Source organism: Lytechinus variegatus, chromosome 4 (assembly GCF_018143015.1).
Source record: "Lytechinus variegatus isolate NC3 chromosome 4, Lvar_3.0, whole genome shotgun sequence".
Classification (NCBI taxonomy): Eukaryota; Metazoa; Echinodermata; class Echinoidea; order Temnopleuroida; family Toxopneustidae; genus Lytechinus; species Lytechinus variegatus.
In genome coordinates this window covers 33,326,381-33,470,559 of record NC_054743.1, presented here as the reverse complement: position 1 = coordinate 33,470,559, position 144,179 = coordinate 33,326,381, and the positions used below count along the sequence as shown (strand labels likewise).

The following is a 144,179-nucleotide window of genomic DNA, read 5'->3' as shown; positions in this document are numbered from 1 at the left end:
TGGCAGGCGGCAGGAATGATTCTAAGAAAACTTGATTGCAAGCTTCTGAACAACTTTTTGGCATTTACAGGGGTTGGTAGGGAGCGCTGTATGTGCTCTTTTAATATCTCTGCTCATGATAGCCTTATGCATCTGAGGACTGGTGCTCTTATTTTGCCAGGATCCAGAGGATCGCTCAACTACAAAATTTGTGACTGATGGGACATTGCAATAAGTTTAGTTTCCATGGAACTATATACCAAGTTCACATCATATGTCAAACAGTGGATGCATACTCCAAGGAGACAAGAAAACCAAGAGAGTGATTTGGACCTTAAAAAAATGAATAAAAGCTGGGGTGAAACAAACCCAATTCACCTGTACTCAAGCTTTGCATTTTAGCGATCATATTCATTTTTCTCCTTTTTTGGGGTTGGGCACACAATCCAAACTTTTTTTTGTTCCATGCACTGCCTATGATATTCTGAATGTTTTTTCTGACAGTCAGCATACTGTTCTTCAGCTTTTAAGCATTCTCATCTCACTCTTTGATGTCATGGACAGCTTTAAGGTGGCATGGTTTACGAACTGTATGTGTGACTTATGGGACATGTGACTTATGGGACTTAAATGTATGTCCCCCCAGTATAGCTATTTCAAGTCCAATACAGATATAGTTTGATTTGTTGAAGCAAGCATGTACTGTGGTAGATAAAAAAGTCCAATACTTGTCTGCAGGAGTCTATGGCAGCATATGAGGGAAACTTAATGCTTAAAACTGTGACTTATGGGACATCAAACATACATACATTGAAATGTATTTTGTGCCTCACCGTTTCACTGCAGCATGTAAAACAATACAGCTAATGGTAAATTACTGCTTGGAGGTCACATGGACAGTGGAATTTCTTGTCAGTACCCTTTGCATGCCAGGGATGGGTCAAAGTTGTACAATTACTATGAAATCTTAGTAAAAAAGTGCAACAGAGTGAACATTGTGAATTTTATGAATGAATGAGTGTATAGTAAATGTAATTGTGTTTTTGTAAACCTTAAACTGTATACTTTGAAACAGAATAAACAAAATTGCTCAGAAAAGAATTTTTTTTTAATGGAAAAATGCAACATTTGGCTGGAATTGACCACAAGTTATAATTGTAAAATAACTACATGTATAATTAATAATAATTGTAGAATAACTATCATTATTTTATTAACAATTTGTGTTACCATATTATTACTGCTATTATTATTGATATATTATTCATATTAATATTATTACTATTATTGTTGTCATTCTTCTTCTTTTTCATCTTCTTCTTATCTTTTTCTTCTGCAGTTGTAGTAGTAGTATTTTGCTATTCTTTTTTATTCTGTATTAAATTTTTACCCTTTTCCTATATTTTTATATAAGTACGGCATATAGATATGTCACAGCATTCAGTTAGAGATGGCATGTACATACTATGTAATATTTGGGGCAACAGGAGAACCAACGATGCTTGTCATTGTTCTCTTTTAAAAAAAATTATGTTTCTCAAATCTCGGAGGGGCTTTTGTGTTACTATTTTTGTCCTATCTGTATTCCCTCTTGGAGAGATAAGGATATAAACTGGGATTCTAGTAAACTCATAGTAGGAAAGATTAAACCTGAGTGGCTGAGTCATTAATATGTTTGAATTTGGTTATCAATGGGGGGGGGGGACTTTCCCCCAAACCTACAGAAAATTCACACTTTACATACTTGTACTTCGGGCCTAATGTACATGTACATGTATACATGTAAATATATTGTCCTTATTTCCTTACAGTATTTTTTATTTAATGTACGTGTAAGTTATTATTAAAGTGAAAAATATTACCTTCTGTCTTGACTAAAAATTTAAGTAAATGTGGGGGGGGGGGGTGGGGAAACCCAATATTACAGAATACAGATGTTCAAAGAAATAACAAGAAATTCAACAAAATTATAAATTACTTAAATGTATGTACATGTACATGTATATAGGCCTATTGTATTGTGGACAGAATGACATTTTAAGGATTTTACAAGAAACAACTTCATTGATTTTAAGTAATGTTGGTCAATATTACTAAGAAAGAATTTTAGAAAAAATTGTGAGTTTTGATGCTGAGATTTTCAGAAATTGAGTTTAATAGAGTTCGAACCCCCTGGGAGGATCATTGTACCTGGCTGTAAAAATGTTTGTGTTTCTATTGGTATGCTCTAAATTAATTCTGCCATTGACTAGCAAGTAGCTGCTCTTCACTTTTGCTGATCTTTATTCCTGTATCTGCTAGTAATGACCGATTGCCATTTAATTATAGAAGAAACCTACATAAACTATTAAAGTTGACTTCATAGAGGGACTTTGAAATGTTTGCACAGTAATACCACGTGCCCCAATGCTTAATCTTAAATTGTATCTGTTGGTTCCTCTTCCGTTGTATTAATTGTTAGGTGATCTTTGGATGGCCAAGGCCATGCATCATATACTCTACAGCATACTACATGTATGTTCATGCAGTTGAAAATATATATATACCGGTATATATTGTGCTATTTCAGTGATAAAAATAATAATAATAGTGTATATTTGTAGAGCGCACTCACCATCAGTAGACGCTCATGGCGCTAGCCGAGCAACAGTTCTCTTTTACAATGTAAAAATTAGATTTTATATTTTAAAAAGGTTATTCTACCATGTCCTAAACTTTTGGGTATTTTTCATGAAGTATTATTGGAGAAAGATAATACTAAATTGGTACTAATAAATCACCTCAATTTTATAAAGAAATCTTTTCTTTGGAATTTGAATACCTGAATTTTATGTACAGGCATTTTGATTTCAATTTTTTTAGGCAAAGTCATTTTTCTTGAGGTAAATAAAAAAGGTCAATTCAATTCTTTTATTAATTTCGTAATTGTGGGGGTCTAGTGGTTAAGACTCGTCTTTCAATATGAAAGACGTGGGTTCAATTCTAAGCCATGTCATGTGTTTTCCACTAGCAATAAATTTATCCACATTATGCTGCACTCAACCCTGGTGAGGTAAATGGGTACCAGCAGGAAGTAATTCCTCTAAAGGCTGTGAGCGCTGGAATCGATAGACTAGCTTAGCCGGGGTAATATAGGAGTGCCTTGAATACCTAGCAAGGTATAATCGTGCAATATACAAGTCCTATCTTATTATTATGCATAAAACACAAAGCAGTTATATGCAATAAACTATGACTGGTAATACAAGCTCATGGCTAGCAAAACAGTGATTCCTTTGACATTTCCCATGAAAAAATTCACCTAAATTTTCAAAACAAATCAGGGGAAATATAAAATGCATAATATCCTAGGCCAATGAAAAGTGCATTGAAGCAATGAGACTAAACATGACATTAACTTGGTTCCACAATCAGTTATTGATAAAGAAACTCATAACTCATACCTGTGCTGTACATGTAGGATATTGTGCATTGAAGTACAGGCAACTGTCAATTAATTGCTTGAAATACAAGTATGTTTTTGTATATGCAGTAAAATGCATGTTTTATTATGTAATTTGCTTAAAACCATCGTTTGTTTCATCTGTCGGGAGTTTTTCTGGACTACCTCTATTTCCTCATTTACTTGCCAATAACTGCACAGTATTGATATTGTCAGAAAAGACACCAAAAGCATTGGAATTTTCAAAAACAGTTCTGGCAAACATGTGATTTTTGTTTCGCCCACCAGAGGTGAAGGCGAGACTTAGGGATCCAAATGTCGTCCGTCACAAATCTAATGAAACATAACTCCACAACCGTAAGTCACTTTTCAACCAAACTTGGATGGTAGATGGAATTGGGGGACCTACATTTTAGGCTGTAGTCAGAGGTCACATGGTAAGGTCAAAGGTCATTTCAGGTCAACGTTAAAGTTAACATGCAAGACTCTATTTAGACACCTAACTCCGCAACTGTTTGTCACTTTTCAACCAAACTTGGATGGTAGATGGACTTGGGGGACCTGCATGTTATGTTGCAGTCGGAGGTCACATGGTAAGGTCAAAGGTCATTTTCAGGTCAACGTTAAAGTTTACATGCAAGACTCTCTTATGACACCTAACTCCGAAACCGTAAGTAACTTTTCAACCAAACGTGGATGGTAGATGGACTTGGGGGATGTGCATCTTATGCTGCAGTCAGAGGTCACATGGTATGGTCAAAGGTCATTTTTGGTTCAACATTAAAGTTTACATGCAAGGCTTTTATGACAAGTGTTATTCCATCCCAGTCATTTCACAGTGAAGTTTTGATAAAATTCTGTTGCGTGCCCTCGCAGATCACGATATTTCTGGTTATTTTCATAAGTGGGCGAGACACAAAATCGCTTTTGCCTTGTCTTGAAACGTGGTATCCGTCTTGGATTTTTAAAAATAGTTTGCTCTAACACTGTTCTAAATCTGTTTTTTCTGTAGGTCAGGTAAGGTGACTCCAGAGGATGTTGCAGAATGTGTTATGGAAGACTTGGAGAAGACAGAGCAGATGAAACCTAGGATGAGGATGCTTGCAGAGTATGATGTAGAAGAGGTCTATAAGGTTTGTATGGACCAAGGGCCTCTTTCCTAAAATCTGTTATATGAATCAAATTTGCAATAACAGTGCTAAGCTACTGAAATCTTTAAATTTGACTGGCTTATAATAGTAAACTGGTTATAGAAGTTGTCCAATTATTTATATGACAAGTCTTCATGACATAGGACCCATGATAGGAAATAATATTTTTAGTGGTTAATTTTGTCCATATTGGGGCGATGGCTGATTTTTTTTAGCTATTCCATTAATTTAAAGGGCTACATTTTTGGTGCAACAAGCAATTATGCCTTAAAAACATATCTCATTATTCTGCTGTATTGATTTTCTAAACTTTCTTCATCATTGTTTGGCAGAGATTTTGGGCCAACTTCAGAAAAGATGGTCTCCCCAAAGCATTTGATTTTGGGAAGTTTTATGGGTGATTTATGCAGTCATGAGGGCAAAATTGCCTGTTGCCCTCATGTATGGCCTATGCTGGTCTCATGTGTTGACCCTTACTAAGCCAGGAGGGGGTGGGGGATGCATTCCTTGCCCTTTCTTGTCTCAATTTTCTTGAACTCCTAAAAACTAGAAGTTGCTCATTATTTTGAACAAGTATTTCTGCTGTAAACTAATTTTTGATAACTTACGTACACAAATATATCTGCTCAAAGTTAATGGTAGTGGACAGACCTTTTTTCATGGTACTTATTTGTGTACTGGATGGGTGTTTCATAAAGCTGTTTGTAAGTTACGAGCAAATTTATGAATGACTGGTGATCCTTTCTTGTGGTAAATGTCAAATGATATCTATGCCAAATTTACAGTGATGTTGATTAAATGCCTATGAAAGGATCACCAATTGTTTGTGAAGTTGCTTATAAATTAAAGCTTGATGAAACACCTACTGGGATATATTTCTATGCTTTTACAGATGGCTAAGGAATCTACTATTCGTATCAACAACAAGAAACCTCTTTCAATCTTTGATGGGGTTCCAGTTGTCATCAAGGAAGAACTAGCTGTGGTGAGTAGTCAAATCAAACTTTGCAGTTGAGACTTCACATTTTAAAGATATTTTTGTGCAACACATCAAATGTGTGTCATTCTTGAAATTAAATTGAAGTTTATTGTATTCAGTGCTTGGTTTTGACAATTCTTTTCCTTTTCATATTCTATCAAGGGGAATGGGGTTGGTCTTGCATGGGTGCCTTTGGGCGGTATTCTGATGATTAAACCAAGGTTTAACCCTAGTCTAAACTTAAGTACCACATTTCAATGGAATGCAGGACTTTGTTATTTTTTCCCATAATCATGCCAATTATAATGTATCATTAAATTCATTAACATTCATAATATTTTTGTATTTTCCTATTCTTTCCATTTCACTAAACTAAATAATTTTTTTGGCATTTTTTGCGGCAGGATAAGAATGATTTTTAATCGGTGAATGAGTTGACAACTGGCACTCCATAAAAGTAAGATAACCCAGGTTTAACTAAACCATGGCTATCAAAATATCACCCCATGTGTTTATCTTTTAAATCTTGTTGCCAGGGAATTGACTTAACTTTGCTTCATCATATTAAATTTCTTAACTCTTAACTTTTCTAGAAACCTTACCATCTACGTAGTGGAACCACATTCTTAGGCCGTGACCCCGTGAAGGAGGATTCCACTATAGCGGCTAAGCTACGCGCCGGTGGTGCTGTAATCATAGGAATATCAAACATGCATGAAGTCGGACTAGGAGTTATTGGTATGAATATCAGTGCGTAAGTCAGGCTCGTGAAGAGACTCACTTTTCTACAAAACAATATTTGCAATTTGAACCAAAATTCTTTCGTAACATGTCGCTTCAACATAATCCATAGTGGGTCTCTTGAATAAACTTACGTGGTGAAGTTCAATTTTCAACAGGGCCCCATTTGATATTATAGTAATCATAACATTGGTAAATTCTACCAGGGGTATTTAAATTATCAGTAAATGTAAAATAGCAAAACCACTCTACCTTCAAATAAGGTCTATTTCTGTTTTTATTGTGGAAATGTTGATTAATATGTTATGAGAATTTATGAATATCTGCTATTGACTCTTACACAGATTTGAGGTCAGTTGTAAATTTCTTAAAGTGATATTTATGATAGTGGCTATATTGGAACAATTAACAAGGAGTTAAGCACCAATGCGTATGGTATCTAACATTAATTGCAACCTTGTGATGTTTATGACCCATTCGTACTTTATGACCCGAATTCCATTACGCGAATCCTGTGTTTAAAAAATACCCCACCAGCTTATAACACAGGAACTCCATTGCCTTGCGTGTTGTGTCAATGGGAGCTCAGGTGGGGTATTTGAAACCCCAATTTCAGATTTTGGCAGAGCTCTCGTTTAAACTGGGGTGGGGTTCATCTGACTGCTGATAATGCCTTGCATGTTAGTCAATGGGATCTTAAGTGGGGTATTGACACCCCAATTTCAGTTTTTTGGGAAAGTTGCATTTCTTGCGTTTAAACTGGGGTGGGGTGGGGTCGATTTAGTGACTGCTGCTGCTGATAAGAGCTGATAACACCGATGCCTGCCACCACAACAGGCTGATGAACAGCATGGAGTGGGATTGCAGCTGTCCTTGTTACGTAATAGTATAAACAAACTCTTCAGAGCTTCCTGGCTGACATTGATCTTGAAAGAATGAATTTGTATTCTATTTGTTTTAGGACATTAGCATATCTAAAAACGATTAGGAATTTAGATGAAGATCGACATGAAATTTTGAACGATGCAAAATGACCCACAATTGCCGAAATAACAATAAGTTTTAAAAAATCACCCTCTCTCTCTCTTGCTCTCTCCCTCTCTCTCTGCCAGGCCTTATGAAGGTCACTTCTCCTTGTGGGAAGGTGGATTATCTGGGAGAGTGCATGGTTGTTTACTTAAGGATTACCATTCCTGCTGATATGGGGGGGGATGGGGGGGGGGGGCAGTGAGAGAAGCTTGGAATTTGAAATTGGGGTGTCAGAGGAGATCTGTTTTTAAACACAAATTTTCGTAATGCACAAAGGTGGTTCTGAAAACCCATGGTTGAATCCATGGTTTATGTAGATTTCCTGTATAAGTTATGCTTAATTTAGTACGTATCGGACGTATGTATAAAAAAATCAAATGCTGATACGCGCTTTTGTCACAGTGCACCAATTTGATGCCTGTTACCATGGTCAGATACGCTATCATTTTATTAATGAGTCCACTGTTTGAAGAATGGACTCATTAATTCAAAACAGTGGACTCATGAATAGAATAGCGTGGATAACCACAGCAACAGGTGTGTGACTAAAGTGGGCATCAGCTTGGACATTTTTTAGTATACACGGTAAAATAAGCGTAATTTATACAGGAAATCTGCATAAAGCATGGACTCAATTGTGAGTTTTCAAAACCACCTTTGTAAATTCGGGCCGTGATGTTCATGACCCATTTGTACTTTTGTTTACAGGAGTGGTACTGCACGCAATCCTTATAACCCTAACCATTATCCTGGAGGAAGTTCATCAGGGTCAGGGGCCTGTGTAGCTTCAGGTAGGTACGTCTCTGCTAAAATGTGGTGCGAGAATATGTGAGCACACGTGAACTCATGGAAAGGTTGGGTTTCACATCGAAATGTTGTCCATTGACTGTGTAGGACAAACAGTCAAGCTTTTCACAGCTTATTGGTTCATCGCCTAGATCACTTTCTCATCACTTGGTTACAAAAATCCGCAGAAATATATTCAAAAGTATCGATACCAATAACGATATCCAGCCATGTTTTACACACTTGCAATGGTCTTGGCTTGTGATGGGATCATGACAAGTTTCGTTCGAAAATTATCAAGATTCTGCAGTTTCTTGCCATGACGAAAATTTTGCGTTTAAGAGCAGTATACCCCAAGTTTCCCTTATCAAATCTCTTCTCAAAACCCTATTGCCCTCAAGCATGAAATTGAGGTATAGAAACACCTGTTTCTTGACCTCGGTCCGAAGATAATACACCCCAGCATCAACGGTCACAGCAGGGGGCCACACACGATGGATTGCATTCTGTTGAGTGCATGCTGGAGTTCCATGTATACACGCGTTGATATAAACTTTTACTTCCTTTCTTTCTTTTTCTTTCTTTCGTTCTTTCTTTTTTTCTTTCTCTTTCTCTCTCTTCCTTCCTTCCTTTCTTTCGTTAAGACTGTATCGTTGCGCGAGTGGACGGCATGCATCCCATATTTTCTTGCTGTACGGACAGAAATTAGATGGGATGCATCGCGGTCCTTGCATGCTAAGCATACCGTAATTTTTATTCCGCATACTTTCCTTATTTCGAGGTCGATTTTCTTCGTTCGAAATTGAAAATGGACTAGTATTGGATGTCTAAATGCAATATGCCTTTGAAAACGATAATAATAATACAATAATTTTATTCCGAAGATCCTTCTACAGGCAGACAAGTCTTACGTAATAGCACAGCTGTTGTTTATCGTTTCGTCCTTGGCTCAACGCTCGTTTAGCTGGCCCGTGGTGGTGAAATCGAGACAAGGGGATTACCTGGCCAAGATGGGTTTATCGGGGTTGGAAAAGTTGTTTGAGATTTGCAAACGCAAAACGGGGTATGCGACCGCAGTTTGCAGTCCGAAGTGAGGTCGAGAATCAAACGGGAAATTTTCGTAATGATATTCCTTGTCCGCTCTGAAACCTGGAACTCCTTTGACTTTATACACATTGCGATAGATTCTATAAACTCTGACGGATACGATGTGACTTTGGTGCTATTCTGTACGACTTTGAAGGGAAAGCCAGAAGTAATCAAGATACGTTTACCTGTCCGATATTGCTGTGAAAATATATTGTCTGAAAATGCCTTTCATTATTCAAATAAAATATAGAAAAGTGAAATTCTGTGTCGACTTTGGTACGAGGTGATAGAGAATTGCACACTTGTTTTGATGCCATGTTGTGCTCGGCACTGGGATGCTTGCAATGCGCATACTTACTATATTTGCATTCATAAATTGGCTTGTGATTGTAGCGGGATATTCATGGATAATAATCAAAGTGTATGCGGACTGATGCGGCGAAAGTTATGTTATTCGTGAAGGCTATATTTCGACATGGGCTTTTAAGTGGTAAAGAGAGTGTTTTGAGACGGATGGGCCATGTGTTGAGGGAAAACAATGACCCTGTGAAAAGAGCATGGGATATGGAACTTGAAGGCACAGAGGAATGGGAAGTCCAAATGTTACAGGATGAAGATAAAAGCAGCAAGGTCTGAACGAGGAGGATGCTTTAAGACTGAGAGAAGTGGAAGGCGGGAGTTTCATGGGGCGAGAGTCAGTAACCCTTCGTGATAGGGAAAATGCTGACTGATATCTGTGATGATGACGTCTGTGAAGTTGCTATTGTCTTCGCCAGCATGATTTGATTTTATATGTATAGTGGGTATGGGGGTTTTTTAAACGGGATGGAGAGGCCTTTTCTAATCTCTACTTTCATTGAAAGGAATTTGATAAGTTTCGTTGCATGTTATCACTTAACGAACCTGGATTTCATCTTGAAGGAGGAAATGGCGAAAGGCAGACCCTGGTGTGAAGAGGAGTACTGTATGTTCAAAGATGACTATCATAAACAATACATACTGTACAATGAAAAATGAAATAAAATCTAAGTAAAAATTGTGATAGGTTGATTTTTAACCTCTCACATGATTATTTTGTGGTGGTATTAGTATTTGGGTTAGAGGAAGACTCCTGTTTAGAAAATGTATTAGTATTGAAATTCTATTTCTATTTTTTTCTGTAGTATACAGTATGTACAAAGATGACAGTAAAAAAAATATGATGTAAACTGTTTAATGAAAAATTAAATAAAATCTAAGTAAATATTGTGACATATATTTTTCTTACAGGCCTTTGCCCCCTCGCCATAGGAACTGATGGGGGAGGTTCGGTGCGCATTCCTTCTGCGTTATGCGGCATTGTTGGATTGAAGCCAACCTATGGGCGTTGGTCTCGTCACGGAAGTATGCCCCTGTGTCGTACAGTATCTGTAGCAGGACCCATGACGACATGTGTGCAAGATACAGCTATGCTTTTAGGTAATGATATTTCATGATTCAAAGATAAAATGCTGTTACATTGTGAAGAAACTGCATGAAAATTGTGATTGTGCCTTTGTTGTACTCATGGTAACTTAGCCACAATAGTTACCATGGTAACAGGGCTCTCAGCAGCCAATCACAATCAAGGTTTACATTGTAATTTGTTTTTTCTGTGAAGTTTGGGTACAAGCTGTGACATTTCAGCATAGCTTAATGGCGGAGCGTTGTGGCCCAGTGGATAAGTCTTCTGACTTTGAAACAGAGGGTCGTGGGTTCGAATCCCAGCCATGGCGTAATTTCCTTCAGCAAGAAATTTATCCACACTGTGTTGCATTTAACCCAGGTGAGGTGAATGGGTACCCGGCAGGATTAATTCCTTGAACGCATGAGCGCTGAGAGGCAGCTCAAGCTAAAGCCGGGGTAATAATAATAATAGCAACGCGCCTCGGAATAGAATATTTCTAGATAGATGGCGCTATATAAATCCCTATTATTATTATTACTACTAATTATACTGTACATCTATTGTTTGCAGGCATTACCTTTGTATTAAGACCATATACCAATTTTTTTTGAAGTTATGGAGCAAAACAGTGTGTAATGCTGGTACATGTAGCATTGAGATACTTATAATTGGTCAGAAATTGTCACTATGCTTCTCTGTGTCCAGCTACTGTCCACCAAATTTGGTGGACAGTAACAGAGTAACTAGTTTTCTTTTAAACATAGAACTATGCATTGGAAATTTGAGGTATTTAGTTATCTGACTGAACTAGTAAATGTGCGTATTGTATAAAGTTTTTGTCAACCTAATTGCCACAATTTGACTTTTAGGACCAAATGTAAATATATACGCGTTAGCCACTTATTCTCTGCCTCCTTTGACTTTGGACAGACAGCATAATATTTGAATTAGATATGACTCTTTGTTGAAAGTGATTAAAGAGGTTTTAAGCAAATATAGATTGGAAGATTGGCATTTTTTCAAATCAAATTTCTGATATTTCATATCCTTTAAACTCTTTTTCAGAATATTTAGCCGGTGAGGACCCCGAAGACTCTGCAACATGGCATCAACCGACCTTGAAAATCAATGACCTTCAAACAAAGAGCTTGAGTGGACTTAAGATTGGCATCGACTGGAAACACTTTCGGGTAGATATCTTACTATTGCTTGATTAAAAAGAAAATCTTCATTTATTCAAATAAACTTTTATTTTCTTCTATTTTCACAATATATCATTTTTCAATATAAATTATACATCATTATACACAGTCAGTCGGCAAGCCCTCAAAAAGTAGCTTCTTTTATCCTAGTGATATTCACGACTAGAGTTTTTTTCATTGTTATTGAGCTTGGTGCGGACGAAAACGCCTCTTTGTATTTGGTCATTGCTGCTCTAAATATTTACCAAATTTCATGTTTTTTTATATCTCTATAAAGAAGAAAAGTCATTTATTCAGGTCATGTGTTTGGATTTTTAAAAAGATTGTGTAATACTATAGGTGAAACTTTTGATCTTATGAAAAAGATAATTATTTTCAAGCAACAAAAGGATGTTTTTCCTCTTAATTTCTGTTTGAGCCAAAATTATTTTTTAGATTATGATAAAGCTGACTGAAGATCTAAGCTTTAATATGATATGATTTTTATAAGAAAGGGGATTTTAGATTGGTCAGCAGCCAGTTTTTCATAGGCCAAGTACATTTAGCAGCTCAAAAAACACGAATACTGTGCTCTGATTGGTCATAGAGACTACACACCCATGCAAATACCAATGTTCCCCACACTGGGCCTCTGCAAGGTCACACTCACCATGTGGTAATCTCTTTGAATTTCCTGCACCTGTTAAACATTATTCAGCCAATCAGAACTCTGTATTTTATTTACTCAGAAATTTCAGAAATCTTGTCTTGTATCTTGATGGAAAAAGCTGGCTGCTGACCCATCTACAAGATGCCACATTTTAAGAGTGTCATTGTAAGAAAGTATAGAGTTTGAGCTTTCTGATGATATAAATGTTGTTTGTGCCCAAAACACAAAATTTTGCACAATTTGCAAGTGAAAACAGAGGAAGAAAATTATGTTTGAGCCATCTTTTCAGGCCCAAAATTTACTTATCAAAATATTTTATTTAAAAGAAATAACCAATATAAAAGAGTAACATTTACTCTTTCCTATGGTTAAAAAATAATAAATTTTACTCAAGGAGAAAGTGATTAGATTATTTGAGAAAAAAAATTCTCACAATTCACAAGATTTTGCAGGGACATGAATCCAGCCTCGAGAGGACCTGGATTATTCTTGCTCATTAACATGGGGACTTGCAGACTGACTGTACATCATTTGTCATAAAAGATTTTTTTATAACAGATTTGTTAAGAAAGCAAAAGCTTGTGGTGGTATACTCCAAAGTATTTATCTTGCTTAGAAATTATTATATTGATCCAAACTCTGTAATAAAGATTCTATTTAAAAATTGAAGAACTTTTAGAGAATGTAACTAAATAATTAAGAATGGAAGATGTTAATAATGATGTATGGGAATTGCTTGTTATTTTACAATGTGATGCTAAGATCATCAAACATTTTTCTTCCCTTTTACATCTAGGGCCTGTGACGCAAAGCAATTAATGTTATGGCTGACAATTGCGCATTCATGTAATGATCATTGTAATCTAGTCGTCCTTATGATCAAATGTTAAAGGGTTGTTCTAGGGGCCATGATGTGTATGAATCATCAGTGTCTTAACCATAAATCTCCCGGGGTATTTTGATTCTTGTCATAAAAAAATATTTTTTATACTTTATAGCATTCCTAACAATTGTGAATGAAAAAAATTCTGGTACCATAACCGATTTCTTATGTATTTTATTGTTTTTTTAATTTCTTAGGTATTTCTTTGTTTGTTACTTTTTGTTTTTTATTATTTTTTCTATGGAAATCGTTAAAGACTTAATTCTGATCATAAACAAGGCATAATTAATTAAGTATAATTATTAAAAGTAGAAATAATGATACATTTATGATTTTTGGCTAAATACACAATTTGCATTACATGAAATCACGTTTATGAGCAATTTTGGGCCTGACATGCACTTATATAATGTTGTAACCGCGTACCCGGGTGTCACAAATTTGGTCTAAAAATTTGCGAGAGACTTGAAAGTAAAGTCAGTGAGCGGCAAGGTCAAAAAATTTTGCAGAGCAGATATATCGCGAAAATTGTCGAGGGGGCCATTATGCCCCCCCCCCCCGGGAGAATTAGGGTTAAAAGGATACTTTGATTTTAACTGGATGTAAAGAGGGAAAAGTAATTAAGACAGAGAACTTGTTGAAATAGCATAAGGAAATATTCACTATATATTTAGATTAGATTATGTGTTGAACAATGATTAAATCATGTGCCTGTCATTTCCTGAATTTCCTTTTACAGGATGCTAATGCAGAGATCGTTGCTGAATGTGAAAAAGGTCAGTATTATACCATAAAACAGATAATCCTTGATCAAATTGTTACATCCAGAATTAATTCAATCCTTACCTGTAAAAAATGTTCAAAATTTGTTTAATTAATTTACCTTGATTTTTGTGCCTTTCTTTTTCACTAAGATCATGCATTTTGCAGCCAAGATCGGGGGGTGCATACTGACCATAATCTCCCTCCCCAGAAAAATAACAATGAAAATACCCTGAAACTATAAGGGTGAAAGGTAAAAGACAGTAGTTACACAATTTTTTCATGAGTAAGTCTTTTAAATCAAGGTTAATTGTTCAGAATATTATCATACATCTAGATCTGGTACATTAATGTAAATTTATCTTTGTAAAATCATAAAACCTTAGCCCTAAATCGATAATTCTGATGATCGCTAACATAGAAAAGCACATGCGGGACAGTGTATTAATATTGCTTGGAAAAATACCCCACATTTGATGGAATTCGGTGCTTATTTTGCTAATTTCTCAGCAATTACGCATTTTCCTCCAGAGCCATTTGGCACATATTTTTGTCTCACCTGCGAAGCAAAGTGAGACTATAGGCGCCGCTTTTCCGACGGCGACGGCGGCGGCGTCAACATCAAATCTTAACCTGAGGTTAAGTTTTTGAAATGACGTCATAACTTAGAAAGTATATGGACCTAGTTAATAAAACTTGGCCATAAGGTTAATCAAGTATTACTGAACATCCTATTAGAGTTTCATGTCTCATGATTAAGGTCAAACGTCAATTAGGGTCAATGAACTTTGGCCGAATCGGAGTATCTGTTGAATTACCATCATAACTTTGAAAGTTTATTGGTCTAGTTCATTAAACTTGGACATTAGAGTAATCAAGTATCACTGAACATCCTGTGCGCATTTCAGGTCACATGACCAAGGTCAAAGGTCAATGAACTTTGGCCGAATTGGGTGTATCTGTTGAATTACCATCATAACTTTGAAAGTTTATGGATCTGATTCATGAAACTTAGACATAATAGTAATCAAGCATCACTGAAAATTTTGTGCAAGTTTCAGGTCTCATGATTAAGGTCAAAGGTCATTTAGGGTCAATGAACTTTGGCCGAATCGGAGTATCTGTTGAATTACCATCATAACTTTGAAAGTTTATTGGTCTAGTTCATTAAACTTGGACATTAGAGTAATCAAGTATCACTGAACATCCTGTGTGCATTTCAGGTCACATGACCAAGGTCAAAGGTCAATGAACTTTGGCCGAATTGGGTGTATCTGTTGAATTACCATCATAACTTTGAAAGTTTATGGATCTGATTCATGAAACTTAGACATAATAGTAATCAAGCATCACTGAAAATTTTGTGCAAGTTTCAGGTCTCATGATTAAGGTCAAAGGTCATTTAGGGTCAATGAACTTTGGCCGAATCGGAGTATCTGTTGAATTACCATCATAACTTTGAAAGTTTATTGGTCTAGTTCATTAAACTTGGACATTAGAGTAATCAAGTATCACTGGACATCCTGTGCGCATTTCAGGTCACATGACCAAGGTCAAAGGTCAATGAACTTTGGCCGAATTGGGTGTATCTGTTGAATTACCATCATAACTTTGAAAGTTTATGGATCTGATTCATGAAACTTGGACATAATAGTAATCAAGTATCACTGAACATCCTGTTCGAGTTTCAGGTCACATGATCAAGGTCAAAGGTCATGTAAGGTCAATGAACTTTGGCATTGTTGGGGTTTTTTGTTAAATAACCATCATATCTCTGTAAGTTTGTTGGTCTAGTTCATAAAAAGTGGACATAAGAGTAACCATGTATCACTGAACATCTTGTGCGAGTTAGAGTAGTATTCAAAGTCAGCACTGCTGCTATATTGAACCGCGTGATGCAGGTGAGACGGCCAGAGGCATTCCACTTGTTCATTTATACATGCAACCACTTTGGTGGTAATTTCATTGGATTCTGTTTCAACTATTTTGACATCGATACAAGAACTGGTATTAATCTTTAACCCTATTGTGATTATCAAGAATATTGCTATTTTTATCCTCAGCTGTTATTTATTTAGAGAAGCAAGGAGCAGAGTTGGTGGCTATTAACATCCCTGAGTGTGAGGAGATGAGGATGGCCCATGCCCTCCTTATATCAACTGAGATGTACTCTTTCCTTCAAGAAGCTTACAGAGATAATTTCCATGACTTTGTAAGTTAAATTCAAGATTCAAAGATTAAACATTCAGCTTTACCAGTTGAATTAAATTGAAGAAAAAAATGTAATGCATTGAATTCAATTAATCCTGCACAAACTATCAAGGTATGAAAATTCATGATTCAGGAGATATTTAATAAAGATGTTAGTCAGCTAGTATTATACAACTCCCAAAAATGTTCTGTATTCTGGTTGGTCCAAATCGGATCACATGATATTCAGCGAATTGCACTATTGCATCCTAAATGCACTATCCTGCACTCTGACGTCAGAGTGGAGGATAGTGCGAGTTCCGGAACTATCTAGAATTATCTAGGGTTTATATCAAATATAGCATTCGGGGCAACTCACTAACATGGGTGAGGGGGAAGTTGTATAAAACAACACACGCATTCTTGTGCACAGAGGACCTAAATAATGAACTCTGTGCTTGACTCGCCAAATGGTTATACCGTACTCGGTGCTGCGGACCTCGGTGCAGTATATCCATTGGCTCTTCTCGCACATCGTTCATTATTTGGCCCTGCAAGCACGTGTTTGCATGCATTATTTGTATATTGTACAACTATGTGCATAACTGAAATCTGTTCTTAGGTGCTCGATGAAGCTTTGAATCATGCTGATTTCTATCAGCTGTATGCAAAATCTCATTTTTGAAGATTAAATGTCTTGTTGTCAAGAAGCATCTGGATGCAGTGCTTATTAGTGGTGAAGTTCGATAAGGGTTATAGGAAATTAGGTCTCCAATCTCTCTCTCTCATCATCCCTTCTTTTTCTGTCCTTCCTTCCTTTCCATCCATCCTTTCTCCTTTCCTTCCTTTGTTCATTCTTTCCTTTCATACCTTCCTTTATTCCTTCCGTCATCCATTTCTTTCCTCCTCCCTACCTTCCTTCCTCCTTTCCATCCTTTGTTCATTCTTTCCTTTGAGCTTTCCTCCATTCCTTCCATCATCCATTTCTTTCCTTCTTCCTACCTTCCTTCCTCCTTTCCGTCCTTTGTTCATTCTTTCCTTCAAACCTTCCTTCATTCCTTCCATAATTCTTGGTCCGTTGTTTGTTCGTTCGTTCCTTCCTTCCTTCCTTCAATCAGACATTACTAATTGTAATTAGCTCTGTTATCCTCGTAACTTTTACTTGGATTAGGTTGGTGATACTGCTTTAGTCCTCACTATGGCTTCTTCTGCCAATGCTGTGGAGTACATCAATGCCAACAAGCAGAGGACAAGAACCATGCATTACCTCAAACAGCTCTTCAAACAGGTTGATGTCATTGTCTGCCCAGGTAATTATTTGATGCCTGGGACCCGTAACACAAAGCTTAGCAATGATCGTAGAGCACTTTTCTATGATTGATTCCATTGACTACAATGTACAATCAATCGTGAATTTCAAACTTACGATCAATCGCTAACCTTTGTGTTATGGGACCCTGGATGAGTGATGAATTATCTTGAATTTACTTAGAGCTAACATTTTAGCTGTAAAGATTATTTTAAATTACAGCTAAAAGCTGTAAGGATTCTTGAACTGATCAATGCCATATTTTTATGTTTTGGAAGGGCTTCGTTGAGGGAGGATGATGATGCACTGAATAGAGTAAAATGGAGGGGGGGGGGAGGAGAGGGTGATCTAGCCACTCCTGTAGTCGGGGATCAAACCAGATTTAAAACTTGAATCAGTGACTTTCTCAGAATGAATTTTAAATGTTTTTTAAGATTTTAAACACTTGTGATCATTACCTTATATCAAATTGGTGAATGTTACATGTACCATTCCTCATCTCATTTTCACAGAAAATGAAATTAGATGTGATATTACTACAAATTCCTGTGCATGACATCTTAAAATGAACACATTTTTGTTTGATTCATGTAAATGGATACATATCAGAGTAAGAGTATGTCTCTCAATTGGGTCTTGGTTGACCAAATATTTACCAGATATTTTTTAATAAGGATAACCATATTGCCTTTTAAATGACCAAAATATTATTTCCTTGTGTTGGTTGGTCTGACCCGAAATGATGCGGAAGATTTGAAGCTAGGAGAATGGCCTCCAAAGAAATAGATAATCTGACAATTGTATGTTGAATAAAAAAATAAGATGTTTGATATAGACTGCCCATTCAGGATAAAGGAAAGTTGTATTAAAGATGGAAAAAGATAATGCTTGTTCTCAAATTCTTTTCATGATGCCTAGGAAAATATCATGAAATATGAATGCCTGCTTAGACCTCCATTTTTGTTTGTCAAGTTTCTTTACCAATCGCTTCTATAGTGGTGACTGTTGACCTGTTTTCTTTAATTTCCCAGAATCTTTTTACACCACTCCTGGAGATCCGCCCCTGCAATCAGGTGGGGGGTTCATAAAGATTTAGGTATGATTTAGAGTCGCTAGTTGCGTGCGATATAACAAACATACTGTAACAACATTGGTCAGATCATACCAAGGGGACTCGCACTACGAAGTATTGATCAATAAGATTGTGCGTTACGTATCGTTTATACGTTGGAATTTCAGTGCGACTCCAAGTCGTACTTTAATCTTTGTGAAATACCCTCCAGGTTCCCGAAAGTATGATGCTTGACCTTTGACCTCTGATTCACTTCTATAGGTTGTGGGGTTACTGCACCAAGGATTCAACCAGGCGACCTTGAATATGGTGTCAATGACACTGCTATGACCATCGATGTCATGAGGTAAATATCTCTTCATCATTATAGGAAGTAACAGAATGTTTTGTTGATGTATTTGTAACTGCCAGATTTTGGAATTGAATGTTCGATCTCATTATTTGTCCTTCCCTATCAATCTACATGTATGTACCTTACAGTCAGTTTTCTTGTGCATCAAATTTTAAACATTTAAAAAAGTGTCATAAAAAGGCTGTACTTCAGAAATATGGCAATGTTGGCAGCTTCATATTGTTGGACAACGGTCTCCTAATTCTTGTAGAGGTAGAGATCTCTTTCTAGGTAGCGGAAGTCTGCAACTTGTGATGTCATAACTCTAAAATGTCTTCAAATAAATTTTTTTGTGGGGGGGTACGAGGTTTTAATAGCTCGGTGATATTCAGTTTAGATAAACAATGTTAGCATGACTGGTTTCCATTATGTAGTGTCAAATTAACTCAGTGAAAAATGTGTTCTGATCACGTTATAATATTACTATCAGTCTATCTTGACATCTACTTTCCTTTCTCCCTAGGTTTTCCCCACTGGCTAACATATCTGGCATCCCTGGGCTGGTCGTCCCGGTGGGCTACGACGCTAAGAACCTCCCCATTAGTCTCCAGATCATGGGTCCCTGGTGGGAGGAAGGCCGCCTCCTGAGGGTAGGGGCGGTGGCAGAGAGGATGCTCGCAAGGAAACACCAACCACAGGTCTACTTCGATGTCCTCAAAGAAGCTATGAGTTCACCATGATCCTTCAAAAGTTCAAAGTATACATTCTGATGTTATCGTTGCTCCACGACGTTTGTTCCGGCGACAGTTGCTCCGCTCTTCATTCCACGCACTAATCGAATGACCAGCTTCAACCCTGGGTTTGACACTATACCCTACCCCAACCCCAAACCTAACATAAAACCCTATTGCAACCCTAACCCTTCATCTTTGACCAAATTAAGTCTGGAGGAATTGTCACAGGAGCAAATGCTGTGTCACCCCGGTAACTAAAAGCACTGATTCATGAAAGTTGTCAACACCGGGCCCCGTTTAATAAGGCTTGTCCTAATTAATTTGCAGTTACACTGTTAGAAAATTGATCCTCAAAATAAAAGACGTTCCTGCAGCAGAGTCTCGAGAACACCTGTAATCTTACCAGATGGCGTAATCTTACAGGACATTGGTATATGGTGTATGGAACCTTACAAATTTCCTTTAATAAAACACCCTTTTCCCCTTTTTAAAAAGACCTGTTAAATTGCAGAAAAATTTCTGTCTTATGAATTTACAGAATGATTCTGTTAATGCTTTTTGCAAAATCTTCTTTGTTTTTTCTGTAAAATCAGGTTTTTTTAACAGTGTACCACTAAAAGCTTCTGAAATCCCTTAATCTGATTGGCAGATAGTAAACTTCCTATAGAAATTGTGCATTTGTTATCGTAACAAGTCTTTATTAAACAGGACCCTTATTCAGTTGTCGGCTCTGAGAAGCTCTGATTGGCTGGGAACCACAGAACTCTTTATTTTACTATGGCAACTGTCTGAGAATAGTGCTGACAACTTTTTGTGAAATGGTGACAAGGTCTGCCATTGTACTGAGACTATGGATCGTGTTACTGCCATGAAAAGTTACGCAATGATCTCGTGTGATGCTATCTATAATTCACATTTTTTTCTTCAAATGATTTCACTGGCAATTCGAATTTCTGCCAATTATTGTGCAATGTGCTGTTTTTGGAACTCAGGGCAAAATCACGATATATGTATACCATGAGATTTTAAAGAAACTAGATATAGGTGTATTATTTAATCTGTTGTCTACTGAAACTGGATGATTCTTTTATATAGAACCTATGGGAATTATAGAAGTCAATAGGTTATGAGCTCTAGACCTGCTCATATCTAGGAATCTGTTGACAGTATCATTGACTGATATACCTTAATTTATCTGTATGGAAAAAGAACCCGTCAAAATCACATGTTTTTAATTTTGTGTTGTTGTGTGAATGATATGTGTGCCTTTTATGTTAAAAAAACATGGCTGCACTTCCTTCCATTTCATGAAACAAGCAGATTTTTTTTCTTTAATCCTCAAATCGAGGTATTTATTCACATATTGTAGCCGAACCGACTTTCTCTCCTGACGAGCTGGTTCGTTTTGGCTGCAATATACAACCAGTTGGTGTAAAGTCTGTCTTTTAAGACTCTTTGCTCCTTCTCAGTAACTTAGATTATATCTCATGGATTTCAACATCTACATTATTCTGAATCTCCATTATCTCAATCATTCCAGTAATCAGTATCTCCGTATATTCAGTATTTTCAGTATCCTCACTCATCTCAGTATTTTCAGTGTTCTCAGTAATCTCAGTATTTTCAGTATAGGATACAAGGATACAATGAATGGTTCTTCAGATACCTCTGTACATAATAATTGATATATCTTTCTTGCAGGTGAAGAATTTAAAGTTAGTTGTACTCCATTTTTTAATGAAATTAAAATCTTTCACCTTTTTTTTTTAATTGAGAAGATAACAAGCATAAATTGATCTTTGTTATAAGCTACTAAAATCCTTGCATCTGATTGGCTCAGAACAATTTTTTCAGTGAAAATCACTTTAAAATGCTTCATGGAACAATCCCGCATTTTGCTGTGCTGTAAATCATTTTTACCAGATTTGTGCCAACACACTATTGTCCCTGTCCTTATAAAGTGACATATGATTGTGAAACTAAAACAAATTAAGTGTAGAGTAAATTGCTTTTAATGATAGAAACCATTCTCTATGTCATTGATTTATGAAGGGTGAATAGATTCTAGGTAGTAGAATAAAGCATATTCTGATGTGTATATCTCTGTTTACATAGTATATGTTTCTGGCAAATTCAGAATTAGCACGACTGTCTCTATGTGGAAATGCAATCGAGTGAAGGATCCCAGAATGGCACGTATACAACATATCTGCCTCATTATCTGCACAGTATATTACTATAGTAGCTGCACTAAGTCATCATTAGTTAAATCACAACAGAACTTGTGATTTTTCACAAAGTGATGGTTTGATGGGGTGAATGTAAAACATAAGGGACTGTTAGCTGTTACTCTGGGAAAACTGGAAATGCCTCTTAATGCATATTAATATTACTTCAGTTACACAATGAGACATTACCTTTGGCCCAAATTCTTTGAAATATTGAGGATTGTCATGAATGATCCCCCCCCCTGGGAAAATTTGTGATGTTCCTTACTTCAGCCACTTGTGATAAGATTGCCTTTGTTTCTTACCTTTTTAAAAGGTATCGGTTTGCTACTGTGTACTAATATTGTTAGCTGATTTTTTGTAATTGTGTGTTGATGGTAATATATACATTCATTCATTTTAGGCCACTGCCGAATTATCATTTTGTTTTCCATCTTCTTTCACTTTAAATCAGGGATTTATGGAAAATATTGGCTATATTGTGTTCTATGTTACCCGTTATCCTATTTTAATGTTTTTTTTTATTCTGTGGACTTTCAGGACGGTATATTTGTATATGTATGCTAGCATTGAGTTTTGAGACTTTCCCATAAATTTGCAATTATTGGTGATTGAAGTCACTGCTGCATTTATCTCTAGGAAATGATACCTCTGAGTCTTCACATCTTGTCTATGTTATGGACATTCATTTTCTGTTGAGCCGTGTTTGGAGAATTTATCTCCTTTTTATAAATGTGAAAGAGTGAGCAACCTTTGTTGAAAACAGTTTCAGATTATAGTGAGTGATCTCATTGAATTTTGATGATCTAATCTCTTTTATTTGCTAAGACAATCCAACTATAGAAAGTTACTTCTGCCTTTAAATGTACATTTCTTTTTGGTGGTAAGTGAGAATGCGGATAGTTAGGCATTGTGTGTGATTAATAAAATGCCTTATTTTGGAGCATAATCCCGGAGCATAATATGGCTAGATTAACCAAAATTGTATTAGAATATATTTGGTAAATTTGAAAATGTATATGTAAAGCTCCCATTTTGTAATTCATTGATCTACCATTAGGCATGTATTGGAAGATAGAATTGCAGGACCCATTTGTGAGGCTCGTTCTCATATTTTTATCTAGCTCAAAACTTAGGGGTGCATCCTAAGTCTGTGGAAAAGCTTTTTGGGGGGCTTGCTTTTGGGGGCTTTCTGTATCCAGTCTTTTTCTTTATATCAGGGGAATTTCGCCATATACCGGTATATGTGTGTGTGAAAAGTTTTTAGGTGCAGTGGTGCACAATAAGGTGGTGTTGATCAAAATATACATTTTCAGATATCTACTAATACTACAGAGAATAAATTATCCTATAATTGTATTTGTATAGTGAAACTGAAATGTTTTGAGAGGAAATGTAATTGTTTTGCTAATTGGTTACATAATTATTGCGGTATAAATGTATTGAGTAGTTAATTAGCATGTTATCATTCAATCGACTCTATATTACTAGACTACACTAGCATTATGGGTCAGGAAACTGGCCGTGTAAGAGTAGTTGACATGAGATGGCACTTTTGGTTCGTATCTGCTTTAAAACAAAATCTTGTACCATTATGATTGCAATTTTCATTGAATATTCCTGGTTCTTAGGATAGGATTGATTGATCAAATGATTACACATATTTGCCCCACTTGTATTTGAGCCCATATGGGTCGATAAAATCTACATGTTTTGTTTTGTTTTATGTCAATATGATTGATGACGTTTTGTTAATTTTTGTTTGTTTGAAATTGTGCTAATTATCTTATTTCATGTTTTTGTAAAGCACGTGCTTTGAAACATTTTGTATTAAGTGCTCTAAAAGTTCTTTTATTTTTAAAAATGAGACTTGACTATTAATGAAGCTGGAATTTTTCAGGCTTTTTCACAAGTGAATCTTGAATCATCATTGTAATGATGATTGCAATTCATCTTTAGAATCATCGTACCTTCACACGGAAATTTGTATTGTAATTTGAGTGAAACTTAACTGGAATTCACCTCCAGAGTAGAATTTGAATTCGTGATTGTGATTAGCGTTCATGATTTAAATTCAGTTTCACCCATGCTAAAAATTTGTCATTAGCCTTATTTTTCACTGGAATCATTCAAATTACAATTTTCTACCGTGTGAAAGGTCGTTATGTTACCAGACATGATTTATTTCAATTTGTAACTTCATTCATTTGTAAATTACATTTGAATGGTACAGCGAAAGTAGATTTAAGGTGGAATATTCATGTGATAGTACTATTTCCTATAAGTGTATTGTAATTCAGTCATTTGTTCTACATTGAACCTTAAAACCATGAATGATCATTGTATACATGTACATATATTTGATCACAATATGCAAATTCATACCCATTGATGAATAAGAAGATTGAGTATTTTGTATTTTTCATCTTATGTATGAATTACATTTATGTAATTAAAAAAGAAATCATAATTTGAGACTTTGTATTCCTTTGCATTATGATTTCTATCTTCTTGTTACCCTATTCTTTTCTATTACATTCACCGTTTTTTTCATGAAAGCCTGAGTAAATATAAGGTCGAATAAATTGTCAAAATGAAGTAACTATGCATCCTATGACATGCCCTAGGTTATACGTGTATGACACCTAGATAGATCCTTCTCGTTTGATTGGTTGTTCGATGTCGATCATTCAGCCCATCATCCGCGCAATTTTTTGATCTATACGATTTTGTCTATTGCATTTTCGCCAAGACCACTGGCGCTACATATAAAAACACTTTGCGCATGTTGTATGTATACCACAATAAACAACTTTTGCATTCAAATTCATAAATGTCAAATGATAAGGATCTATTTAATGTGTCATATAAAACAAATAATTAATGTTCCTTTCAAATGTGCAATGGACAGAATTTTTCATTCAGTGAAAGGTGAAATGAATGATCTTTGAATGGATCATTTCATCTGTCACCTCATGAAGTACAAGTATTCTGTCCATTATATGGCCGTACGCAGATGGGTGGGGCTTTTGGGAAATTGTACCCCCCCAGAAATGTTTAAAGTTTACATTTTATCACTAAAAATTTTCACAAAATCCACCAAAAGTATGCACACAATCCTAATTCACTTTATGAAATGCATAAGCACCCAAATGACAATCATGGTCGCTTTGCTCCCTCGCTTTCAAGTTTTATATAAAAAAAAGCTTATGCGTCATCCCCCCCGCCATAAAAATTATTCATTCGTCCATGGTCCATTGCACTCATAAATATTCATTATATGTATATTATGCTAAATCCGATTCATCTTGAAATCATTTTGGTCTATTTAGGCTGACACCCATTTCATCTAATATACACTTGGACTAACACCAATCAATTAGACTAAATTGTGTATCAGAGCTGGTTTAGTGTACACAAAATAACAATTAGATCAAATTAATTGTTGACCAAATGGGTTTAGCCCAAAGTAAACCAACTGCTTGTCAACAGCGAATATATCAAACCGAAAGCAACACACATTGCTGATAAAAAAAACCCCACACAGTCCTCAAGGAGGAAACAAGAAATTGCATTTAAAACCAGGACAATCATCTTTGTAAGTTAGGAGGAATCTCATGGCCATAAATATGCCATTGTGTTTTCACAGTATGAAGTTTATAAGGTAAATGCAAGTATTGAAACGGAAACCAGATCACTTGAGGCTATTTTCATAGCCGCAAGTGGTCTAACTTCCATGTGATGTATTTTTTTAAAGAAGATACATCGCATAACAATTAAATCACTTGTGGGACTTTACTCAGTGTAGAGTAATAAACAGAATGAAATGTCAAAGTCATGGAATCTCTTGTGCTGACCAGTCTTGTTTTATTACCACTACTACTAGCATTTGGTGTGGTGAAATCGGAGCTTCAAACAGACTTCGGAGGGTCTACCCGGTAAGGCAGTACTACAACTAATTTTCATGGATAGGCTAGGCCTAAATGTTTCCTATTGATACATTGTGTGACAATTCAACATGTTATGCAGAAAAAAATTATGGCTGTTATCTGCTACTTGTGCATCTGGATGGATTTTTAAATGGGGGGGGGGTGTGACAAGTGGAGGGTAGCACATTTATTTTCGGGGGGTGGGGCAAGGGTGGACAAGAAAAAATGAAGAGTGATATATATGGTACTTAAGGGGCCCGTTGCAGAAAGAGTTGCGTTTAAACGCAAGTCAAAAAATCAATCGCAAGTCAAAAATGCGCGCTGTTGATTGGTTGAAAATCAAGTTGCGCATGATTTTTAGAGTTGCGTTTGATTCCGGGGGGGGGGGGGGCACTTCCATTCACGAGTGGATACCATGCGCGACCATGGGGTCTCGAAAAGCACCCTAAACACGTAATTTCCATATTCTGAAAATGCACCCCTTAACAAGTATTGGAAAACAAAACGATACTCTTGGCAAATAAATGAACCCCTAAACAAGTACAGGAATGTTTTATTGTCACGGGTCCTTCGGTCGTCGGCTTTTACCTTTTTTGGTTTAGTACGACCCCATCTTCTACACCTCGCGCAAATCAGACTCTAAACACGTAGTGTTGGGGCAAAAAGGACATCCTTTATAAAACATTTAATTTTGTTTTATCATCCCCGCAAATTCGACCCTAAACACGTAATTTTCCTAGCGAAATAGATACCCTTTTTTCATTATTTTTGTGTTTTTGACACCCTTATCACGTTACGTACGTAACGTGCCCTATCGTGAAAAAGACATCCTTTTTACGTGTTTTTTTGGTCGCGCATGGTATCCACTCGTCAATGTAAGTGCCCCCCCCCGGGGGGTTGATTAAAACTCTTCCTGCAACGGGCCCAAAATCACATACAGCTTGAATATGATGCCTGTGACAGCATGTACAGCTATCATTTAAAAATTACTCAAAAGTTTTTTTTTTCATTTTTCAAGGTTATCGGGAGGGGGGGGGGTGTGAGTGATTGCCCCACCCCATTGGTGCTGACTGACTGCAATGACTCTTGCTACGTTGCCTTATATCGGAATTGAGCCGGTGAATGGAGGTCCACGTATATTTTGATGTCACTGTCATTTCTTTTGTTGTATTTATAAGCCTATTTTTTCTACAACTAAAGCACTTACATATGCTGATATAGCTATAGGCATGAGAGGACTATATATATTACATATTAATAGGCTATCAGAAAAAATAGAGTTTTTTTGCAATTCCGAGTTTGAGAAAACTTCGACTGTTTGCTAGTCAACTTCAAACAGTCAGATAGGTCGATTCTCACATGTTCTTAGCATCATTTATTGTATTCAGTAAGAAAGGCAATGTCAGTCCATTTTTTTCGGGGGGGGGGGTGTTTGGCATTCTCTTTGTAAATAATAGGTTCTCGCTGTCAAAAATTTGACTAGCAATAAAAAAGAGTTCGTTTCTCCAAAACGTTCCTTTTTTTATTTTGAAGTACTATTTACTATTTTGTAGTACCTTGAACCAAACGGTCTGTACAATATAGTCCCTATTGAGATCATAACAATATTTACTAATAATCTATATTGATTTCATTGCTGGACTCTTCTCAGAAGTAGATGGGATCATCTAACACTCGCATTAGAATGGCCACCAACTGTCTGCAGAAAATTTGGAAAGGTATGCTATTCTGACTCATTCATTTATACGGGCCGATCGAGAGCCTTCTAAATCTAAATTTAGAATACATCATTATTTTCACTATTCCTCGTTAATTCCAAAACTCATTATTCCTAAGATTCGAATACTCTGAAGGTTCGATATTCCGAAGTTCATTAGTCTGGAGATGTGTTAATCCGATTGAAAATAATCCGAGTTTGCAAATAAAGCAAGGTTCCTATAAGCAGTTCATTAGTTATATTTTCATATTATTGAATCTTATTTAATTTTCGCGCCAACGAAACTTATTTTACGCGGCATAAGAACCAAATATTTTTTTTGGGACTAAAGAAACTTCGGAATCATAATGCCACAAATTTTCGAAATAACAAAGTACCGTTTTTCTTATTTTTGGACTAAACTACTATCTGTGTATCTGTTCCGTGTTTCGGATTAACACAACTGAAAATGAAATTGAACAAGGCAGGAATTATTTAATGTTATTTTTTCTTGATTTAGGCCTACATAAATTTACTTTGAAACTCAATTATTCAAATAATTCTTTATAATGTATTTACATGTATGTTTTAAATACCTTGTAAAATATATAAACATAATAGGAGTGAGATGAATGTTGCTTTGAATTAATTGTAAAGAACATGCATGCATGTGATGTCTGTAGATATTTTTTGGGGGAAGGACATCCAAACTAGGAATTGAACGACCCAAACAATGATTTGGCAAAGACATGAAAAAGCAAAGTTTCTAGTTGGATGATCTATTAAAAGCTCGTTTTCCTGCAGTTTGTATTCATCGGAGCAATATAATGGGTGAGAGTTTTTTTTGTATTGATCCATCATGCCTATTATCACTTCCTAAAATTGTAGCTGCTTTCTTATCACCTCTTCTTATTTTATACGCAGGATTGCCGTGAATACAATGTAAAGAACAACTGGACCATCCATGGTTTATGGTAAATTATCATGAAATCTATTATCAGAAATATTGAGCTGAGTATACTTACCACATAGGCTTACAATTTGATAAAACGAATCTATACATTTATCTTACATTTACCACTTATAAGTTGTCACGCATCACCTCTTTAAATTGTATATATCTATATTTTTTAATTCAAATCTTTGCGAAAACAAATCAATCATACCGAATATCTTCATTTAACATTACAAGACTCTGGAATAACAGTAGTATTTTGTAAATACCGCTGGAATGGGCAATCTTCAATATTTTATATGATTTGTTAAATTTGAACATCTATAGGCCCTATTTTTTATATGGAAATTAATACAAAACAAGCACACATACTAATTTTACTTTTATGACTCGTTGATTAATATACTTTACATGTATATGACAAAGACCTTTTTCTTCAAAGCGTACATAATTATACTTTGGGATGTGTATGAGAATCTATTCACTGCTGGTCTAATATTAAAGAAATATCTGATACACATTCAGCATCGATTTACTTCTTCACAAAATTATGTCTATGAAGGTTAATTATTCAGCATGTTGGAATTTGATAAGTAGTCTTGAATGTGAAGTGATTAATCGGTTTACAATGCTTGGTGCTGTATGTGTCTGGGCGCGGATCGGGGGTGTTGTGGTGGGAAGGGACGCGCGTGGAATCGTCGGGGTGGAGCGGTTCTGACTCTCTCCTTGTAATCAGAGGGTCGTGTGTTCGAATGTCCTATAGCGTCCTTTGGCAAGGCGTTAATCCACACTTTCCACTCTCCATGTGTTAAATGGGTACCCGGTAGGATGTGAAAGCCTATAGTATGTAGTATGCCTAGCAATTGAGTCTTGGAACTCTTGTTGGAATGCTCCCCAGGGAGAGGAGAAGGTGCATACATTATATGCGGGCATGCAAAGATCCGATGACCGGGGGTAATAATATTTCTGTAAAGCGCTTAGAGACGTCGTTCCGATGTATTAAGCGCTATATAAATGCGGAATATTATTATTATCATTATAAACACAGAGGACAGAGTTGTGTGCATATAATACCATTTGCCATCAAGCTTCCCTCGATCATTGTGCCCATCACCCTTCTCTTTTGGAGGTGAGGATAAACATGCGAATTGCGCCCTACGGGGCAGTGACACCCCCTTTTTGCCCTTTATTTTCTATTAGGGATACACATTGCGATTGTAGAGTTATCTTAAATTCCTCTTTATTTTTAAGAATAGCAATTTTATTCCGCTCTGCATTTCCGACACAACAGTTAGTCCAAGAGTATTAGGCCAAAATAGGCTTAAGAAAGGAAATCTCAGGTAACAAGCTGATTTTTTCAGGATAGGTCCAGGAACATGTCTAGAATAACATACTAAAAATCCTCATATATCCTCCTTGAGGGTTTTCCGTAATCCAAGATGGCGTCCAAAATGGCCATAGCGCTCTCATTATCCGACCTAGACATCAAAATTTTGTGCATATTTCATGGTTTAACAGTGTAAAAAGATCTATTGATACAGGTTAGAGTGAACATATGCAGACCAGTATATCCAAAAATCCAAGATGGCGTCTAAAATGGCCGCCAAAGCCTAAAAATCCACAATTTATCTATTGCTTATGTTAGTATCTTTAATTCTGTTTCTATTCAATGGTTTTAAGGGTCTACATTTTGATAAGCTACAAGGACAGTCACTGGTCAAGTTTGTCCAAAAATCCAAGATTGCTTCAAGTAATGGGGTTTACTAAATGGCTTCTATTACTTACAAATGGACATAGTACATTTGATATCTGCCTGGATATATGATTGTGTTGTCTAAATCATGGTTTGAAGGGAATGGTTAAAAAGACACTCGGTGGTCCAGTATGTCTAAAAATCCAAGATGATTTCCAAAAAATGGAGTCTAACTTGACTGCTGTTCCTGAAAAATTGACATAAAAATCAAAGACGGCTTGTAAAATGGAGTCTAAAATTGACATAGTTCATCTAATATCTGCCTGGGAGATAATATTTTTGTGTCTAAACCATGGTTTAAAGGGTCAGATAATACATAACGACAGGTCAATGGTCCAGTATATCCAAAAATCCAAGATGGCTTCCAAAAATGGAGTCTAAATTGACTACTGTTACTGAAAAATTTACATACTTCATTAAAAATCCACCCGAGAGATATGGCTTTAGCGTGTATATATAAACTATGGGTTAAAGGCTCAAATAATCCACCAGGAGAAATAAAAAGGACCGCCAATGGTCTAGTATGTCCAAAGATCCAAGATGACTTCCAAAAAATGGAGTCTAACTTGACTGCTGTTCTTGAAAAATTGACATAAAAATCAAAGACGGCTTGTAAAATGGAGTCTAAAATTGACATAGTTCATCTAATATCTGTCTGGGAGATAATGTTTTTGTGTCTAAACCATGGTTTAAAGGGTCAGATAATACATAAGGACAGGTTAAAAGGACATACAATGGTCCAGTATGTCCAAAAATCCAAGATGGCTTCCAAAAATGGAGTCTAAATTGACTACTGTTACTGAAAATTTTACACACTTCTTTAAAAATCCACCCGAGAGATATGACTTTAGTGTGTATATAAACTATGGTTTAAAGGGTCAAATAATCCACCAGGAGAAATAAAAAGGACCGCCAATGGTCTAGTAACTATGTTCAAAAATCCAAGATGGATTCCAAAAATTGAGTCTAAATTGACTGCTACTACTGAAAAATTGACATAATTCATTAAGAATCCACCCGAGAGATATGATTGTAGTGTCGAAACTATTGTTAAGATACACTAATGCAAGAAACAAAGGCCGCCAGTGGTCCAGTATGTCCAAAAATCGAAGACGGCTTGTAAAAATGGAGTCTAAAATGGCTGTTGTTACAAACAAATTAACATTACTTACTTTGTTACTTACATAACAAATTACTTCATTTAATAGCTGCCTGGGAGATGATAGTGTGTTGTCTAAACCATGATTTAAAGGGTCAAATAATACATCACGAGAAGATAAAAGGACACTCAATTGTCCAGTATGACAAAAAATCAAAGATGGCTGTCAAAATTGGAGTCTAAAGTGGCTGCTATTACTTACAAAGGGACATTAGTATATTTTGCATCCGCGTGAGAGATATTACTAGTGTTTTTGTGTCTATAGTTTCAGGAGTCAAATAATACTCTGGGACCCCTCAAAATGATATGCAATTGTCCATTATGCATTAAAATCCAAGAGGGCTTCCAAAATGGCGTGTAACTCCCATCACTTATAAACGGTCATACTTCATATCCACCTGTAAAAAATGAATTGGCAAATATAGGACAAGAAAGTAACAAGGATGTTCAGCTTTTCATTATTATTTTTATTATTATTTGGCTATATAAACCATGGTTTACACACCAAAATCATATCTGCCAGGCAGATATGAAATGAACAATGTCCATAAGTATGTAGAAACAACAATTTTAAACTCAATTTTAGAAGCGTTTTCGATTCTTGGACATACTGGAACACTGGCTGTCCTTTTAATGTTTCCTAATGTATTATTTGACCCTTTAAACCACAGTGTAGACACCACAATTATATCTCTCAGGTGGATTTTTAATGAAGTGCGTCCATTTTCAGTAACAGCAGTCAATTTAGACTCCATGTTTGGAATCCATCTTGAATTTCTGGTCATGGCAGGACCACTGACTGTCCTTTGAACTTTCATAATATTTTATTTGACCCTTTAGACAATGGTTTTGACACCAAAATCATATATTCCATGCAGATATCAAACTAATAATAAACTATGTTAATTTGTAAGTAAAAACATCCATTTTAGACTCCATTTTTGGAAGCCATCTTGGATTTATGTCATACTGGACCAATGAATGTCCTCTTAACCTGTCATAATGCATTATTAGACCCTTAAAACCATGCTTTAGATCTCAAAATATCATCTCCCAGGCAGATAATAGAGAGTCTATCTCAATTTAGACTCCATTTTTACAAGCCATCTTCGATTTTTATGACAGTTTTTCAGCAATAGCAGTCAATTTAAACTCCATTTTTGGAAGAAATCTTGGATATTTTGACATACTGGACCACTGACTCTCCTTTTAACCAGTCCTAATGTATTATATGACTCTTCAAACCATGGTTTAGACAGTAAAATGATATCTCTCACGCGGATGTAAAATTAACTATATCCCTTTGTAAGGAATAACAGCCACTTCAGACGCCATTTTTGGAAACCGTCTTGGATTTTTGGACATACTGGACCACTGAAGCTCCTTTTAACCTGTCCAAATGTATTATTTTACCCTTTAAACCATGGTTTAGATACCACAATCATATATCTCAAGCAGATATTAAATTTACAAATTTCCATTTGTAAGTAATAGCTACCATTTTAGACCCCATTTTTGGAAGCAATCTTGGGTTTTTGGACATACTTGATCACTGACTGTCCTTGTAACTTGTCCAAATGTACTACCTGACCCTTAACACCACTGAATAGAAACAAAATTAAAGATACTAACATTAGTATTCGATGAATTGTGGATTTTCAGTCTTTGGCGGCCATTTTAGACACCATCTTGGATTTTTGGGGTATACTGGTCTGCTTATGGTCACTCTAACCTGTATCATAGCTCTTTTTACACCTTTACACCATGAAATATGCACCAAATTTAATGTCTAGGGTGGATGATGAGTAGGATATGTCAATTTTCTGTGAATGGCGGCCATTTTGGACGCCATCTTGGTTTACGGAAAACCCTCAAGGAGGATATACGAGGACTTTTAGTATGTTATTCTAGACATATTTCTTGACCTATCCTGAAAAAAAACCCAGCTTGTTACCAAAAATTTCCATGTTAAACCTAATGCTCTTGGCCTAAGTTCTCTGTGCCCCGGTTCCATGAAATTATGCTCGGATGCAAATTCCACACACTAATGGAATGACTAACCTGGAGTTTACGTTATACACTGTAAAAACTGTGGTGTTAAAACTGACACCAATTGGTGTTAACAGAGGACCACACCCTGAGGTGTTAAAATTACACCCTAGCGATTAAACATAACACCAAAGAGTGTAAATGTAACAACAAAAGGTGTTGTAATAACACCTATAGGTGTAAAACTAACACCACCGATTTAACACCGGTGTAAAATAACTGGTGTGGTCCTCTATGTCCACACCGGTTAACACCACAGTTGCTGTGTATAAGGCTATCCTAAACCCAACCCTAGTCCTAACATAAAACCCTATACATTACAACTCGAACCCTTTATCTTAGACGAAATTAAAGTATGGAGAATTAATCGCAAGAGCAAATGTCGTGTCACCATGTGCCCGACCCCTTACTCTGAAATTCTTGATTCTCCTCTAGCTGTATACTTTTCTTTCACGTTCAGGCCAAGCCAAGGATCATCACAAAGTCCTACATACTGCAATAATTCATGGCCTTTCGACCCTCAAGCAGTAAAGGTAATAAACAGATTTTTTAATCATATTTTTATCATTATGAAATTTATAAGGTAGTTGAAAATTAATAAGCCGCTGTAGATATCAGATCTCTCCGATTTCACCAACAGACTGTTACCCCCCCCCCCTCTCATTGACTCTGTATAAAGGTTCTCACTTCAGTTCTTTCAGTTCACTAAGAATGTAAGTCAACTATCTTTACATGCGTCTATAATCTATGGGAAGTGGGGAAAAGCAAATTTAAATAAGCAAATCGAGCTGACTTTTAGGTTAGACTCGTCCATTTATTAAAAAGAGTAGACATTTGAAGAACAGACACAACCCAACTAGGCCTACACTCGATAAACTCCAAAACATGCCATCATAAATTATGATGCCCAGAGAAAACTCCTAAAAATAACGAATTACCACCCCACTAATAGAGAGCTAAATCGAGCAAAGCATTCTTGTGACAGTTTCTGCCCCCACCAAAAAAATAATTCGTCCTCGGCACAGATTGGCTGCACGCGACTGCGAGTCGGTCCTTGGTATTGCATAATCTGTCCGCGAGCGAGACCCTGGAGTCTTACCCAAAACATATCTGTCCTCGGCGTGAGGTCAGGTGAGGTCGCACGCGACTGAGATCTGTCATCGCTGGCGAGGCCGCACGCGACTGAGAGACTGTTCTGACTTGTCGTTACGTAAGCGAAGGCCCATAGGTCTAACCATGGACCTATTACGAATGTGTGATAGGTCCATGGTCTAACCTGGGAATGCTGGAAGGACGTTCCATGGCTTTGCGAGCTCGAGGAAGCTGTGCTCTCACTTAATACTGAAAATACTCCAAGTCTGTATTTACAAAGGCGTGACAATATATTATGTTTTCATTATCTTTGTCCTTACTTGCCCATGTTGCCCCCCTCCCCCCCAAAAAACAATCACGAATCGACAGGGGATCGTCGATGTAGGAGGTGATTGGGTGAACTTCATGGGCATTATTTGTAGCTAGAAATTTTTGAATATATCATGAAATTACGAAAATTTCTTTTCGATTATGCCATTTTGCCATTTTTATACCAATTTTGATTTTTTTTTTGGTCATTTATTGAAGAAGGCCTATGTTACTTTGTAGTAGATTCACAAGCGAGATTAAGAAAAATAAAGTGCTGAATAATTCAGCAATAGTCACGTGAAAAAAAATTATGAATGGGGTCCCACTTCACCCTTATTTCGCCCAATTCACTCGCATACAGGCCCATTGCTCAACAAACAAACTCAAACACCTGATTTTAAAGGTTATTTGCATTAAAAAGAATAAATGACTACAGGGGTATATACTGGTGGCGGGATTAAAATAATGCAGAGACTGAGAGAAACAGAATGAGGATCACTTCTCGTCCAGCACCGTCACTCTTTGGTGGCCAGTGCAATCAAGTACCCAAAGCGTCCAGGGGTCCGTTTCATAAAGGACTTGCAACTGTTGTAACTTTGCCATTATGGCAACTACCATGGTAACCTTGATTTTGATTGGCTGCTGAGCCCTGTTGCCATGGTAGTTGCCATAATGGCAAAGTTACAACAGTTGCAAGTCCTTTGTGAAACGGACCCCAAGTTCACCCTGAAGATAATCATCTTCTCGTTTGGGAGTGACGCCGTACAACCATTTATATACGTCATCAAGAAATTCATCTTGTTGTTGGAAAGGGATCTGTACGTGTGATGGGGTCAAAGAGGCATTGAAGTTATGAGACGCCGTTTGTACCAAAATTATACAGTGCGTCCCAGAAAAACGAAACCGAGATTTATCGATGATTTATCCTAACTTATTCATTAATAAAATAGAGAAATGACCTACCAATTTAATGCTTAGAATCTCCTCTTTCATCTGGAATTACTTAGATTATTTCTCATTCACGCATGAGTGAGCAAAAACAATTTAAAGAAGGGATACCGAAAAGTCACTTTGCGGGCTGTATCTGGGTTTCAAAAAGAAAACCACATTTTCAAAAGGTTCCATATCTGCTCTTTAATTTGATACCTCAATTAAAAAAAATGGTCGAGAAATAACAAGTTCTGGCTATTTGAAATAACTCGACACTCCGTTTTGTTGACGATCAGCCATGCATTAATTCTTTTGTTATAGTGCGATAGCTTCTGTGGGAAATCGGTGAAAACACGTTTATTTAATGAAATATGGAAATATACAAGCATTGTTTTGAGAGAGCATAACTTTTTTTACTTCTTGACCATCTTCTGTGATTAAGGTATCAAATAAAAGAGCAGATATTGAACTTTTTAGGCATGTGGTTTTTATTTTGAAATTCAGATACCCCCCGCCAAATGAGTAGGTCATTTGTCTATTTTATTAACGATTAAGTTATGATAAATCATCGCTAAATCTCGGTTTCGTTTTTTCTGGGACGCACTGTATAGAACAATTATTTGTTATATAATCATTATTTAACAAATAATATCCATTATATATATATATAAGTAACATTTTATTCATAAATAATTACTATTTTATACTTTTACAATTTTCATTATTTATATATATATATACAAGCCACGCTTCATTATTTATAAATAATAACAATTCAACCCTCCATTATTTATAAATAATTATTATTTGTTTTCCATTATTTATAAATAATGATTATTTGTTTTTCATTATTTATAAATAATGACACTATATCCTTTATTATTTATAAATAACTGCAATTCGTTTTTCCATTATTTTCAAATAAGTTTGTCAAGTTTTCTATTATTTATAAATAATAATTATATATTAAACAATGCCAGTGAACATTTCTTTATTTATAAATAATTTGTGGAGTTTCCCAATTATTTATGAATAATGATTATTTGTTAGATAATGGAAACGTCTACTTCATTATTTATAAATAGTTTGTGGAGTTTCCCCATTATTTATTTTGCCCATTCTAAAGTAATTGCTGCGTATTTTTTTAAATCTTACTGGACAACATGCTTGCCGTGTTAGATAAAATACTGCCGATATTGGTTGGACACATAATTACCATCGTAGTGGTAAGATTTTACTTACAGTGTAGATACATTAAGAATATCCAGTTTTAAAGTCAAGTATGTAAAATATATCATGCTCGTGATTCTGGTTTTCATTGTTTTGTTCCATCGAGATATGCATCCTGCTCATGTGTAAAAAAGAATGATGAAAACATTTTGTTATTTATAGTCATCATCTTCATAATGTACCTACATGCAGAGGTGTACCTAGGATTTTCCAAGGGGGTGGGCAAATTCGTCCGCCAAAAAATTGACAAGCTAAAAAAGGTCTTCAAGTTCAAAAGAAGTTGCCACTTGTGGCTCGGCGTCAGGGATCACTTTTGATTCGTCTAGGGCGGCGGGGGGGGGGGGGGGTCCCCCTTAGGTACGCTAGTGCCTACATGTATATAGTGCTTTACATGTGCACGCGAGTGAGCATATTTCCAAGTTTCACCTCGCGCTCCATGTTTGCATTAAGTGCCTTTAATATCAAGTCTACAGATTGAAAAATCGAAATTTTATCATTTATTAAGAATTCAAGATATATCAAATCATGTTTGAAAGTAGAAAGACAATAGTAAGGACTAGTAGTACCCCCATAAAAACAGCATATATCAAGTTGTAACGGTCAATAGAGGGAATCGTGGATGAAAATATTTGTTGGTCCCCTTTCGGCGAAATCTGGATGCGCCCCTGTGGCAGCCTATTTCCGTTCGTTGTCGTATAGAACTGCAGAGATAAAAAGACCAAAATTCAACGGTGATTTACATTTTTCAGTTTAGAGTGTATGGAAAGTAAATAAGATAAGAGAGAAGAAGCTTTATATTATCTATTTCATAGGCATTATATTTTTTCAATTAATATAATCCAATATATGTTGCAGGATCTCCGCATTACGATGAGTAAGACATGGAGTACTCTAGATAAGAGAAAAACGAACGAAGAATTTTGGTGAGTAAAAGTTGATTAAGTTCCTATCATTTAAGTGCTTTGGTGCTACATGGCCCATAACTTATTGGAGCCTGTGCAATAATTTTTTTCGTCGTATATATCCCTTTGGCAGTTTTCTTTCACTTAATTCGTTTTCTTCAGTAGGAGGTTGTCCTTTTTAAAATGAATTTAAATGACGGAGGTGAAGGACAGGGAGGACACACCTAAAAGATTTGCGGCGGTCTAACAGTCGTATCTTTTTTTTGTTGTCTCGCCTGAACGAAGTTTGGCAGAGACGACCTAGTGATCACCCTTCCTGTTGGTACGTTGGTATAAATTAGTCTGCTGGTCTGTTACAGAAATATTAAAGTTTTTGTTCAATTTTCTATGATTTCTCTATTTCTGCATCGAGTATGTTCATGAGGATGATGGGGGTCAAAGGTCAGAGGGTCAAAAGCTCAAGTGATAATATTTTTGTTCAACTTGTTCTCATTTCTTTATTTCTGCATCAAGTTTAATTATACTTGCTTCAAATGATCTCTTGGTAATACCATAGGTGTGTTGTTTAGGATGACGGGGTCAAAGGTCAAATAGGGGTCAAAAGATCAAAATTTTGTTCAACTTGCACACATTTCTTTATTTCTGCATCAATTATGCTCACACTTGGTGCATATGATCCTTAGGTAATGCCAAATATGAGTCAGTGAGAGAGAAGGGGTCAAAGGTAATCTAGGGGTCAAAAGGTCAAATGATGTGAGGTCATGTCCATTAAGTTTTTGTTCAACTTACAGATTATTTCTTTATTTCTGCATCAATTTTGATCACACTTGGTTCAAATGATCCTTAAGTAATACCGCATGTGCGTTTATAAGGATGATGGGGTCAAAGGTCATCTTAGGTTTAAAAGGTCAAGGTTTTGTTCAAATTGCTCTAATTTCTTTATTTCAACATTAATTGTGTTTACACTTGGTACAACTGATCATTGAGTAATAACACATGTATGTTGTTGAGGATGATCGGGTCAAAGGTCATCTAGGGGTCAAAAGTTCAAAGTTTTTGTTCAACTTTCTCTCCTTTCTTTATTTCTGCATCAATTATGGTAGGCCTATAATTGATCCTTGGGTAATACCACGTGTGTGTTCATGAGGATGATTGGGTCAAAGGTCCGATCTAGGGGTCAAAAGGTCAAATGATATGAGGTCATGTCCATCCTTTTTTAATGTTTTTGTTAAACCTGCTCTCATTTCCTTATTTCTGCGCCGGTCAGTTTTCTTTACATTTGTTACAAATAATTATGGGGTAATATCACATTTGTGTTCGAGAATCATTAGGTCAAAGGTCATCTACAAGACAAACAATAATATGCATAATTTATTCATTTATTCAATGAAATATGCTTTACTTATTTGGGATGAAAATCGAAAGAAAATAAAAGATGGATCTATTTTTCTTTCGAACAAAATTAACAGGGCCTATGAATGGGTTAAACATGGAACATGTGCAGCCCAAGGAAAGATTGCTAGCCTACACACACAACACGGCTTCTTTGCTCTTGCTCTTGAACTGAATTCAGCTGTAAATATCTACCGGTAAGTATTGATCGTTTTATAGGTTTTAAAATTAACATTTCCAGTTTAATTGTTCGAGTAACTCTCTAGTCAAATACTGTGTTCAAATACTAAGAATGACCAGAGGCGGATCCGGGATCTCCCCTACCCCCCCCAAAAAAAAAGGGGATTGATGGACATTTTGTACAGAAAAAAACTCCCAATGCCCCCCCCCGTAAGTCTTCACTCCAAATAAAAAATTACCTCCAAAATGTTCTTTAAAAAAATCCAAACGGGGGGGGGGGTGTAAAAAAAGTAACAATAGAAAAGAGATATAGGGACTATGTGGACATGCTAACATCAATTGTTGTCGTTGCTTGATTTTCGTGCATTCCAGGCTTCTAGCTCGAGATAATATCAGACCATCGAAGGTCCTTTTCTACCCTTCAGCTTCGGTGAGATCAGCGATCCAACGAGGACTAGGTCATAGTATTGGAATGTACTGCGTTGATCAGGTAAGCCTAGTCAAGTTTTGTTGGTTGGTTCCACCGGACATTTGCTCCGGCGACAATTGCTCCACTGCAAATTCTACACATTAATGGAACGACCGACTTCAACTCTGGATTTGTGGATAAGCCCTATCCCAAACCTAACATAAAACCATAGAGCTATTAAATGAAGGGGAAAATGAAGGAAAAAATAAAGAAAAAAAAGGAATGTTAGAATAAAATTATGAAAGATAGAATAAAAGAAAAAACGTTTCCGTCATTATTTGAAATGAATTTAGAAGGAAAGAAAAAGGAAAGAAGGAAGGGAAGATGTGTGAAAGAAAACATAAGGGAGAGAAATAAAAGAAACAAGAAAAAGGATGAGGAAAGAAAGAACGAATAAAAGAAAAATGCTTCCTTTATTCTTTGAAAGAAAGAAAGACGGGACAATCAACAAAAAAGATCAAAAAAGATACACAATGTTAGACATGTGAAAAAAATATAAAGAATTGAAAGGGAGGGTAAATGAAGGAGAGAAAGAAAAGACAAAAGAAAAGGAAAAAGGAAAGGAAAAATGAACTGAAGGGGAAAATGAAAAGAAAAACATTAAAGAAAATTAGAATAAAAGAAGGATGAAAGAAAGAATAAAAGAGAGAAAAAAGGTTTCCGTCATTCTTTGAAATGAATATAGAAAGACAAAAAAAGAAAGGAAGGGAAGATGAATAGATGTGTGGAAGACAAAATAAAGAAGAGAAAGGAAAAAAGAAAGTGAGAAAGAAAAAGAAAAGGAAAGAATGAATGAAGGAAAGAAATATTTTCCTTCATTCTTTGGAAGAAAGAAACAAACAAAGAAAGAAGAAAATAGGGAGGAAGGAAGGGAAAGAAAATTATAAGGGAAAAGAATTGGAGGGAAAAATAAAATAAAGAATGAAAGAAAGGAGGAAAGAGAGGGAGGAAAGAATGAAGAGATGAGAAAATGACAAAAAGAGAAAATAATTGAAGGAGAGAACGAAAAAGGGGAGAGGAAGTGAGAAGGAAGCAAAGAAAAGCAAAAGGAAAGAAAGAATGAATTCAGGAAATATGGAATGGAAATTTGATAAAGAAAAGTAACAGAAAGAAGGAAAGAAAGACAAATGAACAGAGAGAGAGAGAGAAAGGTTCAGGAAAAAAAGATCGGAAATAAAGATAGATGGAACAAAAAAGGGCAAGCAGGAAGGATATAAGGATGAACAAAGAATGATACAAAAGAAAAAGGAAAAAAGTTCAAACTTCAAGCAAACAAAAAAATCAAGTCATCTAACAAAAATCATAATGAAGTTTGGTGTTTTTTAATCTAGTTATGAAAACTAAATAATTTGTTCCACCGATTACATCTCCAAATTAGTTTCATTGTTATCTCTGCTCGTCATCTGTTGGTTATTTGATGAAAAAAAATCACCACTTTTAAATGCATTAACTACATTTTGTTCAATATTCTTAAATACGGGACAAAAAGGCGTCCCGGGAAGGGTTTGTCGGGACGCCGGGACAAAAATACGGGACAATCCCGGGAAATACGGAACGTCTGGTCACCCTGGGAGGGAGGGAAATAAAGAAAAAAGGACACAAATTAGAAGGAAAAAATATAATAAAGAATGAAAAAAAAGGATGAAAGAGAGGGAGGAAAAAATTAAGGAGAGAATTTAAAAAAAGAAAATAATGGAAGGATCGAGAAAGAATGAAAAGAAAAGGGAGAAGGAAGCAAAGAAAAGTGGAAAGAAAAAATGAAGGAAAAAAGGAAATTTAAAATAGGACGGAGAGTAAGACAAACAAGGAAAGAAAAATGAACAGAGAGAGAAGATCAGGAAAGAAAGATAGGATGGAATAAAAAAAAGGGCAAAGAGGAAGGATAGAATGATGCCAGAAAAAGGATATGAAAGAAAGAAAGAAAGAAAAAAGTACAATCTTAAACATACAAAAAATCTCCTAATCTAACAAAAATCATAATGATATTCGGCCTGTTTCTTAATATATCTAGAACAGAAATAGAATGTTTTAGAAATGAGGGGGGGGGGGGTCAGGTGTCCGGACACTTTATATTTTGGAAGCCTTTTTTCTTTAGATTAAACTAAAGATATGAATTCAATAATTGTAATCATCTTTTATTTTGTTCTCTAAAATAATTTTAAATCATGATTATTTTTGGTCCTAAAAATTGTAAAACTTCGCTTGTAATTATTTCCAAATGACTTTGTAACTTAAAATGAATCGTCCTGACATAGAACTGGGTATACTTCTTTGTGGTCCCAAACATGTTGTTTTTAATTTCTTTATTATGTAGAATAACCATTTTTATACTTTGTTCTCCTTTTTACTGGTTTGTAAATTAAATCTGTTCGCTCCGCGGCCCCTGCTATTTTCCAAAAACGATACAGAGACAAGAGCTGAGCGAGCACGTCTCCCGTCAGCGCGTTTCCGTTTTACACCCTGGCGAAGGCATTTTCCGGAAAAGTAGCCCAAAAGCGACTAGTGAAGAGTCTACATACGTCGCTGGTTGCATGCAGCGTGCGACACAGGCGAGTCCACCACCGCATGCAATTTGCACAGTTACTGATCGGAGCACAGATTTCCTCGGCATGCACTTCATGTACAGAGAGAGCGGCAGTCAGGAGTGAAATCCGAACATGCTTTTGCAGTCGCGTTGTTTATATATGATAGTTTTTTTTTTCAAAAAATGAATTATTAACTAAATGAATAGAATGACAGACAAAATCAAAATAAACAGATACTTATAATGGAAAGACAAATTGAAGTTTGATGGATTGATACACTATAGCAGCTGCCGAAAAATAGTGACTGAAATAGAGACAAGATAGACAGATAGATAGATAGATAGAAATAGAGAGAGAGGGGGAGAGAGAGGTGGATAGATAGATAGAAAGAGAGAGAAAGCTTGGGAGAGATGGATGGATAGATAGAGAGAGGGGGAGAGAGAGAAAGAGAGAGAGAAGGATAGATAGATAGATAGAGAGATCGAGAGATGTTGTAGATAGATATGGACGGACAAAGAGAAAGAGAGAAAAAAGACGGACAGATGCTAGAGAAGGAGAGAGATAGATAATTTGAGAGACAGATAGATAGAAAGATAAAGAATCATGGAGAGACAGAGAAGATAGACAAATTAACAGATAGATAGATACATAGATAGATAGAGAGAAATAGAGAAAGACAGACAGATGGATAGATAGAGATAGATAGATGAGAGATAGATAGATGTTAGATAGAGACAAAGTATATTAACAATTTAACAGATAGATAAGTTTAAATAATAGATAAATAGATAGAGAGAATAAGATAAAGACAGACAGATGGATAGATAGATAGAGATATTAAATAGATAATTAAAGAATGAGAGAGACAGAGAAGATTATTAACAAATTAACAGATAGATAGATACTCTAGTTAAAAAATAGATAGAGAGAAATAGAGAAAGACAGACAGATGGATGGATAGAGAGATAGAGAGAATTTGAGATAGATAGATGTATTAAAGATAAAGAATGAGAGAGACAGAGAAGATTATTAGATAGATACTGCAGTTACATAGATAGATAGAGATAGAATTTGAGAGATAGATATATATAGACAGATAGAGAGAAAGACAGACATCAGCAAATCGGCAAGGCAAATGATCAAGGCAAACATTCGTATTGAACCTAGAAAGTATAAGCTCAGCTGCATTTGCAAGTAAAGTAAGGTATGTTCTACGGATAACTTCGGTGCGGACTTTGGATCGCGCGCCCACATGGCCCAGCTGATAATGTAAACAAACGTAGACGTAGACTCTTCACTAGTCGCTTTTTGGCTACTTTTCCGGAAAATGCCTTCGCCAGGGTGTAAAACGGAAACGCGCCTCCCGTCATTCATTACACTCACTTTCAACTTACACAAATAGGAATGCGTGGGGAATCGGAGGGTACTCCACGATGCGACAATCGCCAGAGAAATGCCCCGCAGATTCGTCGTTATATTATCGATTCTATTGTTTTCTCGCAAATGATCTTGGCATGAAAATTAAGCTCAAAGTATGCTTTTTCTCCGTATTATAATTTCTAAACCAGGTACGGTTAGGAAAAGATTTAAGTACGGAAGAAAGACAGACATACTTAAAATGACCAATCTCCAACTTCCTCCGTTTGTAATTTTGTTGAGTCAATTCAGATTGCAACGTATTTGGTATGTATGCAAAGGGGATCATCTCAGAAGTTCAACCATACATAAAAGACGTACATCAGGAATCCGTACAAAGAGATATGGATGTTAGAAGAACAGCAAGTCGTGTTTCAATTTTGAAAAAAAAATGAGCTCGGGGGAAGTTATGTGGGAGAACGTTGTTTACGGCGGTGCCTCGCAGGGTCCTTCAAAAAATCTCTGACCTCAGATTTTACGAGGGGGCTTATCGCGTTATGTAAGCTTGCTCTAACTTTGGCCTGGCGGCTCGCCGATTGATGTTAGATATCGTTCCTTCGCCCGAAGGAAGCAATAACAAAGGATTAACAGAGGAATTGGAAGATGGTTCTCCTTCTCTGTTAGCTCCATGATAAAACACTACTGCAACCCTAATCCTACATCTGAGACGATTATAGCCCGGATCAATTGTCGCCGGAGCATATGTCGTGTTGCCGTTTTGGTTAATCCCACATAAGTGCATGCAAGTCCCCCAAGCACTTACGATGGATGTCAAGGACTTCCATTATTAAGATTTTACACGAAAATATATTTTGAAATATCTGTATTTTGTCTTAATAAATACAAAACCACTTATCATGCTTATTAAGAATGAATGAGCCGGTTTTTTCAGGTACGTCGGCCTTATGCCAAAAGGGCCTTAACCCGATTTTAGGGGTTCTGAATATTTTATAATAAATTTAACACATTTCATGTAAAACTTAATAACTTAACACGTTTATCGAAATTGGCTTCAAAAGCAAAAGAACGACCACAAACTTTTGATTATTAGAGAGGCCAAAACCTTTATAAACGCCATTATCTCGGAATGGCCAAAAGCAGTTAAGGCCCTTTTGGCATAAGCATATTTCTACGTATCTTTCTTATATCCAATTAATATAATTTGTGAGAGAAGTATAGTCTAATGACAAATAAAAATCTATCGAGGTGCCACATTTTTGTTTTCATTCATTTCCCAAGTCTTGCAACCGGATTTGAAAAAAAAACTGTTGGCCACTGCACTTTATAAGATAGGAATGTATCATACGATGGTACAATGCAAAAACTCCGGTGTTGATTTAAAACCAGCCCGGAATCTATTATGTCCACACCAGAGAAGTATTGAAACAACACCAGTTTGGAATAAAACCGATGCTGTTTTAATACTAATTGGTGTTGTACAAACACCAATCTGGTGTTAGACCAAAACGAAACTGGTGTTGTTAAACACTTCTCTGGTGTGGACATAGATTCCGGGCTGGTGTTAAATCAACACCAGAGTTTTCGCAGTGTATAATTCACATCGTTGAATTTTTATTAAACTAAAGCCTTTGCCGGGCTTTATAGTGTCAGGATTTGTTTTCTTCAATTTTTGCATCAGAAATCATTTCAATTTCACTCGTCATGCTCATAGAAATCCATTGAAGTATATACTAATGCAGAAAACCGTGCACAACATACACCCATTTTAAGCAAGTAAAATGTTTTTATTAATTTTATTTGGCGAAGGATCTTACTAGATATTATGTGGCTTCTGAACTGTATTCAATCCAAGCCAATATTAAATAATCTTGTTCACTTTTTTTCACAGAGCTCTAATTTGTTGATGGAGGTTCGAATCTGTTACGGATTGTCATTTAAAGTCATCGAATGCAAGGAGATTTTCGGACAGCAGTGTGACCCTAAACGAAAGATAATGATACCTCCAAAGACATAATATATCAATGTTGATCAGTGGTTGCTTTCGGATGTCTCTATATATATCATACACCCAAAGTTCCGCAAGGTCATTCTGTCATTGGATAAATGCTATGTAGAAGGTCATAACGAATTAATTTTTCCATCAAGCACACCATTTCGCTGGTACGGTTAACCAGCTATCAAGATCAGACGTCGTTGTTCAGTAATTGGCTTTTGATTTGTTTTTTTTATTTATTTTCCCAAATATTTTAGTCTGCTATGCAGACTCTGAATGGCTCGTTAGGTGGGATCTGCTATAACCAGCCTGAAAGGGCGAGCGAAGCGAGCCATTCCACATCTGCAGCCTCGGTAGACCTAGTCTGCTATGCAGACTCCTTGAATCAGCTGTGGTACACACTGAAGATGTGAGTCTACATTATTTTGTAGACTATTGCAGACCACCTTACACAAATCATTATCTTGATGGACAATACTTTACATATTGAACATTTCATTCGATTTCATTTCAGTTTAATATTCAACAGTATGAGTATTTAAATTTGATTAAAAGGGAACGAATAAAAATGTTGCCACGTACGGCAACACCACGAAGACTTTCTTTTCATGGCGTATAAACGACAATGGATATAACCATCATGAACATGATCATCTTAATATGATATATATATATATATATATATATATATATATATATACACACAACAAAAAAAGTAAGTCCCCCTAAATCAAATTGCTGTAACTTTTGAACAGAATGATTTTGAGATATGATGTTTCGTAGGTAAATTTTTACACTCATTAGGCAACTCCTGGGGAAATATGAAATTGATCAGTTGAGTCATGCATGAATAATCAAAGATTGAATTAAAAATGACCATTTTTGAAAGTCACAAGAGTCGTGTTTCAGATTGTGCAAATACAATGTTGGACAAAAGTTGTTTTTTAGGTGAATTTTATGGTGTTATACTGGTTTACTATCCATCATTTAGCCACTCCACACACAATTTTGATATCGTATGTTCATGGTTGAGTGAGCACATTGTATTGCAGGGGCCGCGGAAGCGGGGGAGGGGGTTCACCCCCCACTTTTTTCAAAAAGCATGTACAAAAATGTAAAAATGACCATACGATTGTGATTTTTTGCATGGTCAGCCCCCACCCTCCCACTTTTGGCTCAGCTACCCCCACCTCCCCCCCCCTTTGAAAACCGTTCCGCGGCCCCTGTATTGTGACGTATCATCATAGGGGGTTATGGTAGTATCCTTTACAACTTGCTATAGATCATGTTAAAATTTGAAAATGTTGGTGGCTCCCCCGATTATAGGCCCCTCCCCCATTTTAAAATTCTGGGTCCACCACTAATTTGCCCATAAATTAAACTGATCATGAAAAATTGTTACGAAAAGAATGCATTTATGCCGTATAACGAGTATTCATTCCTAAGTTTTCGAATGTGCTCGCTCAACCATGAAAATGCTTTAAGTTCGAAAAGTGTGTGGTGATAGCGGGTGATAGAAATGATGGATGATAAAACAAAAACATTTGAAACCGAATTTGCCCTCAATATGCACTTTATGACCCTTTAAAATGAGTCTGTGACATTGAAAATACCAATTTTCCCACTTTGATGCGTGCTCACTCATCCATGAATAAACATATCGATTTCATTTTTGCACAGAATTCTGCCCATAGGTTAATAAATATTACTGCCAAGTGACATTGCTAAAGACAGCCTTGAAAAAAAGTTCCACCATATTGAATAAGGGGTTAAGTATGCTTAAACATATGCACCCATAATGTACACAAGTCTATGAGAGAAGAAGTCAAAATTTTCACAAATATGAAATGAGGGTTTGTTTCATGGACGGTTTTTGCTACTTCTGCCAACAGTTTTTTCATGAAACTTCGCACATGGCTTCAGAGTAACACTATCCAAAAGGCGCGCACACCAAAATAACCATTCAACACGGCACAGAGTGGGGCCAAGGCTTTGAACTTTCTTCTCATTTGCATAATTTTCGAATATTATGTGCTCACTGATGCATTAAACATCGGGATTTTCATAAAAATCAAATCAAATGAACTATGCAAGGAGGTTTTTAACAGATATCCATAGTTACGAATTGCATTTTTTCCAATAACGTAAAAAAGAGAGCATCACATTCCACATGTTCATTCAAGCGTGAATGTTTAATTAAACGCCTTTGAATCATTGAAGCAAGTTAAATGGTCGTGAACATAACGAAAAAGTTGAGAAAAGATCATTTTCAGTTACCAAAATGAAACAATACTTGTCTATGATATTTGAAAATCGTATTTTTTGTTTTTAATAAATGTTCATTGAACCGTGAAACGATGAATATTGTTGAAGATACTCTTCCCAAAAATAACTGTCATCATATTCTTTCATTCTTAGTGATATAAATGTGTAAAAAATCCAATAATTACAAATTTGGACTTGTGTTTATTCAACCATGAAATTTAGCAAAAAAGTTGTATCGTACTTTAGAAAGTACCTTTTACAAGCCTTCTGACTATTTGTCATGATGAGAATGTGGAATTAGTTCCAGTAAAATGGAATCAAAGTCTTGATATTTGGTTTGTGACTTTTGAAAAGTGACATTTTTGCCTTCTGACGGTGCTCACTGAAGCATGACGTAAAATACGTCCACAACATTTACTCAGAGGGTAGCCTATAAAATTACCTACACGCTCATGTAAAATATATCAATAATTCGAATTGGTTCGGAAATTATTGATGTTTGTTCAAGGGGGGACTTACTTTTTTTGTTGTGTATATATATATATATATATATATATATATATATATATATATATATATATATATATATATATATATATATATATACTGTATATAAAGGGTGACGGGGGTCGTTTAAACGACAACGTCACCCTTTAATAAACTCACCCCTGCACACCTGACCTCACTTCACACTTAACTTTACTGTCAACAATACACTATACTTACGGACCCTACGGTAACTATATATTCTATATTTCGTACATATTGACTTACCATTACCTAACATGCATAATTGATTATTATTAATGGACTATAATTACTTATCTCCGTTATATATGGCATTGCATTGTATTTACCATTGTTATTTGTAGGCCTATATTTTGTATTTATATATTGGTTTAGATCTTGATCACGAAGGGCATCTGCCCGAAAGCTTGATGAAGACGGGCATTGACCTTGCTACGGCCCTCTCCATACTATTGATCTCAAATATATATATATCAAACAAAATATCAAATCATATTGCGTTGAAAACTTGCTTATTGTATTGTATATGCCTCAATTAATGTATAGTGTTTGTTTAAGTTTTATTTGAAAGTGTCATTGTAATTATTTTCGACAACTTTACTTTGTTCTGTTGAAAATAAAAAAAAAACAAAAACAAATTGAAAATTAAAATAAACTGGGAGACTAACTCAACCCAGGCAAAGAAACGAAGAGAAGTCTGGTAACTTTTATTTTTTGAAATAACTACCTGGGTTTTTTTTTTCAATTATATTTTTCAACGTATAGGCTTTAATTTAGTCCAGACTATATAGGTCCATATAGAATATGGACCAAACCTTATTTTTCAATGTATGCAGTGCTTTTTTAAAATGGTTTCTTGTCAATTCGAGTGTGCTAATTCCAAATCTGTATATGATGCCACTACCAATATTTATTTTCTTGATATTTAAAATGGCCGCCAGAGACCCCTGTATATACAGCATGAATGGGGAAACTGAAATTCACAAAAGTGAGCGCTAAAATGTATGTAATTGCGATCTGTGGGTGAAAACTGTCTGAAAACATGGTTGTGGGAAATTGCACTTTTATTTTACAAATGGCTGCCATACGTCCCTAACTATATCATGATCAATAGTTTCTTGGGTATATAAAAAGAAGCAATGATATGAGGAAGGGCACCTAAGAAGGCAAAGGGGCACTCTCTAACGGCATGAAACGGGTCCTTTTCAGGTATAAAAGTGGCACAGAACACGTTTGTGAGGGGCACTTTTCTTGGGTGAAAAAGGGGCACTGATTCGAGAAAGGGCATTTACCAGAAGGCAATGGGGAACTTGCTCACAGTTAAAACGGGTCCTCGACAGGTGATAGGGGCACAGTTCACGTTCGTGATTTCAATTAATAAAATACAAAATAACGAGTTATAGGGACGTGACATCATCTTCATAAAGGATAAGAAGATAGATAAATGTATAGAAAAAAAGAAGATGAAGAAGAAGAAGGAGAAGAAGGAAAAGGAGGAGGAGAAGAAGGAGGAGATGAAGAAGAAGAGGAAGAAGAAGAGGAAGAAAGAAGAAGAGGAAGAATAAGAAAGAAGAAGAGGAAGAAGTAGAAAGAAGGAGAAGACGAAACGAAGAAGAAGAAAGAAGAAGGACGGAACTCGAATTATAGTGATTCATTACAAGTCCATCCCAGAAAAATGCTGACTTGAATAAATAGAGAAAATCAAAGTAGCATTTAGTGCTGAAAAATTTAATCAAAATCGGATGTAAAATAAGAGAGTTATGACATTTTAATCTTTCGCTTAATTTTCACATAACAGTGATATATGCACATATATATAGTGACTAAGACGATGAGGTCCATCACTCACTATTTCTTTTGGTTTTGTTGTTTGAATTATACGATGTTTCACTTTTTTATAGATTTGACAATAAGGAATAACTTGAATGAACCATATAGTATTAAACAACGCTAATTCCACTTGTTCAGGAAGGAATTAATCGTTGTATCACTTAACAATGAGGAGAAAATTAGAATATTTCATATAATAAAATACAAAAGGAATAGTGAATGGATGACAACATTAGTCTTGTTTGCTTACCGATTAGGGTGTACATATAACTGTTTTGTGAAATCAAGCGAAACTATAAAATGTGATAACTTTCTTATTTTAGATCAGATTTTGATGAAATTTTCAGTGTTATGCTTTTTCTCTTTATTCAAATCAACTTTTTGTTGGGGTGGTGGACTTGTCCTTTAACGTAGATGGCGTTAACATACATTCAGAAATCTCTTTCTCTCGCGATGGCCTCCCTCATTCTCAGACGTCCCATGAATATTTTTGTGAACTACAATGCTCGTAATAACATCAAACAAAACATTCAGATGACATTACGTCGTCATGCAGCTACTGACACCAAAGCAGCAGCAGAGTCAAAGAAAATTGAGTTAACATGGGTGCAGTATTTCATGAGGTAATTACATAGATTTTTTTTTCATATCGGTCCCATACGTTACGAAACATGTTGGTCTAGAATCATTAACAAGTTAATACCACGAACATGAATGTTGATGACGAACTAATTCAACTGTCACTCACACAACATGCGAGGTTAGTAATACTAATACTAACCTCGCACAACGCATGTGATTTCATAGTGGACTTTGACGTTTTCATTCATCACACTAATGTGAGGGAATAAAACACGCCAAAGTAACCTTTCGATATTTCTCCACTAGTATTAATTTTGATCGTAGGCCTAGGCCTATATGATTATTTTAAGTTAAATGGAATTGGAAATTATTTATAAAAGTGTTTTTATCACTTACCTCCTACCTTACCTCCACTAGTTGTCCCCGACCATTTGCCATACAGCAAAAGTTAGGGGATGGGACTAGTGGTACGTGAGGCGTAGATCTACTAACAATTCTCTTTGAAAAATTAAAAGTAAGAGAGATTGACTTACCAGTCTTTCCACCCGAACCAAACGTTGATCTTCCGTTGTTGCTGCGATGTAAGCTGCAACCGATGTTATATTGTCATTTATTTGAAGGCTCTTCGAGAAATCATTGGAATGTATGCAGAAATTTTTCATGGTCTTCAGCAGCGCATAGACTTCTACGTAAAGACGTAAAGGAAAACACGCCCTCTTGTGCTCAATTAAAGAAAGCTAACGGAAGCGACCACACCACTGACATCTACAGAGCTGTATAAAACTGCTTCTCTCCACAGATACCTGTTTCCGGTCATGCCGGTGATGCTTCTATTTCGGATCTTCTTTCCTTGGTTGGCAACCAGTCAGGATTGACTATTTTTGCCACAGCTTTTGTTCATTTCCAGTAGCTTATATATTTTTTTTCCATTCCTTTTTTCCTTCTCTCTCTTTTAATTCTTTTTTTTTTCTTTTTTTTCTTCCTTTTCTTTTCTGTTATTTTCTTTTTCTTTTTTTTTCCTTTTTCATGTTATTTTTTTCTTTTCTTTTTGTCTTCTCTTTTCTTCATTTCTTTTTTTTCTTCTGTTTCCTTTGCTTTTCTTCTTATTTTTCTTTTTTTTTTCTTCTTTTTCATTTTTCTTTTCTTTTCTCTTTTTTTTCTTTTTATTTCTTTTTCTTTCCCTTCCTTTTTTAAAAATTAATTTATTTTTCTTTTGTATGCATTCTGATTCTTGCAGCACATTGGATTTTCTTCTGCTACAGTAAGCTGCAACAGAAAAAGCAAAAGTAAACTGGATTTGTGGCCTGATAAAACTCCAGGTTTCGGGAAACCGAAACTAAAGTATATGGGATGAAAGTGCAAAAATCAAACAAAAACAAACAAAAACAAAACTTGAAAATAGAACTAAACAAACCAACAGATAACCAACGGAAATTCTCTCTTCATCCTTATCTCCTTTCTGTCCCCCTGACAAATCGCCAAATTAAAGAAACTCTTAGTCATTCCTCCTTATTCAGACTTTATATAGTCGTTTCGTTCTGAGAACGAAATGGACCAGTGCAGATTGGGTTTCTACCTTAGTACTCTTTTATAAGAGATCCATTATTTTTTGGGAGGTTGAAAGATTTGTTTCTGTAAGTAGCATGGCCCTTTCTATTATATATTTGGGACATTCGAAATGCTCAACTGTTTCAAATTTGTTAGGCCTACATGTATCACAAAGATCCGTGGGGTGTATATTAAGTCTTTTTAAATCATAGTAGTCCTATTACACCAAAACGGAGTCTGTGGATAATGGTTTCGTGGAATCTAATTAGGGAACAAAATATCAACCGATATTATGACTAGTCTACTCTCCAAGAGTATTGGGTATTTTTCTGACTAAATAAACCGATGCCATTGGGAATTACACACACTCACATTTTTGGCGGCGTAAAGCCATATTTTGGTATGTATCCAACTTTTCCTTCTTAAATCTCTTAGATATATGTTTCTTGATAAACATTCTCCATATTTTTTTTTTCAATTTTAGTAAAGGGGACATATGGAAGTCTTGCCCTGATTACACATGCAGGCTTGCACTGACACACTACCGTCGGTGAATGGGGATTATAGTAAAATGTCAGAAATTGTTAAATAAATCTCCAGAAACAACGGTTATTCCTATCTAGGTTATGATATAACCTTGTTCTCAGTTACATCTCCATGTGTGGCAAAATAAGGTTGACAATGTTTGGCTTATTTTCTCTTTTTTTTTGGACAAACGCTTGATTTTTTTACACTGTCAGTTTCCATTACAGCTTTTCATTATATAACTCGGATCTTAAGTAAATTTGATTCTTTAAATTATTTTTTTCTTTATCAAAAATAGTGCTTGAAAAATTAAAAATTTCTTGCCGTATTACTTTTAACCAATAGAGGGCATACACAAAAATATGCCCAAAATGCAAGTTTTTGAGCGCTCTGGTCAATACAAAAATAACTTACTAATGAAAATTTAATTGCAACTGTATAGAAATTAATAATTTTGCCCACAAAAATGGTATTTCAGTGATTTTTTTTAAGCATTTACATACCATGTAGTCCTACCTGTAGATTCCCCATAGGCAGGATGGTAGCAGTGAACCAGTGACTTAGGGGAACATTTGGTGCGAGTTCAAAGAAAATCGAAGGGGTGTTGTTATCTAGAGAAAAAATCCCGGTCCGAAACCGTCCCGGCAACTTCAAAATTTCCTTATCGGGATCCCGGCTCGTCCCGAATCCCGAAACATATCTCCACGCACAAATGCAATCCAAAACACTGCGCACTGGCGGTGCACCAGACAGTCAAAGCATAGAACTATTAACTGTTAGCTCCATGGTCAAAGTGTGCATGCCACCACCGCAAATTGTAAACATTCACTCAAAACGTGGGGAAAATAATGATGAGACAGTCAAAGCGTGCCACCACCGCAAACTGTAAACATTAATGACCACTGACATGACCCGAATTATGTTTGAGTCGACCCAGCTGCTGATCTGACAGTCCAATAACACACGAGTCGGTGCCACTGATCTGTGGTCGGTGCGCACGTGGTTGACAGTTATAAGCAAATTGCGTAATGTCAGTGCGCCTGTGGCCCTAGCTAGCCCGGAATTTTAACTTTCAGTTTCACTCTCTCTCCCTCTCTCGTAACTCTGAACAGTATGATATCACCAAGGAGATGTCTCCTTGTGGCCCTAGCTAGCCCGGAATTTTAACTTTCAGTTTCACTCTCTCTCCCTCTCTCGTAACTCTGAACAGTATGATATCACCAAGGAGATATCTCCTTGATATCACTACTACTGAGAAAAGTGAATACTATCTTATCAGAGAAGCTTATTTGGAAATTTACACAAGATACGTCCCAGCGGCCGGCACTTCTCATCAAAACAAACTCATTTTTTCTTTAATCATGAATTACTTTCGATCGAGAAAACATTATTTGAATAGATACTCAGACTATTCACAGTAAAAAAAAATATTTTGAACAACTATTTAAATATTAAGAAACATTGTTTAAGCCAGTCAATATACAACTGTTTTTAAACTATTAAACCAATAGAATTTTTTTAAAACTTTAAACAGTTTGTTTTTAAATATTTTTTGCAATTTCCAACGATATCATTTAAAACTGTTAATATCATTGATAATTTGTTTGATGCATTTAACAACATATTTTTACAACATATAGGGTATGATATGACTTTCAAAACAATGTTGTTTCAAAGTTTAAACAACGCCACTTTAAACATCGCCAATTCTAACAGCGTTTTGGTACAATTTTATAATTTAAGTCGAAATATATCTAGGAGAAATGATTTGACCATAGAGCTATTAACAGCTCCATGATTTGACCGACTGGTTTGCAATTGTAAACATCAAGTCAACAGATGACAGATGGTCCCCAGTCGTGAACGACCAAGCACTTCCCGTAACCCCCCCCTTCTCTCTCTCTCTCGGCTCTAACCAGCTGAAACATGATGCGCATTCGTCTAGTTGTTATTTGCAAACCCTTTCGCAAAAAATGCCCCAACAAATACAATCATCACAAAATTAATGGCGACTTTTTTTAAATGACTAAATTTGCAAATACTCATAGATCATCATCGTCAATTGTTAGTAAATTATTTCATGATAAATTCACTAGTCCATACATATCGTAGCAGATTCAACTCGAAAGTATGGGGTAAATGAATGACTCAGTAAAACGAACTGAGGTGAAAGAGGTCTGCACATGAGACTATACAGTAGACGATTGATGTCTTTCTGCGTAGATCTCTCGGAGCCGTGTGCAAAGCTAGATTGCGTGCATGCTCATGCGATCGACGAGTACAGATTGCGTAATATTTCGAGGTGCATGTGCACACAGCCAGTTGAAACTAAATTGTTCTCTCGTATTTCGTAAGTACAATTACTAATTAGGGAAATATTACAACATGAATTTGGCCATTATTGATTTTATTTTCCTGCCGGGATACGGTCTAAGTTGATTGATCCCGGAACCGTCTCGGAGCCTCAGACCGCCGGGAATTCATCCCGATCCCGGACCGACTGACAACACTCAATGTAAAAGAAAGTAGTTGCAGCAAATAATTATTTTATGAGAAAGTCTTTAAATCAAGGTTAATCGCCACCATCATAGATCTAGATCTGGTGCATTGAAATAAAATCTGTGAAATCAGGATCTTATCTGGAAACCAATGATTCTAATGATCACTAACACGATAAGACATTTGTGGGACAGTATGGATATTTCTTGGAAAAATCTGTTATTTTATCAAAATTCATGCTTATTTTGCTCATTTCTCAGCAATTACACAGCTTTTCACCACAGCAATTAGGCACAATTCATTAACACAAACACTTGGGTGGTCATTTTATCGGATTCTGTTCGAACTCATTTTTAGATCATTAGCACATCTGGCATTTATCTGTAAATAGAGGTGGTCTATATAATATATGAATAGACAGCAGAATCAGCTGAATAGGCCTACAAATAAGAAAATTACTTTTACTATTACCATTCTCAAGAAATGACGACTTGGAACTTTTCAGTTAGTCCCCCTCTAAATCGTTTTTCGGCCGCACTGTCCCATTTTCAACTGATTTTCTTTAAAAAAAATGTGTGTCAATCAGGACAACATTCTGCCTCAAATGAGATATGTAAACTTGATTCTGAAATATCAACAATTTTTTCTACCCCTTTGTAGCTCACCATTAAAGGGGAAGTTCACCCTGACAAAAAAAAAATGATTAAAAAATATTGCCAAAGGTTTGAGAAAAATTCATCAAATAATTAAAAAGTTATTAGAATTTCAATTATTTGATTTGTGACGTCATATGCGAGCAGCATTCCTACATGTAGCGAATGGTAAAAAATCAATGAAAATTCATTTTCTCGGAAAATTGGGAATAGTTTTCACTGTACCTTTTGTATATCAATGGACAAATCATTTCACACCCGATCATGAAAAGAAAACAAAATTAAGTCATCAGGAACCATGCAAAATTTGGAATTCAATGCATTTTATATTACATAACACATGAGGCAGCTGCTCGTTTATGACGTCACAAATCCAAAACTTTGAACTCTAATAACTTTCTTGCTCTTTATTGGATTTTCCTCAAACCTTCACCAATTTTTTTTACTATTTTTTCTGCTATTTTTACAACAAAGTTTTCTTCAGGGTGAACTTTCCCTTTAAGTCATGATGTTACAATAAAGTCTGAATGTACATATTCAGTTATTCACTAGGTCTAGATTATGTACTAGGGGCCTGTAACACAATGCTTTGCAATGATCGTAGAACATTTATCTCGATTGATGGCATTGACTGCAATGTACAATCAATTGTGAAAATCAAATGTATGAATTGATCTCTAAGCTTTGTGTTCCGGGCCCCAGATTAGCTTCTTAGAAGTCAAATTTATCCTTTAGATTTCTGTGGTCCCTAATGATTACACTCATAAAATGCAGACTTGCCTGAACAAAGACCCAGGGGGGGGTGGGGCACTCACATCTATTGGTGGTAAGGGAACATGCCACTTTGATAACCCCTTTTTCAGACCTAATTTTCAGTTCCCTAGATACTCCGAATGAAAAAAATTTCCGTTCAGAAGATGAGCGCCTTGCTCTCAAGACCCCGTGTTACGAAACATCTCAATTCCCAAGCCCTGTCTAAATGGTCCACCGCGAGCATTGCAAAGGTTTCAGCTGCACGCACGGCACGCATGCTAGCGCCCACATGCACAGCGCCAACCCGCACCACCGTATACCTACATGTAGAACAGTTCCGGGATCCCGCTCTGTAGACCCTATTTTTCACAAAGCCTGGTTATATTATTAGCTCCTAAGGCCCCTTTTATTACCCTTGTAGTCGGTTCCTTAGACACTCATTTCAAGGTTTCGTGAGGCACACCCCATCAAAATAAAATTCAAATGCCCCCCCCCCCCGAGACCATATCAAAGACCTACAGTATATGACTGAATAGTGTACTACATTTACAGTGGTCGTTAAAAAGAAAACTCTTTTTATGTACAATGTACATTCTATGAGACAAAAATCCATCAGGTTATTTGTGTACGTGGAATTGTTTGTACATCTTTCAAGCAGACATGATACTTTAAAGGTGAAAGACTGTTTTCTCGGGTCAAGGGCTCCGGGCTCCCTTTAATTTATTTATGTAAAATTCAGGTAAACTTGTCCAAGTCAGCCTTTCATTTATAACTTTATAAAGTCAAATATTTGCCCAATTCAAAGCAATTTTTTCTTGGTCCCAAAAGGTTCAACTTACATTGTAGGCAAAGTTAAGTGTTTAAGCTGTCGATTTCTGATAACGCAGTATTTATTGTTAGACTTCATCAGCTGAAATATTTTCAATGTATGTATCATCTTTTCTTTTCTTCTATGACTTGTTGCATTGTGGATTACTCACGTGACTGTGCAATGGTTTCTTTACGATGGCTTTCAGTACGGTAAGTACATTCATGTTTTCTTGGTCGTAATACGGAACACCATTATTAACCATTATGATAATGCATTGTGCAAATGTTAACTTGTACATCAATGCCCGTTTTGAGAAAAAAAAAACACAATTGAGGTTTGATACTAGAGAGAAAGCTCAGACAAGCATAACACTGAAAATTCACCAAAATCTGATGTAAATTATACAGATTTAAGTTGTGAAGTGTTAGAATTTGATTATTTTCTCAAAAAGTTATTGCATACATCGAATGCAAATCCTACCCAGGGGGATGTTTCACGAAGACTCAGAGTTGCACTTAAATGACTGGCGAACTGGGGTCATGGAAGAGACTCCCCCCTCCCATCAGTCGTGCTTGGAATAGCAAGTACAGTACAAATCGGATATTTATTCCACTTTGCATTTAATACATCAGAACAATGTCTCTATCCTGTCTGTAGTTGTATGCACACAATATGCGTGGGTGTGTGCACTTTATCCACCCTGGCTAGTAAGGTGTATGCCAATTAAATTTAGGGTAAATGAAATAAAACTATTTATGTTCTTTTCTCTATATAGATAATGCACCTCTTTTACAGTGTCAGAATTTTATGTGGAAAAGTTAATACCTTTCTAAAAAAAAATCTTTTTTTTTTCAAAAAGAGGGTACTATATGATGAGAAATGTTCATATTTTGTTAAAATCATAAAAATATGAAAAAATTATTGATAGTCATAAAGGTGCAGTAAGATTGGAGTAGTTCAGTAAAATTTGCATTATCACATAGGAGTCAATATGATTATAGTATCAGTAACCATAAAATAATAAATCATGAAATTCCGTGGTTACTGTGTATTCTGTTTATTGAGCATTCATGCATGTAGTTCAATATAATTTGCATTGCAATTATTGAACCTTTCATGAGTAAGAAGGGTCATAAAGCCATGTTAGGTTTTAAAAACCCAAACAGAGTACATGTACTTGTAAACAAACTGAATCATTTGTCTTTTAATAATAGCTGGTTACTCCTTTAACTAGTCCTATGTAGGCGTGTTTTGTGTATTATGCAGCCAGCCACGCATGACATTTCCTTGTAAAAGACATTCTCCTAATAGATCATTACAGGTCATCGATGGAGCTCATTTTGGTGGGATTTGTGTTGCATTCTTCTGCTTTTATGAGCAAATGAGCAGTTGAGTTTTAAGCCAAGTCCACCCTCAAAATAGGTGGTTTCAAACCGCCTCGATCACAAGAATCCCCTTTAAATTACAAGAACTTTTTTAGGCTGAAAAATACCCATTACTCCTGCATTCACACCGCCCTGAAACATACCCCTTCGGGATAAGTTCCTGAAGTTACGAGCATGCAGAGTATGGTCTGATAAGCAGGCAAGGCTCGAGATTCAAAATCACTAGCCCAGCAGCCACCCACGGCGCCGCACCCAACGACACGCTGGGCTAAAAGTACCCGTAATTTGCTTTCACATCGCCAACATACCTGCGACCTTGGAAATATCCCCGCGAAAGTTCTCGTAATTTCGCCAAGTACCTACTATTTAGCGGTTATTTTCTTCAGGGATATTACGCGTAGTTTGCTTTCACATTACCAAAATACCTGGTATTTTCTGATTGGGGTAAATTTTCAGATCAGAGAATACCTGGAACTGACGAACTTCGAGGTGGTCTGAAACCACCTAATATGTTGGTTTCAGTATACATGAAATTTGAACAAGCAAAATAATGGAAACTTCATGATAAGATTTTACATGGAACTATGATCTGCTTTCAACTGTCTTCATAGTTGTTCAAAACAATTATCTTTCATGAATATGACTGGCACTTATTCAAATGATTCAGCTGATGATATCAGTGTCATGCTTTATTTCATTTTTTTGTCCATGAAATTTCAAGAATTCAAAAGCGAAAATTTGTCCAACTAAGGTGGGAAGTTTGTGTATTTCAGAGTTTAATAGTTCTAATTATAAGAAATAATTCTGTATGTGTTAAATACATTTATATTAGGAAATATTAAAGAGTTGTTTTTAATTTCAATTCAAGTGATGGTTCTTATAGATTGACAACAGGAAACAAAAGTGTAGTTTCCTATAAAAGGGCAGTATTTGTTTTTGGTTAACATCTAACCCAGCCAGACACATATTCTCAGAGCAGGGGCCCGTTGCAGAAAGAGTTGCAATCAATCGCAACTCTAGAAACCATGCGCAACTTGATTTTTAACCAACCAACAGCGCGCATTTGGGACTTGTGATTGATTTTTTGACTTGCGTTTGAACGCAACTCTTTCTGCAACAGACCCCAGGAATAGTGCTTTTCTTGGAAAGTTGGCATATTTTTTATAATATAGTAGAAAAAATTAAAGGGAAATGAAAACCTTCGGAACAAGTAGGCTTGAGTCGAAACAGAAAAATCAAAGAAAAAGAATAAAGAAAGTTTGAGAAAAATCGGACAAACAATGAGAAAGCTATGAGCATTTGAATATTGCAATCACTAATGCTATGAAGATCCTCCCATTGGCAATGCGACAAGGATGTGTGATGTCACATGTGAACAGCTTTCCCTTTGATGGACTATAAAATGGCCTCAAAATATCTCTTAGTTTTTTCTTATGGTGATACAAACTCTTTATGTTAATATCCATGATGTATTCCTTAAAAATCTGTATTACATGCCCTCCTATAGAAAGAACACATGATCTACCAGATGTGATAACAGAGGAAATTTAAGTGAAATATATAGGCTACTAAAGTAATAGGGTGACATCTCACATCTTTGTCACATTGCCAATTTGAGGATCTCCATAGCATTTAATAGTGATCACAATATTCAAATGCTCATAACTTTCTCATTATTTGTCCAATTTTTCTCAAACGTTTGTTGATCTGTTTCTTTGATTTTTCTGTTTTTACATAAGCTATATTTTTCCAAATGTTTCATTCTCCTTTAATTTCTTTAAAATGTAAACACATTAAGATTTCAACTTTGATGAACTCATATTTTACTTGATTCCTTTTGTCAAAATAGGTATTTAGTTAAATTCATGCATGTCTATGTACATGTAGGGGGAGTGAGTAGTCTGCCTGCACAAATTGTTTTTGCATCATAGTGGATAATGTAGAGTCTGAAGTTGTTAGACTAGATTCTCTAGACCCGACTGTGGTACATTGGCCCAAATTCACAAAGGTGGTTTTGAAAACCCACGGTTAAATCCATGGTTTATGTAGATTTTCTGTATAAATTCCACTTAATTAAGCGCGTTTCGGCGCATGTATAAAAAATTATCCAATGGTAATATGCGCTTTTGTCAGTTAGTGTTACCATGGTTAGTTACGTTATTTTTTTTTTCACGAGTCCACTCTTCAACGATGGACTCATGAATAAAATAGCTTATCTAACCATGGTAAAAGCGCATTAGCATTGGACATTTTTTATGCATGCGCCCGATACGCGCTACATTAAGCGTAATTTATACAGGAAATCTGCATAAACCGTGGACTCAATCGTGGGTTTTCAAAACCACCTTATTCGGACCATTATGTCTGCGTCTATGGCATTTGAGACACATAGATTTAATTTAGCGCGTATCGGGCACGTGTATAAAAAATGCCCAATGCTGAGCGCGCTTTTGTCACAGTGCGCCAAATTGATGCCTGTTGCCGTGGTTTTCCAAGCCTTTTTATTCATGAGTCCACTCTTCAAATGGTGGACTCATGAATAAAATAGCTAACCATGGTAACAGGCGTCAATTTGGCGCACTGTGACAAAAGCGCGCATCAGCATTGGAAATTTTTGATAAATGCGCCCGATACGCGCTATATTAAGTGTAATTTATACAGGAAATCTGCATAAAGCATGGATTCAACTGTGGGTTTTTAAAACCACCTTTGTGAATGTGGGCCATAAGATTAGGAATATAATCTCCATCCTAGGAGTTTTTGGTGCACAACAATTTTAAGAACACAGTCAATGTATTGAAAATGCTCGTCAAATGACAGTGAATAGCTGGGAGGTCTTTGTCTAAAATTAGTGAACAAGAACATCACTTTTGTCCTACATGATAGTTTTGGGGTGACAGAAAATTGCAAATGATAATGTCATTTGTCCAGAGTCAATATTGAATACCTGTTTTTAATGAATACACGACCAGTCACAATTCCTTGAGTACCTGTTTCAACCAGAGAACAAGAGATTTGGTCCACTGATTCTATTGTTCTCTGGTTGAAACAGGTAGACAAAGAATTGTGGCTGGTACTGTACTTCTTGATTGTTCATTGTCACAAAAGGCATTTGAAATTATACTTCATGTAATTTCTCAAATTTGACATTTTAAACAAATTTTGTATTCGATGTCAAATTTGAGTCTTTTTGAGGGGGGGGGATTGTAATCGAGTTTCTGTGACATCACCAGCCTCTCCATATATGCCAACCAGACCGTTACTGTTAGAACTAATCCACTTCTTGAATAGAGATCAGATCAGTAGAGGTATTATCATTGGTATGAGGAAGTACTTGTACATGCTTTCAAATTCAAGCCATTGTCTGATATTTAATAACAAACAGGTCCCTCCTAAATACATGTACAAGCTCTACACTTGTAGTGATTGGTTCCATGACATTTTCTCAGGTGACAATCGCTCCGCTGCAAATCCAACACATTAATGACATGACCAACTTCAACCCTTAATTTAACAACATACCCTATCCTAAAGGGGGTATCTCACTGGGCTTGAAACTAGTTCGCGACTAGTTCGCGACTACAAATTTTGCTAGTTGCAGAGACGTCTCCGCGACATCTCTGAGACGTCTCATGAAAATTACAGAGTCTCCAAAGAGTCGCAAGAAGATTAAACATGTTTAATATTTTTGGAGACTGTTTCTAGTCTCCGCAAAGTCTCCGAGAAGTCTCCATCAGTTGCTGCGACGTATCGCAGACTAATGATATCCGCGACTGCTGAGACGTCGCCGCGATGTCTCAGAGACATCGCGAAGACCTGCTGGAGACAAAAATAAATTATAATACATTGCGGAGACGTCTCCGCGACACTTCTTTACACTGTTTGACCCACTTCAGAAACCACGTGACTGAACGCGTGCTGATATCCCTCCTCCTGCTCCAAGTCAGGTGTATTATCTTTCAAACGTTCCATCGAGACGTCTCCTTGGTGTGAGCGCAAGCCATTTTTGTCTCCGAGACGTCTCTGCGACTGCAGCGACTGATAAGTTGGAGAATGTCGCGGCGACGTCTCCGTTGGTGAGATAGGGCCTTTAGCCTAACCCTAAACCCAATGTAAAACCCTGTTGCAACCTTAACCTTATTTATATCTTAATTGATGAAATAAAGTTTGGAGCAATTGTTGCCAGAGCTAATCGTGTGTGTCAGTGTCGTGATCTTGGCACACAGCCAAATATATCATACATGCACAATTACACATTTTCATATTTTAGGCCCATTCCCCCATGAAGAAGGAATTTGGCAAGGAGCATTTTAGCAAGTTATTGTGTGAATTAAATATTAAGCCAAACACAGCTCTAAACAAAAAATACACTCTACCCCCAGTTCACAGATCTCGATTGTATTTTTTTTTTAAAGTTCATGAATTGATGATTATGATAATGTTTAATTTGTTATAATTAACAGTCCTCATGATTGATACAATATATTAGTCAGATATTAAGTCTTATGTTCTTTGACACAACGCAGGGACAAAATTTTCAGTTTAAAAAATGGTCTTTGCCAAACTGAAAACCTGTAATTTTGTTTCAAAGTTGATCTACCATAAAAAATCCATTTTGTCATACATGTAGATAATGGAAACACAGTTTCTGTTTTGCAAGGGTAAACCAATGAATTTTCACATGAAAAGTATAAAAAAAAAACATAAACAGACTCTCAATTTCTGATTTACAGGTGAACGGAAAATCACTGTCCTAATGCATTCTTATCTACTGACATATTAACCCTTTGTTGTTTCTGTTTCTTTCTTTACATAACTTTCCAACAGCATTTCTGGGGTCCTGGTAAGTACATGTAAATTAGTAAACGTTATTAGCTAAATATGTATTGTTCAGCTAATATGTCCCAGGTACATTGTAGAACTAGAACCTCTCACGACCCACTTTGATAAATCCAAATGAACGGAAATGGACCGGAGATAGAACCTTCACTTTTGCACCCTCGATTGAATGGAACAAAATCCCTCTCACATTAAGACAATCCCCAACTGTTGAATCTTTTAAGAAGTCCCTATAAACTTTTTTGTTCTAGGCAATTGCCTTCATTTTATACAAGTGGCATTCTGTTTTTGTTTTGTTTTATTGTTTGTATGAATTTGAAATTGTAAGCACTTTGGGCCATTTGGGAAAAGCGTGTTATAAATATTGGGTATCATTACATGTATTATTGTTTGAAGTTCATCAGATTTTCTACAAAAGTTAACTACATGGTGTAGTGGTAGGAAAATAAACTTTACATTTCTTTTCAAAATCCAATACATGTAAGTTATGTAGATTTCTTTTTTAGAAAATTATTTTCACTTGTACATTTAAAGTTGAGTATCCAATGAAAATTTGTATACGCGACCAGTTTTAAAAAAATACTAATTTAGATATAGTACTCTAAACTCCCCTTTTGTTTCTGCAAATATACTGTATTTTAAATTTATATGTTGTGATTTTCCTAATTAAAGTTGATATTTGAAGACTGTTTGTTGTCTGTTAAATTTCAGTTGCCAACTGGGGTATACCTCTCGCTGCCTTAGCTGATATGAAACGAGATCCTGAGATTATCAGTCCGAGGATGACAGCAGGTGGGCTCAATTATGATATTGATGGTGGTGATGATGGAGACTGGTGGTGATGATGGTGGTGGTGGTGATGATGGTGGAGATTATGGTGACTGGTGATGGTGGTGGGGATGACGATGATTATGGTGACTGGTGGTAATGGTGGTGGTGATGCTGGCTGGTGGTGATGGTGGTGGTGATGATGATGCTGGTGGTGATGGTGGTGGTGATGGTGATATTCATATTGATGATAATTATGATGAGGCTAATGATGATGATGATGATGATGAAGATGTTGATGATGATGTGATGATGATGATGATAATAGTGATGGCATTGATAATGATGGTAATGATGGTTATAATGATGAACGTGGTGAGTGGTGGCAAAAAAAGAAAAGAAAAGATGCTTCTTCTTCCACAACACATACTCTTGTTTGCTAACTTCATTCTCCTTGTCTGTTTAAAACTCACCATCTTTCCATCTACAATACATGAATGTAGTTCCTCTTCATAGCTTTTCATGCATCTAATTAATGTTTTTTATTTTTTAATCTTGGACTTCTCTTTGTTTTTTTATTTCATCAGCTCTATGTGTGTATTCTGCTCTCTTCATGCGATTTGCTTACATGGTAAATCCCCGTAACTGGCTCCTCTTTGCCTGCCATTTCACCAATGAGGGTGCTCAATTAGTACAACTCGGCAGATATGTCAACTATGCAAGGTAAATTATTTATTATAAATTTTCATCAATCTCTTTCAGAAGGGTCTGGTATACTAGGGCTCCATACTAACCTTTTTTTTCGTGCTGGTCCAACTTGTTCAAATCGGACCAGTAGATATTGAATTTTTCAATTTTAATGGTCCGAACCTACAATTTACCGGTCCCCCAAAATAAAGAAAAAACATTTAAAAAGTTTATTTTGCGGTCTTTTATTGCTTATTGTTACCTCCCCCAAAACACAAACCCACCAGGGCATAGTACAGACACAATTCATGACAGCCATTTATCAATTTTACAGAACCATTTTTATAAGTTCCAAAGAGAAAAAAATATCATTTGTGTAAGTTTGATATATTTCTTTTACTGGTCATGGTGGACCAGTAAGATTGGATTTCGGAAAATTACTGGCCAGAGAGCAGTCTGGCCAGTCTGGAACCGTTGGACCTGTGCCAGTGTTGTGCGCTGGGTATACTCAACATACTCCCTATGTGAAAAAAAAAAGGGGGGGGGCTTGGGGGACCACAGGCCCATCAAAATCTTTGCCTCATTACGCCATCGAGGGTGGGGGAGATAAAACAGAGCAAGGCCTGTTCAATAATGATTAATCAGAACCGAGTTCCTTTTGAGTGTCCTCTTGCTGATTCTTCATTAAATTAATATTTGGCAAGGAGACCCCTTCCCCTTAATGGTACCATCTAGCGCCCTTGCACTGCAGTTAAAACAGCTGTTCGAACAATTTTTATAAAAAGTTAGAAGTGGACAGTAGTTGCATCCCTTATTAGACAAAAACATTGCTAGAAACTAAAAAGAACATTACAAGTATTGCTTTTAATAGACAATGGTCCATTATTTGGGAGGTATACAATTATGCTAAAAAGTTAGTGCGCCCCACCAGAAAATGAACTTTTTTAAAAGTATTCAATTTCTGCCATCCTCTAGATATTTAATTGTGAAGTCAGGTGATAAAATGTTACATTCAATGAAATGTATTTCTCTGGGCTTGATGGACATTGTAGTGTTGTTGTCTACATTCAACACTTGGCATGAAGGAGTGCATTTTCTGGTGGGGGTTCACCAATTTTTTAGTACCTTTGTACATGTTCAATGAAAGTGCTCAATAAAGGACATTTATCTAGTATACTCCCATTACAAAGCAATTTCCTGGTTCCTGGTCTTCCTTATGTCTATTGATTTCTTTCACCTTGATATCAGAACATGCCATTATTACCATTCCATAGGCTTTAAATACCTGGGAGGTAGTGGGGGTTCTCTATGTAACCAAACATAAACAAAAAATATGAATTTTATCAGAATCGTACAAGAATATTGTTATCGTTGGTAGAACCTTATTTTATGCACATTTTGTGTAATGAATTCAGAAAGTGATTTACGCAAACACTGGTCTGTTGTGCAGTAGGGGGCAGTCATGGGGTTTGTAGCCAGCCCTTTACCCCCCCCCCCCCCCCCCATTTTTCAAATCCTACATTTACATACATATTTCAAATTGTCGTCATAATCTACCCAAAGTTCCTTTTTGAAGGGTGAAATAATGTGACTGGTTTGGTGTGATTTTTTTATCTGCACTTTACGTATGATACACCAAAATTGTTGATGGCACCATCCTTTTAAGGGGGGGGGGTGTACATTTCAATTCAGAAGTAATTACTTATATGTTTTTTTAATGTTGATAATAACACATATGTTTATATTAGCTCACATGCAAACCTGTCCCTTTCAAGTACTTTTGTTTATTCTTTCTTTCCTTCCTGATCTGAAACAATTGTTGAAATTATAGGCACTAAAATCCATAATAAAAATAGACTAAACTTTGCTTTTTGACTGATTTATTGTCTACTTTTCAAACTACAAATGAATAGATTAGATAGTATGTAAATGGGCGTAGGTTTTGATTTATTAGAGTGAAATCATTCTTAAAGTGGTAATTAATAGTGATATATAATTTCCTGGTTTGAAAGTTAAACAAAACTTATTTTGGGCCTTCTTTCTCTCCCTCTCCTTTGTTTTCCTTTCAGGAGTAAAAAGCCATCAAAGTGACAGACACGTCTTCTCAAGTAGGCTATATTTTTAGATAAATGATACCTTCTGAAAATATTTTATATATTATAAATACATGAATTACACAGACTAAATTTATACTCCTTCACTACATGTATTTCATTGTTATTTGAGTCTGGTTGTCAGATAAGAGGTGTTGTGTTTAAATGCAATAACAATGATATTTTATCTTGTATTTATCCACTATTTATCAACTATTTTGATGTGCCATCTCGTGAGAAAACTATTTTTGTAGGGTAGCTCTATAGTGGTAGTTTAGAGTGGCATAATGTCCATTCTGAAATGCAAACTTGAAATGTAATAATTTACAAACTTTGTATAGCTGTAAAGGTCTATTTTTTCATTGAAAGTGAGATTACCAATGATTTTCCCCATTAGTGTTGTAAATTAATCTGTGGGATCTTCACAGGGTATGTATTTCTAGATATCATTCCACTAGATGCCTAAATAAACACTCACTGAGTTTTCACTATTGGTACCAGTTGCAAGAAAACAGAAAAGCATAGTTGCAGTTAAATAATTCTTTATGAAAGACACCTTTGATGATTTTACCACTCTCATTGTAAACTTTGCATCCAAACTCTGGAGTTCTAGATTGGAAAAAAAATGGTATAATATATTTGTTAGTAATATAGTTTTATTCATTAAAGTGCAGGATCTTGTTTTTCTTTTCTTCAGTGTGTGCATACACTAGGGGTCTATCATGTACTTGGTTATCTATGCAGTAGTAGGCAATGATGTGCATTTGTGATAGAAAGGCCTGGTACCACTGGCTGACGGATCCCGGGGGGGGGGGGGGGGCACTTCCATTGATGAGTGGATACCATGCGCGACAATAGGGTCTCGAAAAGCACCCTAAACATGTATTTCCATATTCTGAAAATGCATCCCTTAACGAGTATTGGCGTGTGAAACCCTACCCTTAACCGGGCCCTTAACAAGTATTGGAAACAAAACAATACTCTTGGCAAGTATTTCCTGAAATGAGCCCCTAAACAAATACAGCGATATTTCATTGTTATGTCACGGGTCCGTCGGTCGTAGGAAGTTTACACATCATTAATTTTGGGTTTGATACAGCCCCACACCTTGCCCAATTTGGACTCTAAACACGTTTGGGGCAAAAAGGACATCCTTTATAAAACATTTTAATTTTGTTTTATCATCCCCGCAAATTCGACCCTAAACACGTAGCTTTCCTAGTGAAATAGATACTTTTTTTTCATTATTTTTGTGTTTTTGACACCCTTATCACGTTACGTACGTAACATGTCCTCTTGAAAAGACATCCTTTTACGTGTTTTTTGGGTCGCGCATGGTATCCACTCGTCAATATAAGTGGCCCACCCCGTGCGACGGATACAAAACGTATTCATAACGGATAAAGTGGACAAGGGAAATTCCGCGGTGGCTCCATCTGTTTTCATCCTCTCCCAGACAATGGACAAAATGGGCAAACAATGAGATCACACTGGACGGATGCTTATGAAACACATACATGTATATGCAAAGTGTACACAACAGATACATAACATTTTCCAACGGATGGCAAGATTCTTTTCTGTTTTACATCCTCTCTGAATCCGTAAGTGCAGTGGGACCGGGCCTTTATGGGGTTAGGATTTGGAGAATGGCATAATGACAGCATCAGGGAAGTGATGGACACAAAATGCACACACCTATCTACATGTATTATTCTATATACTATACTTGAAAATTATGTAGAATTTAACAGCTTTAATTTCTTACAATAAATGTTATTATCTTGGAGTGTGCAAATTAAAGTCTGTTTATGTCTACAACTGTTTATACTATTTTTTTCACTGTACTTAGTATTTGTTTTATTTTTTGAAAGTTTATATAGAAATGATGGTACATCAGTATTCATGTATTCAAATATTGTACAGCTGAAGAATACAGCGTTGCTCTTCACTCTATATTGTAAAAGTATACTAAAAGGGCATACTATTACTACTATGCTACTGGCTGAAAAGAGGTTTATTGCCTCTGTGATCAATCCGGTGGGATAACTTGTCAAGTCATGAGATTCGACCGAGAAATTATGTGGTTCAATTTGAAATAAAATTATTTAAAGGAAATATGTGTGTATTGGCCTATATTATTTTTCAATTGCCCAATTCAGATTACTTTGATTCAGAGCGGTGTGAATTGTCTAAGAGATAGATTATAAAGGAGAGGCCAGGGAAAGAAGGAAAGAGAAAGAAAGGAGAGATGGGTGGGTGGAGATTAGAGGATAGTGAGAGAGGGAGGGAGAGGGGGGGAGAGGGAGGGAGAGAGCGAAAGAGTGTTTATGCAGGTAGTGATGGAGGCGGGGGGGGGGGCAATGTCCATTGGCGACGGAAGCAAAAAATCTAGGGGGACCACCAAAATTTTTTGACAAGCAAAAAAAAAGAAAAAAAAGGTTATCAACATCAAATTTAAGGGATCGTCCCCCACCTAAAATTTAGGGGGGGGGGGACAGGTCGCCCCCCGTCCCCCCCCCCACTTCCGCCGCCTATGGCAATGACTCTTCAGGCTTCAAAGGGGCACTATATTCACACAAAGTAAACCAAGGAACCGATTGAGGGTGGGGGTGAATAAAAATTGCAGGGTGGAGGCGATGACATTTCACACTAAAGAAGGCTCGGAATATTCACTTTTATCAAGGTGGCATGTGCAGCCCCCATATCACGAACACAGCACCTGGGTGTGAGAGGGTGTGCGTGTGTGTGTGAAAGAGACGAAATAATGAGGTGATTGCATGGAAGAGCTAACGAGAGCGAAAGTCAGATACATACACTGTCATATGTGCGCCCGTACTCTTCATCGAAACTGCATAAGTCAACTCTTGTGACAACCCGATTACTACATTAATAACACTCAATTGCCCACGATAAATCTAACGATGTTGTCATATTTTTTTGTTGCTCTGACTCCTTTTGCAAAATGTATCGCAAGGAATACATTCCATGATTGTTATTGTGCTACACATTTATTTTGGAATCACGTTGTGAAAAGGGTTTCTGTCAAATGATGGAGAGTCGGCAAACTTTAGAGCCGCCCCCAAAAAAAAAATGGGGGGGGGGGGGGGAGAAGAGAGTGAGGGAGAGAGGATTCGGTGAAGAGGGAGAGAAGTGTGTGTATTTCCAAAATGAGTGGTGGATCCGGGGGGGGGGGCAGCCGGCCCGAGCCTCGCCCCCCATTTGAGAGCCATTATCAAAATTTTTAGTGTAAATATACCGTTTTTACCAAAGTGTGCCCCCCCTTTGAAAGTGAGAATGAGGACTTTTTTTTGCTTGTCAAATTTTCATCGGGAAAATGTGCCCCCCCCCCTTTTGGCATGTTTTTCAAAATCCTGGGTCCGCCCCTTTTCAAAATATTGGTTTTTGTAAGTATAACAATTCCCATTTTTTTTTTTGGGGGGGGTTCATTTGCTGAATAAAGTCTTGTCTACCTGCAGTGCTTGATGAGCGATAATGCATTATCGAAATCGACTTCAGATTAGTTCGTATACTTAATAATTGATATTTTTTAAAACTGTGATTCGCATCATCGCGTGATGTTGCTACCCTCACAATATAGTGGAGCGTTGTGGCCCAGTGGATTAGTCTCCGGACTCTGAAACAGAGGGTCGTGGGTTCGAATCCCAACCATGGCGTAATTTCCTTCAGCAAGAAATTGATCCACAATGTGCTGCACTCAACCCAGGTGAGGTAAATGGGTACCTGGCAGGAATTTATTCCTTGAAACGCAGCGCGCGTAACAGCTGCACTGCTAAAGCCAGGGTAATTATGCTGCATATACTGCAGAGCGCTTAGAGACTTCTGACAAAGTAAGTATTAAGCGCTATATAAGCAAGTATAATTATTATATAGTGTATGTCGTTCATTTACATAACGAATGACACATTACACATTTTATGACGTATGTAAAGAATGGAGCTTTTATTGACTTTATGTTACATGATTTGATTTGTTTGATTCATTTTTTTTTCATCAGATACACTTCATTTACACGTCAAGAATATATTATTTTAACAAAATTATGGTCACACTTGAATGATTCAGAACGAAGTACCGCAACAACAAAGAAAGTTAATTTATAAAAAAAAAATGAATAAAAAATATTCATAAAATAATCAATGATTCCTCTTAGTGGGGCATATGGCAAGTGAGGGTATATCAAGCACTGGCGTAATGACCCCCCCCCCAAAAAAGGGGGAGATACTGGCGTTTCGGGCAAAATTTATTGTAAAAAATTCCGATCTAGCGGATCAAGCGATCAAATTTTTTTTTTGCAAAAACCAATTTTGTTATAGATATTGACAAAATATTCAGAAGATAACAGGCCTACCATATTTCACCCTCCTCTCTTTCCTTTTCTCTTTTTTCCCGCTCGGTAGTGATTTTTTTTTGAGGGGGCAAGCGCCCCAAACCTCTCTCATCTGTACGCCACTGGTATCAACATAATCTGTAGAAATTTGGCAAGGTGGTACGATCGAAGCCTGCTCTCGGAAGAATGGATTTTTAATCGGAAATAGCTACCATATAGTTGCTTTCCTTCCTTTATAAAATAATCTTTAAGAGTAACGAATAACATCCGATGCAAAATCATTAAGGGGAGTAAGGTTGTATGTCCACTACATAACAGGAGGCGGGCTGCGGGGGCTTCAGCCACCATACTTTTTTCTCCAAAAACGTTTACAAAACAACAATTACCATCTGATTATGAATTTTTGTATGGTCAGTCCTCCCCTTTTGGCTCGAGCCCCCCCCCCTACTCAGTAGACTCACAAATCAAAATTAAGAAAAACCTCAAGTTTATATCACACAAGCACAAAGAAGATGTACTTTTAATTTTTTTTTTTTGGGGGGGGGGTGGGAGCCGAGGGGAGGATGGGGACGGGGTGACACGGTCAAGTCCAGAGGAGCATTCATGAATAGACTTGTATGACGTATATCCGACAGTTACCACAGTAAATATTGTATCTCAGCCAATGGGAATCAGGGAAAGATCAGTGTCAGCTCTGGGGAGCGTTTCAGTCAACATTTTCGTCCGACAAGTTCTCAGGTCTGACAACTTTCCTTGATTATGATTGGCTGAGAGGCACTGTCGGAGTAAACAGTGCTTGTCGGATAAAACGCCTGACAAGTCCTCTCATGAAACGCTCCCGTGACAACTTGTCAGACGAAGATACAGATGCGATCCCCAGCTCCACATCTCTATCTTTGTTTGGTCCGACTACTTGTACTATTTTTTTCTGTATCTCTTTCTCCCACTGTCCTCCTCTCTACCCCATAACCCCCCCCCCCCCCTTTCTCTCAATTCTTCTATTGCCCTTTCAGTTGAATTTTTATCAAAGCAATAATATTCAATAGAAGCTCCAACCGAAAGCAATGTGGTATATAAAATATCAGTAATATATCAGTGTATATTGTATTACCAGTTGTGAGAATTATGTTTTCTATTCGCAATTGTCTGCCTCCCTCGCTTTATCTACTTATAACTTGTATAGCTCTGACTCCCCTTTTTTCTTATTTATTTGATTCATCCGCTCTCTCACACTTTCTCATACACTCCATCTTGTTTCATCTCCCCCCTCCTATTATTTTTCTCCCGACTCTCTTTCACGATCATTCGTTTGTTTTCCCCTCTCAATTTATTTCTCTTTTGTAAGTGCTTATTCTACCTATACTTCTTAATACTTAATTGTAATACATATTTGAAATTTGTTACAGGCCACCTATTGTGTAAACATTGTTACTTCAATTCAGAATTTCTGCTATTGTAATAATGTTTTGTATTTTAATTATTTTATCCAGTACTTTGTAAATCATTTTGTATCTGTTTGCTCGAAATAAATACCATTATTATTATTATTATATATTTGACTGGCATAGCATCGTGGGATGCACCTAATTAGGTATGGGGTAACCGCTCAAAAACAACCCCAACCCCCCCCCCAATTTTAGCGAAGGGGGATTTAAAATGAAGAAGAGTATACACATTGCCGTGTTACCATCATTTTCCCACGATTTTTAATGTGTTTACAATATTATGATATAATAGTGACGCTCCGAATTATTCAGACCAAAGATAACATGGTTAAAATCGAAACGTAATGTACAGACAATGTAATTCTTTTTAAAAAAAGAACGTAATAAAAACATGATATAACAAACATGATTTTGCCCTTTGAGCTCGACTTGTAATACGGGATTATTATGGGTAAAACATTGAAAAGGGAAAATCAATTTTCACGATTCATGTTCCTTATTCTGAGTAATTAGCATTATTATATAAAAGTATATATCGGAAATGAAGTGTCATTTTTTTTTACATTTATGCAAATTCTATTGCCAAATTTTCCTTAATTATTTGTCATGTTTGGGCAAGGATGTCAATTGGAATGAAAATTTGTTTCTTTGGAGACCCATTTTCCCTTTTCAGGTGACGCCCTCGTTTTATTACCGCCATTTCCCCTAAAACCTTTCGGAGCTAGGTATGAGTCAAAGTTCGTGGTAAACAATCAAAATTGATAAATTAATTTCCTTTCCGAGTTCGACCGAACTGTGTTTGTCCTGAAAGTTGAAACCATTCTCATTTTAGTTGCAACTTAACATTGATCATGCGCACACGCTATGACGAAGGATTTAGGGGGAAACTTAAGTATACAGTTCTTCTTATTATCAGGTTGGAAGGTGTATTGTGCCTCAAGAGCTCGATGCATTTGTCCTACTTCTGACAGACACGGCTGATTGTGTTTTGATGATAATAAAGCTATTGTAAATCAGGGCTGTACACACGGAAATAACATAACCGGTTGCCTCTCTCGGTACACCCCTGTCATTAGTACTGAAGCCGTCTATCTTGGACTACACTTTCTTTCTCGCTCTCTCTCTTTCTTATTACCATCAACATGGGTGATAAGTTTCTCAACGAGGGGCTGAAATACTTCTTTCTGGTAAGTTTATGAGCTGCTTATGAATTTATTTGATTAAGTCCCTCTTTTATAGACTTGGTAAGTGAGTTATAGTTATGCAATTTTAATTACCTTTGAGGCTAGCCGCATCAACTTGAAGATCTTTTCTAAAATATACCCGGCGCTCAAAAATAGTTCACCTAAGCTTTATAACACAAAATCTTGCAGATACCATGTTTATAAGAACTAAGATGTCACAATGAAATTTCAACGTTGTATTTTTCAAATCTATATCATAATCTATAATTACCTTCTTGATATAATTTAATTCAATATAATTTAATTTGATATAATTATGTTTAATTTATACCACTATATCCACCCAAGAGATTTGAGTGTGTATTATGTGATCTGCTATGCCAATATTTGACCCTTTTTACGTGCCCGCGAAGATTCAATTTTTTTAGGACGGCAATCTATAATTCTGTTATTTAGTATTGACCAATAAAATAAAAAGAATCTAATACATTAATTGTATTTGTTTAATGAGATATATATATATATCACTTCATTTTCCCAAAGTCCCACGAAATACATGTGTATCCACAGCCTCGGCGTTCCACAGTTGAACGATGCTACTGTGTTCCACTGACCCGAATAAAAGTGTTTTCAAATACCTTCACCCATATGAAAACTCCTGTACCATTCATTCAATAATTTCAATGAGTCGTAATTATCTCCCGACGAGCAACATATCCACGTATAATCGAACAAAATGAATATGGATATGATTTCCCTTGGATATAGCTTTTAATCTGCACATTTGAAGTGTAAAGGAGGCAATCATGACATTCATGTATAGGTTGTGAAAATGCAAAACTTTAAATTACCAGTCGACTCTTGATTTCATAACTTCAATATGAAGAAAATTTACAGCCTAAGGACAATGTCATCGTATCGAGAATCCTATCTTTGGAGTACAGTTATATTACATCACTGACATAATTTTTCTCTCAAACACAATATTTTATTGCGTATATAAACTTTAATTGATTCTATTGCAGTGCATTGAAGTATTGAAGTTGAAATAGATTGTAATAATAATTGAGTCGGTGCGCCTGTATTATTATTTTGTAAAATTTCCATAAGTTATCTAGAAAAAAAATGATGCAAACTGTTGTTTAATTTTCACTGAATATACCTTAATGATTATATACTCATTCTATACATCATGCAGTATGAAGTCATCCGGGGAAATCATATATATGCACTATATCAGCATTATTTTGCTTGTCATGATTCTGTGTGCATTATCATTATGTATCTCGATTTCTAATAAAGCGGCCTAAATTATGTGCATTTCGGTAAATTTGGTTGAAAAGGTACCTCTTTCGGTGTATTTTGTTCTCTTTTTCATGCCACCGACGGATAACAATCATCTCAGCCTTGTTTCCTGGTTGACTGAGTCCTATTTCCTGCTTCTAAACAGTAGGCTGGTTTCTGCATGGACAGAGCATTGTGTCAAATCTTACCTGCGCTCTGACAATTAGATCAGTGATTACGTAATCAGACAATTTGTCATTGGTAAAATAAATCATTACGGTAACTTTTTGTGTCCTGATACCATGTCCGTACGCAGTTTCAGACAGACAGACATACATATACACAGACGTAATATTTAGATAGTCCATATTATGAAGATAGATTGAGAACAAACTAAACTAGATAGATAAATAGATAGATAGATATATAGATAGATAAAATGAAGAAGAAAAAAAAGAAGGAGGAGGAGGGGAAGGAGAATGAGAATTAAGAAGGAGATGAAGAAGCAGAAGAAGAAGAAGAAGAAGAGAAGAAGAAGGGGGAGGAGGAGGAGGAGAAAAAGAAGAAAAAAATGAGGAGGATGAGGGGTAGAAGGAAAGCAATAAAATAAAACAAAATTAGAATTCCAGTTGTCAAACTTCAAATCTTATTAGTAAGTTTAATTAGTACTCATTTCTAACGTGATTTAGCGCCAAGTGATAGTGATGATCAAAAGTGACATTTTACACTTGATAAACTTAAGGAATTGACTATGGTCATCTCTGATTATGGTGATAATGATGATATGATAGTAATAGTAATGATAATGGCATCGATAACAATAATGCTGATAATAATATACTAGATTTTTTTTCACATAAAATCGGCCCTAGCCATATCAACTCTTTTCGATTTTGATGAACAAAAATGTCCCTCCGAAGTTCCCTTCAGTCTACCAGACAGGGTAAAAAGAAAAGAATAATATGTCGAATAATTGACATTACACCGACATTTCAAATATTTACAAACCATTGTAATGTTTATTATGTCAAAATATTTGTATTAAATTGGCATACATTTTTTTTGTTGGAAATTTGGCCTCGTTCTCGGAATCCTGCCGCAGCGGTACCATTGTTTATTACACACCCACACCCACACACACACGATGCGTTATCATTTTAGTATATAATTTGGAAATAATTATTTCCCATAAGGCATGTAATGGAGAACTGTTGCCTAGGTATTATGTTTATCATAATATGTAAAATCTGAAACAGAAATCGATAAATCAAGTCAAATGGAATCAAATCAATAGTAATTAACTTAAGCTGAGTGGTATCTGATATTGATTTGATGAAATTGTAATATTGCAGGAGGCGAAACTAATGAATATTTGTTTTGTTTGTTTGATTGTTTGTTTTGTTTCTTCTGCATTCATGATAATGAAAATAACTTATCAAAATAGATTATCTCCTAAAAGTATTCATTTCTAACTAACATAGGTTATACTGAGAGAAATGATTGAAATGATCTTAAACTTAATCATATATATAACATAGTGCAACTGGAGTAGGACTGTTATTACATGCAATACTGTGCTTTAAAAATAGACAGCCCCTAACTAAATGAACGAAGTTCATCGAATACAACAAAACGATTTTTTTATACAGAATGTATGTAATATTCATGATCACAAATACTATCTCTTTATATACGCCAGTTTTGTCAAGTTCACTTATGTATCATATCGTCATTACGTTTAAATCTACATGTGTACAGTTGGGGAATCAAAGCTTTAAACCGAAAATATCATGACATAGGGCAGGATAAAGTATCCATGTAAGTAATAATTAGAAATTTTAGAATGTGATCAGTGGATACACCTAAACCCATTTCTGAAAAAAAAATGTGTGGAGGGATACACAAATATAATTAGGGTTTCATTAAATTTGTTCATCAGTTCATTGCGTGGGTTTACCATCGAAGTCTACGTTTTATTTATACAAAACAAAATCCGGCTCACAAGCATTTTTTGTAGAATCATTGTGTTTCTATAAACATTTTGTAAGCGAATTGACAACCGTTATTTCCGTGGAAGAGAGGAAGTCCAAAGTAAGCTCGTTTTTAGCAAGAATAACAGACTAATAACATACATGTATTTATTTGTGAAATGTGTACCTCGGGATAAATCAGAGTAAATCTGCTTTTGTTTTTCATAGGTTCAGATATTGGATTCGGTTTCGTTTTTCCATGCTAAGACATCGATTATCTGACAAATATGTAGCATTCCCCATGGTTTTAAATTGAAATGTTTGGCATGCGCGACCTGGCTAGGGTATCGAATCCCGAACCACCCACTCGCTCTAACACTGAGCCACCTTTAATGATCACATAACGTAAAGTAATACTTTTTCTTCTGCCTTGAGAATTCCCTGGTTTTATATATGCTTATCATTTTCGAGTTTGGTCGAAAGATTTTCACTTTCAAGCACTGGCGAATCCGGGGGGGGGGGGGCACAGCCGACCCGTGCCCCCTTTGAGAAGCAATATTAAAATTTGTAATGTAAAAATGGCATTAAAACAAAAGTATGCCCCCCTTTAATCATATTGATAGTGAAGACCTGGTTTTGTTTGATTGTTTTGGGGGACGAAATATCAAATTTTGGTTAAAAACCTTTTTTTGGCTCGTCAGATGGAAAAATGTGCCCCCCTTTTTGAAAATCCTGGATCCGCCCCTGCTTCCAAGTTTCCTGTTTGTACTAAAAGTAAACATAGAAGATGTAAAATAACAAGCCAAATTTAGTTTTATTTCTAGGATATGAATCCGATTCTCATGTAATTTTCATTTTGACATCCTGTGGGAATATGAACATAACGCTCTTTAGGTTTTGAGAACGGACATAATTCTAGTTGTCTCATTGCCGGTCTACGTGCTTATTTATGTCTTCAGATGATAACCTAAATTTCACTAAAATCACCGAAAGAGTTTTAAAGAACACACCAACATCCATGGTGTTAATCAAGTACATAGATGACCCTCCAATGTCATTTTTACTTCGGTTTAAATCTGATTGCTTCAACAATAGTGGTGTTATAAACATTCCTTTAGTTTATATTTTCAGCAATTGTTGATGTTACATTAAAGTTGATTGATGTAATATTAACACATTAGGATAGGGTGTGGTCCTCTAGGGACATCAACTGGTGATGGTGGAGGGGGTAGGGGTCCCAAAACAAATTTCTTTGAAATTCATGTTTTCTAGATTTGATTGTAGGTATGTACATTCTAAAAAAAAGGCTTACCCTATATTGGGTAAATGGGAACATCTACGTTGTCTGGGTAAAAATTTTACGCGATGTTACGTTTAAATAGCCCAATATGGGGTAAAAAAAAACAATTACCAGCAAACAACCATGTTCCCTTTCTATCCAATATTGGGTAAAATTTTGCTCAGTGTTTTTTAGAGTGTAAGATGATGATAATAAGAGTCATGTATGGTGGTTTTATATACCCTTGAAATTGTTGCTTTTTGAAAGATTTGTTTTAGTTGTAAATTATATATATTTTTTAATTATACGTGATATTGATATCAATATAATTTCTATTAAAAATTCCTTTGCTATCTCCCCGACCCCCTGTCTGTTTTCCTTTCTCCATGCAGCTACTATGGTTAGGAGCAAACGTAGCCTACTGGGTAGTGACATTCCTGGTCTACGAGCAAGGACCTCAATATTTCTACGTCAGGCATATTACTGGGGTAAGTTTGATAATTTTTTTCTAACCAAACGGGATTAGAGTAAATATGAAAACTACCCTTCCCTATTAACTACTATCACGGTAAAAGGCAACAATTCGACCCCACTCTCATATCCAGACAAAAGGAAAATTTTGATGCGCATATCAATGCGTACACCTGTAATCTTCTGTACAACGTACAACTTTCCCCTACAAGAACAAACCAAACGAGCACACACAAAGAAAGAAAAGTAAAAATTAGAATATTGAAAGTATGTTATTTGCATCAAATATCAAGACAAGGAAGTTGTAATGATATCAATTATTGTCTGGTTGCTAAATAAATATTATTATTATTGATTTCTTACAAAGTGGAAAAAAGATAATAGTGCTTGATGCAAAATCATATTACAGAGTGAAAAAAAGGTAAAAGGGCTTGGTGCAAAATCATTTCCTCCTGTGGTGTTGTGATATGAATCAATTTCCCTTAATTTGAAAATACTTTCGTGTATATACTCTGAATAAAATTATATTTATGTTATCTGAATTCAACCGTTCACAGATCCAAAACATTTGGTGAGAAAATGACACCATATAGTTGTGGATCCATCTTTCCCAAAATATCCGACAAATTACATACTTTGACAAATATGTGTTAAACACGTACATTATTTCTTTTGACATATTGCACTTTACATTAAATCAGGATTGGGCTTCAGCCTTCACCATGTTCACCCCATGTTTTTTTTCTAAAACCAGGTAAAAAAATGAAAAAAAATGACCATTTGAATTTGATTTTTTGGCATGGTCTCCCCCACACTTTTGGCTCAGCCCCCATCCACTTTCAAAACTGTTGACTGCTTTAAATAACTACCCCTGTTATATAGAGACTTTTATGAGTTGAATTATGAACTGAATATTATTTCTTATGATCGCATTCGTACAACAATTCATTTGATATATATCAATATCTCTGTTTATATCTCTCCCTTGGTACATTTAGGTTGGTCTTTCCATAGCGAAAGCATCGGGAGCAGCGTTAAATCTGAATAGTTTGATAATCTTACTACCGATCTGTAGAAACCTCATCTCTTTCTTCAGGGGCTCGTGTGCCACAAACACAGTAAGTATATCACCAGCAGCGTAGCAATAGTGAAGGGGGAAGGAAGGGGAGGGGCTTTGGGGGCACTGGCTTTCCCTGAGAAGTTCCACGATCGAGATAAAAATGAGACAGACAAGGAGTGAATTCTTGTGATTTTTTTTTGTTACGACAATTATGTATGAGCTGTCCTTATAATGTGAATTGATCCTAAAGTGGGTTTTTGTGTGAATCTATCTGCAGATATTATAGTAAATGCTAGTAAAGGGGCCATTATGATAAAAATAAATCAGGGGCGGCGATCCTGGTGGCCGGGGTGCACAGTCCCCCATTCTTTGAAGCACCGAAAAGTGCCCATTTTACGCAAGAAAAATGTCCCCTCACAAACGTGGACAGTGCCCCTTTCACACGAGGAGGACCCGGTTTTAGGTGTTACCAAGACTAGTGCACTTCGCTCAACCGCCCCTGAGTAACTTGTTGGTAACATTCGCCGTAGGTAAGTTCTATAACTCTAGTAGGTGATATGATGACGGAATCATTCCTCATTTTTCACGTAACAGTATTTTTTTTTACATTCGACGTTTTATAAAATTTTATTTTAATCTAATTATGAAGGTATATCTTTTTATGGAAAAGTAGATCTAATCTTATCAAATTGTTACTGGGTAATCACCAAATTTGAATACTTTTCTCTGTCTCTCACCCTGTATTTTCCCACCCCACTTTTCCTGTAGCTTTGTAGGAGGAGTGTTCGACGTCAGCTGGACAAGAATCTGACCTTCCATAAGACCGTGGCCTACATGATCGTTATCTGGACCATCGTCCACGTCGCCGCTCACGCTTTCAACTTCAGGAACCTTTACAACCACTATCGGTGCGTGACGACGAACAACGATGAACTGTGCGAAGGCATTACTGCGCTCGCTCGCAAGTTCACGGCTCGGCCGGAAGACAACTGGTTGAATCCTATCCGAGGGGCCAAGGTTAGTCTCCATATCGCTAATAAATGATATGACGTTAATATATCCAAGCATACACTAAACAATGACATCACTCTTTCTTTTACCATGGTGGCAATGGCAAGAATTTACAGAATATGTATACATGTTTAAGCCAAGTCCAGGGTGGGTAGGAGCAGGGGGGGGGGGGGGTGAAGGGGTCGCCCCGACCGCCACTGTTAATTTCCTTTTTTAAATGAAGGAAATTTTGACAAAGAAAAAGAAAGGAACCTCGGAAGAAAAAAAATAAAGGTGATTATAAAAAAAGAAAAGGTAACACTCACAAAATATTCTATGTAAAAAATCATGTTGGTCATTTTTTTATTTTGTTTTTAGTTTTCCTCAACTATGACCTTTGAAGTCAGCTTATGTCATGTAAATGTTTTAGTCAGGGGCCTTAGCAAAATTTTGGGGACAGGGTTTACAAAAGCGCCATTTTTTGCAGGTGGGTTCCTGGTATCAAAAGCGTTAATTCTAGATAGGGTGCCCCCAAATCGGTGAAGGGCACCCTATTTTTAAACGCTAATTTATGCAAATTTTATGCAAAAAACTCATAATTCGCCATTTCTAACTAAAAATAATTTTTGAATGCCCAATTTTTGTGTATTTGGGTCTTCTTTTGCTAAATATTCAACTGCAGGTCGATTTTTAAAACATTGGTGAATATCAATCAATTCTTAAGGTTAATTTATGCAAATTTTATGCAAATGATATGTAAAAACACATATTTTATCATATGTCGACATATAGAATTGTCAAAATCACATTTTTTTTCCATATGTGTCACCGGTATCAAAAGCATTAATTCTTGATAGGATGCCTCGATATCAATGACTGGAATCATATTTCATAGTGCTAATTTATGCAAAATTATGCAAAATCACACTATTCACCGTAAATTACTGTATGTGTATAGTACAGACTTAAACATTTCTATAGAAGCCTATTTCTTTTTTTTGGGGGGGGGGTATTTTGGATTTATTTTGATGGGGCATCAAATCTAGATTGATTCTATACAGTTCCAGAATAAGAATCAATTTTCAATGTTAATTAATGCAAATTTATGCAAATATGTGTAAAATTCATCAACTATCATATTTTGAGGTTTTGAACCGAGGGACGAGCACAACACCATGCATATGAGACACTGTAACACAATTCATTCATTATGGTGACTTTCCATGCAACCAGAGGAGTGTATCATGTTTAAAATGCAAATTTATGCAAATTATAAATCTTGTGCATACCCCTTTCACAATAAAAAAACCCCGAAATCATATGGAAAAGATAAACAGTATTTCATCTTTCTTTACAAAGCAAATCAAGAGGTCAGATTTCTTTCCCAAGTAGAGTTTTCCCCTGTCAGAAAGAAGAGGGTATATGGATGATTCTCATGTCAGAAAAAGCTGTCCAAGTCTGCCCTCTGACAACAATGTACATTTTTTTTAGAACAGGGACACATCAGATTTGAGCAAAGAGACCTGATCCTTTTTCTTTTTCTGTCGTCCCTTGATGGTGACCTGAATAATTTCAGTGATTTTTCTTTATTGGCTAATGAATTGATCTCTATCTCTAAAACTAAGTAACACCAAAACCAAATTCTCCCAATCAATTTTAGACCGAATCAGAGTCAATTCGGTCTGGAATAGTTCCCGAATCAGAGCTACTGACTTCCTAAAATAATTGTCCAAATGCCTCCCCAAATTTAATTCAACCGAATTCCATCCGAATACATCCCGAATGTGGCTCGAATAAAATGTGTCATGGCTACATTCGGGAGTATTTTGGAGGATATTCGGCTGGATTTCAAGACAAGCTGAATCCCTCCACGAATGTTCCCGATGTTGAGGGAGAACAGAATAGTCCCGGATCCTTCCGAATCGATTCCGGGAGCTCCCCGAATCCGAGATGAATAAGTATTGAATCCAGGCCATTTTGAGCAGAATTGATCCGAATTTGGTTTTGGTGTAACCCTTTGCTTAAAGCTAGGGTAAGAACGGAACCGAATCAGCTGCGAATCCATCCATATACACATATTTTGGTGGTTTCAGAAATATTCTGTTTTGCCTTCGTAAATGCGAGAAAATTCGGGAACGTTCGTTGAGAAATTCAGCTCATTTTGAAATGTTCAAAACCAGCCGAATACCCTCCAGAATATTCCCGAATGTGACCAAAACAAATTTCATTCGGGCCACATTTGAGATGTATTCGGGTGACATTCGGTTGGATTCGTGGAGGCATTTGGAGTCTGGACAGATTCGGACGATTTGTTTTATTTCTGGACATAACTGTCCCGAACCACTGTCTTCCACTATTCGTGTTGGCATTCTGCTTTTTTGGGGGATGGCCAAAATTGATTTGGTCAATTCCTGGCGATTCTACGCTGAATCGCGACATATTCAGGACCCATTTTTGGGGAACTTCCCTAATCCATGTGAATCAGGCAGAATCAGTCCGAATTTATTCGGGAGAATTAGATTTTGGTGTAAACCTAGCTTAAACATGTTAAACCAGGAATGACGTAATGTATTCTTGCGACTGTACTTTGTTATCATCTGAATGTTTGCAGAGACTGTTTACCACAGTTGCATCCTATTCTGGTTTGTCATCTAGAAATGGATTGCCTACTTAAAACATGGGTTAAACCGGAACCAAATCAGCAAATCCATCCGAATACACATAAGGATGGACTTTGGAGCACTCTGTTCTCCCCGAATGCAGGAAAGTTCAGGAGGGATTAGGAGATATTCTTGGAGGAATTCGGCTCGTTATGAAAATGGTCAAAACCAGCCGAATACCTCCAAAATACTCCCGAATGTGGCTACGACAAATTCCATTCGGGCCACATCGGGATGTATTCCGATGGAATTCGGTTGGATTTTGGGAGGCATTTGGGGGTACTCTGGGAAGATTAAGACCTATTCGTATCAGTCGTAGAGTAAAGGTCCGACTCTTGCCTCCCCATATCGTACGAATCATTACTTGAATACAAAGAAGAAAATAGACGAGACGAATTGACCAGAAATTAGAAAAATGGCATCCGAATAGCTGCCGAATCGGTAAGCCCATTTCGAAAGAATCTTGCGCATTTTCGGGAAATTCGGTGGCGTACTTGGCGAATTCGGGCAGAGTCGTTCGATTAGGGTCGTTATTCACATCGTCATTTGGCAATAATCAGAGGATTCGGGCTACTGATTCGACTCGATTCTGGCTGCTCTGACTCGATTCTTGCCTGCTCTGGCTCGATTTTTGCTACTGTTTGGGTTGGCATACGGCTTTATGCTTTATGTAATATTTGTTTAATCATTAGAATACAGCTTCATACATATATTATTTTTAATTTACATAATATAACACACTTTTGCATGGAAATAGGATTTTCAATAGCATGTTTTGCTGGTAAAATTGAAACTTTTGAGCTAATAAAGGTACTTCAAAAGTTTGGCCCCTTTTCCACTCTTTATACCCATTGGAATGGGACTAATTTATACATATAAAATAATTGCTAATTTACATAAATTAGCATATTTTGTATGAAGACGGGATTTTCAATAGCACTTTTGATAAGAAAAAATAAAGCTATCGATCTGATAGAGATTTCTTTAAGTTTGGTTTCCTTTTATTCCTTTTTACTAATTTTTACTATTCATGCATAATTCAACTTCCGATTTGATAAGGAAATTTAAAGCTATTGACCTAAAAGAGACTCTCTTAAATTTTGGTATCTCTTTATTTACTTTTATCAATCAAATCCTATTGACATTATGACTTCATGCATAAATTACTGCTAATTAACATAAATTAGCATATTTTTGCATGAAGATGCAATTTCCAACACCATGTTCTGTGGGAAAAATTAAAGCTATTGACCTGATAGACATTTTCCTAAAGTTTGGTTTCTTTTCATTAACTTTTATTAATTAATTCCTATTGGCATATGGCTTTCATGCATAAATTACTGCTTATTTACATAAATTAGCATATTTTGTCATAAAGATGCAATTTTCAGCACCATGTTCTGTGGGAAAAATTAAAGCTATTGACCCGATAGACATTTTCCTAAAGTTTGGTTTCTTTATATTAACTTTTATTAATTAATTCCTATTGGCATATGGCTTTCATGCATAAATTACTGCTAATTTACATAAATTAGCATATTTTTGCATGAAGATGCAATTTTCAGCATCATGTTCTGTGGGAAAAAATAAAGCTATTGACTTAATAGTAACATAGGGAAAGTTTGGTGCTTTTGTAAACTCTGTCCCCAAAACTTCAAATTTCGGGCCTAAGGCCCCTGACTATTTGACGCTGATCTATTTATTTCCAGACTTTTTAAATCTATCCAGCATTGATTTGTGTAAAGTTACAGCTATATTTTTATTATGTAAAATTTAGTTTGATTGATTATTGTTTATGTCTATTTGACACCTGTTCCCTTCATGGTAGCTTGTGTGTCATTGATAAATTTTTTTCTATCTGCTCCTTAGAATCTTCCAGCGGGTCTCGGTCTAATTGAACAGGGCCTGATCCCGATCGCTGGCTGGACCGGAGCTGTTCTCACCATCGCTCTAATCCTCATGTTCTCATCCGCAACAGAATTCATCAGGTTAGGAATAAAACGGAACTTCTCCATGTCCTCATTGAGGTCCCATGACATTTGCTCCGGCGACAATTGCTCCGATGTAAAATCTACATGTTAAGGCAAACATAAGACCTAACCTCCAAAACTAAATAAACAAAAATACCTCTATTTCGTAGTGTATATGTTTTTACTTGTCAAATTATTACTGAAATGTTTTTTTTTTCTTTCTTTCTTTCTTTATTTATTTATTTTTTTTTTTTTTGGGGGGGTGGGCTTTTTTTGAACAAAAAATCCCCCCTCTGGAAAATCCTGGATCGCAAACGAGATCAACCTCACTTCATCCATCGATAACCATGGAGGGTCCCGTAACACAAAGGTTAGCGATTAATTGTACGCTTGATTTCAACGATTGATTGTACATCGTAGTCAATGCACAATCAATTGTTAAAAATGTTCTGTGATGATTGCTAAGTTTTGTGTTATGGGCCCCTGGTTAATTCATGTGGTTAGAATAATCGAGTATTCTGAGGGAAGAAGTTCTTTTATATCATAATTGTCCTTGTGAAAGAATGACGGAGAATACACAATGTCAATGGTGAACATATACTTTTTGCCAGTCATTTGTTCTCTTCTTTTTCTGAAAACGGCCCCCACGGCTTATAATGCTGGACTGCACCGCCACTGCTCTCTTAAGTGCATGCGAAAAATATATGGTTTAACTTTGAAACATTTCAAAGTAAGTCATTCTGGCCTACCTCCTTCATCCGGAAGACAGTTAAAATTTTCATTAGACAACGTTCGATGAACAATAATTACAATGATGTCATATGGTACATTTTTTCATCATTTTCTTCTCATGCAAGTTGTGAATATCATATAGTTAATCATTTTTGTCTGGAATTATATTTTTAGTACTCTTTATTTATGCTTAATGCCAAAAATGGTAACATATTACGTTTATTATGTTATAAAAAATGTATTATACGAATGTTATGGATGTAGAAGAAAACAATAAATCAAATCAAATCATTTCTCGCTACTCATGTCAGGCGTTCGTATTTCGAGACTTTCTGGATCACGCATCATCTCTTCATCGTCTATTTCGCTATGATACTTGCCCATGGTGTAGGGTGAGTAAAAAAAAAAAACAGGCAACAGTTTCTTGGTGTAGTATTTCTGAGATGTGTATTCGATTTGGGAAAGTTAATATTAAATGACATCAATGAATATATGGCGCGATATTGTCCTTTTTATTGCAAACGAAAGCCTATTTTTAAAGAAATTTCTTAGACTTGCAGAATATAGAAATCATATGATTATTAAAAAATGCTCAAAAATTATTAGATATTATGATTGGTTGGTGAAAAATGGGGATCGGGGGATATCAATCATTTTTTTTCTTGAATAATTTATTTGTAGTGATGAGCTAACAATGATATTTGGAAACTGAATTGGATTAAGATTTACTTTTAGTCAAATTCATCTAACTTTTATATACTACTAGTTCCTTCGTATGTGACCAGCCCTAAATACAAGCCGCTTTATGACATATCATCCTCATTATTATCATTATGATTATTGAGACCAATTATCTCAAATCAATGGATAACTTGTGTTTATGTTTCAGTGGTATCATCCGCTCACAAACAAATCTTGATCGCCATGATGTAGTGTTCTGTTCTGAAAACCTTGATCAATGGAGTCCAACATCAGACAGATGTGAAGATCCGGTATTTAAAGACGGATCCGCTGCGGTGAGTATGATTTCAGAGGTCTGGGTACGATTCGTCAAATGGATGCTGGTTTTGAAAGATATATATATAAGCAGAACAAAAAAAAGTTTTTCATTCCAAATCGGAGGTGATTTGGTCAGAGAAAAAAAATGGACAAGCAAATTTCTACATTTTAGAATACTAACCTGATTTCCAGCACCCCAGCACCACCCGCTTCCGATGCAGAGTCATATATATTTTCGGAATGTTAGTAATTCCCCCAAGTTGGGCGAGGATAAGTGTTTTTTTTTTTCCAGAGAAAGTGCAACGCGATTTAGTTATTCATGGCACTATTTTCAAACTTGATTTAGAATACTTTGGTGCTTTTGCATTTGTGATATTTTTACATTTTTAAAGGGGTATTTTGCTTCAATATGTACGTTGTATGCGGAGGAAGCAACTGCCCCTCTGTGGCCCAGGTAGGCCGACGTACTTTCATATAAGGTCGGTCATGCATTTGAGGGAGAAACCCTATCTACAAAAAGTTGAAGAAAAACCTCTTGGTCAATTTCTTTCAAAGACTATTTGCACTATCATGATTTTATCCGTTGTGGTTTTAAGTACAAAGTCAGACAAATTATTACATTTGGGGTCTTGATTTTTTCTTTGTCTTCTTACGACCATTCTGCCATGAGTACAGTTAGTCAAGTACATGAAACATTTGTTATGACCGTGAGGTGCAACCTTGTGTAATGCCAAACCAATGTTGTACTTTTCTTACAGGGATAGTCCAGGCTTGATATATATATATATATATCAATAAAAAGAGTAAAATTCACAGAGCAAAATGCTGAAAATCTCATCAAAATCGGATTACAAATAATGAAGTTATCGAATTTTCAAGATATGCATTTTTCCGATGCAGTTCTAGGCATGTCTTTATGAATATTCATTAGGTGGGCTGATGATGTCATATCCCCACTTGTTCTTTTTTTTATAATCTTATTATATGAAATTAGGTTTATTCAAAAATTTTCTACCAAGAACTAAAACAATTGGATTGACAACAGATTAAATGCATAATTTATTTATTGCCGCAACATATTTCATCACAATGGAGACACGTCATTTACAAATGAAACATTTATGATTTCATGTAATAACATAAGAAAAGGGAAAGTAGGGATGTGTCACCATCAGCCCACCTAATGAATATTCATGACGATGTGCATGTAACTGTTTTCACAAAATATTGCTTAACTTTGAAATTCAATAACTTTGTTATTTGTTATCCGATTTTGATGAAATTTTCAGCATTTTGCCTAGTGAATTGTACTCTATTTATTAAGCTATAAATATTTTCAGCCAGGACAACCCCTTTAAGAGGGTGCCACCTGGGTCTGGAACGTTAACCCATTTTCAATCTTTACCTTGTTTACAGAGTTACAAGTGGGTGACCGCTCCCCTCATCATCTACTTTATTGAGAGGAGTATCCGCTTCTGGAGGAGCTGTCAGAAAGTCACTCTAACAAAGGTAAGCATATTACACTCATGATATAGAAACTGAGATGGATAAAACTAGGGGGTGTAGATAGGGGGATGTCCGAGTAGTTAAAAAGGAAGAGATGAAATAGGAGGAAAGGGCAAATAAGAGACAGTGAAGAAGAAAAAAGAAGAGAAAGAAGCAAAAAAGGAGCAGGATGTAGCATAGGAAGTAAAAAGAAAGAGAGGCTTCTATCGTTTAAATCTGTATTACCCTTATTATTCGATTGAGAGAGAGAAAAAATACACTGCTCCACCTTTAGCGCGTCTTGCTCCTATCAAATACGCTGATGTCGCTATATTGGGTAAAACTAATATCAAAATAATAATAATAATTATACTTGCTTATATAGCGCTTAATACTTACTTTGTCAGAAGTCTCTAAGCACTCTACAGTATGCAGCATATATACCCTAGCTTTAGCAGTGCAGCTGTTACGCGCGCTGCGTTTCAAGGAATAAATTCCTGCCAGGTACCCATTTACCTCACCTGGGTTGAGTGCAGCACATTGCGGATCAATTTCTTGCTGAAGGAACTTACGCCATGGTTGGGATTCGAACCCACGACCCCCTGTTTCAGAGTCCGGAGACTAATCCACTGGGCCACAACGCTCCACATAAAGTTTACACTTTGAACATGAACATAATGAACTTGAAATCATGTGCTTATTATTACAGGTTGTGAAACATCCATCGAAGGTAATTGAGCTTCAGATGAAGAAGAAAGGATTTAAGATGGAAGCCGGTCAATACATCTTTCTTAAATGTCCATCCATCTCACACGTACAGTGGCATCCATTTACTCTTACATCGGTAAGTATAAGCTACATTATTATGGGATCATCATCAATCCGTCTATTTTGGAAATAGACATCACTTTCTGCGCTCGCAGACCTACCCCCCCCCCAAAAAAAAAAGAAGATAAGGATAGAAGGGTGAACTTTGATATAATTTTCTGAATATTATATCCAGATCGATCACAAAATTTGATTTTTGGTAATAAAAATGTCGAAATCTTTGCTCGGTTGCTTCGCTTGCTCGCACTTTTTTTTAAAGATTGATTTTACCCGATACGCCATAGCCCCCTCACAATTTTTGGCTCATCACGGCACTGAATACGAAGGAATGGCATAAGCAAAAACGAACCATGAATTCTAATTCACACATTGCATTTACCATGGTTCTGATTTTTTGATACAGGCCCCGGAAGAGGATCATTTTAGTGTTCATATCCGTATAGTTGGTGATTGGACTTCTGATCTATTCAAAGCTATGGGAGCTGACAAGCCAGAGCAACAATCACAGGACGATCTAGCTAGGTAATCTTTTACCGATTCCTTCCAGAACATTCTGCAATTTTCTAAAATTTATCCTGATATTTGTTCTTATTTCGTATAATTTTTTTATGATATATGTGGTGCGATCTTTTTCTCTCCCAGTATATACAGTATTGCAGTTATTAAACAAAAGCGGAAAATTGTTACTTTTTTTCTTCTAAACATTAAATCAAAACTCATTACCTCCTTCTCTGTATATGATTTTGTTTCTCTCTTCTTCTTATCCTTCTCTCCCTTTATACCTCGCTCTCTGAACCACCCTTCTCCCTGGCAATTTGCTCTCTACTATATAATTTACCCATATTCCCTAAAACTTTGGACTGATATATCGAATAAAATCTGGAATTTCCTCCAACCAATTTATGAAGTACAAAGTGATTCATATAATTGTATATAATACCGTGTTTCTAATACCTTTTTATCTTTTCTTTCCAGAGTTGCCGTTGATGGTCCATTTGGAACAGCCAGTATTGATATCTTCAAATACCAGGCTGCTATTTGTGTGGGAGCTGGTATAGGAGTAACACCATTCGCATCCATCCTTAAATCTATCTGGTATGGTATCCTTCAAATTCATACCTTCCAGGTCAAAACAATATACAGCCTGGTTTACTACATAAACTAATCAGATATTGTTCAAATATTAAAGAAATGTTCAATATTTATACGGAAATGATTTTTGAGTGCTAATATTCATTGCTATTCAATATTGCTGTTCATAAGTTTTTAAAACTTTTTTTTAATCCAGTTTATAAAGAGCAACTGTGCCTTCATACAGTATACCAGAATGTATTATATCTATACATGGTGTTTAATTTTGTTTTTTGCTCATAAGATCCTCATTTCTGGTGGATCTCAGCGATTTTATGAAACACTCTAAAAAGTTACGTACAACTTTTAAGAATGTCAGATACATGGCAAAGGAAATAGATTATACCACCACCCCTACATCAATATGGTTATATATTGCATGGATATAGTTGGACTATGCAGTTTCTTAAAATTGTTGACATTTTGTGAAGACAATCCATGCAATAATCATAATCATGGTAATATGACTAAATCAACAATTTCCCCCCTCCCAAACATAAGAACAAATGTGGCCCATAGACTAGTATCAGAGACAAATCACTAAATAACTGATCAAGCCGGATGAATCAGGATTTTTACATGTCGCCCTCTGCAGGCTAAAGAGTGTCAACAACAGCGCCTCGCTGAAGCTGAAGAAGGTGTATTTCTTCTGGATCTGCCCCGATACGAATGCCTTCGAGTGGTTCTCAACACTCCTTGACTCCATTGATACCCACTTTACGGAGCAGGGTAAACCTGACTTCCTCAAATACTACATCTATCTTTCAAGGGGTTGGAACAATACTCAGGTAATTACATATTATATCAATAAAATAACCAATGGCTAGTTTCATAAAACTTTTTACAAATATAACAGTTGAAAGCTACTGAAATCAAGCAATTTGATTGGCCGATAGCGATTGTCTTCTAGAAATTGAGCATTTGTTATAACGGTTCTAAATGCAACTGGGAACAGATCTATATATTTGACAGGAAAGTCATGAATTTATCTCAATGGTGATTACCTTCATCTAGCAATTCCATTGGTGTTGTCCTAAATTTCCCGAGAAAACTTTTAATCATTTTTTTCCCGTTTTCATTTTGATCAGATCATGAAAACACCCCATGATTTGAATGGAATTTCCAAGAATTGGAAGCATTATGATTATGTTATTTTTTTTTGTTTTTTTTGTTTTTGATTTCGATTGTATTTTGATATTTGTGTAATCATTTAATCGATCAATAAAAACTTAATGAAAAAAAAAAAATTGGAAGCATTTTTTAACATTTTGGGCCATGACTATGGGAATTGAAAAAAAAATGAACCCCTTTCACTTCACAACGGAAACATTCGTGAGTTATAGGGTTCACAAGTACATTTTCCCCATCTGTTTAATAATAAAACAATTTCATCTTTCAAACTAAATATAGGATAAAACTCATGCCTGGGAATGGTGAATCATTTTGGATTACTATCTCTTTGTACTGATCTAAACTCTATCTTAAAACAATGCAAATAAACTCATAAATCGGTTGAATTATAAAAATAATGATTTTTTAGATCAACAGGTCATATGACATTATATTGACGAAAATTTGAACCATCTACACACCTTTGACTAATTTTATATATTTTCTTCTTCTCCTCCTTCTTCTTCTTAATCTACTTCTTCTTCTTCTCCTCCCCCTCCTTCCCCTTTTTCTTCTTCTTCTTGTTCTTCTTCTGCTTCTTCTTCTTCTTGATCTACTTCTTCTTCTCCTCCTCCTCCTTCCCCTTCTTCTTCTTCTCCTTCTTCTTTCTTTCTGTCTTTCTGTCTCTCTATCTCCAAATTCCCCCCTCTCGATCTCTCTTCCTGATTTTCTCCATCAGGCAAAGAACATTTACCTCCAGGAGGAACAGGAGATTGACGCCATCACCGGCCTGAGACAGAAAACCCACTACGGTCGTCCTAAATGGGACTCGAACTTTAAGATGATCGCAGAGGAGAATCCAGGGTGAGACAATTTTTGCCGGGTATAGACATAGAAAACTCTTTCGATTTTCACGCTATGACTGGAACTTCTGTGAGTAGGTGGGACGTTCAGGGGAATGTGGGGGGGGGGGGGAGGGGGGGGGGGGCGTTTTGAAGCCCCCTGATTTCGAGGATGGAAAGTTGCATCCCTGGAAATTTTCAAGATATCAAATTATTATTTCACTCTAACTCCTTGGTATGTAATTAAAGGGACCAAACTAGAATTAGATTAATAATCTAAACCTCACAAATCTTAAAATTTAAAATCTAATTTTGGTTTGGTCCCTAATACCAGGCACTATTGATTTTAATCAAAGAAAGTTAGAGAGTACCCTCGAACTTACCATGTCATGGAAATAATTTGCTGCCTTGAAGAACAGGTTATAATTTATACCAGTGATGATGTGTTCACACAATGCGCTTCTACTATATCTTCTTTGCTTTTTTACATCCTACCCCCCCTCATAGGACGAGTATCGGAGTATTTTTCTGTGGTCCCAAAGCCTTATCGTCAGTACTACACGAGAATGCCAACAAATTCACCAGCTTGACGCCGGACGGAGCCAAGTTTTTCTACAACAAGGAAAACTTCTAAGCATCAACGTTCGGTCGGGATAACGAAAATAAAACTTTCAATCATCGCCAACCTGTATTTTTTTTAAAAGCGTTCAAAATGCTATTAACGGATTATTGCGATGATGATATCAACTAACCAACGCTAAGAAACATTTTTTCCCACTGCTCGTGAACAAATCATCCTATTTCTCAGAGCGCAATTGCCGCTATTACAACGCCAGCACATTGTCAACTATCAATGTAAAATATTGACACAGTTTTATGATATCTACCATTTAGTTAAAGGTTTAAATATCTTTTACTACTTTGAAATATTTAGAGTTAAAGACTTCAGCGTTTTAATTCTTTCGAGTTCTCGATAAAAGCAAAGATAAATATTGTTGTTCTAATTGGAAATTATTGTTATAATTGGATATAAATCTATATTACATAATTTTTTGTCATCTTGAGACAATATAGATAGTCATACAAATTTATATTTATATTTTAAGTATAGTAGAGTATTTCTGGAACATTCACAGTTTTCGTTTTGACATGATTCCTTCATTAAATTCGATGGGAAGAATACACTAAAGAAGACCAAACTTAAAGTGTAAAAAGTATTACGTCAAAATAATATAAAAAGTGCAAGAAATCTTACAACACCGTCCTAATTTCCTTGAAAATTACAAGCCAAAAAATCCAAAAAACCAAACTAAAACAAAACCAAAAGTACTCCAATATGTTTGTACTTCGTCCTACCATGGTCCTACATTTCAGGGAAGTGCCATTATGATATGATTTTCTTGAGGTACAATTATCAGTGCTTATGTTAACAAATTCGGTGTCAACAATAGCGTACGCAGGGGGTTGGCTCCAGGGGTTCACCCCCTTAATTTTTTGAAATCCCCCTTAAGACTTCCACCCCTAAAAACACATTTGAAGACCTTTTTTTTCCGTGTCACTTTTTTCAGCTACAAAATGACGTAAAGTTGGTGGTAAAGACCTTTTTTTCACTTGTCAATTTTTTGGGGTAGGAAACTACCTAAAATTTGTGATTGTCAACATTTCATTCAGCTTGAAAACCCCCTCCTTTCAAAAATCCTGCGTACGCTACTGGTTGTCAACGATTAGTGGATCAAAAAATGGTTGATATTTATTATAAATCATCACGATCTGTCATTATTTCAGTGCATGCTCGAGTACATATGGAATTCAAAGTACTGCCTTGTTGGCTATCGTGTGTTTACCTTGTGTAACAGTATATCAAAGTGTAACTTTGAAACTTAGTACATGAACCAAAGATCACATTCTAAATAAAGTTATGCAATTTTCAACTTCCAAGAAGTTTCCAAGTCTATCAGCGATAGCACCAAATATGTGAAGTTGTATCATGTTTACGATTAGGCGTTGTCACGGTTATAGTGTAGGAGTTGCCTGAATATTTACAAACCATATTTTCAGCACATCAATGCACATTCTCGTGTACCTTTCTTGAAAAATACATAATGGATGATATGCATTCTTTATCTATCAAAAACATAGTATAATACATGATAATTAATCAAAATGACACACAATAGACGGCATGAACATTGAATTTTACTATCATATTTCATTGCCGTATAGTGTAGTTGGAAGTCGAAGGGAGGTCTCTCTTTTTTTTTTAAATGAAAGAATTAATCTTTCGGTAATTCAAAATACTGGTGTCTTTTAAACGTATGTCTGTTTTTGTTTTAAACTTCACACATAGCATTGTATTAATTGTAGTAACTTAGTAATTCATATTTGATTTACTTGTTAATTGAGGGATATATACGATGTTACTTTATACAGTTTATCTTGTCTGGTTCTGGGTAATGTTGAATACATTATAAAAAAAAGTTGAGAAGAGGTTATGTTTTATAATATTCAGGTATGATCATATTGGAAATATGCTACCGTTGCTTCACTATTTCATGATAAGGTTTAAAAAGAAGACATTACATTGAGTGGATGACGAAAGTGTTAGTGTTTTGTGTGTGCTATAAAACTTTGCTTAGAACCACAAAAAATTACAAGCACCTAAAAATCATTGAATCTAGGGAAATCCCAGGTAGACTACAGAACATCGAATATAAGATGCATTCCCTGGAATGAAATTGACCCCCCAGCCTGCGCAATATTCCAAGAATTATATTTGATTTTTCACATGGTGTCCATAAATGTAATGTGTCTTTAAAATGATACGAAAGAAAGTGATTAATAAATAGCACATAATTATGTTTATTACAACACGCAATTTGTTGTTTCCAACCTATAATCTTTGAATTCTAAGAATGTCTACGTAACAGGAAAGGGAGCTGAGGGATGGCCAGGGGTCGGTTTCATGAACACTTGTTCAAGCGCGCCGGAACACTTTCAATTTTGGGTGGCAAAATCCCGAAGAGGCACAAATTTTTGACAGCGTGAGATACCGAAGCGATCGAGCGGGAGAGGATATGGGACCCCCCCCCCCGGTAAGGATTTTGTGTAAAAATGGAGTATAAAAGTTGCGTTTCTAAGTGCATTCAAAAATTTCTTGAGAATTAAACAGTCTTGGAGTTCTTTTTTGCTCCTTCTGACCCAGCCTGGTGTTTCTTCATGACCAGGGTCGCAGTTCCAGCAAATTACGAATTACAAATTGTTTCAAACCAATGTAATATAGGCCTTTTAAAGACTTTAAGATGACAAACATGACCGTACGCAGCCGGGGGCCGCCGATCGAGATGGCAAAATTCACAAAATTCACCAAAAGTGTGCACGAAATCCTTCAATTTTATTCTAGAAAATGCAAAAGCTCCCCCATCACAAATCCCCTCGCTCTTACGTTTCTTCGAAAATTTAGGTCTTGCAGCCCCACCCACTCCCGGGTTGTTTTTTTAATTTTTGCAAACGTCCATGAATAACAAAAGCTGGGATGAACCAGAGAACATAGCTGCCATCTCGATCTGATTAGTAACAGGTAATGGGAAGAAATTTTGGAACCTAAAATACATAAGTGCTATATATCAGCTGAAATAGTATCAGACAAAACGCCTTCCAATCATGCCAATGAAAAGAAATAAGGAAAATACGGGGCTGTGAAAATATCTTAAGATTTTTTTTATAGTAGAGCAGTACTGTAACGCTTATTTTTTTCTTTTATATTCTTTAAATTTCATTCATATCTCGGATAATACGAGTCCGGTCAAGAAGACACTTTCACAGATGATTTTATTTTTTTCATGTCTTAACATTATCTCTATAAGTTGCTTTCGAGTGGGATACACCATTTTTACAAATTATAAATTATAATCCTCTACACAACTATTCTGAGTGTAATTTTCTGATATCTATTTTCTGATGTCTATATTGAGTTGAAATGACCTTGGTATTTTCTTTAGGGCACTGAATTATTTGTTTGGCGTCACCTGTGCCTGGGAGGCGAAAAGCGAACTGAATCACTATGATCCACAGGTCTCTCCTCCCGATATAACTGATTGGGGGGATGCAGGTGGACCTCGACACCGGCCGGGGTTTCCCCCTACGCTTATACGAATAGTGCAGTGGGTTCTTAACGTGCAAAGGTGGTGACTCTCCTCTACACGGGGCCTCCATTTAACGTCCTATCCCGGGGACGGAGTGTTTTCCATTGTAACATAGCCTACATCTATGAAATTTGGGAGAGACGTTTACACACAACGCACTGACTTCAGTCATCCGCCCAGGGTGGACTCGAACCTACGATCTTTGGTTCGACTTCGACGGGCAGACGCGTTACCGCCTGAACCAACACCGCTCTCATGTTATCACTGTATTAACTCAATTTATATTTAGTTGAAAATGAAATAATTGAAACAAGTTTCTCGAGATGTTATGGTTTCTGGGCTTGACAGCTATGACATAGATTCCATATCCTGCTCGAGTAACTAGTGTTCACGCGCGTTAGCGATATCGGGTCCGGTCTGAGCGTTTCTGGGCGACCGCGCGTTTGTTAGACGACACAGCCAGCATCATAGAATTATAAACCTAATCATTGGTGGACCACTTATCAATTTGCCATTCGCTTTTAGTCTGAAATGTATTCATTAAAAGGTTAAACGTTATCACACTGTAATAAGATGGAAAAGGGGCTTATCAAAGCTATGTTTCACAGAGGAACTGTTCGTCGAAAGACGCGAGGCTTAATATGATAATGTATTTGCCCCGTCAGGGGCAAATTTTTTTCATTTTTGACAATGGAAATGACAATTTTCAGGCAGAAAAGTGCCTTCATTTACTTTTGTCCTTAAATAATTTATCATTTTCATCTTTCAGGGGGGCACGTTGGGGGGGGGGGGGCAAAATCTCGTTTTGCCCCCCCAAAATTTTATTTGGGGGGGCAAGTGCCCCCCCCCTGCCCCCCCGCTTCCGGCGCCCTTGCACTTGTTACAATTACAAATGCACAATTTCAAGACCAAGTTTGCTGTCAGCCAGTCAGACTGAAGGATTTCAGTAGCTAAAACCAGTTTTATGAAACGGGCCCCGAGGATGGGGACTGACAAACCCAGGCCTTCCGATAATGATAAAAAATGAGAAATGGGTGAAGAATATGGAGGAAGTGAAAGAGCCTAGACAGAAAAATCTTATTGTATGTAAAAAAAAATCTTAACCACATGCCTTGCGTGGCACTGGCTTTATCTATTTCTGATGCTATGCAGAATCAAGACGTTTAAGGGGGGGGGGGCAACAACGGCGGAATTTTACATTTTAAAAATGTGGGATTTTTTTCAAGTTCTGAAGAGTGTAAAATGATAGAGCCCTTACAGATGCGATGCTCATGACAGCATATACTGATTAGTCACCAATTGCTCTATATTTTTGTCACTTTTTTTTAATTTTCGGGGGGGGGGGGGCACGGCGCTTCCAATTTTGGCAGAGGATGTGGTCCCCCCTCTGGTGCCGCTAATGAGAGAGTGTACACTGTTAGAAAATTTATCCTTAAAATAAAAGAAGTTCCTGCAGCAAAGTCTGGAGAACACAGGTCTGTAATCTTACCAGATCATGAAAAATTACAGGAAATTGGTATTTGGTGTATGGAACCTTTCAAATTTCCTTTAATAAGACACAATTTTCCCCCTTTTAAACAGACCTGTTCTGTTAAATTGCAGAAAATTCTTGTTTTTTAATTTACAGAATAATTCTGTTATTGCTTTCTGCAAAATCTTCTTTTTCCAGTGAAATAAGGTTTTTTAACAGTGTATAAGATATAGAGAGATTGACAGAAGTGTGTGCTAAACGCGAAAAATTGATACTTTGTTTATTGTTTTGGAGAATTCATTAACAGATTAGCAAACTTTTAATTTTCCTCACAAACCAATGCCCAACTCACGGTATGCCGAAATTAGTTTGCCTACCCTACAGCCTCCATCTTGGCATGTGTGCGTGGGTGTGTGTGCGCGCGCGCTCGTCTCGTACATGGGGCACAGTGGTACATTTTGTGGTTATATTCACGTGACAAAAATTGGAAAAAATGCACACAAATGAAAAAAAAGGGAACTTCGACCAAGGTTCAGTCGAGGGTTAGCGGAAGGTGACGGGAATCTGTCCTAGATTTATGTGGTCTAACATCCCGTCAACTGTAAGGTCTTCCTTTCCGTGAACAATCAAAGAAAAAAGTACAACTCACGAAGAAATTATCACGAATATCAACAAGACTGGGGTATGATCATTGTTTTGTCATCATGTCCATGATGTGTTGGTGCTCCAATGAAAAGAGCAGTGAAAGCCAAAAAAGCCAAAGCAAGTACGATTGAACTTTTACATTTTTAATCCTCATAGCACGCAAGCAACAACCTGGAAATGATTCTTAGTTTTCTTTTTTCATTTATGATTATTTATTTACCTTCTTATTTCATTTTATTTCATTCTTTATTTTATTAAATTTTAATTCATTTTAATTCTGTGTTATTTTTTTTTAATTTCAGTTAATTTCATTTTATGTTATTTTAATCTATTTTATTTTGTTTCATTTCATTTATTCTATTTCATTTTATTTATCTTATTTATCTTGTTTATTTAGTTTATTTTATTTATATAATTTTATTTCATTTTATTTTATTTCATTTTATTTTATTTTATTTTATTTTGTTTTATTTTATTTCATTTTATTTCATTTTATTTCCTTTTATTTCATCTCATCTCATTTCATTTCATTCAATTTTTCATTTATTTTTTAATTCATTATTTATTTTTATTTGTTTAATTATTCATTTATGTATCTATTATTATTGTTACATTATTATCATCAATATTTTTTTTCTGGGGGGGGGGGGGGCGGAGGGTATTATTTTAACATTATTGGGTTCTCGATAGGTGGGGGTAAATGATATGACGTCTGTTTTTTTGTCCTTGATGATGATGACGATCGTGAGAGTGGTGGGGATGAAGCAATATCGATGGTTGGGGTTTCAATGGTAAACTAGTTGTATAAGGATAGTAAAGATGGTGATTATCGTGAAAATTCAGGTGGTGGTGGAGATAATTATATTCAATGTTGCATGGTGCAACATTGATGGTGGCGTTTCTGGTTTTTGTTTGTTTGCTTTTTTTAGTTAAGGGAAGTGATAGTGATGTGATGTCGCTAATGCCGGTGATGATGCTGCTGACGGAGAAGATAATGATGATGATGATGAGTTTAATGGTGGCGGTGGTGATGATGGTGCACGATGATGATGATAATGGTGATGATGAGGGTGGTGGTGATGATTATGGTGGTGGTGATGATGATGGTGATGGTGACACAGACTGCTGCTGATGATGATAATGAATACCAATAACAAGGACAACGACACATCTTATGGTGATGATAGAAGTATCAATCTATTGGAAGTCAATTAATGCGACTGTTAGTAGGTGTATACACCAAGAGATAACAAAAATAGAGAAGATGAAACAACAATGACGTGTATCTCTAACCACGGTGAGTATATCCATGCAATAATTGGGGAAAACCCAGTGACGATTTAAAAGTCAAGGGATAAACAAACGTATCATAGAAATGATAGATTTCAGGGGTAATGTCTTGAGAGTTAATAGATGACACAAGAATGTAGCTAATTCCTACAGATCTTCGTGAAATATCCGCTTCAAACCATTGTTGAAATTTCATCTTCCGTTTTTTATCCGTTTAATCTCTTTATTAGATTGAGACAATTATGGCCTACCCAATTTTTTACCACAACCTTAGGAGGCGGAGATTACTAAAAACTGAATTTTGGTGTAGGCCATTAAAAAAGTAATATTAAAACTGTCATATTAGTCATGTAAATATTGAGTCATCATTATAATATTTCAAATAAGGGCATCAAAAAAGAAAACAAACTATTAGTCCTGGGAGTGAAACTGATAAAATATCTCTCTTAAGTATATTTTCTTGATTTGTTATCATGGAGCATAATTCGACTAAATAACCTGTATGGTTTCTTTTCTGTAAGTGGAAAGGCAAACGGTGTACAACCAAATCATGATAAGCTTAGACAAACTAATATAAAACAATAATTCTTATCATAATAATCAATTATTATATAGATGCATTGTTTTTGAACAATTACAAGAAGGACTGAGGAAGGAAGAAGAGAAAGAGAGAGCGAAAAGAGGTGTTTATATAATTAAAAGTAGATGCTATATTTTTAATAATTGCTTGCATCAAAATATATTAATGCATAGTCTGATAAATTTTTTTCACACTGCATTTGCATTAATTAATGAATACCTGATTAACAATGACAATAATTATTAGCCGTGTACTTACTACACGAAGCCCCTTCTGCCGTGGTCAATTTTATTGTGGCACTTTACCAGAAATGACTCATCCCTTCATAATTTCTCCTACACTCTTTTTGAAACGTGATACAGGAAAATAAAAATACGAAAGAAGAGTATGTAACCGAGATAAACATTATACAAGAACTTTATCTGTTTATATATGATAGCAATTAGTCAGCGATTGTATTCTCGATTTCAAGGTACGTTACTAGGAAAAGAAAACAGACAAAGGTAATTTAAAGAGTCTTGATGGCTTACACAATCTTCCTGTATAGTTAGGTCATTTCACTCTTATGAGAATAATTCTTGGCCTTGTTGATTTTCTGTCATTTTGGTGCCGAATCAAAAATGGAAAGTCGTGTTCGTCAACAAACGCATATCTTTGATATAAATAAAGCTAAAATGATAAGGGCCCCCCATTTTTTTTAAAGGGGAATCCAACCCAAATAAAAACTTGTTTTTATAAGGAATAGAAAAATCAGACAAGTTGATAGGTGAAAGTTTGAACAATATTGGACAAACAACAAGAAAGTTATGAATGTTTAAAAGTTGTAAATATTGGTAATCACTATACCCATGGAGACTTCAAATTGGCTGCATATGGGATGTCATAGTGATGTAAGGTAAGGACTACTCTTCCATGTACTCCAATACATATTATGGCTAAAATGTCATTTTTCCCAAAAGTTTTATTTCAAATTATATTTTTCTTTCATGGAGACATAAAACAATATACTACCTGGATTACATGGCCTAAGAGAAAGTTGTCCTTGCCCCTTGTCATAATTTACTGACCCAGTTGCCAATTTGAAATCTACATAGTGTTAGTGATCTCAATTTTAAAGCAGCTATAACTTTCTTATTGCTTGTCAAATTTCTTTCAAAATTTCAACATTCTGTTTAATTTATTTTTCTCCTTCCCAACACAACATTTTATGACCAAGACTGGATTCCCCTTTAAAGGATTGAATTTCACAGATTGAGAGGAGAAGTAGATGCGGAAGAAGAAGAAGAAATACATTTTCTTCTTATATGATTAGGGACGTGGGTCTAAGCCGAGATACAACATTATTCAGTAAGAGTGGATACTCTGGCAAATACATGTATACTCTATGCATTTTTAAATGTCTAGATAGTAATTCTGGCTTTATTGATTACCAAACTAAACCCATGTCCCATGTTACAAACAAAGCTCCGGATTTCCCGAGACTTATGTCACTGTTAGAAAATAGGCATGACGCCGACCTCAGTTTCCTTCGAAATAAAACAAAATAAAAATGGGATACACACGCAAGGAAGAAATTAGGAACTAGGAACAAAATCATATGAAGCGAATTCGCGTTTAACGATCAAAAATATTTAAACATTGTCCATGCTTTCTCTTCACTCTGTGTTCCTCTTTCCATAATAATATAAATTTAGATGGATTACTGTCTGTACGTAGCTAGCCGAAACTAAATAAAAATTTGATAAAAGTGCTTAATGAGTGTAATTATGTGTCCAACCAACATTGGACATTTCTTTTGGTCATTTTTTATTTATCCAGTGTAATAAAACTGTTTCCCATTCTAAAGTAATTGCTGCTTAATTTGTTTACCCTTACTGGACAATATGTTTACCGCATTGGGTAGAGTACTGCCCCAAATTGGTTGGACACATAATTACCCTCCTAGTGATAAAATTTTTACTCAACATTTCTTTTTTACAGCGGGGGAGAGGGGGGGGGGCATGTTGTTCCCCAGAAATTTTTATTGAAAATTGCAAAAATCCACGTGAAGGGTCTATCAGGGAAACAAAATGGAAATTATTGCCAATGATTTTGACTGAATAATTTTCTCTCGGTCAGTCAGATTAAATGAAACGGGTCGTGTGGTCAGTGGTCAGATCATTGGACTCATAATTGCAAGGTTGTGAGTTCGAATCCCCACTCTGCTATAATTGTCTCCACTTTGATAAGAAGGCCCGAGAGTAATATCTGTCGTCTATAGGGTCAACCGCTATGACTAAATAACCTAGACGTAAAATGTTTCCCAGGCAATTGGTTATATACCAGCTCGGCGTTTACCAGCAAAAAAGCTGTCCTGCCGAGTTACCATAAACAGAAAAGAAATACATTTGCAGAAACCAGTCCTAAAAATATCAGTCGGTGAAAATCACAGGCAAAACTTTCATATTGGTATCTTGCTCGGTCTACAAAATAAATAGCATCTTATCATCATATTCGAGGATTTTGACATGGAAAGGATTTTACTCAACTTACATAATCAAAATTGGCGTTTCATTAACAAAATTGTGTAACGTTTGTTAGGTTCATACAAGAAAGAAAGGAAATGACAGACTTATCGTTTGCACGAATAAGAATGAAGAGGGCAGAGCATAAAATAAATGAAGACGAATGTTTTCGATTCTTTAAGCAAGTTGCCGATTGGTTTGCTCACACTTTTCCAAAGAATAATAGAATGATAACTTCAAAGATTCGAGAGTTGATACATCATGACAGAGAAAGTAAGAATTATATTCCTTCATCATGTTTATGAATAAAAATGAATGATGGAGACGGTGTTTTTCAGGCAACTACGTTTCAAAGGCGCTCGATCACACAAAACAAACAAACAATATATATATATATATATATATATACAAATATATAGTGTAAAGAAATGGATGAAGAGAACAATGGTAGGCGTAGCTTAAATGAAGGTTCCCCAGAGCTATCTACCCTTTGGAAAACTTGGTGATGCCGAAAAATGTCTCTGCCGGGAATCGAACCCGGGCCCCCAGCTTTGAACGCCGGTGCCTTAACCACTAGACCACAGAGACGGGTTAGTGGCTAGGGCGACTCTGATCCAATTGACCGTCAGACAGACATATTTTCGACACCATACCAATCATAATTTCCTTTGTCGGGTTCTCTTCTACCATTGTTCTCTTCATCCATTTCTTTACACAATATTTAAAATAAAAGATTTGCCAAAGCTGTTGTACATGTATAGCTTCACACACACACACACACACATATATATATATATAACATGTGTGTGTGTGTGTGTGTATATATATATATATATATATATATATATGTATGTACATATATGACTCATGAGAAAGAGACAATTATCTGAACAAATTCATGCGAGCGGGAAGCGCGAGCTGAAATTTTTTGGTATACTGAACTGAAAACAGGATATAGGTACCTGTTTAAGACTGTTTGAGGTAACTCATATGGATGTATACATTTCTCACTACAGATAATGCGAGTGCCGAGAGTGAGATGAAGTTTCTTTATATTCTGACCTGAAAGCTTGATATTATAAGCATTTTTGGTACCAATGATTAAGATGGGTGTCTAGAATAACAATAGATGCGAGCGCGAAGCGCGAGCTGAAAATTTTGATATTACGATTTGAAACAACCTGACAGTTTAATGGACGTTTTTAATGAAGAACAAAATATATATCCAACAAAAGATTATTGCAAATCTAAGCGGTAGTTCTTTTGAGGTTTAGAACTGAAAACGGGACATTCTATTTACCTATTTAATCATGAAAAGTATGGGCTTTTGCTTCAGAAATGATGCGAGCGCGAAGCGCGAGCTGAGAAATTTTATATTCCAATCTGAAAATAATAAAGAACGAGTTATGTGTATCAATCTCGCTTGCTGATTTCTGTGTAACATTACAATATTATTTATTTTTGCATGCATTTGGAATAATTATTATTATTATTATTTTTTTTTTTGGGGGGGGGCAAAACCCTGGATCGACGCCTCTGTTTATTTCTGTATTGACTTAAAATCACTTTAAAGCGAAGGAGGACAGACATATTGAGGAAATACACTTCTGGTTGTATTTTATAGGATCAAGCAAACCATCCCCTCTAAAAAGGAATGACAAGGGAGTTACCGTAAGTGAACCGACGAGGCATGACTCCTGCTTTTACAATACCAAAAATAATATCCTTTATCTCAATTGATATGTGGGGTGCTGAAAAATTAGGACGTTAATGTAGAAGGCGCTATCAGAGAAATTGTATAAAAAAACTGTGAAAATTTTAAATGCTCCTTAATATGGAGACTGTGAGTTTGGAGGTCATACAATCCCCATAATCGTCATCCTCACCATTTTCCTTTTGTTGGCCAAATCTCAGTTCTTCACATCCTCTGTATTATGTGCCCCGTCCCTCCCGCTGCTCCTTTATTGACGAGCCCTTTGTTTAACTATCAAACTTTTTACTCAGTTTCACCTTTCCATTCTTTATCTTTTGTTGATGATAATCATGATAAATGGGCTTGAATGTAATTTATATACATGTATCATCAAAGTGAGTAAATAACCATTGATGATGTAAACAAATATTTAGCTTTTGACTCGAGCTCATTTGCTTCCACATTACCTCTGGCAGCAATGACAGTTATTATTGTATCTGATAGCCCCTACTATAGGGAGAATCATATAACCTGACAATGCCTCAGAAACGGCATCCTGCAACCGGAAGTTCGCTCGATCTCATGGTTGATTGGTCATTGTTATTGCGTTGGAGTCTTGTCGGAAACCAAGGTAGAGATTCAACCTAATCATCCAGTCAAAATAGTTCCCGCAATAGTTCACATTTTATCAGGTGCATCGGGGAAAATCAGTAGGACTCCATGATAGCAGCCAGTACTCCATGATTCTAGCAAGTTGGGTGGACAGCATGATTCTCACTTACGTATCCTCTTCATTTGTTTCCTGTCATGGACGAAAAACAGTGAACAGATCTATTTTGGATATGTTTCTTGAGACCTGATATTTTGATTACTGTTTGCAGCACCGAATTGATATACCATAAAAAAAATTTCTTCAAGTGTGCTACATTTCACGCAAAATGGAACAGTTTCTGATTTTCGTCATGATTCTTCAGGTTGGATTAGTACTTGTGAAAGCTAACAGATCAAGTTGGGTTCCCTACACGGTAGTAGAACACGGACCCGAAGACCTTACCGTCATTGCTGGGGAGACTGCACGATTCTCATGTGACCTCAACCTAGCCGCCAGAAACGATGCTATCTGGTGGCTTTTTGAGACATCCGACTGTTTCCTTTACATCACTCGCAATGAAAAACTCCGCAAGACGTGCGGGATCAACATGCATCACTACCGAGTAGAGATCGACACCATTCACCGTATCTACACCATCGAAATCGACAACGTTTCGGATGAAGATGCCGGGAAATACATTTGCAAGAACGAGAGTAGCATTCTTGCTTCCGCTCTCTTGGTGGTGCTACCTCGGGTTCCAAACACTACGCCTGTGACTCCCCTGCCCGGTGAATGTTCAGCTGGTGTCTGTTGCGAAGTGTCGTACTACCCGACAGGACTTGCACCATCGACCGAACTAGAGGCACAAGCAACATGCATATGGACTCCCGAATATAGTAACACTGACATCCATGTCCACCTTTTCTGTGATGGACAAGAGATTAGGGGTGCTAACAAGGTTATGCTAGCCGATAGAGCCATCGGTAAGCTGGAACCAAATAGTCGGACCGAGTGTGCGAATTTCACCTGCAACTTGGAGATTTTGGGAGAGAGTAGGGTTAAAGAATCATGCACAATAAATACAAACGAAACACCGAGAAAAGTCGTGTTAAAGGCTGAACCAGAAATTAACTTTGTTGAAGAAGGATTCAACGCCATATTTTTCTGCCATATCAACAACGCTCACCCAACAAGTGGGTCTTTTCGTTGGTATATCATTCACTCACATTTCACGAGTGTCAATTCTATATCTAGTAAACCAATAGCCAGTACCACGGGGTATTACGGGAAATTAGAATTGTCAACAGTCAGACTTGATGATGATTTTGTAACTGTACAATGTTATTTTGATCCGGACGGTAGAACAAACTATACATCGAAAAGTAACCCTGCAGTTTTAAGAGTCCTACGACGATCACCCACCCAGGTTTCCTGTTATACTAATAGCGAATACTCTTTGCTGGAATGTACAGATGGTCCAGATGGCAAAGACAAAGAAAATCTAAAGTTATGGCCACTGTCCATCACGGAATGGATTCTTGTAGGAACAACGGTAGTTCTATTATTCATTGTCGTTTTATTGTGTCGACCCATTGTGCACAATCCTTCACGCCACAGACGTTCATTGGATCACCGTAGAGGGCGTCATCCTAGCAGTGATGCCAATGCAACAGACACAACGAACCCAGCTGATCCAGTCCATCCACGCGGACGGTATGAGTATCTTGCGGAACGTTATTATGACGAACCGTATTCTTTATTGCGCAACATCCGCAATTTTCCTCGTCGCTTGCGTCATCACGTCATCCAGCGTCATTACTTGCGGAATGCACGTCAAGCAGCACGCCAGAGCAATTCGAGTCAGACGGAAAATGTAGCCATCACGTACGGGGCCATAGATCCAAATTCCGCACAGTCTGTTCACCTCCGTGAGCGCGTTATAAGCCGACCAAGCGAAAGCACTGTCCTTTCTGACGACATAAGTCCAAGGAACAGTTCCGATTATGATGTTCTTGATGCCAACACGATGGCTGTGTTCCATCCATCACCTCCTTCATCCCCAGTGGATGATGCCCCAGAACCAGAATATGCGACGTCAGCTCACCAGAAAGAGTGTTCTGAAACACCATCCACCGTGTCCACACATCCTATTCGTAGTAACGGACCTTCCACAAGTAAGAAACCAAAGGTAGCTCGAAAACCATTATCACCGAAACCTAGTATTGATCCCCCGCCTGTACCAAATTTACCTCCTGATGACAATAAAGCCCGGAGAGCACTAGTTCCAAAGAACCACATTATGTAAATATCAATAATGACTATGCATCTCCGATAGCTACGAATGAACAGATAGAACCACAAACGCGTGCCAACAGCGATGGATATCTTCAACCGATTCAAGAAAGGACCGACTATCAAACAATATGCTAAACACTGTTATCGTATTTTGCTATCGACTTGCATGACATCTGGTCTTGTAAATTTCCTCTCCCAAGCACTGTAAATTATATGAGTCATCTACAAACAAGACGGTAGTAAATTCCGAGTTAGCGAAATGTAATTGCAATGGTTTCTCTCGCAAGCCTCCTCTTATTGTGGTTTTGAACAAGCTACTAGTACATGTTCTCAGACTAATTTGGACTTCTGGGTTCATTTATGAAAGATCCTTTATAATAGTAAATGTATTTATTTGAATAACACAGAATGGTATCAACGGATCCGATTTATACAAACGAACTCCCGATGTGTATTTGACAAGGTTGATGTATTTAGCTTCTGTACATAGTTTTACCAATGCTTTCCTACAACATATTTATGATAATACCTATCTACCATGTTTATCGCATCTTCATCACTCCGTTTCCACTATGCCCTAGTTTGTTTTCTTTGAAATTTCTATGCAAACTTCGCTCTAGTTTGTTTTTTCTTTCCTTTTGTGAAATTACTTTGCACCATAAAACGGTGACATGGGCAATTGACTGGTACGTTTTTGTACCATTTTCCATATTTGGCCTTTAATACTGCAAAGGTACCTTTGCGGCGGACCTGGCGGCGGTCAAATATGAGTTTCCAAACCAGATAAACTTACCGGGCACACTGAATAACCTTACCTCCTGTTGGAGCTGATTTGAGTGAAGAATAATTATTTTTTTTTCATTTCATTTGATCTTTCAAGATGGTACATCCCATAACAGGAATTTCCCTGCTCGAGAACAGTTCAAATTATGATTTAGAGTAAGATATTATAACTTTTCGAGTTGACATTCGTATAAACTGCTTCTTTGGTCTTTGCCACGTTGGGACATGCAGGATCGTAAATCAAATAATGTAATGTACTATGTTAACATCTGCCATCAGATGTTCTTACCCTATGCCCTTGATAATGTGCATTGGTGTACTTTAAATTCGTTAGACATTGGGAGTTGAGCCCTATAAGTCCAAATACAACGTTCAATCTTTTGAATAATTTACAACGTCAAGTTTAGCTATGGCAGTTCCCATGTCCCCTACCTGCAGCTCGGCATGAAATCATTGAAATAGAGTTTATAATTATTATGACGAATTATTTTTCTTTATTCGTTCTTATGTATGAAAATCGGTGAATTGGAAAAGTAGGTTCGTCCGATGTTTCAAAGCTGACGAAAATATGTCGTGTGTCCAGATGAGTCTTGAACGAAACTGCTTTTTCACCGACTCTCAACATTCGGCGTGTTTCTACAGAGAATCGTTTAACGGTATTAGACGCGCATAATTCCGGAAAACTTCCCTGTAGAAACAGACGCGATGTGGTTTATTGGTAAACCGCATCGCGCAAAATACGGTTTCTCATAACCACCTCCAAAAGGTATCTCTAAGAGCGCGCTAATTTGAAAACTCGGGATGGTGCAGACGGCCCTAGGAGGTGGTTGCCGTGTTCCGCGACGTAGAATGTGAGTTAATCTGATTATTCGCTCTGTGGAAACGGGTTGGTATAAGGGCGATACGATTTTTAGATTCCGGAAAAAAGTTCAGTCGTTTTTTAACGATTATCTGTAGAAACACGCCGAAAGACTTTGACTTGTATTTTCAGTGCATTAGTTACGTTGTAGGATTCATTCCGCGTCGCCATGGTCGCTGAGCAAAATACTCCTTATTGATTATAGTTGGTGCAAATGGGTTTTCAACTAGTCGGCTTCACTCACTCATGCTTAGTCAACCAGGACATATGATCCTAACAAATTCGGTATTAAAAGAAACAGGAAAAGGTACCCTATCTAAACCCGCAAAAATTACAAAAGTTATAAAGGTGTAAAGCTTTTTTCTGACTCGCACTGTATTATTGTTGTTGAATCTGGATCGAAAGGCCAGGATGTGGGTTATCCTATATTTTTTATGAATAACATAGGACACATGCGTTCATGATTCTGGACATCCTGTTAACCTCTTTTTTCATGCACGTAGTTGGAGTTGGCAAATGGATTGAAATATATTGAAGATGGATGTAGATGTTCTGGAAGGCAGACATACAATCAAACTTTTTATCTCCAGTACAAATCGTAAAAAAATGATTACAATAAATACATCATAAATCGAAATGGAGCAGTGGATTAAATCTGCATATTGGACATTGCATGCACTTTGTGATCGTGAGCATATGTATGTGTATATCAATGATAAATACAACATAATGCAATGTATCAAGGAGATAAGTAATTATAGTCCATAAATAATAACCAATTATTAATATTTTGTTCATATTCATTTACATATTCGTAACATATTGACTCACCATAACCTTATATAAATCATTGGCTATTATTTATGGACTATAATTACTTATCTCCGATATATATTGCATTGTATTTTATTTAACATTATTATTAGTAGGCCTGTATTTTGTATTATATATATTGATTCAGATCCTGATGAAGGGCATGTACCCGAAAGCTTGATGAAGACTGATATTGACCTTGCTACGGCCCTCTCCATACTCTCCATCTCATATATATATATTTGAGACGTAAAAATATTTCATTTCATTTTTCATTTATTCTCTTTCGACACGTGACGGTACACGTACATCGGTTGATGTCTGTTCTTCAGAACTTCCGTTTATAATAAAAACACACTACATGTATAATTAAGAAATGCAAAGTAATACAATTCAATGTACAGATAAAAAATTGATATTACACAAAAGCAAAAGTATTCATAAAAGAAAGGAAAAAATATATATATTCAAAACAAAGGGGAAAAATTGGGGGGGGGGGGGGCTCAAAACACTCTTGTGTCCAATTTAAATCTGTCAAAATTAGCTATTTTTACATCATTGGGTAGTTTATTCCAGCTTCTAGCACCCCTTCATTGGAGACTTCTTTTCTTATAGTTGGTTTTCTCTGGCAGTAATTGTATTTCTACGGATGAAGATCTTTAACATACACGTAATTTCTGGCAGCATACCATGCGTTATTTCATAAATTGTATTAAGTGCACGTAGCCTATATTTCTTCTATCTACCAGTTATTACATACTAGTTCAAGTGGATACATCCAGACACATCCAAAACACAACGAAGGGATCTATTCTGAAGCTTTGAATATATTATTACTAACTGATTTCCCTAAGTTCCCCCAAATTACATCACAGTAATCAAATTTGCTTTGTATTGAACTCTAATACAATACAAGCGCTGTTTGTTTAGTCATGCGTTTCTTTCTTTCCTCGTTTCAGTTTTTCTGTTTGCTTCTGGCTCAAGATATTGATCAATCAAAATTCCGAAGTATTTCATTTGATTGACTCTTTTGATTGCATTAGGTCCTATGAAAACATTTGGTACCTCTATCTTTATAATCCGATGTCTACTCCAAACCAACAAAAACTCGGCATATATCGATATTCAATCTATTCTTCGCTAATTATGTTAAAGGACAAGTCCACCCCAACAAAAACTTGATTTGAATAAAAAGTGAAAAATTCAACAAGCATAACACTGAAAATTTCATCAAAATCGGATGTAAAATAAGAAAGTTATGGCATTTTAAAGTTTCGCTTATTTTCAACAAAATAGTTGTATGAAGGAGCCAGTTACATCCAAATGAGAGAATTGATGACATCACTCACTCACTATTTCTTTTGTATTTTATTATATGAACTATGAAATATTTTTATTTTCTCGTCATTATCATGTGAAATGAAGTTTCATTCCTCCCTGAACACGTGGAATTCCATTATTTTAACATTTTGTGCTTCAGGCAATGAGGTCCTTATCATCAAATTCGTAAAAATTGAAATATTGTATAAATTAAACAATAAAAAACAAAAGAAATAGTGAGTGAGTGACGTCATCGACTCTCTCATTTGGATGTAACTGGCTCGTTCATATAACTATTTTGTTGAAAATAAGCGAAACTTTGAAATGTCATAACTTTCTTATTTTACATCCGATTTTGATGAAACTTTCAGCATTGTGCTTGTCTGATTTTTCTCTATTGATATAAATCAACATTTTTCTGAGGTGGCCTTGACCTTTAACTGTAGCAAGATCACCATTAAGGTTGTTCACAAACTGAGTGTTCACATTTGCTATTTTTGTTTTATTTGCTACGTACATACACGTGTCATTTGCATGGAGGGACACTTTACGATTATTGAGACTACCTGTCATATCATAGATTTACAACACGATATATACACGACTAAATGATTGGTGTAGCAGGATTCGACATGAGCAATGAATGGCTGAACTATTTTACATTATGTAGAGACATAAGAATAAAGTTTCAAAAAATCTTACATTTGACTGGTAATAGACAATGAATGGATCACGCGACATTTGCTATGTGTTTTTATTTCGTCTATAGGGTTAGGGTTGATAAAGGGTGAAAGTTCCACTGTGGTATTTTACAGCAGAAAGATTGTCACCGGAACAAACGTCATAGAACCAATGAACATTAAAAGATTCAGGTGGGCTTAAGAATAAACAGATTAAAAACTGAACAATAGAAGCATTTCAAAATTTATCATAAATAGAACGAAAATCTACAGCATAAGATATGGGGGACGAAGGAGAAGAAAATGGACGGGTGGATAATATGAAAGAGTAGGGGATATTGATAGAGAAAAGGAGAAAGAGAGAGAGAGAGAGAGAGGGGGGGGGGGAGAGAAAGGGGGAGGGCAATATTCTATTTCTTGGATTCGACACATATGAAAATTGGGGGAATTTTGTGAACATAATTTTTTCTTCACGCTACGGTAATTTATGTTAAAGTAATTGGTTTAGAAATCTGATTGACATGTATGCACATATCGTCTTATTACCAATTGATAATGATATTTTTTTAAAGTTTACATTTTATTCCAACCCAGATGTTAAAGTAAGCAGGTAAATAATAAAATTCCAGGAGAAATACATCAATTCACAGAAAATGGTATTAGTTAAATATGAGAATTGTAAATACCATTAACAACTTAAAACGTCATAACTACGAACAGACAGTTTGAAATGTCATTAGTGAGTTTTCTTTTAAATAATATTCAGCCGTAAGTACAGAGCAAAAGAATAAATAAGTAGGTGTGGGCTGACATATTCTGAACAAGGCGTTGTTATAAAGGCGGCTTTGGGTGAAAAATCCTGAGACACATTTACAGTAAATGATAGGTAATGATGTAAAAAATGTCAAATATAAATCACCTCTTTAAAGTTACGTCTCACCTTAGAATGAACAAATTAAGAGCTCCATAAATACATCAAACAATCAATTGATGGAAATGTGTTAGGTAAGGTAAAAAATTCTTGGCACAAAGTATTTTATCTGTGTTATAACCCATTGCATTCATCTAAATTCAAAATTCTACATTATTATGCTTGTAATTCGAAATTTCTGGGTAAACGCAGTTTCAAAATGAAAAACACACAAACTCACAAGCATTTTGTATTTAAAAAACACAAATGTACTTCTTTGCATATTGGTCTGATTAAGGCTTAAATTCAACGACCATGCAAGCAAAAAAGGTGCACTTAAAAGGAAGATAACACTGACTTCAAGGTGATTGAGATAAATGCAGGAAAATTAGAGCAACAGACAGATTCAACTAGAGATTATGAAATGATTTCAATAATTTTATGACGTCGCATGCACTCAGCTCGCTTAAATGAGATAATATTTTCTAACAATGCCTGCCCATTGGCTTAAAATCTAGGCGAATCATTCGTGATACCTCTATTCGACTCCAGGATTACAGCCTTTATTCTGCTTCTATATATTTGTAAAGATCATGATCATACAAGTTCTGTATCATTACCGTGAGTAACATGTTGGCCCAAGTATCTTCTAGGTTTAGTCACATGATCATTGATGTAAGTCGGGCCTTCTGTTATGACGTCACTCTCCTCACAACTCTGAGGAATCATGTAGTAATGATCCTCCTCTTCATCACCGGGTTTATTGTCGATAGCAGAATACACCGCCCGCGAATAGTGGTGATCGTCACCGACATCGTCAACCAGGCTGCCATCGTCCTTTCCATAAGTGAAGGTTGTTTCATGTGATCGAGATCCATCGCCACGCGGGGGCGGGCTCGGTGGTTTAACACTGGAACCGGACGCCGCCGAGGCACCGTTTTCGTGACGTTTTCTACGTGATCGTATGGCGATTAGGGTGATGATGGCAATGGCGAGTATGACCACTGCTACAGATGACGCCACACCAGCTGCGATACCAATGAGGTTATCTACAGGTGTAGTACCTACATGATTTGTCAAAATAATGCGGGTAATACAATAATAATGGTCACATCATAAATACACACTGCATTTAGCGTATCAGTATATCTACAGACGTTTAGGCATTGGCAAGGTACATTTTACAGCTTGTGTTAAATGAATTAAAAAACGTTTCTGTGCTGATTAAGCCAATTTGTTGAGACACGCCACACGAGGTGGGGTGGAAGATCAAAGTAATATAGATATCATCAATCACCTTAACAGAGCATTTTAATACTGTAAACTAGAGATACGAGAAACAGCCAAAATTTATATCAATTAGTTGCCCGGTAATTGTTAATTATGAAGTGTAATATACAGAGCAAGAATTTGGAGCATGGTTATAATAATGTTTCGCTGATCGACTTGCCTAACAGATTTTAATCCCGACTTTCTGTTTTCCAGAAATTTAAGCTTTGAAATTGATAAATTGATCTGATTTTCTATCGGAAAGAACCCACTCGTCCGTGACTTGTTTTTACTAGATGGATTAAACATACCGTTTTCCTCCAGTGCATGGGTGGTTGAACTGGACACGGATGTCGATGTTGTCAAGGTGATCGATGTGTCCGGGTTCGACTGTGTCATTTCACCGGCTCCCTTTGTCGACAAGACGTCTGCTAACGAAGGGAGAAAAGGAAATATTAAAAAAGTAACATTGTCGTACAATTTAGTACGAAACGCAACATCAGAAAGGCAATATCGGTCATTAATCTCTACTAGTGGACTGGTAATTTTTTTTCTTTTTGAGTGGGTAGGGGAGCGGTGGCGGTGCAGACCCCTTAACATTTTCACGGATATGAAATTGTATTTTGGTTCAATTATTGTTTTACCTTCATGATTTTCTTCCAATGTTCTTGAGTGTCTGACAGAAATCGTGTACATGCATTTCTATGATGTCAAAATAATTCAATTAATAAAATCTCGCTACAGAATTTGCTTCAAATTTCCTTTGCTTCTGCCATGAGATGGGGATATTCATTGGAATTCCAAGCTATTTCTAGATTTACTGCATCTTTACAGTCATTAAGCTGATTTTAACTGAGCCCCTACTATTCTATTAACATTTGAATATGTTTAATTTATTTTTAAGCACACCTGTTGTTGCCGTGGGTAACATGTTGCTTGATGATGTTGGTGACATCGTTGTTTCTGTTCCTGAAGGAAATGTGAGGAAATAGAATTAACTATGCTGGATTACTGCTCAATCGTACTTGTAAAAAGCTATCGATCATTGGTCTATCCAAGGGGGGGGGGATTCGTTCATCACCTCTTAATAATGTTCTAAATTTAAGTTATATCAACACCGTAATCATCATCATCATCGTCACAATCATAACAGCTATCATTACGATGAAAACATCACCATCGCCATTATCATCATCAGCATCATCGTCACCACCATCTCATTCATTATCCCCGTCACCATAATCAGCATTATCGCCGCCATCATCTTAATCATCATCATCAACATAATCCCCATCATCACCACAAACACCAACGCCATCACCACACCATTACACACATACACGTACCTTGGAGTCGTGCGTCAATAATGAATCCACCTCCATTGGCGCCTGGTGAGATGTCTTCTAGATATATCGACAATCCGTACCTTGTCGATGTGAATATGGAATCCGCGGACGGACCAGACAGCGAAGCAATTAGATACGATTGAGTAGAGGGGTGGTCGTATACGTTGATTCGTTCATCTCCAGAAATGCCCACGTTTTTCAGAACCACCTCAATTTGCCGGTCACGTAAAATGTTTGAGAAGAACCACCAGCAACTGATAGTTACGTTTGATGGTGAAGACGTGCCATACAGAGGGGATGTTATCGTCATTCTTGGGAGAACGTTCTTGTTCAAGGCGACATATCCTCCACATGCGCGCTCCAGAGAGATCGGCTGAATATCTGTGAGTGAAGATGTAAAAACCATGGATGATTGATATCGACATTTCATTTGTGCTCTCATACCAATAGAAAATTATTGAATTGCCGTTCTTCCTTGAACTATTACATTCTTTAACATACCTCTACAGCATATACATTGCACGTCTTAAACGCCTAATTCGACCAAAGTGGCGTCCAGTTATGCTTAAAAGGTTCGGGTTTGAATGTTCGGAGAAAGGTAAGGATGAAATAGAGAGTGAGAAAGAGAAGGGGACTGGTGGATGACCTTGGTTTTCTGTTTCTTGTAAACAAATCCGAAGTGTGTATTCTTAATCTTGTGATATGTTTGATTTTAACATATTCATTATATTAGATTTGGCGCATGTCACTTTAAAGAATCTGATTCTTTTCAGCTGCATCACGCATAATGTGTTCATTTATCACCGATCGAACATATCTATTAAAAGGCACATTATTTATTATGTATATTTTTTCCTCTTTTGTCACCTTGATTTTTCAATTGTCATTTCCAAAGCAGAAGGTACACTTGAAAAGCCATTGACCTTGTTGACATTAATATTGACTGAAATCTTGATATACCATTATCACTAATTAATCATTACGCGTTTGATGAAGAAAGTAGATAAGGTTATATATGCCAGTGTGTCACAAACAAAATACTTTCTAGCAATACCTAACAGACTTGCTTCGGAGAGATATCCTTGTCCATTATATAAATCACTGTCGTCTTGGTATGTCAAAGTCAGACCTCCTCTGGAAGACGAAACTGTCGTTCTCACATCGAGCTTTCCTGAGAAATAAGCAATCTTGTTGTAGGTAGATAAAGGTTGATCATATATAGCCAGACCTTCACTTGCAGTTGTCTCAAAGTCTATGAATGTCAACTGGACTTGGGTTCCCGGGGTGCTGGTAATATGCATCGTACACTCTAAGTGCAAACCGAATTGTGATGTAAGACCATAAAGAGGAGTTGTGATGGTGGCGCTTGGGAGAGATTCAGACAGGCTGACCGTGCCGCCACAGAATCCGTCGATGTTTGATGAATTGCCACCTGAAAATTCAATGAATTGGCCATAAATATAAAGGTATGACTATGAGTGGGACAATGATTCGTAATTCAGGTCTTTTTAATTAAAGTTAAAATCATCTGCATCTTTTAATTATTGTCCGATTTACATAAGACCGAGTTCAACATGTCAAAAGTCTCCTAAAGGAAAATGTCATTATCTACTTACCCTTACAAATACAAGAGCATTGATGACACTAACGTTCGTTTAGTTCTTCTAGAATGTAACAATAACGACATTTTGCCTAATATTTTGTATAATAGCAGTCAAACTTGAATTCAAATTACACAATTTAACATAAATCTTTCAAATCAATACTTCAGTGACTCCTATCATCATACAATCACTAAGAGTTATCAATTCACCAGATCTTTCTCATGGAAGCTCCTCATACTGTATATATTATTTCACTATTTTTTTTATCTTTACCTGCTAGTCGAGCTTCCGCCGTAAATCCGCGACCCTTTGCAAGCACACCAGTAGTTCCACTGTAGTCGATAAGCAGGCTGGAGTGTCTCGAAAAGATGACCGTGGAGGCATTGAGGATACCTGTGCAAGTGAACACAATGCTTCCAGCTCCTGTTGGTGGTACATCGAAGATGCCGACTTGCCCACTGACTGCGACGTCGAACAATGTAAGCTCTATATGCTCCTCTGGGGGACAGGTAATAGTGATTTTGCAGTAAAGAGACACGCTAGAAGGGACAGAGGTGCCGTAGAGAGGAGTGGTGAACGTCAGACTGGGATAAGACTCGGTGATGTCCATGACACCCCCACACAGACCAGTTACGGTGTCCGAGAAAGAATCTGAAATATAAATTATATAAGAAGAAAATTATAGTTATTACGGAGGGTGTATTCTATCAGAAAAAAACACAGTCCCGATGGTGTGATCAGTGTGGACGCAATGAGAATACACTGTCACCCTGTGTTCACAGTGTTGATACACTGTGAAAATGGGATAAATCCACATAGTCCTAACATTGTAACCACATTGTTCTCAGCATGCGTATACAGTATATCACACTGTGATTGACACTGTGTTCTTTTTAGGCAGGTTACAGCCGAAATTAAGTTTATCTGGTACATTTGCAGCGCCTGCAGGAGCCAGACGGCTGCACTCGCCAAACATGGATGAAATATATTAGAACCAACAGCCGTGCCCACCTTGAATCTGTGCTTGAGCAAGGAATCCTGGTCCATTCGGAGAAGCACTGTCATCTTCATAAACAATAGTGATGCCCTCTCGGGAAGAAACAATGACTGCATCTCCATCTTGCAGATCACCTTGAAAACTACCAACCATGTAAGAAGCCGATGAAGGATGGTCATACACCCTAACCATTTCATTGTTAGTAGTATTAAAGACTAGGAAAGTTAGAGCCACTTGCTTTTCAGAAGGCGCTTTTATGTGCATTATACACTCCATGAATGCATCGGCAGCAGTCAGCGGATTCCCGAAGAATGGGGACGATATGTTGACGAAACGTAGTTCATCGCTCAATTCAATTGTACCTCCACAGAATCCGAGCTCCGTGGACGAGATCCCACCTGAATTAAAAATAACAATGTAGAACCTTGTAAATATAAAAGGAAAACGGATTTTTTTTCAAATTAAATCCACGGATACTTGCGAGCGGCCATAGGCGGCGGAAGTGGGGGGGGGGGACAGATCCCCCAAAAAATTTGAGGTGGGGGGACGGCCCCCCTAAATTTTAGTTGATAAGCTCTTTTTTTTCCTCGCCAATTTTGTTTCCTGCGTCCCCCCTAAATTCTGGTGAACCCCCCTTAAAATGTATATTGTCCCCCCTAAAATTTTGGTTGATGACCTTTTTTTTTTTGCTTGTCAATTTTTTTACATGTGTCCGTCACAAAATTTCAGGTAGACCCCCCCCCTAATTTTTTTGGCTTCCGCCGCCAATGCGAGCGGCTCAGGACTACTTGCAAAACGAGCCGTACACCAAAGCGGGTACACACGCCCATCCACCCTCACGTACACACCCTCCTGCGCAACTTCCCATGCACGCACACATACCCACAAACGCACAACCTTACGGACGGAGATCAACGACTATTCTACTACATAATCGATAGCTGAGGACTATGGTCAACCGAGGATCACATCTACTTTACATCCGAGAACATCCTTTGAACCCTTAACGGTGATTCGGGATGCAGGCTTAAGCATACGAAGTCCTCGACTCGCTCTGTGTCCTCATTTAATACGTGCAGTTTTTATTCAAATCCTCAGTTGCTAGTGTTGATAAGTGCAATTTATTGTCTTTCATTTCTTCAGATTATTGTTATCCTTTTACAGTAATTCATAATTTGTATTTTTACAAGGGGTCAGCAATAGATCTAGTACTAGATTATTTTTTCACGGTTATTATTTCTTTTGTTACTGCTATCCTAATTCTTATCATTTTATCATCTTCTTTTCAATGTTTTTATTACTATTATAATTATTGTTATTATCATTATTAGTTAGCTGAAAAGGAGGAACGGGTCTAGGAAATGATGGTGCCAAGCGTCATCACAAGGTTCTACTCGACAAGATCCAAGGTATCACGAAGCCTGCTCTACTTCTTCTACTATTATTACTACACTAATTCTACTACTACTTCTACTACTACTACTACTACTACTTTCTAATCTAATTTATACTGATTTTTTATTATGATAATAGAAAATATACTTTTATTGCTTTATATTACTATTTAATTACCGAAGTCGTATATTCGAGCTTCTGCACTGAAACCTTTTCCATTGTAATGACTTGTCACGTCTTGCATGTCCAACGTCAGTCCCCCACGCGTAGAAATGATGATGGCACTCCCGTTCAAGATACCGTAGAAATGAAACAGTTGGTAACTGGATGAAGTTGATGAGGGATGATCGTAGACTGTAATCTGCTTGTCCATACTGGTTTCGATGACTTTTAAAGTGAGCTTAACCTGATAGTTGGTTGGTGCTTTTATGTACATCTTGCAGAGTGTAACAACATTGTCTACAAACGGGTTGTCGTAGACTGGAGTTGAAAAAGCAACACGAGGCGTGGTAAAATTGAGAACCATCGAACCGCCGCAGAAGCCAGGTTGGTAAGCCGGCAAGTCTCAAAAGAACAAAAAAAGTTTTTAGAGTGTTATTAGTATCATTTTTATCATCAATATCATTATTTTTACTATTATCATTATTATTACTATTTTTATTATTTGTTATTTTTTTTTCGTCACCTGTCTGGGAGGCGACAGGTGAACTGAATCGCTATGACCAATAGGTCTCTCTTCCGTTAGATTTTTGATCATCAATTACAGTCGATTCTAAAATCGCTTACTTATTTCGCATCGTTCAGAGACTTGTTTATTCTATGCATTTATGCAAATCATGTGCGCTCGTAAACGATGAGAAGGCCGATAAACGGGGTGTAGTGCTATGCATAATATGAGCATCGTTCTTTATGTAGACCAATTTGTAGCTACGGGTAACGTCCGGGGGTAACGGGAAGGGGAAAAAAAGAGAAGCAGAAGAAGAAAAAGAGGAAGAAGGAAATGAAGAAGCAGAGGAAGAAGAAGAAGAAGAAGAAGAAAGAGCATGTGTTAAGTTTGTGAATGACACTCTTTTTGAGCAGTGGGCTAGATTTATCCAAGTCCTCTCGTGGCTGAATTCATGTCCCTGCAAAATCTCGTGAATTGTGAGACTTTCTTTCTCGAAGAATTTAACCACTTTTTGTTGGAGTAAAATTGATAATTTTTGTACCATTGGGAAGAGTAAATGTTACTCTTTCATATTGGTTATTTCTTTTGAATAAAATATTTTGATAAATAAGTGATTTTTTTACCAGAAAAGATGCATCAAACAGAAATTTCTTCCTCTGTTTTCACTTGCAAATTGTGCAACATTTTGTGTTTTAGGTACCAACATTATTTATATCATCAGAAAGCTCAAACTCTATACTTTCTTACAATGTCACTCTTGATATGTGGCATCTTTTAGATGGGTCAGCAGCCAGCTTTTTCCATCAAGATGCAAGACGAGATTTCTAAAATTTCTGAGTAACATAAAATCCAGAGTTCTGATTGGCTGAATAATGTTTTCACAACAACAGGCGCGGGTTATTTGAAGAGATTACCACATGGTGAGTGTGACCTTGCAGAGGCCCAGTGTGGGGAACATTGGAATTTGCGTGGGTGTGTGGTCTCTGTGACCAATCAGAGTGCAGTATCCTTGTTTTTGAGCTGCTAAATGTACTTGGCCTATGAAAAGCTGGCTGCTGACCCATCTAAGATACATCTTCTTATACAAAATATATCCTATTAAAGCGTAGATCTTCAGCTTTATTATGATCTGAAAATCATTTGTACTCAAACAGAAATCAAGTGTGAAAACAACAACATTTGTTGCATGAAAAAATCATTTTGTTTCATGTTTTATATCAAAAGTTTTCCCTATATTACAACATTTTTAAAAAAATTCCAAACACATGACCTAAAAGAATGATTCTTCTTCTTTACAAAGATACCAAAAATGAAATTTGGTTAATATTTAGAGCAGCAATGGCAGAATAAAAAGACGTGTTTTGGTTCGCACCAAGCTCATTAACTATGCAAAAACCCTATAGTCATGAATATCACTTGGATAAAAGAAGCTACTTTTTCAGGGCTTGCCGACTGACTGTGAGCTTCCGACCATTCGACTGAAAATAACTTGAATAGGTGTTATTGGAGATTTTTAGAATTATTTACCAAGAATACTAGCCTCAGCTGCATAACCAGGTCCGTTGTAAGCATCACTGCGGTCTTCCAAGATTACTGTCAATCCGACATCCGATGAATACAGGACTGTTGGCGTCCTGACGGTCCCATATAGATAGGCGATACGGGAACTAGTGGCTGTCGGGTGATCATATACTGATATTCTTTCATCGGTCGTTGTCTCGATATCCAAGAATGTCAAAAGGACTTTTTGCCCAGCTGGACTTTTGATGTGAAATGAACAATCGACGTGCAGACTTTTTGTTGACGGGTTGTTGTAAAGGGGAGAGGAAAGTGAAAGTTTCGGTGTCGACATAGTTAGGTCAGCCGTACCGCCACAGAATCCATGTTGGTTGGATTGCAATGAATCTGCAAGATATTTGTAAGAAAAGAAGAAAAAAAAACCCTTTTATTCCCGCAATCCTATGTCCTTATTTTTTATTTATATTTTTTGTGTGCAATTCTTCACTTTCTGCCTTTTGTTTACAATCCTGAAATAATAATTGGTATAGGTGAGAAATATGGTAACGTACCCATGCACCACATATAAAGTATATGGAAGATTTTATGAAACGTAGGAACAGGGAGGTGAGACTTTTCAATTGAGAACATATGAAGCAAAGGATCTGAAAGTAAATTGTAATTTTCTTTTCTCCGGTATTTCCTCGAAATGTCTATCAAGTTCATGTAAGCATGGTTATGTCGTGTCCTTACACCATGTTAAGCGTTCCAATGCCAATCCTGCGCCTTTGCTAACATACAATTATTTCCCGCTTAATTGTACAAGATAGAGAGAAAATAAGAAAAAGTCACCTAAAATGCTAGCTTCCCCAAAGAACCCTCTTTCAGCGTTGGACTTCGACAGATCAGAGTAAACCACAGTCAGCCCGCCCTCAGACGACAAATAAACAACACTTGTATTCAGAGGACCGTAGAGTGTCGATATCAGGTTATTGTGGTACGATCGAGGATGGTCGTGCACACGAAAATTTGAACCCAAAGGACTGTCAAAGTTATGCACCCTGAATCGAACTTGTTGTCCTGAGTCGCTCGTAATGGAAAGGACGCAACTAATATCGACCTCAGCCAGTGAAGACATCTTGTACAACGGAGTAGTAAAATTAAAGCGAGGCATCGATTCTGTCAATACGATTTCACCTCCGCAGAAACCCAGTTCAAAAGATGAAGATGTATCTGCAACGTCATGAAAAAAAACCCAAACGTTTCTAACACCTTGTCCCTCTTGGTAGGTTATTATCAATGAATTTTTATGTAAATCATTTTATCAATTTATTGTGTCTCGTATTGTTACAGATAATGCCTCGCACAAAGAATTTTGTATTCTCCATCTCTTTAAAGGTCATGTCCACCCCACGAAAATGTTGATATGACCCAATCAAGTAGAGAAAAATCAAATAAGCATATCGCTGAAAATGTCATCAAAATTGGAAGTGAAATAAAAAAAAAAATTATGGCATTTCTAAGTTTAATTTCACAAAACAGTTATATGTACATCCCGGTCGGTATGCAAATGAGGTGGTGGCATAACTCTCTCTCGGGGGGGGGGGGGGGTTTACTTTATATGAAAAATGAAACAATCTAATTTTCCCCTCATTGTTCTGTAAAACAAGGTTTTATTTCTCCGCAAACTTGTGGAATTACCACTGCTTAATATTCTGTGGCTCAGTTAAGTTGGTACTCATTGTCAAATCTGTGAAAATTGAAATATTGCATAATTCAAACAATAAAAAATCTAAGGAAATAGTGAGAGATGAACATCAACTGACACGTTTGCATGACACTGAGTTGTGCAAATCATTGTTTTGTGAAAAAATAAGCTAAATTAAAAAATGCCATATCTTTCTCATTTTACATCTGATTTTTATGACATTTTCAGCGTTATGCAGTTTGATATTTGAAACTATCAGTTAGGATAAACATCCATATAACAGTTATAAGATATCAGAAATGAGATGAGAATAGATGAGAATAATTTCATGTTACTGGTACAAGGTGAAAGCTCATGTCAGATCAAATAACTTGGATAAGTACTAATATTTTGATAGTAACCCGAAAAAATACTTGATAACGATAAATGAAACCTGTTTGCGTCAACCGATATATTGGATATCACAAATGATGTGAATTGAAAAGAATATTTTATGTCAAGGTCAAAGGTAAGAATTTAACTAAGTTTAAAGTTGACAATTTATTGACGCCAAATGACCATTAAGTAACCTAAGTAAGCAGACTCAGCCATTCGATTTGGTGACATGCCTACTATTATATATAATATTCATGAAATATGTCCTTGTACTTTCAGAGTTGCGATGACAATTCAAAAACTAATCCTTGGTTAAGACTGAAATGTTGATACCACAAAATAATATGGCTAATGTAGTATCACGTATGTCCTTCCATGAATTTCAGGCTGTCACATGATCATGGCCAAAGATCGTTTAGGGTTAATGAACTTTGACCATGTTCGTGGTATCAACATTGCAACAAATTAGTTTTTAAAGTGTCGAATAACTTTGAAAGTGGAAGGACATATTTAATGAAAACGTTTTCAAGTAAATTGGTGAATATCAGGTCAGTATGAGGTCAAAGGTAATTTTGGGGAACATTGTTTTGAACTTAACAAGTGGAACGCTTCTGGCAGCCGTTGCAAGAAGCGTTCCACGACATCACCTGCACTAAGATATTCAATGAAGCACCAGTGCTTACTTAAAAAAATGAAATACCAGCATTCACTTAAGATTAATCGTTTTTCAAAAAGAGAAAAGGAACTTCATCTTACATCCAAAGTTCACTGACCTCAAGTGACCTTTTACCTTGACTGAAAAATTTCCTTTCATTTGATAACATTTGTGATCCCAAAAAAGGTCTTATTCAAAGATTATGAGCAAAATTATTGTAAAAAATAGATCTAAAATGAACCTTGACCCAGTAACTAGAAATCATATCTAAACTCTTTAAAAAAATTTGTTTAATTTTGACCCCCTATTGACCACTGACCTTTAAATGGAAAACTGAAAGTCATTTATCTATTTGCTGATACTTGATTATCCTTATATGGAAGTTTTATAGAATAGGGACTTGAAAAATTAGGCCTAGATTGAAAATGAAATTCTTAGCAATGGTTAAGTTTTGGGTAGAGAAATCACATCATGGTCAAAGCGCATTAACCCTAAAATTAATGACCCTTGACCTTGATCACGTGACAAGAAACACACGCAAGATGATCTATGATACTATTACCCATACCCTTTGTAGGTTATCATGACCTTTCAAATATTTAACCTTGGTTAAAATTTACACTAAACATGGTCAAACCTCAGTGAAACTATGACCTTTGACTTTGATCACGTAACCTGAAACACGTGATAAATGCTTAGAAAAGGCATGTATGACACACTGGTAAAACAGCTCCCTTCTTGAAAGGTATGTCCAGGTTGCTTAGTCTGATATACTTAATTTGATATTTGATATGAGTCTGAGTTTGGAAATACTTGATTGTTTGATACTGTTTGATTCTGTTTGATTCTTGATGTAACAAAAACAAAGCTACTCACAAATATCCTACACATCAGTCCGACGAATTTATCTACCTCTACCCCAGACAATTCTTGCTAAATCAATATTCACTTTCGAAGGCCCTTGATTTGGGGGCACTCTTGATAATACCAAAGATTTTCCCTTCCTAAACTCTTTTTAAATTTAAGTTTAAAAAAATTCTTCATGATACTCGTCAGTTGATTTAACTCTTCATCACTCAAACATGATTTTGTTTAGGTATAATTCTAAAAAAATGCACATGTATTGGCTGACGATGGTGAGATATGGATACTTCTCATGAATTCCTTAAAAATAATCCTTTAGGGCTCAATATACACAAAAATTAAGCTTAGAAAGTTTCTTCAAGATACTCGTCAGTAGATTTAACCCTTCATCACTCAAACATTATTTTCTTTCAAATTGTTTTATAAAGCATTACGAACACCGTTTTTGTGAACACTTTTCGTTATCTGTTAATCCGTAAGATTCCCTGTGATTACAAGGGCAGGAATCTGGAGAATTTTGATCTCGCTTTCTTTCCTTTTGTGATGTGAATAAATGTAATGAAATCTTTCAACTTTAGATTAAAGGAATATCGGTTAAACAAGTCAAACGTCAGAACGGCGGGGGTGGGAAGAATGCGTTTGATCTGTATTTTTTTCGTAACAAGATGTCAGATTGAAACCTTTCCTTCATTGAAGAACACAGCTGCACAGCCTTATTAAAATTATTTCCTTCTGTATCTAACCTGAATCTGTAAATGCGAGCTCAGCAAATGAGGAAAATATGTCCTCCCTCTTAGTAGAAATGTAACTGAGTAAATACATGTATGTGATTCGACATGCACGTTATTATATTCATATTCCTCTCCATGTTAGTATGCTGCATATATGTTCGTCGTATGTATCTACTACAAGAGTGAGCGATCGTTGACAAAGTGCTTTTCTGTAAAATTTAAATTGTCAATATTTTGGCCTCTAGTCTTTGCAGGTATAATGGAGCGTGAAGGCTGATATAGCATTAAAGCCTTATATTGTAGATATCTAAACGACACGGCTAGGTTTTATCCTGAAAACCTTTCCCGGTTAGGTTAGCTTTGAAGAAAAGGACAGGCCTACATTACGTCTCCGTGTTTCGAGAACCCTTTGACATCAATTTTAATGCAATGATAAGATGATGATTGAGATAAAGGAAAGGCCTGGCTATATAAGAACAGGACGATACATACCCAGGACCTGAGCTTCAGCAGAGTAACCTTTTCCGTTGTCTGGATAACGTGTATCATCGTAGAGCAATGTGAGTCCTCCTGTCGAAGAGTACACGACTAAAGGGACATCAATGACACCATTAACACTCATCAACACGTAGTTTAGCGCAGCTGTAGGATTGTCGTAGAAGTGAACATGTTCGTATTCATTTTCCGCTGTTTCTATCTTAGAGAAAATAACCCGAACTTGTTTTCCAATAGGACTTGTGATATGGATTTCACATTTGGAGAAGGCACTGCTAAAAGGATTGTTGTTGATCGGGGAGGAGAATGTCACATTTGGCAAGAAGGAAGACAGGGCGAATGTTCCCCCGCAGAATCCTCGTTGGTTGGGTACAATGTCCCCATCCATCCAATCTTACATGAAATGGGAAACGAATAGGGAATATTATGATTAGAACAAAAATGGTGACACTTCTCTGAAAATAATTTGAATTATTGTCCTTCAGTAGATTACCTTAAGTAGTTCTTTAGTAGTTACTAACAAGTAAATTTGCCTATGTACAATCTTCTGGGACATGAAATCTCTTTGACCGAGTCAGAATTATACTTAGAAAATGTAAATAACACATGTTTGTCATATTCTGTTCTGCAAAAAAATGAGGAACAAAAATGGTTCGCCTTGGGCTAAATGAAGGGATAGTTGGGGAAGTGGCGAACACGTATGTTAGCGTGAATATATCATGAACCGTTGCATACACTACCTAAAAGCCGAACCTCGGCTTTAAAACCGGGTCCATTGAATGAGTTACTCCCATCTATGTAATTGAGAGTTAATCCTTCTTGACTCGAGAAGAAGGCAACTCTGGAGTTCAAAGGTCCCCAAAGGTGCGATGTTTCGGCATTTGCTGATTGACTCGAAGGATGGTCATAGACAACAAGCTCTTCTGAGGTTGTTGTAACAAAGTTGGAGAAGATGAGCTGGATATGACTGCCAGATGGAGCAACAAAGTGCATGGTGCAGTCCATGTTGATATCGGAAGTAGAGGGATCATCATACATAGGCGTGGCAAAGGTGACTACTGGTGAATCCGCAGTAAAAGTCATAGTTCCGCCGCAGAATCCAGTCTCATTGGCGGGAAGGCCATCTTTGAAAAGAAAAATATATGCACGTAAAAAACAAGCACATGTCCAATCAGAACAACTGTCGCCTTTTCCGTCCAGTAAACCTATTGTTACTAACTATGAATTGTTGTAATAATTTTTCAGATTGATCAAGTAGTCCAGTCAATATAGGGTTTGACCCACCACTAATTGCAACACTTGATATTCCACTGCAATGCTTTCCAGGAAGGTCCCCTGAACAACATACTAAAAGTCCCAAAAAATCCAAGCAGTGGAAATTTATGAAATTTGCATATTATGCAAATTAGCCATAAAAAGTTAGAAAAATAAGGAAAATAGTCCGAAAATTACAAATAAAGTGTCCAAAACAATTTTATTTGAGCGAAAATTCATGATAAATAACTTTAATCAATGTTTTTAATCAAAAGTGCAAAAAAATCTACCTCATTTGCATAATATGCAAATAAGCATCCTTATATGGAAAAATTGTCAAGATATTGTGAGTTTTCTCTCATTGACTGCTTGAAAATTTCAATAATGTTGAAATTTACATGCTGCTATCACTAAGGACGTTGAATAGATTTATATTTAGCTTAGTGTCTGTAGTGTCATTTGCATATTATGCAAATAAGTATGTAATAAATATTCAAGAAAACACACTGGTGATACATTCCTCAAAAAATGCAAGTAGATTATTTATTGAAATTTGAATATGGCAATGCCTTAAGTTACAGGAAGTTAAAACCATATTAAAAGTCATTAAATAGACAAGCATGGGAAAATCACAAAATTTGCATTTTATGCAAATTAGCCATAAAAATTTGCAAATGAGGAAAATAATCCCAAATTTGGAAATCAAGTGCGGAAAACAATATAAATTGAACGGAAGTTCATGATAATCTTTACAAATTTAATAATTCTTCAAATAAAAAATAATGTAAATAAATCTACATCATAATTATGAGCATCCTTGTAGGAAAAGAACAAACCAGAAATTTTTATTTTTCTCACACAAACAGTTAAACCCTCATTCCACAGAGACCAAGACCTCTGAAAGACTGCTGTAAGACCATAAAACTTGCTTGATATTTCAACAAACTTTTAAAGATATCTGATGTCTTTCACGATTCCTGATAGATCTTTCAATGGTCTTTGTGGTCCCCTAAGTCCAAAACTTTTTAAAACGGTTCAAAACAGTCTTTCAGCGGTCTTACCGGAAAATTGTTTTTGCTGGTCTTTCAATGAACTTTCGAAGTTCTTATTAGTCTTTCTATGATCTTTCGGCAGTCTCTCGATATTTTTTCAGAGATTACTGTAAGACTCATGAGAGATCATTGAAAAATCGTCGAAAGATAATTGAAAGACCAGGCAAAGTCTATGGAAAGAATTCTGAAGGATCACTTGATGCATAAACATCTCTGAAAGACCATTGAAAGATCTCTATAGGACAGTTGTCTTTCAGAGTTCTTCGAGGGGTCTTTCTGAGCCATTCCACAGAAATGACAAAATTCAGTGATCTTGGAGACTGCTGTATAAGACCTTGCCAATTTTTGGTCTTTGAAAGGCCTTTCAAAGGTCTCCCCTCTGTGGATCTAGATCAATATATGACTACTAAGAATGCCTAGTACATTAATTATCAGCTTAATATCTGAAGTGGAATGTACATATTATGCAAAGAAGCATCCGGCATGTTATAAATAATCAAGAAAACTTGTGATATTTTCCTCTAAAATTCCACGTTGATTATATATATGTAACCTTGATGACCTTGCTTGGTTATTGACTTTTTTCATGAGCAGTTACCACCGGAGTAGATACCCCACTCATATTGTGCAAAGATGAATCAGTTCTACATGGGTCCCACTGTTTGAATGCTTCATATTTCTACCCTTGTTCTCTCCTTGACTTGGTAGAGTCTTTGCGTTTCTTGCTAGTATAGTCCACGCTATCATGCTCCTTGATTGTCATGTGATCAGTACAAGATGTCACAACCAGTACAAATAAAAGCTCGTTAGCTTTGAATATTTGTTCCTTGTAGCACACCACTTGTCTTGGTGGTGAATATGAGTAACTTCCTTGGATCACGAGATCCCTGGGCATGGTTTATAAGTACTGTACCAATGAGCATTTGCCCATACGAGCGACATGAAAGCCATTCATAAAGTCATGATAAAGGCTTAAAGTGTATATAGACATCTTTTCAGATACAGGAATCATGATTAGACGTCCTTGCTGAATCCAGTTGCTGCTTCAGGATGAAGCATCCGTTTTCTGTTCTTTCCTCTTTGATGAATCTCCTAAGGATGGCAACTATCTCCATATATTGTAGCTATAGTTTCTAAGCAAATCGTATGCAAATAATATCAATTTCCTGATATTTATGGCAAATGGAAATTCCTCAGTGAGACAATGAACAACCAAGTAGACGTTAACAGATGAAGGACTAAGCCAACGGAACACCATTAACATCACCATCAAATACCATCCAACATTGATTAAACAGTGTGTACCCATTCCAGGATTTGTTTGCCACTTTGTGTTATTCATTGGTATACCGTGAGGGTATACAGAGGAATAAACCTTTCAGAAATTATGGTACGACTAAGGATGTCTTCTGGAGGAATGCTGAATTTCATAGTGTCATGCAGATGTACTTTGGACAATCATACAACTCTCTGTACATACTGAAATCCGACAAGTCGAGCATAGGAGATTGAATGTCAATCAAGAGGACTTTGTCAATGAGACACTGGACATAAATTGTGTCGGAAAAAAAGTTTTATAGGAAGGCTTGCGCATGTTGAGCTCCTAAAGCATCAGTAAGGTGAAGCTCAGAATAGCTACAATGCATTAGAGGACCATAGAATGGTTATAGACAAGCCTATAGTACATAATTTGTTGACCGGATTGGCAATGATCCAGGCTGTAACAACTAGCATGTTGGAAGCCCTTAATATCATGGAAGACATTGGAAGACAACAGATTTTTTAGTCTTAGTATTTACCACTGATCATGATGATGATGACGCTGCTCTGCAAGTCCTGGAACCCTGTTCTGACCCAGACATGGCCAGAAAACATATTATTTTTTAGTCAAGCGGGTGTAGCCAAACTACTGAAGAAATTGTTAAAGAAAGCAATCTGCATGAAGCTACTAGGCCAGATGGAATCTCTGTTACACTTCTTTATGAGACTTCTCACCTGCCATAAGTTTGCTTTTCTTGGCCCCCCTTCTGTCGTTCCCATCCATATAAGAAAGGGATGTCAGCTCTAACAAACTACTCACCAATTTCAAATAATGTGCTTTGTTCTTGCCAATTGCATCATCTTGTCAGACTAACAACATGGTTTTAGGACGTGAAGAGCACATTTCCAGTATTTCCTTAAATACAAATTATATTAGGATAAATATGCATGCTTAGTGATAGCAGCATAATGATTTGAACAACAGTCAATGTGAGAAAATCAAAATTTCTTGACATTTTCCATATATGGATACCTATTTGCATAATATGCAAATGAGGCAGATTTGCTAGCTTTTTAAAATAAAAACATTGTACTTATTTATTCATCATTAAAATTTTGTTCAAATTAATTGCTTTTGACATTTAATAATATAATCTTTGGATTATTTTCCTCATTTCCTATTTTTAATGGCTAATTTGCATAATATGCAAATTAATTTTCAGGCATTGTGATGAATTCTCATGCTTAGTGATAGTAGCATATAAATGTCTACATAAATCAAATGTTTTCAAGCAGTCTATATGAGAACAATTGCAATATCTTAAATTTTTTCCATATAAGGATGCTTATTTGCATAATATGCAAATTAGGTAGATTTGTTTGCGCTTTTGAATAAAAACATTGAATACAGTTATTTATCATTACTTTTCGCTCAAATTAAATTGTTTTGGACGCTTAATTTGTAATCTTTGGACTATTTTCCTTATTTTTCTAACTTTTTATGGCTAATTTGCATAATATGCAAATTTCATAAATTTCCACTGCTTGGATTTTTTGGGACTTTTAGTATGTTGTTAAGGGGACCTTCCTGGAAAGCATTGCAGTGGAAAATCAAGTGTTGCAATTAGTGGCGGGTCACCCCCCTATTCTGGCTAGATTGACTGGACTAAAGAGGTTCCGAAAACTTTTGGTCGAAAAAATAATTATTTTAAACAATTTACACAAAAATCAATATTTTCTCAACCAGTGATATTCTTATTGAATAACATTACCAAAAGGGCTCTTGCCTTAAAACTAACATACCGCATATGTCATTTGTATTATGTTCTGTAACATGATTCAAAATGACGTCATACAAATATAAAAACCAGATTATAGTGGTAAATACCTAGAACGCTTGCTTCAGCTAGATATCCGGGCCCGTTGAACAGATCGTTTCCATCGTCGTAGGTGATGGTTAACCCTCCAGAAGACGAGTACACCGCTGAGGGCGCTGTAAGGGTCCCTACGAAGAAGGCTACACGGGATGTCAACAAATATGGATGGTCGTAAACAGAGATACTTTCACTAATAGTTGTATAGATGTAAATAAAGTTAAGTCGTACCTGCTTCCCTTCAGGGCTTGTAATATGAATTCTACAGTCGACGTGGACATCTACAAAGGATGGACTATCATACAGGGGTGACGAGAAATTGAGTTTAGGTGTTGTTTGGTCAAGCACTACAGTTCCACCACAAAGTGCTGACTGACCGGAAGGAACGATATCTGCAAGACACAATTAGATTAAATAAATAAAATCACCATCTTCATGGATGATTTAATGACAGACTGCCCGTGTTGAGATCTAGTGCTCAGTAACCGGTGGCACAAGAAATGCAATTACTCATTTTTGGCAGTGCACTCACAATCAAACGACTGTTACATGCTTATTCCGCTTTAGAGCTCATTAATCCCCCAGGTTTTTAACGAGGCTCAATGCCCCGTTGCATAAAAGTTAAGTGTTATGGTAACTTTGCCATCCAACAGTAACTACCACGGTAACGCTGATTACTAATGCAACGCATATCGTCGTAATGATTTTTTTTGGTTTGCAGAATTCTGTTACAAACTATTATACTTACCTAATATTCTCGCTACGGCACGGAATCCTGGACCATTGCTTGAGCTACTGCTGTCATCGTACACTACTGTAAAACCACCTTGCGTTGAGAAAAAAGCGGCACCTGTGTCGAGTAGGCCGTAGATGTGAGCTACCCTATACTCTGTAGACATGGAAAACGGATGGTCGTAGACAGAAATCTTCTCGTTCGAGGTTGTAGCAATATCAATAAAGGAAAGTAGGACTTGGCTACCCGCCGGAGACAAGATGTGGAATAGAATATCAAGGGTCACGTCATTATTCGACGATGGGAAGTAGAAAGGAGTGTAGAAGGTCGCATTCGGTCTTGATTCAAATAAATCGATAGTTCCACCAGCAAAACTCGGAAAAGTCCATGGTGACACATCTGCTGGTAGAATAAGCAGGTTACAGACATTGGATTTTTTTTAAAGATTAAGAAGTCAGACTGAGGGGAAATGGACGAGAACAAGAAAACAAAATTTACTGGAACTGCAGGTGTTACGTGGGCAGGTTTATTATGTTTGGCAAGTAAAATGACTATGAAAAACAAACATTCAACATATACATATATAAATATATAGATAAAGAAATAAAGTATATGGGAAAGAGGGGATCGGAATAAGGATGTCTATATATTCCGCATATAATCTTGCAATGTAACTTTTGCTTCAGAGTCGTGTGAACTAATTCATTTGGAAGTTCCTCAAAACACTTATGACTTAATTAAGTGCCCCTTCCTGCCCGTCCATGTCCAGTTTATTGCTATAGATTAAAGGTTAATGGAATAAAACATAGAAAACTTGCCAATGACGCTAGCAACTGCTTTGAAACCACGGCCGTTGTATTTATAAGAGCTATCCAGATAGATGACAGTCAGTCCATTAGCGGATGAATAGACTGTCACCTCGACATTGACCGATCCGGAGATATAGGTAAAACGCTGCGAAGAGGATTGTGGGTAATCATAGACTGAAATAGTCTCACTCGTGGTTGTTGAAATATCAAGGAACATCAGTTGCACCTGCTTTCCTTCGGGGGATAGGATGTGGAGAGTGAAGTCGATTTCAACGTTGTCCATTGATGGATTGTTGTAAAGGGGAGTGGTGAAGGTATGGTTTGGTGTAGAATCCGAGAGAGAGATAACGCCCCCGCAGAGTCCATCACTTTCATATGGAATACCATCTTTTTAGAGCAATTAAGACAGAGCAAATTATTAGAATGATGAAATAACACATGGTCTCACAGTGTGTGCCGCAGTGTGTTCATGGCGTGGAACACAAAGTGAAATTACAATCACACTGTTAAATTTTAGCATTTCAACAGTGCGAATCACATTTTCATTTAGTCGACAATGTGAACACTCTCACACTTTTGAGGTGTCCACAGTGTAAGAATATCTTCACACTGTTGAATTTGAGTAGTATGAATAAAATGTTCACAAAGTCCACTATGTGAACACACTATGATCACACTGTGGTCTTTCCAGCAGGGTTGGTGCCACTGAAGGTCGAATTTCCATTGGTGTGTGGTCTATTTGATTTATTACATTAGAAAATGCAGAAGAATAATTTGCCGATTTGGTGCCTTTTCTTTGCTGTATCCAGGGGAGGAAATCTCTCCCAAAAGGTAGGGGGTCAAGGGTCTGGAAAATTTGACAAGCAAAAAAAAAGAAAGGTATTACCTAAAATTTAAGGTCATTTCGACGAAAATATATTTGACAAGCAAAAAAAAAAGGTCATCTCGTCCCAAAACGCACGTTTTATTTCCATTTTCAGTGATATATTTCTTAGCATCACCAAAGACCCAAAATAGTAGGGGGGACATTTGATATTGTGTCCCCCACTACTATTTTGAGTAGGGGGGACACGACCCCCCTGTCCCCCCTGGGATTTCCGCCCATGGCTGTATCATGAAATAACAGAAACCAAGTCTCCTAAACACTGAGCTTGATTCTACCGTTTTGGAGGAGAGATTACTTTGAAGAACTAATCCATGTTGTAGCCCTTTCTGAAGGCTAAACTGGGGTTGCTTAGCAAAGCTATTTAATGATACAAGTATTTAAGTTTAAGACATAAAAGTGGTGGGTAAGAGCTACAAGGGAGTAAGCTGGTTTGAGCATGGGGAGGCGCACATCCTGGGAAGATGAAACTTAAGTGGTATGGGGTGCACATCTTGTGGAGGTGGAACTAAAGTTTGGAAAATCAGCTGTTGAAAGCAGAAGAAGGGGTGCGAATTTCGTTTTGCTTGTCAGTGTCGGAACTCCTCTGCCTCAGCGGGAGGGTGCACCCGGTGCATTCCCAGCCTACGCCCTTAAGCTAATGTATACTTTCCAACGACATTTCTCCTGAGCCTTAATTTATAGTAGAAAGTACATGTACGACATGCCAATACGGAAAAAAAGTTGAGAAATTTCCATTACTCACCCTACATGTATACTAGTAATACAGAGAAGTCATTGCAACGCAAAGCTATAATCATTGCATCATAGTTCCTACCCTCACTCACTCATGGCTCTGGGAAGCGTGGAGCATCTCCATCCGGGGACAACCCCTCTTCTAGCAGTACGGTGCTAAAGCAACCCCAAGATTTTCCGGAGGTGCTGCGTATATGTTATGCGCCATAGCACCTGGAAATCATGCTGGCATGCTACACTCTTAAAATGTTGGGCAACATGCTGTCCACACAACAAATGGTTAGACAATTTATCCAACTCTGGGTAGTTTTCAACCGATACTGTGAAGTTTCACCCAAAGCACACGTTATTGGTTTAAAAACTACCCAGAATTGGATAAAGTTTTAACCCATTGTTGTGTGGACAGTATGTTGCCCAAAATTTTTTTGTGTACCATGTTGAAATTTGACCAAGAGCACCTTTCTTTTTTTATAGCAAAAACCCTTATCAAATGTTTTTTTTTTCCAAACCAGCACCCCCTCTTCTAAAATCGTTTCCTGGCCCCCGCACTCACCCAAGATACTGACTTCAGCCCGGAACCCTCGACCATGCGATGTTAGTTGATTTGCAGAATACACAAGGGTCAGCCCGCCTTGTGATGAAAACACAGTTGCCCTTGCCTGTTCAGTGCTGTATAAGGTAGTCACCAAGAACTCTGTATCGCTTGATGAAGGATGGTCGTAGATTCGTACGTACTCATTGATTAATTGGATATCATCCAGAACTGCCTGGACATCCTGACCCGACTGACTGTTAATGTGCATGGTGCATTCAGCTGCAAACGATGATGCGGACGATTCGCCGTTGTCGTAGATAAGAGAAGAGAAGCTAATGGAAGATCTAGAATCGGTCAAAGTCATCGTGCCGCCACAAATTCCTGGTAGCGATGCAGGGAGCATAGGAAGATCTGTTTAGTGAGACAAAGACTCAATTAATAAAATCTTTGTGTGCATTTTTATGTAAGACCCAGGTAAATTTCTCCAAAGTTTAGATAGACATCTTTAAAAGAAATGAATCTGAATTGATGTCTACGAAGCTTGACATGGTAAGCTATGTATGTTATAGAGCAATATATACATACATGTATATACATACACACACAGACATATATTAATATATATATATATATATATATATATAACAAAAAGTACAGAACAGAAAGGTACCAGTAAAATAACTTTTGTTTAATATGAATTTAATTTTTTTAGATATGTTTTTGTCGTCTTTCACACCCTATTTTTTAAATTGAAGGTGCTCCAACTCTTTAAAGAGCACGAGAATAGTAAGTACATAATTCTGAACTTTAATGTAAATATTTTGTGAAGTATGTAGATGGATTTTGACTGAGAATTAAACGGTTTAGACTCAACGTGGTGATCTCGTGGTGTCTAAAAATGCAAAATTGATTTTATTTCTCGAGACCTTTCAAATGGGTGAACTTCAAAGAGCGATAGCAAAAAATCAAGCTCATGAACCCACGTTAATGTAGGCATATTTGGAATATTGCGGTTCTAAATTATAACTGTGCAACATTTGGTGAAAATGACGCGGATTTTTAATTTTAACTCTGGAACGACCTTGAATTGGAAGGATTTTCGTCTTTGCAAAACCTTTGATGTACTCTGCCAAGACACCAAGCGAAATGGGAATGTATTATAGATCGCGTGAAAATTGTTACCATTGAATACCCCCCCCCCCAATAAGAACAACATCAACAACAACATGATATCAAAAGGCGTGATCATAAGTCAAAAATAACCGATGCACATTTGTTTACTTTTGGTTACCATGGCAACAGCCTGCAAATCTTTGAAACCTCGTCATTTCTATACCTTTCTAGTTATAATGTTACATATAAGAAGAATTGTAAAAGCAATTACATTCATCTATTTCGTTATTTTCTCTTTAATGATATCTATTTCTTAGAATGATCAAGAACATTCCACAACATATTTGTAAAAGCTTTTGTTAAGCAGGCCTCTGCCTATTTAAAGGCCAATTATATTTTTAAATCGGAATACAGATTACTTTACCATGTTTACAATAGGCTTAGCTATTTTATTGACATTGTTGTTGATTTCACTTAGGTCATTCAAGATTGTTTTAAAAATGTAGAATGCTCCAGAAAGACGGAGAACGTTGTTTTAAAAGACAATACCAGAAGCCTCTAGAATAGTGAATACTAGAAGGATCTAGAATTGTTGTAATTAGTATATAAAACTGGCAGATTCTTCAAGGACATCATCATCATATCATACCAGATCACTTCATCAGATCAGAGCTAAGAGACTTTATGTCAGAGCAGAATTTATTTCCACCTGGAATAATCATCTTCTGTGGAATTATTTGCACACCATCAATGAACTGTTTGCCGTTACTTTGAGAGAGGAATTCTCAGTTCTCATCGAGATCATCAACCTGTTTAATGAACGCTTTTCAACCCATTGACTGTTAATCATCAACATAAGTTATGGAATGCTCTTACATCTGAAATAAAAAATATACATTCACAATATGCTATTAAATCTAAATATAGAAAAATTATTTTATCTGCATATTGATTCTAGAAAACCTACACAAACATTTTTTTTAATGTGTGTGTGTGTTTTCTTTTGTGTGTCTGTTGTTTGTAGTCTGGTTGTAATTGACCTATTGTAGATTTGATTGTTCTTTAAGTTCTTGATTTACCATGTCATGATGTATATTTTGTATGTAAGGGGATCACTGTTTAGCAAGCCATAGGCTTTTGTAGTGATACCCATACACATTTTATTGTATATATCTGCTTTGCATTTTATGAATTATTAATAAATTGAATTGAATTGAACATCGCCTTCACGGACATTTCAACTCATTAGAGTAACTCTTGATATTCATCGTGCTTCAACATCGGTTTCATCATTGCCATCATTGTGAACTTTTACTTTTCGCCAGCCAAATTGGACTTTTACTTTGGATTATTTATTGGATATATTGCACATCTGTCAACTCAGTAGACGTAAGGTCTATAATTATTTATGTTTTATTTATGATCGTAAATGTATAATTAATTTCCCTTACCTTAAAGTAGAACCTTCCACCATTCCTGTGCAGCTATTTTTAGAAATGATGTAATGGCTTTTAACTGTGCATGGCAAAGTGCCATGTGGTACACAATGCAGCTACCCCGATACCTATGCAAATCACTATATACATAATAATTATATTTGATGTATACAATTAAATAAGTTGAAAAAGATGGGAGCATTAATCCAACCAGTATTATAGAAAGGGAAAATGATACAACAAAAACATTATCATGCTAACTTTCAAGATAATAATCTCAATAAAAAATTAATAAAAATTCCATATATTTAATGAGAATGATTAAAACGGGTTCGCGCGACTTTAAACGCGTTATACTCATTTTATTGCACCGTTTCCCTATACCCTTTGAAATGATATAGGTATTTACCTGTAAAAAATCATCTTTTGAATATTCTTGACGTCCTGAACCACAAAAAATGTGGGTAGGTGATGACATAACTTTTTCATAATTTGTTTTACCCGTCTATGGATTGGCATTTAAGAAATTATTCATTCCTACTCTTGCAAGTCCACTCAATACATGCAATTTCTTAATTGTACTTGTATTCGAAATTCGAACAAATTTTACTGAAGCACTCACAAGTTGCAAGCAAAAACATGTTAATGTATTTTTATATTCGGCTCATCAATATGCAGATAAGATTCGAATTTTATTGATTTTTTAAAAATTTAAACCTCGATACCTCGTCATAATATGGTGTAATTTTTAATCGCAAAAAAGGGTTTTCAGTATGTTGTATTAATTTTTGAAAGAAACTATATTTTTTTAAAGTGGAAATAAGGCATATGTAAGCGGAGAATAACGTGTATCAGTTGTTATATATACTGATTGTCACCAAATATATAATTTTCTTTATGTTACATGTAAAAAATGAATTGTACCTACCTATTATTCGAGCTTCGGCTAAGTACCCAGGTCCATTTACAGCATTATTTAAATCGCTGTAGATCAAGATCAATCCTCCACGGGAAGATGTGACGACTGGAGACATTTCAAGGACCCCTCTAAAATTTGCAATAAGGAAGGTTGAAGAAGCCGTCGACCAATCGTCGTAGATAGATATTCTTTCGTAACTCGTCGTCTGGACCTCAATGAACCGCAGTTCAATCTGCATGCTGTCGGGAATGGCAACGAAAGTAGTAATGCAGTTCACCCGAGAGTTGAGTGTCGAGGAAGGATCGCCGAAAAAGGGATTGGTAACCGTCATATTTGGTGACGACAAACTCAGGGTGATTGTGTCATCACATACTTCAGTCTGACCAAACACGGATTCCACTGGTATGAATAACAAAATGAGAATTTCATCCGAAATCATTAAACCCATTTTGTCAAGTTATAGTGACCGATAAACATTATAGGTCAAGTCCACCTCAGAAAAATGTTAATTTGAATCAATAGAGAAAAATCAGCCAAGCACAATGCCGAAAATTTCATCAAAATCGGATGTAAAAAAAACTTATGCCATTTCAAAGTTTCACTTATTTTCAACAAAATAGTCATATGAACGAGCCAGTTACATCCAAATGAGAGAGTCGACGATGTCACTCACTCCCTATTTCTTTTGTTTTTTTTGTTTGAATTATACAATATTTCAATTTTTACGAATTTGACGATTAGGACCTCCTTGCCTGAAACACAAAATGTTAATATAATGGAATTCCACGTTGTCAGGGAGCAATGAAACTTTATTTCACATGACAATGACGAGAACAAAAATCACATTTCATATAATAAAATACAAAAAAGATAGTGGGTGTGATATGTCATCAGTTCCTCATTTGCATACCGACCGAGATGTGCATATAACTGTTTTGTAAAATGAAGCGAAACTTTAAAATGCCATAACTTTCTCATTTTACATCCGATTTTGATGAAATTTTCAGTGTTGTGCTTGTTGAATTTTTCTCTTTTTATTAAAATCAAGTTTTTGTTGGGGTGGACTTGTTCTTTAATCTCCATCGGCCCATCTCCATAACGAATCATTACTGCCACCACAACTCCGTCCTGATCATCCAGATCCTAGCTTACCACCCTTATATTACATATCCAGTAAAACCTGTGGAAAATTGGGTGGGTGTGCATCTACATGTAAAGAATTGAAAAGTTAGTTTAAGGTTCAGCATGGTTTCGTAAAAGTGAAGAGTGTTGAACAATTTTTAATCCATGTATATAGTTGCATAGGGAAATTCAGTAATCGTTTGTAATCGATTGTTTTTTTTTCTTTGAAATGTATTCAAGCAGTATTTACTACATAGAGTTTACAAGTGTATGATTATGTCAATCTCCCTCCTGAATCGTTGAGCACAATCTGGCTCCATGCTCGATTATGAGCCAGGCAATATGCTTGGCATTTAGAGATTTCTGCACGAAATTCTGTCCAATTTTGAATGGAACCTGTTGCGACAGAATGAGCATGATTTCTTAAGTAATAAAATAATATTGCTTTCATGCTTGATTGTTATTTCGTTGTATGGAGCTACAAGAATGGATAGTTGGAAAAACAGAAATACGAAAGTGTTCGAAGACTGACGAGGACTGAGAATACTGACTTTATTAAGACAGGGAAAATACCGAATTTACCGAGATAATGAAAATAGTGAGATTACTGAGAATACTGACAGGAATTGAGGAGTGAAAGTACTGAAATTACTGAGATACCGAAATAATGAAATTACGGAGATACTGATATACTGGAATGACAGATATAATGGAGATACGGAATGACTGAGATGTTGAAATTCATGAGATATAATCCAAATTACAGAGAAGGAGCAAACAGTCAGAAGTGCATAGACGGACTTCACATATTGCAGCCGAAACGAACCAGCTCGTAAGGAGAGAAAGCCGGTTTGGCTACAATGTTTATGTACACACACCCACACACACACACATATATATATATGGTTATATCGTAAATATCTTTTTAAAAAGCAACATCGCCCAGATGGCCATGTAACGTCCACATTGTCTATACATTTGTAATCTGTTTCTCTTTAATATTAAATTGGTAAAATACGCACTGTATATTTTCTTATATATATATATATATATATATATATATATATATGTGTGTGTGTGTGTGTGTTTACGTACATATCTATCCCTTTGAAAAAAAAATTAAATCTGAAAATTTAATTACATCCTTCCATCGCCAGATCGGATTTCGGTGAAATTGTTAGCAATGTTTGAATCTCCGCTATGTATACTCATTTGAGTCATTTGCAGGGGAGCGTTTCATGAAAGGACTTGTCAGACGTTTCATCCGACAAGTCCTGTTTTATCCGACAGTTACTAAAGTAACAGTGCTTCTCAACCAATCAGAATCCAGGAAATTGTCAGATCTGACAACTTGTCGGACGAAAATAATGATGAAACGCCCCCAGATGGGATGGTCTTAGCGTTAAATTAATAATTTTTAACCGCCAGCAGATACAGGTACATTGAATTGAATCATACGTGACCAGGCACTTCAATCAAATTTACATTGTCATGATCATATAGATTGCATACGACAAACAGACATGAATCATTTTTATTGCGGGCTCAGAGTCCTATTTACTATGTCATTCAATTTTTTGTTTAATTTTTCTGTCGTTGTTTCGAGGACCATGTAGACAAGGGCATGTAATACATTTTTAACCCGTTGACTTCTATATTCTATGGTTTCCATATATATTTTCTACATGGACCGCGCTGATTCTAGAAGGGATCGGGTTAACGTTGCTGGTAATGAGTTTTAGCACAGGAATTCAAGTCTTTTGAGATAAGAAAATATGCAGTGCGTATGTTACCAATTTAATATTAAAGATAAACAGATTACAAATGTATAGACAATGTGGACTATAAATGGCCATATTGGCGATGTTGCTTTTTAAAAAGATATATATATACACATATATCTATATATATATATACATATATATATACATAAATATATATATTTATTTATACAGTTTTTTAGATAAATGTTTGTTATATTTTGGGAAAAAATATTATCGAATGAGAGGCAAGCAGAAGAAAATAAAATCAAATAAAAATAATATTATTGAACACAAGGCTTACCTGTGAAATATCCAGATACCAAGATAAATATTATTACAGCAGGAAGATTGTGGTTTGAGTCTCCCATTGTGGTTCTTTGTTCATGGTGGTCAACATATGGACGGATGTGCGATCATTTATTTAAATATGATTTATACAGAAAACACATTTGAGAATTGACACAAATTAAAAATACTCCCACTTTTCAATAAGGAAACTGCAATCCGTTTAATATTTGCAGCAAACCGTTAGATGGCGCTAATAAGATCTAAGAAGAAAAAGTGGTAAAATGACGCACTGACATGATGAAGACGACGATCCACAGAATTTATATTGTGCCATATTTAAAAACATTCATAGGTGCAGGCTCATCCAATGCTAATTACTGCACATTGCTGAAAAAGTGAGTTTTGAGGAATGATTGGAAGAGTTCAATGCTGTCAAATTCACGGAGCGAAGACGGGAGGGAGTTCCAAAGGCGTGGAGCAATAAACATGATAAAAGGAAAGGCACAGCCTCCAAATCCCCTCAGGTGTGTGATGGGTACATGATGAGTGACACCAGTACCAGATGAGCGTTGTTCCATAAACGAGGTCACGTATCCTGGTGCTAAACCATCCAAAGGTGTAATGATACAAACATGTAGGCATTATTAAAAGGACAAGTCCACCCCAACAAAAACTTGATTTGAATAAAAAGAGAAAAATTCAACAAGCATAACACCGAATATTTCATCAAAATCGGATGTAAAA

The 144,179-nt window shown here is 36.4% G+C and overlaps 6 protein-coding genes across 7 annotated transcripts in view; 4 read left to right on the top strand and 2 right to left on the bottom strand.

Moving 5' to 3' along the window:
* The window catches only part of LOC121413884 (fatty acid amide hydrolase-like), a 31,179-nt gene extending 11,293 nt beyond the window's left edge, over positions 1-19,886 (top strand). Inside the window, exons 5-15 of the mRNA XM_041606865.1 lie at positions 4,434-4,554; positions 5,465-5,557; positions 6,145-6,305; positions 8,030-8,112; positions 10,466-10,654; positions 11,688-11,812; positions 14,096-14,132; positions 16,182-16,330; positions 17,480-17,618; positions 18,951-19,035; positions 19,544-19,886. Of these exons, the coding sequence (XP_041462799.1) occupies positions 4,434-4,554; positions 5,465-5,557; positions 6,145-6,305; positions 8,030-8,112; positions 10,466-10,654; positions 11,688-11,812; positions 14,096-14,132; positions 16,182-16,330; positions 17,480-17,618; positions 18,951-19,035; positions 19,544-19,760 (1,399 nt within the window). The 3' untranslated portion in view covers positions 19,761-19,886. The remainder of the gene's footprint in view (positions 1-4,433; positions 4,555-5,464; positions 5,558-6,144; positions 6,306-8,029; positions 8,113-10,465; positions 10,655-11,687; positions 11,813-14,095; positions 14,133-16,181; positions 16,331-17,479; positions 17,619-18,950; positions 19,036-19,543) is intronic.
* Positions 19,887-26,990: 7,104 nt separating this feature from the next.
* Positions 26,991-46,155, top strand: LOC121412954 (ribonuclease Oy-like). The gene is made up of 7 exons (XM_041605716.1): positions 26,991-27,029; positions 28,496-28,581; positions 33,984-34,056; positions 37,940-38,007; positions 39,456-39,575; positions 39,931-40,048; positions 45,818-46,155. The coding sequence occupies exons 1-7, from the start codon at positions 26,991-26,993 to the stop codon at positions 45,941-45,943; spliced, it is 630 nt and encodes a 209-aa protein (XP_041461650.1). The 3' UTR covers positions 45,944-46,155.
* Positions 46,156-50,980: 4,825 nt separating this feature from the next.
* Positions 50,981-68,297, top strand: LOC121413883 (mitochondrial pyruvate carrier 1-like). Its single transcript, XM_041606864.1, has 6 exons — positions 50,981-51,168; positions 58,122-58,125; positions 64,129-64,144; positions 64,852-64,932; positions 65,496-65,631; positions 67,665-68,297. Exons 1-6 carry the CDS (start codon positions 50,999-51,001, stop codon positions 67,684-67,686), a joined length of 429 nt encoding a protein of 142 aa, XP_041462798.1. The 5' UTR covers positions 50,981-50,998; the 3' UTR covers positions 67,687-68,297.
* A 6,046-nt stretch (positions 68,298-74,343) lies between these two features.
* On the top strand, positions 74,344-96,354 carry LOC121413882 (cytochrome b-245 heavy chain-like). Its single transcript, XM_041606863.1, has 14 exons — positions 74,344-74,671; positions 79,594-79,689; positions 80,671-80,790; positions 81,501-81,749; positions 86,252-86,370; positions 87,396-87,476; positions 87,974-88,100; positions 89,500-89,592; positions 90,278-90,412; positions 90,800-90,918; positions 91,372-91,491; positions 92,123-92,315; positions 93,377-93,501; positions 93,987-96,354. Exons 1-14 carry the CDS (start codon positions 74,627-74,629, stop codon positions 94,111-94,113), a joined length of 1,749 nt encoding a protein of 582 aa, XP_041462797.1. The 5' UTR covers positions 74,344-74,626; the 3' UTR covers positions 94,114-96,354.
* An 18,022-nt stretch (positions 96,355-114,376) lies between these two features.
* Positions 114,377-118,905, bottom strand: LOC121413881. Of its 2 annotated transcripts, none has more exons than XM_041606860.1 (6): positions 118,549-118,905; positions 117,726-118,103; positions 116,672-117,052; positions 116,235-116,294; positions 115,637-115,756; positions 114,377-115,120 (listed from the first exon to the last, which is right to left on the bottom strand). In XM_041606860.1, exons 1-6 carry the CDS (start codon positions 118,883-118,885, stop codon positions 114,654-114,656), a joined length of 1,743 nt encoding a protein of 580 aa, XP_041462794.1. In that variant the 5' UTR covers positions 118,886-118,905; the 3' UTR covers positions 114,377-114,653. The 2 variants fall into 2 exon arrangements, with proteins under 2 accessions (XP_041462794.1, XP_041462795.1); XM_041606861.1 differs by having other exon boundaries at positions 115,637-115,753.
* A 358-nt stretch (positions 118,906-119,263) lies between these two features.
* On the bottom strand, positions 119,264-137,245 carry LOC121412953. Its single transcript, XM_041605715.1, has 10 exons — positions 136,813-137,245; positions 134,651-135,028; positions 133,848-134,234; positions 133,114-133,491; positions 128,400-128,783; positions 127,657-128,052; positions 123,867-124,064; positions 122,862-123,239; positions 120,845-121,231; positions 119,264-119,670 (listed from the first exon to the last, which is right to left on the bottom strand). The coding sequence occupies exons 1-10, from the start codon at positions 137,195-137,197 to the stop codon at positions 119,264-119,266; spliced, it is 3,678 nt and encodes a 1,225-aa protein (XP_041461649.1). The 5' UTR covers positions 137,198-137,245.
* Between the last annotated feature and the right edge of the window lie 6,934 nt (positions 137,246-144,179).

What these genes read in the sequence shown, in the direction of transcription:
- LOC121412954 (XM_041605716.1), top strand. Translation starts at nt 26,991, where the DNA reads ATGACTCTTGCTACGTTGCCTTATATCGGAATTGAGCCG. An exon ending in TCGACCCTCAAGCAGTAAAG is followed by an intron (nt 34,057 to 37,939) that starts GTAATAAACAGA and finishes TATATGTTGCAG; the next exon opens with GATCTCCGCATTACGATGAG. An exon ending in GAATGTACTGCGTTGATCAG is followed by an intron (nt 40,049 to 45,817) that starts GTAAGCCTAGTC and finishes TTTTTTTCACAG; the next exon opens with AGCTCTAATTTGTTGATGGA.
- LOC121413883 (XM_041606864.1), top strand. Translation starts at nt 50,999, where the DNA reads ATGGCCTCCCTCATTCTCAGACGTCCCATGAATATTTTTGTGAACTAC. An exon ending in CAGTCCGAGGATGACAGCAG is followed by an intron (nt 64,933 to 65,495) that starts GTGGGCTCAATT and finishes TTATTTCATCAG; the next exon opens with CTCTATGTGTGTATTCTGCT. An exon ending in AGATATGTCAACTATGCAAG is followed by an intron (nt 65,632 to 67,664) that starts GTAAATTATTTA and finishes TTTTCCTTTCAG; the next exon opens with GAGTAAAAAGCCATCAAAGT.
- LOC121413882 (XM_041606863.1), top strand. Translation starts at nt 74,627, where the DNA reads ATGGGTGATAAGTTTCTCAACGAGGGGCTGAAATACTTCTTTCTG. An exon ending in TCCGCAACAGAATTCATCAG is followed by an intron (nt 86,371 to 87,395) that starts GTTAGGAATAAA and finishes TACTCATGTCAG; the next exon opens with GCGTTCGTATTTCGAGACTT. An exon ending in TCACAGGACGATCTAGCTAG is followed by an intron (nt 90,919 to 91,371) that starts GTAATCTTTTAC and finishes TTTTCTTTCCAG; the next exon opens with AGTTGCCGTTGATGGTCCAT.
- LOC121413881 (XM_041606860.1), bottom strand. Translation starts at nt 118,885, where the DNA reads ATGGACATCACCGAGTCTTATCCCAGTCTGACGTTCACCACTCCTCTC. An exon ending in CTCCGAAGCAAGTCTGTTAG is followed by an intron (nt 117,053 to 117,725) that starts GTATTGCTAGAA and finishes CTTCACTCACAG; the next exon opens with ATATTCAGCCGATCTCTCTG. An exon ending in GTTACCCACGGCAACAACAG is followed by an intron (nt 115,757 to 116,234) that starts GTGTGCTTAAAA and finishes TCCCTTCGTTAG; the next exon opens with CAGACGTCTTGTCGACAAAG.
- LOC121412953 (XM_041605715.1), bottom strand. Translation starts at nt 137,197, where the DNA reads ATGCTCCCTGCATCGCTACCAGGAATTTGTGGCGGCACGATGACTTTG. An exon ending in AGCAGTTGCTAGCGTCATTG is followed by an intron (nt 134,235 to 134,650) that starts GCAAGTTTTCTA and finishes TTATTCTACCAG; the next exon opens with CAGATGTGTCACCATGGACT. An exon ending in TAACTTTGACAGTCCTTTGG is followed by an intron (nt 123,240 to 123,866) that starts GTTCAAATTTTC and finishes AATATCTTGCAG; the next exon opens with ATTCATTGCAATCCAACCAA.